This window comes from Hyaena hyaena, unplaced genomic scaffold, assembly GCF_003009895.1.
Source record: "Hyaena hyaena isolate Hyena2069 unplaced genomic scaffold, ASM300989v1 scaffold_112, whole genome shotgun sequence".
NCBI classification, from domain to species: Eukaryota; Metazoa; Chordata; class Mammalia; order Carnivora; family Hyaenidae; genus Hyaena; species Hyaena hyaena.
In genome coordinates this window covers 1176831-1318194 of record NW_024080744.1, presented here as the reverse complement: position 1 = coordinate 1318194, position 141364 = coordinate 1176831, and the positions used below count along the sequence as shown (strand labels likewise).

At 41.5% G+C, this 141364-nt stretch overlaps 3 protein-coding genes across 4 annotated transcripts in view; 1 reads left to right on the top strand and 2 right to left on the bottom strand.

The window, feature by feature from the left end:
• The window catches only part of SLC7A14 (solute carrier family 7 member 14), a 55672-nt gene extending 11906 nt beyond the window's left edge, over positions 1-43766 (top strand). Inside the window, exons 2-7 of the mRNA XM_039236529.1 lie at positions 15841-16077; positions 17698-17915; positions 25701-25847; positions 28583-28791; positions 30656-31533; positions 43306-43766. Coding sequence (XP_039092460.1) covers positions 15841-16077; positions 17698-17915; positions 25701-25847; positions 28583-28791; positions 30656-31533; positions 43306-43628 — 2012 coding nt within the window. The 3' untranslated portion in view covers positions 43629-43766. The remainder of the gene's footprint in view (positions 1-15840; positions 16078-17697; positions 17916-25700; positions 25848-28582; positions 28792-30655; positions 31534-43305) is intronic.
• A 29138-nt stretch (positions 43767-72904) lies between these two features.
• CLDN11 (claudin 11) lies at positions 72905-87750 on the bottom strand. The gene is made up of 3 exons (XM_039236495.1): positions 87399-87750; positions 83446-83610; positions 72905-74180 (listed from the first exon to the last, which is right to left on the bottom strand). Exons 1-3 carry the CDS (start codon positions 87622-87624, stop codon positions 73948-73950), a joined length of 624 nt encoding a protein of 207 aa, XP_039092426.1. The 5' UTR covers positions 87625-87750; the 3' UTR covers positions 72905-73947.
• A 12069-nt stretch (positions 87751-99819) lies between these two features.
• SKIL (SKI like proto-oncogene) lies at positions 99820-130046 on the bottom strand. Of its 2 annotated transcripts, none has more exons than XM_039236524.1 (7): positions 129801-130046; positions 126438-128225; positions 111110-111207; positions 109354-109586; positions 105382-105623; positions 104882-105106; positions 99820-104229 (listed from the first exon to the last, which is right to left on the bottom strand). In XM_039236524.1, exons 2-7 carry the CDS (start codon positions 127533-127535, stop codon positions 104071-104073), a joined length of 2055 nt encoding a protein of 684 aa, XP_039092455.1. In that variant the 5' UTR covers positions 127536-128225; positions 129801-130046; the 3' UTR covers positions 99820-104070. The 2 variants fall into 2 exon arrangements, with proteins under 2 accessions (XP_039092455.1, XP_039092454.1); XM_039236523.1 differs by having other exon boundaries at positions 129819-130046.
• Positions 130047-141364: the final 11318 nt, after the last annotated feature.

The following is a 141364-nucleotide window of genomic DNA, read 5'->3' as shown; positions in this document are numbered from 1 at the left end:
TTCCGGCTCTTGTTGGTTTTAAAGACCTGTTATGCTCTCTGTATCTATGAGCGCTGCTATATCCAAGAAGACTCTTTGACTGTCCAGGGCCTATCCTTTCAGAGAGTGTTTTTTGAATGGTATCTCTTGGTCTCTCTTGTTGGGACCTTGGTTATTTTATTTTCCTATTCGTAGTGATATTTTGGACTCTCCACCTTGTGTACTCTGGCTTGCTTCTTGAGGTAGCCGTTAGAAAGCTTTCTCAGTGGAATCTGCGTCCTTTCTCTCCCAATCTCTTGGGTTTGGTACGGTTTCCTATGGCTTCAGATCTTTTCTGTGTGATGCCTGGGCATAAGTGCAGGTACGGAGCTCCCTACTTCTCCGCCATCTTGCCCCTCCCCCAAGGCTTACTTTTTTCTAGTTCTGCCAACTCTGAATCTCTGCTCCCATGGAGTTTCTGTCCCCATTCTGCATTTCATTTGCTTCTGCCCATTTTCTTTACCTCATCATGCAACCAGACGCCACCTTAATCCCTCCTCTCCCCAAGTTTCAGCAAGGCAGTTGTGTGTGCGGTGTACTTTATAGAAAGTTTGGGCCAGAGATGGAAGCGATAATGCAGTCCATCCCAGCAGACAGCAAACCTCGAATTGAATACAGGACTCTAATTCTCCCTGCCTTTAAAGAAGTTCACCAACTCTCTCTTCTTATTGGGTCCAGCCTCCAGCAACATGGATGGGCAGCCTTTCTCCTTCAACCTCACCTTTTTTTCCCTTGCTGCTCCCTGTGGAACCCTAAAACTCCGGTCCATATCTTGTCCAGAGCCGTATACTATCTCTCTGTCTCCCTACAAGTTCATTCCCGCCATTCTCCAAAGACTATTGTCCCCTAACCAAAATGGCCCATTACGATAATTTCTTAAGCAAAGTGGGGTCTTAGGGAAGGGACCTGGGGGCCAAGCAGGAAGGTTAGAGATCACTGTTTTGGCAGAGAAGTTGAGCAACGTGACCAAATCTGTAATGTAGTAACACAGTGGGGAGAGGGGAAAGGTGAAGAAACTGGCCATGCTGTTGTACAAAACAGGCAAGAGACTATGAGTGGCGATCAGAAGGAAGCTTCAGATGGAGAGGATGTGGGCATGGGTGGGCAAGGGAGGATGTGGGAGGGGGATAAATGTTCTCTGTAGCTGAGAAAAGATGTAACAAATGAGAGTGTTTTTGAAATAATGGCACTAGAATAATGGATTTACAACACGATTCTTGAGACAGAACGTGAAGTAGAAGCAGAAAATCCGAGGAAAGGGGACCCCTGCAGAATGCCACCAGGGGCAGTGAACGAATGAGTGTGTGCAGAACACTGCGGGTGAGGCTCCCATACAGCGCCTCCTTCCCATCCTCATGGACACAGTGGAGAGAAGAGTGACTTATCTCTTCCCTCAGCTGGAGGAGCCAGACAGTCAGAAGTTAAAGTCACTTCCTGAGAGGCAGGCAGACGTTTAGTGGCAGGGCCAGAACTCCAGCCTCAGCCTATAGGACTCCAGAACTCATAGTCTTCCATTTCAGCAAGCGCCTCTGAGATCCCTGAAGCCAACCATCTAAAATGCAATACTGGGGACATCTGGATGGCTCAGGTGGTTAAGCATCTGACTTCAGCTCAGGTCATGATCTCATAGTTTGTGAGTTTGAGCCCCATGGGCTCTGTGCTGACAACTCCGAGCCTGACACCTGCTTCAGAGTCTGTGTCTCCCTCTCTCTCTGTCCCGCCCCTGCTCATGCGCTCTCCTCTCTCTCTCTCCCTCTCTCTCTCTTTCAAAAAAAAATTTTAAGGGCAATACCGGCCAACACGCTGAGTAGCACTTTTCTTGGCATTCCTAGTTTATGGTTTAGCGCTAGGGTTTATCATTTTTATTTCCTGCCAACCATCTCCATTCACCCTTTGGCATCTTCTACTCCATCATTAGGTAAGAATGTGGGAATGGAATCCCTGGGAAAGTGGTAAGGGGTGCAGAGCTCCGTCAAGCAGGTGCCTTCCCCACCCTCTGGACTGGACCTTTGCCAGGCTTCAGCAGAATATTCTCATCCCAGTATTCATCTCAGGTTGGATTTTCATGACCAAGGAAGATTCTAAAGATTCAGAATCTATCTAGATATCTGCTCAGTTCCCTTGTCTTGTTTTTCAGAACAAACCATTTTCCCCTCCTCAAATTGAAGCCAGACCAGAGAGGTGAACAGAGGAGGGTGGGTTCTTTTGCATCGCTGGTTGTTGTCAGTGATCTAGGATCACTCATTCATTTCACAAGCTCATCTATGCGTTGGCCCAAACATACCTGAGCTTTGCTCTAAGCCACTCTGGTAGGGGACAGATAGAAACACTGAAAGGATAGAGAAGAAATGCAAAGATGAACAGATGCCTGCCAGGCTTCAAGCTTCTGGAAAATATTGTTCAAACACACAGCTCTATGTCAAAATCTTCATAATGATAGCAGCTCCCTGATGTCTGTAAAGTCTCTAAGACACAGCTTAGTAAGCACGTGATACATGTTAGTAATTATTATTATTACTATGATTTTTGTTGTTATTAATCAAATACTGTGCCCCAGGCATTGTGCATATATTACCTCATTTAATACTCTCAATCTCCCTATTGGTTAACTATTAGTGTCCCTATTTTATAGCTTATCACAACAGCTAAAGCACTGGGGACCTAATATGCCTGGCATTAGCTGCACACAGCCACATAATCCTCCCACAAAATCCTACAAAATAAGTGACATTGTGTAATTATTCTGCAGATGATAAAACTGAGGCTCAGAGAGGTATGGTGACTTATACAGGCCCATAAGGCAGTCAGTGACAAAAGCTGAATCTAAAGTTGATTCTGCCTGGCTCCACAGACTATTACCCTAAACTGCTTCATGCAGACCCACCTCCCCAAATTTAAAAATCCACCAAAAAAGGTGAATCAAGGAAACTCTCACTCTTACTGAGGTTTCAAAAGAGCCCGTAGCTCACTCTGTTCTATTGATTAGTTGAGCACTTTTCTAGATCATAACTTCCGTAACCCAGGTCATGAAAATGCTTTTCTAAGTTCAACACCTCTGTGTCACCTGTCAGCAGTGAGAAGGGTGTTGTGAAGTTCATGTAACTCTTCTATACAGAGCTGGATTGACAGTCTTGTAGGAAGGATGTCACTTACCAGTTCAGAGAAGGTGAGCGTATTTTGATAAAAAGTTACAAGGCTCTCAAGTTACTGATTCTGAAATGAGCTTCCTCCAGCAAACCAAGGAGAACTGGGCTTCTTTTACATCCTGTGCAGCACCTGGAAGAGTGGACAGTGCGGACCAAGAGCCACTAGCATGGCCAGCAGGGACTGGTCACCACTCTGGGCTCAGCATGGCCGCTGGGCTGCAGAACGCAGGGAAGAACCCGGACACAAAGCATTCGACCTCCATGCGAAGAAACAAGACAGGCCCGCATGAAATCATCATGAGCCCTGCAAGAGACCACAGGGCCCAGAACAGAAGTCGGGACATCCGTGTCCTTGTTCTAGCTCTGTTTCTCACCGGCTCAGGTCGCTTAGGCAAGTCATTCACCTCTTGACTTCAGTTCCTTCCTCTGCAAAATGAACAGCTCAGATTAGATTGGCTGTGTGAGGACAGCAAAAGAACCAGGGAGGGGAAAGATCTGTAAAGAAAGGCACAGTGTCTCGACTTTCCACACACACTTTCCAACCCCAAGGATCAGCCAGGTGCCAGATGCAATTAGCCCCTGGAATTGATCTCTCTCACTTCAAGCCACTTAACAACTGTGTGACTTAGGAAATGTACCTAACCTAGATCTTCCCAACAGGTTGCCCACAGTTACAGGTGGGGCACAGTCTTGAGTCCTCAGCCATTAGCACAGCTGGCACACGGCAGAGACCCCAGGCTGTCACCTGTACCTGTGAGCAGCCTCGTCCCTGTGCATACTGACCTCCTTCTCACGTCTGCACAGTAGTCCATTTAGATCTTAGACGTGTCATCTCTAATAGAAATAATAGTAGATTCTACTTGTGAAGATTGTGTATGTAAAGTGCTTAGTGGAGCCGGTACAGGTAGTAAATGCTCAGTAGCATTTGCTCAGATTATTACTACTGTCCATACCATTCACCAGATCTCCACCCTAACCAGGCTAGGTTTGTTCTTAGTGCAAATGAGCACCCATCTTTCGGATTCTGAAGCCCCTTGGTGCACACTCAGCCAAAGACCCAGCAGCCTGCCTCCTACTCCCTCTTTCTCCAGATGAATCTTCCACAAAGAGCTTTCTTTCGCATCTGAAGGTATTTTCCCAAGAGGAATTCTCCTGGCTAGCAGGAAAACCCCCTTCCAAAAGGTTGTGCTCCAAAACACACCCATAGGCTGTACCTCAGAAAACAAGAAAATGGATACATTTAACTACAAATTGTGGTAAGTGCAGTAAGGAAATTAAACAAGGTCCGTGACAAAGTACTCTTTCTGAACAAAAGGTATCGAACTCCTGAACTAGGTGCTAGAACTAAGGCATGACCCAGTGAGATAACAAACATAACAAACGTGCAGGAAGAGAGCCTTGCCTTCCTACGCTCCCAACAACCCCTGACAAAGTCAACTTGGTGCACAGTGGCTCAGAAGTTCTGTGCATGCCAGGCACTGGCTCCGCGCACTCAGTGCCCCTCCTCACATTGCTAGGTCTCCTAAATCCCTAGTCACTGGCCCTGCTCTGCCCTCCCTGCATATTATTCCTGTTTGGCAAAAGTGGAGATGGCACCCCTCTTCTTCTTTTTTTTTTATTTAAAAATGTTTTCACATTTAAAAATGTATATATTTTTTAATTTTTACTTTTATTATTTTTTTCTTAAATAGTTTATTGTCAGGTTGGTTTCCATATAACACCCAGTGCTCACCCCAACAAGTGCCCTCCTCCATGCCCATCACTTCCCTTCCCCTCTCCCTCACCCCCATCAGTCATCAGTTTGTTCTCAGCATTCAAGAGTCTCTCATGGCTTGCCTCCCTCCCTTACCCCAACTATTTTTCCCCTTCTTCTCCCCCATGGTCCTCCATTAAGTTCCTCCTAATCCTCCTATACGTGCAAACATATGGTATCTGTCCTTCTCTGCCTGACTTATTTCGCTCAGCATAACACCCTCATGTTCCATCCATGTTGCTACACATGGCCAGATTTCATTCTTTCTCATTGCCATGTAGTATTCCATAGTATAGATAAACCACATCTTCTTGATCCATTCGTCTGTTGATGGGCACTTGGGCTCTTTCCATGTTTTGGCTATTGTTGAGAGTACTGCTATGAACATTGGGGTACATGTGTCCCTATACATCAGAACTCCTATATCCCTTGGGTAAATTCCTAGCAGTGCTATTGGTGGGGAGTTCTACTGTTAATTTTTTGAGGAACCTCCACACTGTTTTCCAGAGGGGCTGCACCAGTTTACATTCCCACCAACAATGTAGGAGGGTCACCCCTCTTCTTAAATGAAAGGTGTCTCATGTCCCTGGGAAGGTCCTCTACAGAGAACAGATCCAGGCCCATGAGAGATTCAAAGTGTCTTATGCTCCCGGGCATCTGCTGACAACGCAGCCCAACCTGGGGGAACCTGGTCCCACCTGCTGTCAGGGCTCCAGGGTGCTCCCTTGGCACTCAGCTTTGCCCCCCACCCACTAAATCCTCAGGGTGGGGAGTGATGGCCTGGTCCCCTCACAGAGCTTTTTATGTCAGCCATCTTTTTTAGTGCCATTGTCATCTGCTCTGGAAATGGGGGCACTGCCTACTTTCGGGGAGTGGTGAGCCGAGAAATACCTGGGTGCATGAGAATTGCTGGTTGTCACTTCGCCCCTGTTCTCTCCTTTCTGCACAAAGCCCTTCTAGCCCAGTTATCAGAGTCATCTGAATGAGGGGTCAAGGCCTCACGAAGAAAGGCTGAGCAAGGAAACAGGAAATTTCTCTCCACTCTCACAATGTCTAACTGGACTTGCAGAAGAGAACATATGCTTCCAGATTAAAGGCTTAAAATCTGAGAAGGAACTTTTTCAGGTTCTGATTTAGAAGTGAATGGGGGAGAGGGGGAACCAAAACATCCATCTAGAAGTGAATTGGGCACACGTAGGGCTTGGTCTAGACTCCAGATGATTTCTGATATCCCTGCCAACAATGACTCTCTAAAACCATCAGCCAACTATCCTTGCTTCCAACCTCTTCTATCCCATCCCCCAGGCATCAGCTCCTGCAGAAATGCTCAGGAGGCTACTGCTGAGAAAGTCCGTGTGATTCCCTGTCCTCCTCGGTAACAATCGCCACTGCTCCCACGCGGGAGTGCCCCCCACACTCCAGAACACGTGCTCCTTTGCGGACCCACAGCAACCGCACAGCAGGGAGCACCATCACCGCTGTCCAGATGGGGAAACTAACGCCCAGTGACTTACTCAAGGCCACAGTTAGTAATAACTTTAGTTGCCATTTATTAAACACTTACTGTGTGTCGGGTACAAGGGAAATGATCTGTGTGCATTATCTCATTTAGCTGTCAAAACCACTCTCTAGATGCTGTGTGGCTCCTTTGATACTCACTCCTACTCCTAAAGCAGAGACGGGCTGCTGATGGTGACCTCGGCATTCGCTTATGGCTTTCCTGGGCGTCAGATGAAAAACTGTGTACAATGGGCCTGGCACTTTGTAGATGCCAAAATGCAGCTGTCTTTCTCTTTTGTAACATCCTTTTCCCTGCAAGGTTGCCTTTGACATTACCCTGAGGGGCAGAGAAAAGGGTTGTTCCAGTCCACCTACCACCTCAGGATTGAAGAGGGGTCAGAAGACGGACTCAGGGAACAGCTAAATCTTCATCACCATTTGACAAAGCAACAAAATAAACTAGCGCACACTAATGATGATAATTAACAATAGCATGGCCACACAATAGAATACTCTAACTCATCATGCTATGGAAACTGTACCTCTGGCAACCTTTACCATATTTTCACAGAAGGAGTCTAGAGAAGAGAGCACACAGAGAGTCTGTTCACATTTAATCAGTGAATTATGATACTTCCCGACCTGCCTCAGGGGTCACTTCTTCGACTATGAGAACGGCTTCTTTCCTTCCTGGGTAGGTGTTGATGCACTGGTGCTCTGGTTTAGGGAACCTGTGTGCCCTCGGTTCCCTAACCCAACTTTAATTGGAGCCCTGTCAGGCTCAGTAACGAATAGTGTCACACACGCCCTGATGGAAGATGCTACCCAGCCTCTGAACACAGGCTCCTACTGTCCACCTAGGGCCCCGTTTCGGCAGAAAAATGACAAGTCTTAGACGCAAAGGAACGGGCATTCCCAGACAAACTGCTTTTCTTCCAGACGCATTTGTTAGAACTGCCTGGGCTTCCCTGACAAGTGACGGAGAGACCAAGGTTCCTCAGGTAGATGAGACAGGAGCAGGGAGGTGAGGTGAAGAGACAGCCTGATGGATTTCTCCTGGGAAAAGAAACGTACAGTTTTCTAGGCTAATGAAGGGCATTGGAAGGAGGACATGGGTGAAGGGATCACAGGGTCCCACCTGCCAGGGGGCTGAAGAGACAGATGTTTCTGAGAATCCCGCAGCCGGCTTCTCAAGGGGAACTGCAATGACTGCGATACTTCCTTGCCCGCCCTGGGAATCCGGCGTCGCAAAGGGGACAAATGTTTCCGCGAGAATTCACGCTCTACTTCGCTCTGAGGTCCCGTGATTTCTCGCGATAGCCCGCTCCCAATCCACGTTTGTGCAGTGCCCTCACCTGCAGCAATACGGTCGTGTCTTAGCCCTGCTGTGAATTTATAAACAGAACAAAGATGTCTTAAGAAAACCAAGAAAACGAAAAGGAAATGAGTGACAACCATCTCAGCAAAAATGCCGTCTTTGGTGAGGACTTGTTCGGGCCTAATTGGAGCGGGGCACTGGTTCCGTCCCGTGGCTGATTCCAGACTGGGAGAGAGCAGATGACTGGCGCTCAGGGGGAACTGACTTCATGAATGAGAATCACTGAGAGACGCACGTTCAAAATAACGACTCAGGCTTGATATCTGTGACCTAGGGCTGGTCACCCAAGACAGCCTGATTGACCACTCGCGATGTTACTGACCTCAGAGGCCTGAATGAAGCTGCCGCGTTGGCAAACGGTTTTCTTGAAGACTCCGCCCCTCCTTCTCATATCTCCTGATACCTCTCTCCCTAGAGAAAGTCCTTCTGGCTATCCAAAGACTTTATTTCAGAATTCAGCTTTGCAGTTCTTTAAAGCAGCTCATGCATTTCTGTCCACCCCCTGCAACTAATATCTCCTTTCTTATTTTATTATAATTTGTTGGTCTTCTTGTCTGTCTTCTCCACTAGACTATAAGACCCACAACAAAGGAACTGTATTCTTCCTATTCACCTTTAAATGTCTAAAATCTAACATAGAGGCATAGAGATAGAACCTTATAAATGCTGTGGATGAATGAATGAGCTGGAAAGCTCCTGGAATGGCGTATGGTAGGCTTCGGTTCTAGCCACGGCTCTATCACTAATTGAAGGTGCAACGTCAGGCCTGGGGCTCAGTTGCATCAACCATCAAGGGAGCAGCCCCGATGAGCAGCTGACATCTGTCCCCATACTGTGCTCAGTACGACCGGTGAGTCCACAGAGGAGGGTTGGCGCTTTAGGGAGGTATGGGATGGGGGGGGTCCTGAGCAGACCAGCCTCAGGTCTCCCACCCCCTCCTTAAACAAAGCCACCTTGCTTTTACTTATTTATGTATGGGACTCTCAAATACCACTTGTGTGCGAAGAGGTTTTTACAACCAAGACAAAGCTTTAAAACAATAGAAGCAGATGAGTGGACAGTTTTGTTCAGCTAGATTCCCCCGGTCTATTAAAAAGGTCCCACTCCTTCAATCCCTTGATCCCCAGTTAACTTCTACAGACTCATCCTCCTCAATTCACAAAGCAGCCCGCATGTGTCATTCCAGCTACTTCCTTCCACCTGCTTGAGATCACCCTTTTCCATTTCATTCTGCCTGGAAAAGCCCAGTTCACCCTTCAGTATGAAGCTCAGAGGTCTCCCCTTCATCCCTACTTTGCCAGAAACCAAGGACTGTGTCCTCTAAGACGCTCGCCCTACTGGGCTTCCAGAGCTCCTCATAAATACTGTATAGTACTAAATACTGGCTGTATGGGTTCATCTGTTTATTAAACTCTTTCCTGATTGGAATATAGATTCTTCAAGATTAGAAGATCTATGTCTCTGGTATTCACTTTAGTGCCTGACACAGTAGGCACTTAACAATGTGTATCACTTAAAAGAAAGAAATTAGGAAGTCAGAAGTTATTGTAGGAAATTGATAAGTTAGTTGATAAATAGGTTAAGGAAATAGTCAATAAGTTAAACTACATGTTAATGGAAAAAACTATCTTTATCTGAGTAACTGGCATTCAAGTGTGAATAATCTCTAGATTTAATCTTTCCAGGTGAATGTACTTTTAAAAAGTACTTCTGTAGACAATGGCTTTGTTTTAGTGGAATGTGGAGGGAAAATATTTCTTGAGTGGAGAAATCTTTCTCTACCTTTCACCTGCTCCCAGCTGGATCTTTCTCTTTTTTTTTTTTTTTAATGTTTTATTTATTTCTAGGAGAGAGACAGCGTGAGCAGGGGAGGGTCAGAGAGAGAAGGAGTCACAGACTGAAACAGGCTCCAGGCTCTGAGCTGGCAGTCAGCACAGAGCCCGACGCGGGGCTCGAACCCACGAACCGCGAGATCATGACCTTAGCGAAAGTCGGACGCTTAACCGACTAAGCCACCCAGGCGCCCCTGAATCTTTCTCTTTCACACCCTCTTAAGGTGGAAGAGAATCTTTGCCTCCTGGTTCTAGAGTGATGGGAAGCACGTGTAGTGATTATCTTGACGAATGGCAGCCCCATATTAGGCAATTTGGAAAGTTCAACATCCTATGTAGGCTCTCTGGGACTATTTAATATAAGGCCAGCTTATCATATCTATATGTGATAGAACCACGGACTGTCTGAGTTGGAAAGAAATTCACTTTGAAAAGGACCAAATTTCTCTGAACTCCAATTCATACATCATTTATGAGTACACAAGAGATCAACAGAGAATATTTCAAATATAGAATACCCTTGATGTCTTATCCCAACCCTCTTTTCAATGTGTAAGTCCTAAGTTTGACAGCTATTCAGCCTGGCAGTTTGTCAATTTAACAAAAAAAAAAAAAAAAAATAGTTCTAGGTATAGAAATAAAACAAAACACTAGGGAAATGACAAAATGAAAAGAAAGGCATGTTTACAATATACCTAAAGAGTTGATCATTTCAAAAGAATATTTGAGTTGCAGGCTATGCAAAATCACTCTATTCCCTCTTGTGCTGTTCAAATGTATCCCCTATATTTCTCAAGGACCTGGACTTGCTACCTCTGAACAACTCCACTGGGAAACTTTCACCCAGTGGTCTGCAGCATCTGTATCCTGACATGGTACTTCATAATGATTTCCTCCAGCTATGCAGTTATACTTTTGAAATCAATGTCTCTCCCTCTCCAATCACTGGATGGTTAGCCAAGGAATGCAGAATCACTTTGATAATAGCATAAGGAAGATAACCCCAGGGCAAGACATTTTTTAATGCATTACTAAATGGAGTAGATTTAGATACTATACTATTTAGATGAATGTTTTTCTCATTTAGAATAGTGATTCTCCAACTTAGTACAAATCAACTTTAGGAAATCAATACTTTGAAATTCTTCCTTTGTTATCCTAAAGTAATTCTATAAATAAACTAGAGATAATGTTACCTTCCTACGTACTTATTTTTTCATAGTGATTAAAATTATATTTTGGTTTTTTAAGTTTTTATTTAAATTCCAGTTAACAGGGTGCCTGAGTGGCTCAGTTCATTTAGTGTCTAACTTCAGCTCAGGTCTGGATCTCAAGGTTCATGGGTTGAAGCCCTGAGTCAGACTCTGTGCTGACAACCCAGAGCCTGGAGCCTGCTTCAGATTCTGTGTCTCCTTCTCTACCCCTCCCCCATTTGCACTCGGTCTGTCTCTCTCAAAAATAAACATTTAAAAAATATTATTAAATTCCAGTTAACATACAATGTAATATTAGTTTCAGGTATACAATTTAGTGATTCAACACTTCCATACAACATCTGGTGCTTATCATACCAAGTGCACTCCTTAATCCCCATCGCCTATTTAACTATTAATCCCCACCCACCTCCCCTCTGGTAACCATCAGTTTGTTCTCCATACGTAAGAGTCTGTTTCTTGGTTTGATTCTCTCTCTCCTTTCCCCCCACTTTGTTCCTTTGTTTTGTTTCTTAAATTCCACATATGAGTGAAATCATATGGCATTTGTCTTTCTCTGACTGACTTGTTTTGCTTACTATTAATACTCTCTAGCTCCATCCATGTTGTTACAAATTGCAAGACTGCATTCTTTTTTATGGCTAATATTCTTCTCTCTCTCTCTCTCTCTCTCTTCTTCATCCATTAGCTAATGGGCATTTGGGCTGTTTCCATAATTTGGCTATTATAGATAATGCTGCTATAAATATTGGGGTGCATGCATCCCTTTGAATTATTGTTTTTGTATTCTTTGGGTAAACACCTAGTAATGCAATTGCTGGGTCATAGGGTAGTTCTATTTTTAACTTTTTTGAGGAACCCCTACTGTTTTCCAGAGCCACACAATTAAAAAAAAATCAATATGCTCTGAGTATGGAAGGTAAATGAAGGAAAAGTCACTTCTTGTAAAAATAATATTTCAGTGTGTAGAAGCTGTAGCGTAAGAATAGGAGACATAATGAAGTCGTCAGATGTCTGCTGTCACTTGTAGACAAACTGTGAACTCAAACTTACACAGGTCTGCTGTTCCGTACTCAGGGACCATGAGTTCTGTTGCTGTTGATGATACGGTTTTCCAAAATAATGACCAACTCTTTGTAAATTCCAAACAAAACAAATTACAACTGCCCCTCAATTTACCCAGCCCTAGAAAATTCAATGTATATAAAATCATGAAACAAAATGCTTTGTATTAATATGTGAAATGGGGAGATGGACACCTGGGTGGCTTATTCGGTTAAGCAGCCCAATCCTGCTTTCGTCTCAGGTCATGATCTCACAGTTCATGAAATCAAGCCCCACATCAGACTCTGTGATGACAGCACAGAGCCTGCTTGGAATTCTCTGTCTCTATCTCTCTCTGCCTGTCTCCACAGCTTATGTTCTCTCTCTCTGTCTCTCTTTCTCCCTCTCTCTCTCTCTCAAAATAGATAAATAAACTTTAGAAAAAGTATTAAAATGGAGATAGATTTGGGCTCAGAAATTGTAAAGAGGTTTTTATCATTTATAAAACTGTTTTCATAAACAGGTCCTTTGGGACCCTCAGAAGTTCTATAAGACACAGGAAAATGCTTCCTTCTGTGGGACAGTCCCACACTGCAGACTGTCTAATGAATCCTCCCCATGTAATGCCTCAAGTGCCCACAATCATTATGAAAACCATGGACACCCCCACAGATCTCCAAAATTCCCCCTAGGTGGCAGTACTACTTTTGTTGAGAGCTACTGGCTTCCAGTATTTTCTCCAAAGCTGCCCCCACTGACAAATGTTGGAAAGCTGATTCTAGCTGTGAAACCAAAGAATGGTAACACTAGAAGGGGCCCTGAAGTCTATCTCTCTGCTCCCTCACTTTACCCATGTTAGGTAAGTAACTTGCCCTTCGACACTCAGTTATTATATAATCTAAGATAAAAACCATGGTTTCCCTTTCTTTGGTTTTTATTTCTTATTCAAATTAGAAAGATACTTTTAAATATGTCTCTTCATGGGGCTCCTGGGTCGCTCAGTTGGTTAGGCATCTGACTTTACCTCAGGTCATGATCTCGCAGTTTGTGAGTTCAAGCCTCACATCAGGCTCTGTGCTGACACCTCAGAGCCTGGAGCCTACTTCAGATTCTCTCTCTCTCTCTCTCTCTCTCTCTCTCTAAAATACATAAACATTGGGGCACCTGGGTGGCTCAGTCAGTTAAGCGTCCAACTTCGGCTCAGGTCATGATCTCATTGTTCGTGGGTTCGAGCGCCACGTCGGGCTCTGTGCTGACAGCTAGCTCAGAGCCTGGAGCCTGTTTTGAATTCTGTGTCTCCCTCTCTCTCTCTGACCCTCCCCTGCTCACGCTGTCTCTCTCTCTCAGAAATAAATAAAACATTTAAATAAAGAAACATTTAAAAATATATATGTCTCTCCTACACACCATATATTTGAAAAAAGTGGAATGAGAGACAACATTTTCCAGGTCTTTTTCAGGATATTTGGGGCTGAGGTCACTTACTCCTCACCACTGAGATTCAGTGCCAGGCTGGATACTCCCTAATGCCCACTAAAAGCCTGGATTCTTGCATACAAATAAATCAGAAAGATGCAAAAATAAAATCCTTTACAATGCATCCAAAAGAATAGTCTCCAGGAGCAGAAATTGTCTTACCTAGTTAGTGTCTAACTTATTTTCCTACTGTCCTTCCCCAACTCCAGCTATCAGAATCCAAGCTGGACTTTGGGAAATAAATGACTGATTTCCTATGCTCCTACCCTGGGCGCAGCTCAGGGCCTCTTCCTCTGCCTCATGACAGCAAGGCACTGGCTCCTTCAAAGACCTAAGTGAGACTTGGCTATTTGCTAATTACCCTTGGCAAGAGGGTTCTAATGGTGAACTGGGTATTTTTACATATAATTTGGCAGATCAAACATTAAGTGGAGAACCACTGATTGCCCAAACTTCAAAATTAATTGGCTCTCCAAATTAAATTTATAATCAAATTACTGCCATTTTCAAAAGCATTGGTTGAGAAATTTCTATTTATAAGCCGTGTGCATTATCAGGGGTAAAGAGGGTGAAGAGATGAGCTCACAGGATGTAAGAATTATTGGATAAAGCTATGGATCCTATACCAAAGAGCGGATTTAGGATTGCCTCCTAATCCCTTCCTCACACTTTACTAAAAGGGCAACCTACTGTGTATCTGCAAACCCGACTCCCTTCAGGACAGGAGAGCATAGAAGCCCTGCAAGCATCTGAGGAAACACTATCAGGCCCTCATACTGGTGCTTATACACTCTACACTCTCCTACACTCTAACAATTTAAACATCGGGTGTTGGAAGTGGCAATTTAGAAAAGGAGGTGCCCTGCCTGTTCAAGGTAATCCTGTGATAGCAACAAAAAGAAGCAACTTACTGTCTGACCTCCAGAAAGGAGGTGAAAAACTGTTTTACAAAGGTGCGCGGGCAGAGGGCCAACATAGATACTCAAAACAAAAACAAAAACAAAAAACAGTGGCTTAGGTCATTGGGTGCAGGGATGGATGTCTTTGCTAGCCTTGAGGTCTCCATATGTAGAACAACATAGTCATTGATGTAAAAGAAAAGTGAACCATGCTCAATATGTTTTGCAGCAAACTCCATAAAATTCAGTGTAACAGGTAGAATCTTCGAGTGTCAGAGTAGAGAGGCCCTTACAAGAGCATCCCTGTCTAATTCCTTTATTTTACAAAGAAGGAAACTGAATATAAAGGGATGAACAGGTTCAAGGCAGAGTTGAGACAAGAGCACAGGCCCCTGGTCCAGTGCTCCTTTCACATGGACGCCCTGAGAGCCGGCACCACTAAGAGGTAGAAAAAGAGAAAGTGCATCACCTTTAGCTATTCATTGTGCCATGGCTTCTGACATCTCTGTTTGTGCCTCCTTGCACTGATTTCACTCCCTTCAAAGGAGAAGAAACCTGCTCTCTTTATTCACAAAAGAGTGAACTATTCTTCCCTGATTTATGATGAGAGAACCTCAGGGTTGGCTCTTAACAAAATTGGACTGGAGGTAACGTTTACTTTGAGATCCCTCCTACGACCCATTCCTGGCGTGTTTTCTCCAAGCTGTCCTAGGTTTGTCCTCCAACTTGGCATCCCACCCACTGGCCGCAATCCAGAGACCCTAGCACGATGTAGGGAACTCTCCCAGCTCCCAGAAGTTTGGAGTATTCCCAGTCTCTTTCTAATTTAATTTATAATTCCATCAAAGAAAGGCAATAGGGGCATCTGGGTGGCTCAGTCAGTTAAGCATCCACTCTTGATTTTAGCTCAGGTCATGATCTCATGGTTGTGAGATCAAGCCTCACCTCGGGCTGCACACTGGGTGTGGAGCTTGCTTAAGATTCTTTCTCTCTCTCTGTCTCTACCCTCCCCCATTGGCATTCACACTCTCTCTCTCAAAAAAAAAACAACAAAAAAAAACTACTCACTCACTTATATTTGCATTTTCTATTAACCCTACTTCCCATATGTAGTACAGAATCTTCACAGATTGCTTGAACTATCATGCTCAGATGAAGAGGACCTCTGTAATATGCAAAACTGAAAGAGAAGAATATTATACATAATGTAAACCTAGTGTCATCAAGTGTGGAGGGTCATAATGAACTAGACCCATGTTCATTCTGACACATAAGGACACCTAAGGAACATGACAGAGACATATACAACAAATAGGACTTTTTCCAAATAAAGAGCAGTTTCCAATAGTTCATTAAATTACTTCTGATTCTCTTCCCAAGCATTCAGGTTAACAGCTTTTCAGAACTGACGTTGAAAGATGTTAGAATTGGCCTTGAATTTATTCATATACATAAAATTTTATGTATTTGTTCTAAGATCCCAGAGAATCCCAGTAGTTTGTGCCCAAGATGGTTAACCACCATGAGGTTGTTAGCTCATCTCCTAAAGTCCACCACCCATGTGTGCTTCTGCCATTCAGGCGTCTGCTATGCAGAGTTTGGAGTCCGTGTTCCCAAGACAACGGGGTCAGCCTACACCTACAGTTACGTCACTGTTGGGGAATTCGTGGCATTTTTCATTGGCTGGAACCTGATCCTGGAGTACCTGATTGGCACTGCAGCTGGCGCCAGTGCTCTAAGCAGCATGTTTGACTCGCTGGCAAACCACACCATCAGCCGCTGGATGGTAGACAGCGTGGGAACCCTCAACGGCCTAGGTGAGGCTGCCATATCCTCTTACCCCAACATGCGGAATTACCCCAACAAATAAATGGGTTCCTCCTTCAGGATTCAATTTGGCAAAATGCATCAAGATCCTTAAATATGTCTCTCTCCTTTTTTTTTTTTTTTCCAGAGTAATTCTTCTTCTGTGAATCTATCCTAGGGAAGTCATTCTAATTTCCAAAAAAAAAAAGCTTTATATGAAAAGATATTCATCATAGCCTTATTTATATTAAAGATTAGAAATCGCCTAATTATTCTATAGTGGAACAAATGATTAAGTAAATTGTGGAAGCATATTACGTAGCAGTTAAAAGGATGATTATGAGGACTGTTGTAATAATATGGAATAGGTTAATGATGCAATGTCATGCAACAAAGGATACAAATGGTATATGCATCATGTTAATAACTATATAAAAATAAAACCAATGCAGGAAAAATAACTGTAAGGAACTTCTCTAGTGGTTTCAGCAATGTTTTTTAATTTTCATAAATAAGCACGTATTAATTTTTAAATGAGAAAATATACTTGTAAAGAGGAAAAATGGATTCCAGTCTAGCAGAAGTCAAGGAAGGTTACTAGAACTGGGTGAGCAATGAGCAATCAGAAGCTCACGTAAAACATGCCATGCACTCTATCCGTCACTTGTCCCACTTTCCATCCTAATGTCTGACTTTAACCTCTCATATTCATGGGAAGCCAAACAATAGTTGGGGAAGCTTTGGGGTCTTGCCCCAGAACTTCCAAGTATAGATTCTGTGGCTGTGTGCTAGTCATGTGACTTTGGTGTCCCTATCTTAGAGTAATTGACAAAAATGTTGAGCATGCAGATACCATAAGAAGATAAAAAGGTATGAAGACCACATCTCCACAATATACTGATTTCATGGAATGTTTAGGCTTGTCCAAACTCTTCACTTTACAGATGAGGTCCAGAGAACTGAGGTATTTGCCCAAGGCCACACAGCGGGTCATGGGCAAAAGTACAGCTGAAATTCAGGAGCCTGACAGCTGAGGCAGTGCCTTTTCCATTCTATAGAGGGCAGGAGTCCACTGACCAACAGACAAGTGGGATGTGTTCACTGCTTATCTTCTCTGCAAACAAATACACATAAATGCAAACAACACCCTCTTCCAATAGTGTTCAAAGATACACATTTTCAGACTTTCTAAAAATGAAAAGATTACTAGGATGGAAAATTTATGGACTATAAAGTGAACAACAGTGAAGATAAAGCATTTTTTAAATGACATGTTAAGCCCATGATATACACCACCAGTATGTCAGGACAGTTCTGACTTCGAGTGTTCTGTGCCATGGTTCCCTAGGCTGTGTTGTCTCTGTCATATCATGTATCCCAATTTTTGGTCCAGGATATTAGGTCGTCTTCCCTGTATTTCCATACAAATTTGCAAATAGACACTTGCGGACCACAGTGTAGGCACAGGCACTCACACAGACACACACTTGCACACAAGCCTCTCCTCTCTCCATGACAACCTGATCACCCTTGTCAGAGCTGAGTGCGAATGTTCTGAAGGAGCGCTGCTGGGAGCTTGCATGGCCCTTTCTCCCCTCTGAATGATATTAACTCAGGTCTTTCCCCTCTAGGGAAAGGTGAGAAATCATACCCTGACCTTCTGGCTCTGGTGATTGCTGTCATTGTCACCGTCATTGTTGCACTGGGGGTGAAGAATTCCGTGGGCTTCAACAATGTCCTCAACGTGCTGAATCTGGCCGTGTGGGCGTTCATCATGATTGCAGGCCTCTTCTTCATCAATGGGAAATACTGGGCTGAGGGCCAGTTTTTGCCCCACGGCTGGTCGGGGGTGAGTTCATTTCTAAAGCCTCCCATGGCTATTGCACACTCTACCTTTCATCTTATGGCTAGTCTGAGATATATTTTTAAGAAAATGTTGCTCTGTCCAGTAATCTTCATGGCCTCTTTTTCATTACTTTTTATCTGAATTTAATTGGAATGCTCTGAAAAAGTGGTCCTATGTAATTTTTAAATTATGTTTCATAAACATTTATTGAGATCCTATTTTATACAAATAACAATAAAAGATTTGATGTTTTGGCCACGTGAAATATGCCTAATCCTATGCTAAGTGCACTGCCTGTAATATCTAAGGGTCCTAATAACCTTGCAAAGAAGATATTTACATTCTGGTCTTATAGATGAAAAACTCAAGCTTAGAGAGGTCAGTGTGTGATCATCATTACACACACAATGTAACTGGCAGAGTCAAGACCCAAAGGCAGGATGGTCTGACTCCAAAGCCTGTACAGCATGGTCCTATAGAATCTCTCTGGAGTATTTTCAGAGAGACACAGCTCTAGTAGACAAGGGAGTAAAGACGCCAGGAGAGTGGGTGGGTAGGAAAGGGATGAGTGTTGCCTGGGTACAGAACTAGAGAAAGAACAATTTTTAAATTTAATCCCAACATTTGGCCCGATATGGAGAGCCCCACTGAAGTCCAAGTGCAGCTGGGCCAGCCCAGTGAGGGCCGCTTATAAATCCCATTCCAGTGGCATGGCTCACGGCAGAGAAGTCCACCTGAAGTAGACCAGAGAGTAGGCTGGACCAAAAGGACATTTTCAGATCTCATCCCCATGATCTGGGTGGTGAGGTTTATGCTCAAGAAAAATGGGAAGGTCAGAGTGGCAAATTCTTTTTGCTGACAAGTAGTTCTAAATTGTGCCTGGATCCTTTTTCTAATATGACTAAAAATGCCTACTTATGAATTCATTGGTAACATTTGCCTACCTATCTCTCTTTTTTAAAAAAAATTATAGAACATAAATCAGAGAATTTTGAGCTGGGAGAGATCTTTGAAATCACCTGGTCTTATCCCTTCACCTAGCGGGTGAAGAAACGGAGGCCATGAGAGGCACAGCAGCCTAGCACTGGCAGACAGCACGTCTAGGACTCTGCCAGATTTGCTTTTGTAGCTTTTGCTTAGACTGGTTTTCCTCCAAGATGTCCAGGGACCAGAAATTTCTCTTGGAGAACGCTCAAAATAACTCCAATTTATTCTGAACCGTGCCACACTGTTCAATGCTGAGAAATAAGCAAAGGAGGAATTTAAGCCAAGATTTCTAGTCTTCTGCTTATCTGTAAGTACCGCAAAGTTCATCCCTCCTCCCTGAAGTGAATAAAACCCGAAACTGGTCAAAACCAGAAGAGACAAAGAAACACTGTTGACCCCATTCTGGATCCCTGAGTCTATATTTTCTTACAATACAAATCATTCCTTTCCTATCAAATAAGAAAAACAATATATTACAAGAGTGGCAAAGAAAAACATGTTTTTCCGGAACTCAACTGCATTTCCATCATAACACACAAAGGCGTTCCCATCACATTTTTCACAACCTAAGAAATTTGGGGGTCATGGGTTTACTGTTAAGACTTTGACCAACAGCTAACTTCTGTGCTCTCAGGTTTTCTCATCCACCAAATGGGAAAACTAATTGCATCAAATGTTTGCCAAAAAGAATAACATGTTGCATATTTTTTTAGTATACATTGTGTGGTTAGCAATAGTGTTAATTAAAGGAAGAAGGAGCTAGAGTTTATCGACTACCTATTAGGTGCCCAGCGTTGGGCTCTATGGATATTATTTCACTCTTATAACAAAACTTTAAAGCAGGTGCTGTTGTCCCCATCTGAACAGGTAGAGAATCCAAGGAGAGGGTAGGGAGCTTACCTGAGGTCACTTAGCTTAGTCGGGGCCAGGACTGAAATTCCTAGTTGGGTCTATGTGACTACAACATGCTTTCTACTGCATGGACTACCTTGTGCATGATCACTCCCTTCCTTCTGAGCCTTCTCTTTAAAAATGTACTAAGGTATTTTATCCAACGTGTCACATTTTCATTTCCTTTAACATTTTACAAAGTGATAAAGCCTTAGAGCTATGAGAAGCATTAAGACATGGTCTAGCTCCTTTTCTTACCTTCAGTTGGGAGTATAAATCAACCAAGGCCAAAGTGCATTGTTTACTAAAACAACATAGCAAAGCAATTTGAAAACCTTTCTTAGTTACTCAGCTCATGTCAACTTTTCAAAATCCTCCTAAGAGTTCATCCAAATGGCGTGCATTGTAGTCTAGGCCCCATGTAAAGACTAGAAGCAATTAATCTCTTCTGTGCCCATGCCAAAAGAGATGAATGAATCTTTTACCCTTTCCCCTGTGCTTTGTGCTGGGGTATTTAGTCTCTTTGGGGTCTCCTCTTCCCACTCAAGGCTTCCATATCCCTCCTCAGGATAGTCAGGAATCTACCTCATCAAAGAAGGAACTAAATCAAGCCAGCCTTAGCGGCCCCCATTTATACATAACCCAGGTTCTTAGTAGCTTTTGTGGCAAGAAAAGAAGATCTGAAGTCAGGCATAAAAAAAGAAAGAAATCATACCATTCCTAACACTAACCATTTTCTTTGTGATGCACTCTTTCATGTACACTTTTAATTTAATCTTCACAGCAGCCTTACAAAATAAGGACAATGATCTCTACTCTTAGATCAAAAATACCTTAAATTGAGAAAAGTTAAGGCTACAGATATAGATCATAATGGAGCTAAAATTCAATCCCAGTCCTGCTTGAGTCAAAGCCCTATTTACTCCACTACTCCCTAACCTGGGTTTGGACATATGGGACCAATTGTCTCTCTTTGCACCTTTGACCTCGCTAACCTCACTGCAATCCAACCCTATGATTTTGAGTAGGCTTGTCATTGGCCACCAAAAAGTTCTGGCTGGGATTTTGTATTTTTCACTGCAAATCCACTATCCCTGCAGGAAATTAAAATATGTGTTCTAGTGGCTGTGACTAAAAGCATCAGCTGAGCACAAAAGAAAGCCCAGTTCGAGGATGTTGCTGACTCATCCTCTTTTCTATCTGCCTGGCCTTGGACTTCTGCATAGTACATTTCCTCCCTAGCAAACCAGCTTGGACCTGTTCTTTCTCAACTTTGTGTTCTGGTCACTTTTCCAGTCCATCAAGGCCACTTTGTTTTCTGTGGGAGTTTTTTTGAGTTTTTTTTTCCTTTTTTTTTTTTTTTAAGTAAGCTCTTCACCCAATGTAGGGCTTGAACCCATGACCTCAAGATCAAGAGTTGTGTGCTCTACCTACTGAGCCATCAAGGTGCCCCTAAGCAAAGCCACTTTGAATATGGATACTAAATTTTAAGATCTGAAACCCTCTCTTGGACCTATCATCCACCAAGTTAATAAACACAATCCCTACTCTGTTATCAATGACTGTCAACAAAAGTGAGTTGACTACTTGGCAGCTGGATGGACTTCTCCTTAGGGTAAACCTGAGCCCTATCCCTGACAAAGGGCCAAGTCCAGAGTTCCGATCCACTTTACTCTTCAATCACTTCTGGTAGGATGAGCTGGAGAAGATCCTTGTGTTGTGTAGGAGATGGTTTATAAGAATACCCAGTACATGACTTGACACACAAGTACTTTGAAAGGGTTAATAATGAACAATCTGTCCTCTGGCCATGGACCCCTCACAAGCCTACTCTTTCCCTGCTCCAAACACATCCTTCCAAAGAAAATAGCTTCAGGAATGGTTTACTCACTTACAGCTTCTGGGTCAAATGCTGCTTTGGTCTTGAAGAGCTGAAGAACAACAAACATTTTTCTCTAGATCAAGTAACTGCTGGCCCTCAGCTGAACCCTTGCTTCCATCTGCAGTTCCTCAGCCCCTGAACATTGTTGGATGTGTATTGCCTGTATGTTATTTGTTCTTGATGTTATCATATGTTTTTTTCTTGAACCAAATATGACACTCTACCACACAAATAGCTCTAAGGAAAATGGTCCTTAGCAAGTATTTGTGGGGAATGCAGATGGCCTCCAAACAAAGGAAAAGTTGGTTTTCGTGTTCTCCACATTTTAATTCATTTGCTGGAACCTATTAACACATTTTCCCACCATCACTATGGACAGGCTGCTAATAGATCCAGAGCTTGAGGGTGGTAGAAAATGCTATTAAAATTGGAGTTTTGTCTTGTTACCATGGGAGTGAATTATATAAAGGTGCTCAGTTATCTCCTAGACATCTGGCAGACTGGCCAAGGTGGAATATGGAGAGCTGCCTCATTCCTATGCCTCTTGAATATCAGCAGGACACAAGGGGCCAGCTTTTAGGGACCCCACACACTAAATAGCGTGCCACTAATGACATTGCTTTTGACAACCAAATAAGCAGAGGCCTCCAGCAACTGAGGCATGTGCTGCTTCCCCAGAGAAGCTCTGTAGAGGGATAGGCTGCTCTGGATCGCCCGGCCAAGCAGGTACACCAGCTTTCCTCTGGAGAACTTTCTGCTTATGTTGTCAAATTAAAAAGTCAATGCTATTTTTATTTATGCAAAATATGTTTTTAAAGTTAGGAGAAAATATCAACAAACCAGAAACATGCACATACACACATTTCACCCACCAATTTCATTCACAGATGCTCACTTCTAAGTACACACACATTCTTTCATGCATGGAAGGGAATCCTAATCACAAATACCAAGGCTCGGATCTGAGGTCTAGAGAGAATGAGTAGTTTTAGTGGTTATTTGGGTAAAGACACACCCGTACATAGTTACATTTCGTGACTCTTTTGTATTCATCAATCAGGGATCATTTGCTTGCAAGGAAGAAAACTTCATTCAAACTTACGTAAATAAAAAGGTGACCTTATGTGCTAATTTTATTACCTTCTCTTTGATAATCTGTGTATTTAATCATCTATACCTTGTTGATATAGGCCAGGATCTGTTTGATCTTGACAGGTATGCTCGGTTTTTTCCCTTTGCCCTCCCTCCCCAGGTCCATTATCCATCCTTCATACTTTGTTCTGTGCTCCAGAAGGCCCCTTGCTGGTTGCTCCCTATTGGACTTAGCCAATGGGCCTTCACTGAAATAATTTCATTTCAACCATCTGAGTTAAATCCTGTTTCCTGCCTAATGCAATAGAACCTCCAAATGTCCTTCCTTTGATCTATCCAGTCTTCCTTCAACTATAATGACTTTCTGCTTTTACATAGCAAATTCAGGCTAACAGACATTCTCTTTGCAAACTAAGAGAATGTTCCCAACTTGACCATAGTCAATATTCTGGTATCTCATCATTTTCAGTAGTTGCCATTTATTCTTTCAATTATTTGGAGAACAGTAGAATTTGTGTTTCATAAATAATATAGGCCCTTATTAATCTCGTTCAGTTTATTACCATAGTCAGGATTGTATTTTAGGTCTTGCAGTATCCTCTGGACTCCAAGCCACAGGAGGTTAAGCTCAGAGTACTTTTGCTATTGACTGTATCCACATCCCCAAGCACAGTGCCTGGCACATGGCAACAGTTAATAAAAGCCTAGGTCTTAAAAAAGAAAAGACAAGGAAGAGGAAGAATTTGTTTATACCTTTGGGTTTGATCTGTTCTAGAAATTTTACAATAGTAAAAAAGTACTGCTGGTAAGAGCTAATATTTATTAAGTACCTACTGTAGTCTATGACTTCAGTTCATTGTATTATCTCATTTAATCCTTATAACAAGTAGCAAGCCACTGGGGTGTCTGGGTGGCTCAGTTGGTTAAGCATCTGACTTTGGCTCAGGTAATGATCTCATGGTTTGTGGGTTTGAGTCCCACATCAGGCTCTGTGCTGATAGCTCAGAACCTAGAGCCTGCATTGGGTTCTGTGTCTCCCTCTCTCTCTACCCTTTCCCTGCTCATGCTCTCTCTCTCTCTTTAAAAAATAAATAAATGTTAAAAAAAAAAAAAAGAATTTAGAATAGATGAGCAGCTCTTAGATTATTTTGTGCTATGGACTCCTTGGCTGTCTGATGAAGCCTACGGCCCCCTTCTGAGAATCGTATTTATAAATGAATAACCTAATTACATAGGAACTCAAAAGAAAGCAAATATATTAAAATATAGTTATAAAAATATTTTTAATTATGATATAATAATGATGTGCTTCTTTATTAGTGCTTTAAATATTAATATCTATGTCTAATAACTATCATAATTTGGAAGTAGCAACAAGCACAAACAATATTTCAAGATCTCTGCAACCATCTAATATTATAGAAAAAATATTTGATTGCTATTGGTGACAAAATCATAGGTACTATTAGTTTGTCACTTACATTCATAATTTAAAGAAATGCTTATGTTCAGCCAGAAATTAGTAACAATAAAGATGTAATCTTTTCCTGGCAAAGTGCATGTACCACCACCACCCCCCACTGAGTTGAATGGACTCCAGGATAAAAATGCCCAGTTAGGAAATTGTAACTTTAGAATCCTAGTGGGAAAGACCACAGAAATGACCAAGTTACGTTACAGGTAAGCTTCTGAGGTCTGAGAAGATCTTCAGTTTGTTATGTACCTGGTAAATACCAGTACTTAGTATTTTATCTTTTACTTATTGAGAAGCCAGGGGGGAAGGTAAGAGTGAATATTTGGGCACAGGTATCTGCTTGGCACATGTTTCAATTTCATCATTTATAAGCTGTATGTGGAGAAAAGGGGGGGTGGGTGGGAAATGGTCCATTCCATGATGAATCTCACCCCTGGACCCCTGGCTAGATCTTGCATGTTGCCAAGGTCCCTCACCCATACACACAAGTCTAGAAAAAGCCCTCTCACCCTCCCCTAAAAGGACATTTCCCAAGCATTCAGAGAGGCACATTTTAAACTTTCAGCTGATAATGAGAATGCTAAGGTGGGGAAATTTCATTTAAGGTTTAGTTAATTCTTTGGAAGAAAGTAACACACTCCTCAAGGGAAGATTTGCACTGACATCTTGACTTACCAAGTCTCAACCACCCTTGCAGCCATGCAGTCTCCAGTCTGACAGACATCCAGCAGATGTCACCGGATACCACCTCCCCAGCCCTACACTGCCTCTCCCTGCACATCTTCTCCAGCCTTATAACCCAACTAGGTCACTACAGAAAAGTCAAACTGTCTCTACCTGTCTCCCCATGGAAGACAATCGGGTATCTGAAGATCTGAAAATCTTTTCTACCATTTCAGGTCTAGAAGTTACCACAGAGATGATGAGAGGCACCAATGGTAATTTATGCAGGACAATTCTTTGTGTGGAAGCATTTGAGCCCTATACACTAAATGCTGAAAGCACACCTCATGTCTCTGTGACAGTCACAAGTAGCTCCTCACATTTCCAAACACCCCCTAAGGGAAGTCATACAGCCCCTGGTTGTGGTTGAGAATGAGTAAAAGAAAATAAAGCACAGAGTGGTTAGTTAATGAGTTCCCCCAAGACTTAGGGATAACCAATTTATTGATTTATTTATAACCCTACTTATTTCCCAAAATGATTTGAATATGTTGAACAACCCAGTCTTTATTTGGCCATAATTCTTCTTCTCTCCATTTTACACATGAGGGAATTGCCCAGGATCACACAGCTAGAAAGTACAGGAGATCAGAACTCAAGTGTTGAGCATGAGTTCCACCATGTTATTCCCTGCGCTGCTCAGTAACGTGGCTGAGCGCTGAGCAGTTTTTGGTACCACATGTTAGGTCCTGCTGCTGCCCTGAAACTCTGAGTCTGAAAAATGCCATTGTCCTCCCAGGTGCTGCAAGGAGCAGCCACTTGCTTCTATGCTTTCATTGGCTTTGACATCATTGCCACCACCGGAGAGGAAGCTAAAAATCCCAACACGTCCATCCCTTATGCCATCACCGCCTCTCTGGTCATCTGCCTGACAGCATATGTATCTGTAAGTACTACATCCTTTCGGGACCATCTTGATGGCCTTTTCATATTTGACCTTAAGAAGTAGCTCTGGGACTGTGTCACCTTCTGTCAGGAAGTGGTCCCTTCCTTGTGTTTTCTTGGTTTCTGTATGCACGTGTCCGTGCAGCCTATATCCCCACCCACCAATGACAAGAAGAAAATCAGACTCCAAACTGGAGATGGGGGCCCTCTTGGCCTCTGAGTTTCCATCCCTGCACCTCCCCACACACAGGCTCTGGGTATCCGCTACTGCCCAGGGGATGGTGTACAGGGAGTGGGCTGCTGTCCAAGGAGCTCAGATCATAGGCTGGCAGTAACGGGTGGGTGTTCAAGCAGAAGCATTGTGGACCTCTGTGCACCCTCCTCAATGCTCTTCTGTCTTCTGGGAGCTTCCCGGCAGCGAGAGGCGAGGCTCCCCCAGAGTGGGGAGAGAGTGCATCATCCTCCAGAGACATTCTTCCCCTCAAATCTCAGGGGAAATGCAATTTCTTTCTGCCGTTGCTCCCTCTTTTCATACAAGTCCAAGCTCATTTTTCAAGTTTTTCTGCCAAGGGGAATCCTTAGAAGGAAGTCTTCAGCTTCCTGTCCTCACAGGATCAGATGCTCCTCAGACTTGTGATGTGTCATTTCTCTGTTCCCATCCCAGAATTTCTATCACAGAAATAGTTCACTCACAGCCAACATCTTCCTCAGCTCCTGGCAATGGAGAGAACCAGCCAACAAGCCAATAGGTGTGTGATCACAAAAATGCCCCAGGCCCTGAGGGTCCCACTCACTTCACTTACCACAAACAGGAAAGAGCCAGCAGCTGGAGGTGCCACCTCTGCTGTATAACATAGGAAAGGCACCTCCTGCCCCCAAAACAAACAAAATAAAAACAGCTTTAGCAACTACCTAAGGAAGCCAGACCAATGGTTGGCTTGGTCATTAGGGCAAGCTGCAAAATAAGATTGTTCTGAACACCAGAGGAAACCCCAAGAGCGACCTTGGATGTGGTTTATAGGAAGTCAGTTGCCCCTTGAAATTGTTTTATGGGTGGACCAATTATCACCTCCTCCTACACACACACACAGGCAAGTGGCTTCATTCTCTGATGATCCCTGCAGACAGTGTTCAGGGCGTGAGGTGGGGTGGGGCAGAGCATCTTAGGGCAGAGATACTCTGCTTTGCATTTCCCCTCTTATTCATCCCTTATATACCTCCCCCTCCTCCAGGGGTCAACCTCTGCAGCACACATAATAAAGTTGATCAGCACAATTCCTTTCTTAGCATAGCGCTTTATAGCCTATAGAGGACTTCTATCCATCTGCCTACTTGTTGCCCACCTGGATCTAACATGAACAGCAGACTCAACGCAAATTGCTGCAGGAATCAATCCCACTGTCCTCCAGCCCATCCCCAAAGGGGATGTTGCGAGTGGTGAAGTTGCTGAGAAACAGTCTCTTCTAGGACACGTGGCCCTTACCCAGGCTTCAGGGGCTGTTTGATCTTGCTCTGGTCAGCAGGCTGCCGTTCCACCATCAGGAGAAGAGCCAGATTGCTGGGCTGTGGTGGTCCATCTTGCTGTCCTCCCTAGCAGCCCGTGGCTTCATTGGAGGGTGTTGGCTCCTGAGGAATATGCAAAGAAGTGGTCTGGAAATGCCCACCCTCCCCTGTTCAGGCTCTGAACTCCCTTCTTGATGCTAGCATTGGCCTCTGCAGGCCAGGGGGAGCCTGAACCTGTGACTGGTGGTTTCATTGCCTGGGGCCATGAAGGGAGGGATGTTATGGCAGATTTATGACATGGGAAGAAAGATAGGTCCCAGGAGCCAAGTGGTTACTGGCTAAGCAAAGCCACAGTAGTCTTACAACCCCAGAGGAGGACTGGGTTTCATCCTGATGCCTTAATTTGTGGGCTGCCTGGCTCTTGGCACTGAGCTACAGAGAGGAAATAGAAATATAGTCCTTATATGGGTCCCTCTGCTAACTGGCTATGGACCCCTGATCACTTATCTTTGGAGTTTTTATCTCTGATCTTCAGAGTGAATGGGAGAATACAGTTAAGAATATATAGGGCCCTGGGGGCGCCTGGGTGGCTCAGTCGGTTGGGCGTAAGACTTCGGCTCAGGTCATGATCTCACCTTTCATGGGTTCAAGCGCCATGTCAGGCTCTGTGCTGACAGCTAGCTCAGAGCCTGGAGACTATTTCAGATTATGTATCTCCCTCTCTCTCTGACCCTCCCCTGTTCATGCTCTCTCTCTCTCTCTCTCTCTCTCTCTCTCTCAGAAATTAAAAAAAAAAAAAAAAGAATATATAGGGCCCTGAAAGTATAAAAGAAGTGGGAGTCTTCCCCATGTGGGCCGGGTGCCCATGGCCACTCCCAGGCCCTGGCTCCAGTGCCTTTGGCTCCAGTTCCTTCCACGTGGTAATATCTGCCCTCCATTGAACTGTCAGTGTAGTTCTGCTGTTGTGGGGCTTAGATACCTGCATACTTACTCTTCAGATATGAAAGAGCCTAAGAGAGATATTGAAGACCATCTGGTCAAGTCCACTAAATTCTAATGTGGGGAGAAAATATTGAGACCAAGAGCTCCAGAGGCCAAATGACTGGTCTAAATCAAGGGTGCATGCCAAGAAGTGGCAAATCCAAAGTCCTGGCCTCTTTGTTCTTCTATGGGACATCCGTCCATGCTGTCAGTCCTCTCCACCTCCAGCCATGTTTTCTCTTGTTTCAACAGGTGAGCATAATCTTAACTCTGATGGTGCCAGTCTATGCCATCGACACGGAATCCCCACTCATGGAGATGTTTGTGGCTCATGGGTTCTATGCGGCAAAATTCGTAGTAGCCATTGGGTCAGTTGCAGGACTGACAGTCAGTTTGCTGGGCTCTCTCTTCCCAATGCCAAGGGTCATTTATGCCATGGCTGGTGATGGGCTCCTTTTCAGGTAAGGACTATGTTTTATGAAATTTATTCTGCTCCGCCATGCCTCTCCAGGGAGAATGTCACCCACTGTCAGCCTGACTATAATTTTGATGTGAGTGTATGTCACATAGATGATGGAACTTGTCATATGCCCTAATAAAGAGTTTGAATGAATAGATGGAAGCCCCCTAACAGCGCCTCAATTTGACTCTGGGTCTCCCAATCTAGCACAAACTGATATACTCCCCCTAACTGCCCCTCCCCTCCTGTTTGACACTGTGTGCTGCTTTGTGAAGATTGTGGGTGTCAAACTGCCACACTGGGTGGCTTCAAGAAGGAAGGACCCATCCCAGGGACATCTTGGGCCTGCCCTCACATTGAAGCCTGGTACTGCCCATCTCTCCACAGCCCCTCTGAAGCTGAAATCATTCAAAGCTACCTCACAGGAAGTATAAGACCATCTGAACAGAACCTAATAACAGTAGCAACAATAACTACCTTTTATTGAACATTTGTGTATCCTGAGTGCTTTGTATATAGATCCCATGTAGTTGTCACAATAACCCTGTTTTGCAGATGAATATAGTAGATGAGTATACTCAGAAAGGTGAAAAAACTTGCCCCAATCTCCCAGCTGCTGAGGAGAGGCCAGGATTTGAACCCATGACTGTCTGATTCCAAAGACAGGATTTTTAAATACTCCAATATATTGCCTTCCAGCCCCCCTACATTGGCCATGAAGAGGTCAATTTGTCCAAAGGGAATGTGGCCCATCTCTCGGCTCCCAGTGTCCACTGTATGAGGGGCTTGTAGGGAAGGCATTCTTGCAAAAGCAAGGTGAAAAGCATGGAGGTCAAGGAGCTCTCAGGGGTATGGAGGGATCCAGCTCAGGGACTTTCTCTCTGCTGTCAGCTGTCATCTTCTGCTCCGTTTCCCCTGCCTACCCCCTGAGGTCATCACCAGGTCAGAGCTGCCATGTTTGGGGAGCTGGACAGAGGAAGAAGAGGTTGAGTGTGGCAGAGATGTTACAACTTCACACATCCAAAAGGTTTTTCTGCTGTCAAAGAGGAAAGATGCTGGAGCCCCAAAGACAGCTGATAGTCATGTGTGAAAGATGAAAATAAAGGAGAAATGGGAGAAGTGGGAGGAGGGCGGGTTAGGAGGAGAGTGAGGAGGAGAGCAAGAACCTGCTTGAGGCCCACAGGAACTGCTATAACAAGCACCTGCCATTCATTCACCTTTGTCGATCTCCAGCTGCTAACTGGCTGGATTTGGCCTGCATTTATGAGCATATGTTCTGAATTATTCTATTTCGCCAACTAAACCTCTGCACTTTTGTTGTAGAGCAGTGCTTCTCGAGCTTTGGTATAAATCAGCATCTTCTGGGTTTTTTTTAAAGCATAGTTTGCTAGGCCCATGCCCAGAGATTCCAATGTAGGAGATCTCTGGTGAAACCTGAAAAATATGTATTTCTAATAAGCTCCAAGATGATACTGATGCTACTGGCCCATGGACTGACCACATTTTAGGTAACACAGGTTTAGGGGACACCAAGCTGGTGTATGAATGTTCCACTTATCAGTCCTTTCCAGAAAAGTTTGCACTTCAATTCAGGTTTCTAACAAGCTTCCTAAATTCAGCCAACCTTTCACATCATATAGTGAAGTAGGAACTTTAATAAAGGAGTTTGTCTCAAAACCAAGGCAGTAAAGTAAATTCTTTTTAAATTATATTTCAGGAACCAAATCCTGCAGTAGGAATAACTCTATTGAAAGCAGTGAATCCAGAAGTAAATTGGAGAAGCAAGACCACGAGGAGTTAAGCCCTGTTAGAGTCTGTCACCACCTGTAGCTCACTGTTAACCCTCTGCTTGCCCCTCCTTCCAGGTTTCTGGCTCATGTAAGCACCTACACAGAGACACCAGTGGTGGCCTGCATTGTATCGGGATTCCTAGCAGCTCTTCTCTCATTATTAGTCAGTCTGAAAGACCTAATAGAGATGATGTCCATCGGCACGCTCCTTGCCTACACCTTGGTCTCTGTCTGCGTCTTGCTCCTTCGATACCAACCAGAGAGTGACATTGATGGTTTTGTCAAGTTCTTGTCCCAGGAGCACACAAGGAAGAAGGAGGGCATCCTGGCTGACTGTGAGAAAGAAGTCTGTTCTCCTGTGAGTGAAGGGGAAGAGTTTTCTGGCCCAGCCACCAACACATGCGGGGCCAAGAACCTACCATCCCTGGGAGACAACGAGATGCTCATAGGCAAATCAGACAAGTCAACCTACAATGTGAACCACCCCAACTACGGCACTGTGGACATGACCACAGGCATAGAAGCCGACGAATCTGAAAACATTTATCTCATCAAGTTAAAGAAGCTGATTGGGCCCCGTTACTACACCATGAGGATCCGGCTGGGCCTTCCAGGCAAAATGGACCGGCCCACAGCAGCTACAGGGCACACTGTGACCATCTGCGTGCTCCTGCTCTTCATCCTCATGTTCATCTTCTGCTCCTTCATCATCTTTGGGTCTGACTACATCTCAGAGCAGAGCTGGTGGGCCATCCTTCTGGTTGTTCTGATGGTGCTGCTGATCAGCGCCCTGGTGTTCGTGATCCTGCAGCAGCCAGAGAACCCCAAAAAGCTACCCTACATGGCTCCCTGCCTCCCCTTCGTGCCTGCCTTTGCCATGCTGGTGAACATTTATCTCATGCTAAAGCTCTCTACCATCACATGGATCCGGTTTGCAGTCTGGTGCTTTGTGGGTAAGCAATTTCCTTGGGAGCCTTGAGAATTCCCTCTCAAGGCCTTAAACAGGCTTATCCCAAAATTACCTCCTAGCTGGGCTGGGCATCTCCATTGCAAGAGAAATCTGGCTGGTTCTATGGACACTTGCTTTCTGGATTAGAGTCAATAGAGCCAGTTGTGCCCTTTCTGCCTATTATGGTCTTGGTCGTTGGTTCTGAAGAATGATGCTATCAATCCAACACTTCATTGAATGCTATTACTGGACAGTCTTTTTATAGATAATTAATTCTGTAAAAAGTCATTAATTAAAAATATAAATAAATATTATAGAAATATAAAATATAAAAAGTCATTCATTAAAATGAATCCACATAATAAAGGGACAAAAATAACAGTAAAAATTAGAGTGAAAAAGGTGGACTGGAATTCTTTTTTAGAAACTAAAACTTATGAAACTAAAAGCTATGGAAAAATTATTTTTCTTACATTTGACAAAATTAAATTAAAATGCCAGTCGTGCCCTAATTTTTTAAAGGAGCAAAGTATGAATTAAGTGTGGATTTTTGGCATAATTTTTCTGACTAAATTATACCACTTACCATCCCTCACTAAAATATTCAAGAGTTTTTTATTTCTTCCCAAGATTCTTTCGTCATCCTTTGATATTCCAGTCGTTCTCTTGGGAAGCACTCATCACGCCATCAATCTTACTGATTTTCTCTTCGTCTGTTGACAACTGATATGACTCTGCCAGGTCCTCAACTGTCCACAACTTTGGGTGTAAATCAGAGGTGCTCTCTCTAAAGTCACTTTTATTGCCTTCAAAAAGTCATGCCCCTTTCCCAAGATGTTTCATTTTCCTTTGTGGTTGATGTATATTCTATGCACATCTCATGTTTATCACATCCAACAAGCACTGATGTTCATGAGATGGTTGGAGATTGGTGCTCATGGTAACTTGAGAGGGATATTTAGTGAAGACTAATTTTAAATTTCCTTAGTCACTATCTTTATCTCCCTAAACAAATTGATAGCCCTGAGTTCCCATCCACCCCTTGATATAGGAATACAGGTGTTTAGCACTGTGTCCTCCGTGCCTGGCACACAGCATGTGCTTAATAAATACTTCTCTATGACTACACTTCAGATGAGAGAAAAAAAAGGGTAGCTGGAAAGGAACTTGAGGAGGTGGAATTTGAACTATAAGCCTACGGATGTTTGGGTGTCTCAGTTGGTTGAGCATTCAACTCTTGATTTTGGCTCAGCTCATGGTTCCAAGGCCATAGGATCAAGCCCTACATTAGGCTCTGCACTGAGCATGGAGCCTGTTTAAAATTCTCTTTTTCCCTCTGCCCCTCTCCCCTGCTCATGTTCTCTCTTTCTCTCTCTCTCTAAATTATAAAATAAATAAACACACAGAAACTATAAGCCTATAAAATAATATTTGCATGAAGGAAGTGGGGCAAAAACAGTACCCAAAGGAAAGGGTCTAGGTCTTCTGGAAGATTCCTCACCTCCCAAAGCCATCCTGTGTCTTCTTATAGGCATCTTGTCCCAATTTTTCACAACTCTAGGTTTCATCCTGTTAGACTTTAGGGGGAGTTCTTGAGAGAACCCCACTCACCCCTCAAAGTTTAAACTACTTACATGATTTATTCACAATCTCTCCTCTCCATTTAAACATTTTTCCACTGGAACATGTAGCCAACTAATGGAAAGATTCTACTGTGGGTAGAAGTGACTGAAGAAGGTAGAAATATTTCAATCATATATTTGTCAAGTGACTGAAGACACAGACACGAAGTTACATCCATTTATTCATTCATTCCTAGAGTATTAAGGCTGGAAGAGACCTTCAATATCCAGCATAATCTTACCAACTGTTGGTAGCCATCCCATCAGTAATATTTGGGCTGATTTTAGAAAGAATATGAATGGACTTTTTTTGAATTTTTAAAAGTATTATATAGCTATTATACATTTTCACACATACTAGAAAAAATATATATATTCAAATGAATCTGGTGATTATTTTTAAATTTAAAAAATGAGTCAAATTAAAGAAAAAGCATTAGTACTAGTGCAGGTGCCATGCTACATAGTAATAACTAACACTTAATATATCCCTTATCACATACCAACCATTATTCAAGGGTTTTCCTCACATTAACTTATGTATTCCTTACAGCAATCTTCATTTTACAGATGAGGAAGTGGAGACACTTGACTGAGGTCACATAACTAGAATTTAGTGGAACCAAAATTAGAAGTCAGGTAGTATGCATCCAGAGATCATGACCATGGCCATGACATGAAATATGTGGTATAGAAATAACCAAAGTTTGAGAAACACTGACATCATCTACCCTCCCCTACCTCTCCCTCCTCTCTCCACATCACAGATGACTAACCTGACCCTCCCAAAGGTTAAATAACATGCTCAAGGTCAACAGGAATAATTGGAGGTTATTCACAGAGCTATTATTAAAAACCTAGTATCTCCACACCCAGATCTGCAGTCTGTACCTCCCCACCAAGGTGCCTCTGAGCATCCTTCTTATTGGATCAGGATGTGTGATACATGGCTTGTGTGGATTAACACCGAACATCAGAGCTGACTCCATGCACACACAGGGCCCCACATTTGGCCTAATGTTCTGCTGCTGCTTTCTTGAATTCTTAACAACTTTTTTCTCTTAAATAGTTTATTGTCAAGCATGTTTCCATATAACACCCAGTGCTCATCCCCACAAGTGCCCTCCTCCATGCCCATCACCCCCCTTCCCCTCTCCCTCACCCCATCTGCCCTCAGTTGGTTCTCAGCATTCAAGAGTCTCTCATGGTTTGCCTCCCTCCCTCTCCCCAACTATTCTTAACAACTTTCCAACAAGGGGCTCTATGGTTTCATTTCACACTGGGGTCTGCAAATTACATCGCCAGTTCTGCCCTAAATCTATGGTTTCTGGAACACCAGAGGCACATTGCGAAAGTGGTAAGGTGGCAGCGACCCTTGCCTTGGAGTCAAACTGCCCAGGTTCAAATCACAGCTCTGCCACCCCTGTGTCCCGTGACCTTCGGTCACAAGCTCCTTTGGGTCTCAGTTTACTCATCGTAAAAATGCAGATAATTCTACTAGTCATGATCTGGTTGCTGTTTGGGGCTCAAATAAATGGGGCTTAATAAGAAAATATTGGGGAAAGTAATGAGGATTATTTCTTTCCTGCCTTCCTTTTTAAAATCTAAAATGATTCATTGTCACCCAGGCTAGCTATCACATGCCAAAGTACAGCATGAACCTGTTCTGACTCAGGCTGCCCTCCCAGTTATCAGGCAGAAGAAAACTCCCAGAGAGGCTTTTGTACTCTTGCTGATAACATAAACTTCAAACTCGCTCCAGAAATTGATACTCCGTGACATGGGAGGGGCCGCCGCGCAGCCTGAGGCTGGCCAGACAGAGGACACAGGAGCTCACAGCTAGCATCCAGCTGCTAGCCACTAACCGCATTAGCATTGTGGCCTTTGAGGACTGGTCCATGAGGAAGTTCTGCCTAGAACAAACATTCTCCATCCTGACTACACACCAGAATCACCCAAGCTGCTTCTGAAATATTCTATGCCCAGGATCCTCCTCTCAGAGATTTTCTGATTTAATTGGTCTGGTGCAGCCAAGCATTGGGTATTTTTCTGAAGCTCCCCAGGGAATTTTAATGTACGGGCAGGTTTACAATGATCTAGGACAGTGGTTCTCCAAGTGTGGTCTCAGGCCAGCAGCATCAATACATAAAACAGGTTAGGAACGAGATTTTGAATCCCATCCCAGACCTGCCAAGTCAAAATCTCTGAGAGGAATTTAGGTTGTAACAAACCCTACAGATTAGTCCGATGCCTGCTCAAATGTGACAAGGACTGGTCTAGAGAGAAGAATAAGAAGATATTAGGAAGCAAGGCAGATAATTTAATTACAAAAACTCCCTGTTTTTCAAACAGAGTTTTGCACATATAAAACATATCCATCCCACAACCCCAAATTGACTTATACAATCGTCAATGATCTCATAGATTAAATATCCCATCTCAACTTCTGACTCTCCAAAATGTCAGGTTTTTATTTCGTGATTCATAGTATAACTTTCCTGGGGAGAACAGTAGAGATATTTTTAAACAGAGCTTCTTACGAAACATTAACTACTTTTTAAAAAGAAGATTTACATGTTAGGCTGAGTCATAACCTGATAATCTTTTTAGGCATATCTTTTTAACCAGACTTCTCTAAATGAATCTTAAATACAGCATTTTTCTAACAACTTTTTGCTAAGCTTTTAACCTTCAGATGAGCACGACTCATAGAGTAAAATAAGGCACAAGTCCCAACAAGATTACTCAGCACTTGTTTCTTTTTGTTCAGACAGGAGAAATAACAGGCGCAGCAAATGTTTGATAATCTCCAGCAAAATGAGCACAGAGCAGACTTCCTCTTCTCTCAGCTGATGCAGTTTTGTAAAAGAACACCTCAAAGGGCTGGGCAGATTCTCAGGGAGCCTGAAACTAGCAGTTACCAGTGATGATGCGATACAGCGGTACTTTCCAGGTCTACGGGTCCCTGTGGGACGGGAGTATAAAATAATCATCGGGTAGACCAGCTCATGGGCACCCTCACTCTGAGGGCTGCCATGTTCTCACCTGGAATTTTTTCAGCCCCTCAGAGAAAACCCAAATTCTCTTCTATAGATTTAGAGAACAGACAGTAATTTGGCAATGAACTTCATAAATCCTGTACTAAAACATGATTTCCAAAGAGAAGACACACCTGAACTATCATTTGAAATTCCTGTTGGAAATGGACTCAAAGCAGTCATTGTCATGCAGGGAAGAAGAGAGGAAGAAGGGGGCCATGAATTGGGAGCAGAGAGGGCACCAAGGTAAATCAATTCCTGAGGATATGTCCCATAAATAAGCTTGAAATTCTCCTGTAGGCAGAGGAGAAAACAAGTGGCAACTTCAACAAATAAATCTTGCTCAAAAGGGCAAAAGAAAACTCATGAAGGCCAAGGTGAGGATGGCAAGACGGGCAGTGCAATTCCAAAGAGGGAGTGTGGAGGGGGGGTCCCACTACAAGCCCTGCTGCCTGCTGACAGAGGGGCTGTGCTGGGCAGGGCTATGCAATGGAGGAAAGGGCCGGCTGATACCTTGGTTCTGCACCCCGCGGCAGCCACGGTATCACTGGCCTTTGAAACAAAAGAAGGAAGGGAGAAATGCCCATGGCAGAGACAAAGGGCCCCGGAGCAGGTGTGTACGAGGCCCCCGGAACACACTTAGAGCCATGAAAGAGTGGGCACTGGGCATCTTTCCCTCAGCATTGTATTTCTAAGATTCATCCATGTTATTGCTTGTGGTTTTGGTTTGTCCATTCTCCTTGCCTGCCTAGCCTCCCACTGCGATAATAATATACCACAACATATTGACCCATTCTAGTGCCGGTGGACGTTTAGCTTGCTTCCAGTCTAGGGCCGTTACAGAAAGAGCTGCTATGAATATTCTTGTACATGTTTTTGGTGGACACATAGACATATATCCCTTGGGTTTCTGCTGAATTAAAAATGGCACTGCTGGCTTGGATTACTAGATTTTTTAAACATTCTTTAACAAGATTGTATTTTGTCTCATGGCCATTATACCTCTCAAGTAAAATAAGTCCCCAGTTCCATTTTGCAAGTGGGAAACTGAGGCATAAAGTAATGTGACTAATTATATTTGATTGGTTGCAGGGCCAGGAAGATAATCTCCACCCTCCCTCCAACCCCCCATTCAATCCAAGCCTGCACTTCCTGGCCACACCATATTAAACAGATCTTATTGTTATAATCAACAAGGCTTGTGGTGGGTTTGTTGTTATTGTTGTTGTTGTTGTTGTTGTTGTTTTAGAGAGAGAGAGAGAGAGCAGAAGAGGGGCAAAGGGAGAATGAGAGAGAGGATCTTAAGTAGGCTCCATGCTCAGCGCAGAACTTGACATGAAGCTTGATCTCACAACTATGAGATCATGACCTAAGCCAAAATCAGGAGTCAGATGCTCAACCAGCTGAACCGCCCAGGCGCCCCTATGGTGGTATTGTAAAAACTAACCAGCAAAGCAGGAGTTGGTAGGGACTGCAGTGGCTGGGGAGGACACCTCCTCAGTATCGTCCGGTTTTGATTTCTGCATTGGCAAATGTCCGTTTTGGGAAGCTGATCCCAGAGTAGTAAAAATAAAGAAGCCTCTGGGCATAACAAAGTGCCCCAGTTATCTGCAGCGGGCAGGGCTTCCTGCTGGAAAGTGCACCCCAGGAAGAGGTAGCCCCACCCAGCCTGAGGTCAGGTGGCCCACCTCCTCTGGCCCTGAGCCCTGCGGCTGCCTACAGAGGACAGGAAGCCCCCAGGGGACTCTAGAGATTCAGCATCTGCTCCTCAGCCAGACTTTGTGCCCCTGAGGTTAGAAATCTGCTGCTAGTGTCTATCTCTGGGCCAGCCAGTCTCTTTTCAGAGTTGAGTTTTCCTTCTAGGTTTTCCCCATAGGATCCAGAGACACCCCCCCCCCTCCTCCCATCCCTCTCACTTCCAGGTTTGGTGTCATTTGCCCGGTTTGCACAAATGGAGCAACATAAGTAGAGTAAGTTGTTTTGCCCGCAGGCAGGTGTCCCAGCATCTGAAGGCAGGCTTGGCATTTCTAAACCTTCCCCGCAGGTGCCTGGATGGGATGGGAACAGCCATCAGTTTAGACTCAACAGATGAAAGTTCCAGTGCCATTTCAATCACTGACTTATTAACCAGTTCTTAACCTCTCTGGGATGAAAGACGAGGAAGCACTTTCCCACAAAGGGCTTTCCAATCACAAAGTATTCCACTACGTAAAAAAGCCCATTCAATTGTTGAAGAAGGAATTCTTCATTTTGTCTAGTGTGAACCTCTCCTGGGCACATTTTCCACCAGGGAATTTCTGTCTGGAAGAAAAGCCAATGCCTCCTTTTGAACAGTTCCCTTGGCTGCAAACAGCCTTTTGTGGGATTCATGGCCCTTACCTTTGACCAGGGCTGGCATTCAGCCCGTGGGCCCCAGTACAGCCATGTCTGTTTTTAAAATACAGAAACTCTCCTGTGCCTACTGCTATCTAGTTGGTGCCCTGAGCGTCTCCTCTCCCTAAGATCCGTCAACTAAAAATATAACTCCAGCCCAGCAGGGGTGCCTCCAAGACCCTGCTGCAACAGGAGAGCTAACGCCCCTCTGATTTGTAACATCACACCTGCCTCTCATTTATTACACATTTAAGAGGTGTAACTACAAAGCAATGCATCTAAGTTTTTAAGCAACAGCAGGATTAAATATGCAAATATCAATTAGGCATCTCACTCTGAAGGGCTGGTTCCAAATCACTTCTGGCTTATGCCAAAAGCAAATCCGTTCTCAAAAGATAAAACTTTGCCATCCATAAGGGATTACATAAGAATATGATGCCAGCCCCAGTTACAACTTGAATAACAGTACCCCAAAACTCTATCGAGCAGTAATAGCATTATTGGAGTAAGTCTATAGCCTCATATGGTGAAGAGTTTTTCCCCACATGCATAATAATTCAGGGAAATTTTAATACTTCTGCATATCAGATGATATTAGAGAATTATTATTAGTTTTTAGATGTGATAATGATACTAAATTAAGTATTTTTTTAAAGTCTATTTTGGGGATGCCTGGGTGGCTCAGTCGGTTGAACATCTAACTCTTGATTTCAGCTCAGGTCATGATCTCATGATCTCAATCTTGTGGGTTCTAACCCTGCATTGGGCTCCATGCTGAATGTGGAGTCTGCTTGGGATTCTCTCTCTCCCTCTCCCCTGCTTGCACTCTCTCTCTCTCTCAAAACAAATAAACATTTAAAAAAGAAGGCTATTTTAAAGATACATATTTATTTACAGGCAAAGCATAAGATGGAAGGGATTTGTTTCAAAATAATCTAAAGAAAAGGGAGCAGAGGGTGGGTGTCAGGAGGGAGCTGTGATAAGTGTATGGGCTTCTTTATACTATTCTCTCCACTTTGATATAAGTTTAAAATTCTTCAAACTAAAAAGTTACACAAGATTGATTGCAATCAGTCTATAGCCCCTGGCGGGTGATAGAAGCACCCCGGATCAGGACATGAAGCGACCCTGAAGGATTCACAGTCCAGCCACTAACCGTGTTGCTGTGGAACATCTCTTATTTTGTCCTGTGCCTGAGTCTCCTGTCTGTAAGACACACGTAATCACAACCTTCCCACTCCCGGTAAGACACGTGTAATCATAACCTTCCCACTCCCGGCCACACACACTCACTCACACTCCCGAACAAGCGAGGAGGGATCTAACCAGGATAACATATGTATAACATTTTGAGCTCTTTGGGGGAAAGGTGCAACATAACTAATGCATCATTAGGACCTCAGCACCCGAAGGTGTTGTGTGAAATTCAATTTAGATGATTCAGAATTCCCAGAATCCCCACAGATTTTTCAGAAACTACCTCATGCTTAGTTTTCTAAGCAGCTGAAGAAAGGAGCAGAAACAAAACACCCTGCTTCTACACAGGAGGCTTTTAGCAGCTCTGTTTACTCCTCCGACACAAAGCCTTTGTTTATGTGTGACAGATGGTAGTACATGCTTCTCTCCTCTCTCTCTCTCTCTACTTCCCTTTTATCTCCCTCCCTCTCTCACTTCATTTGTTCCCCTCTGTTTCTTTGTCCCCCTCCATTTTTCCTTTTCTTCAATTCTCAGTGCTTCACAGCACTTTTCTTTTTTTCTCTTTCTTTTTTTCTAGAACGAGAGATAGCCCACACAAGCAGGGAAGGGGCAGAGAGAGAGAATCCCAAGCAAGCTCCACACTCAGCGTAGAGCCTAACACAGGGCTCAATCCCATGACCGGAGCTGAAATCAAGAGTCAGACACTCAACCAACTTGAGCCACCCAGGCATCCTTCACATCACTTCTCTTGTATTTACTCAAGGGCCAGCAAGAAGGATAAAGACAGACAGAACATGAGACCTTTACCTAGGTTGACCATTTATTCTATCAGGCTACACGCACAAGTCACTTCTTGGTTCAGAGCATTCATATTTGAAATATATTTTTGAAGACAAAGTAATACACCTTTGAAATTGTAGGGCAAACATTAAAAGGCCCATAAATATTTACATGGCAGATTTCCATGGGTTGCTTTCTCAAAGTAATTATAGTCAGTGCATTCACACACGCGCGCGCGCACACACACACACACACACACGTTACTTCAGTCTCAGCCATTCCCAAAAAACAAATGTAGACAAAAACAAATGTAGACATTACCCTTTTACTGAATATGTACTATGATATGCATAGTCTATACACCAGCCTGCGGAGCGGAGATGTGAAGGACCGTGTATGAAAGTCTTCTCTCTATCCGTATAGAATGCTAGTTCTGCCCGCAGGCTGTTACTTTTTCTGTAAAATGAAGGTACTGCATTCATTCACAGACTCTTTCCCAGCTCTATATAGCTAGGAATCTATGAGGCTCTTAGAGAATTTCCATAAATTCTGTTGGGGGTGGGGGAAGGTCTGTCAGAATACACATCAAACCAGCGCTTGAAGGATGAACCATGTAATGGCACAGCAGAATACTTAGGGACAAAGGGAAAGGGGGGAAATGGTATTAAGTGCAGTGGGGAAATAATTCACTTATAAATAGGGTCTGATTAGGGTATCAGAGATAGAAAGAATTGATATAATAGATACTAAGCAGGAATAGGAGGCAAGATTTGACACCTCCATTGATGTCTAAGACAAAAGACAACAAAAAAGCAAAACTGTACCAAAAAAAAAAAAAAAAAAAGGTGTGTGCCTATTGATCCCACCTAATCTCCTGAAATTTACTCTCAGATCTCAAACATGCTTCCAATAGAGGCATTCTCCAAGATACAGCACACTGGCCCTTTTAGAGGAGGCCTGTGCCTTGCCCTACTCAAGGATAATAGCTATCCCCTATGGCCACCCCCAACTCCCAGACAAGAAAGAGTAAAGATCCGTGCTCAGAAAAATGAAGTTGCTATTTGAGAATAGCCACATCTGCAAATGATTAACTCCAGGATTTATTACCAATTAGGACTATAAATCTCTGCTTACTTTGGCTCCTGGAAAGTTGATTTCACTGGGGGTTGGGGAAGGGGTGAGGAGAAAGTCATTTGAGACAAGGAGAGAGAAATCCAAGCTTAAAAAGACACACTTCAAATTTAAAAGGAAGCAGGATTTCTCAAGCACCAAAGAGGAAAGCAAACTTGACTTTGTAGTTCCATGCAAATAGCTCTGCAGATGCCTACAGTATTAGCAAAGTCAAAGAGGCTAGTGCAACTCAGAAGAGGGAGTCTGGGGTATGGAAGGGGGTTGCGTAACAGAATGGCATCCAGTAGCCAAGCCATAATATGGCCAGAGCTGGCAATGAAGTATGTGCTTCTGGGACTTTATACTCCTGAGCTAAGGGATTCCCAGCCTTGGCTGACCACTAGACTCACCTGTTGAAGCTTTAAAACATACTATGCTTCAATCATATTACAGGCCAATTAAATCAGAGTTTCCAGGCATGGTGCTTGGGTATAAGAGCAGTTCAAAATCCCCAGGTGACCCTCCCGGTGAAGCAAGGGCTGAAAGCCAACGCTTATCTCATGTCATCCTCATGGCAGCCCCAAGTTATAAGTGTCTATCTTATGTTTTCTGGAAGGGAAAACTGAGGCACGAAAAGGCTAAGTAACTGGTCCAGAGTTACACAGCTAGCAGTGATGGAGGCAGGATTTGAACCCACAGCTCACAGTCTTAATCATCATGCTCTATGACCCCCCAAGGATACGGTTCTCAGCTATTCCAGGCCCTGAGCCTTCATGAACTTTTCAAGGTAGAAAATGGGGGTTCTCAACCTATTTTATGTTATTTTGAAAAAAATTAGAATAGAAATGAAACATTAGCCCTTATTAATGCTACATATTAATGAAGAAGACAAGTCTCTTTCCTTTGCTTGGAATGATACCAAAATAAGGAGGTTGCACTGGAAACCCCATGCTCATCAGGAGTTCTCATTCATTCATTCAACACATATTCTGCAGAGTCTATAAAACAGAACCACCCTGTGCAGATAATCACACAACAGATGTTCTCAGGGCCGTAACAGTGGCATGCTCCAGACACTCTGAGAGCCCACAGAAGAAAGTGAACAGCTCTGGGTGGCAGTAATATAAGAACACTCCTTTGGTGAGTGAAAAATGACAAGGTAAGCCATAGGGCAATATATGCACATTGCTCAGGGGTAAGATGAAAGATGGAGACCCTGAGTGGAGGCGTGGGATAATAAACGACTAGAAGAAGGCTGCGGACACACTGTGGGTGATCCATAGATATTTAAGCCAGGGTGGAAAACACAGATTCCTGGTTGGCGCCTACATGAGCTGGATGTCAACAGGGAGGTGGGGACAGAGGAGACTAGAGAGCCCACATTCCGTCCAAAGAGGCAGCTGTTCTCACCTCCGGCTGAAACTGTCATATAGGAGTATGGGGACAACGTTGTCAGAGCTTTGGAGTTTTTTAGGGGAAGCTGTAAATAAGGGCTGCTGAATGCAAGATATCCCACTTGGAGTCTTTTCCAGACACTGTGTAGACCAAAAAAACACATCCTCCCCCAGCTCTACTTTCACCACTGAGTGATCTCCCTGCTACTCGCATGGATCGCAAAGCAGCTGCTTATTCACCTGTGCCTTTCCCTCCCTGCAGGTATGCTCATTTATTTTGGGTATGGCATCTGGAACAGCACCCTGGAAATCAGCGCTCGAGAAGAAGCCTTACACCAAAGCACGTACCAGCGTTACGACGTGGATGACCCTTTCTCGGTGGAGGAGGGTTTCTCCTACGCCACCGAAGGCGAGAGCCAGGAGAACTGGGGCGGGCCGACCGAGGACAAAGGCTTCTATTACCAACAGATGTCAGATGCTAAGGCAAACACCCGGACAAGTAGCAAAGCGAAGAGCAAAAGCAAACACAAACAGAACTCAGAGGCCCTGATTGCAAATGATGAGTTAGATTACTCTCCAGAGTAGGAGTAAACACACAAGAAATGTGTAGAGACGATGGCGATTTCTTTTCAGTAACTTAACCTGTGGGCTAGAGGGTGAAAACATTTTTTTGGCTCTCATTTCAAAAATCCAGCCTTCCCCCAGAGTCAGTCCCCAGTCATAGCCTGTCATTTGCTACTTATGCTCCTCAGGATAGTTCTGTTGAAGGGTTTAACCTGGGTTTCATCACCGATCCCCTTGTGGGGAAAAAAAAAAAACTAAACAAGAGGCTACAAGAAATTCTATCTTAGGTGCAACCATCAGAGTGGATGGCAGCAAATGTTTCCTAGGACTTTGCTTTTCTGGTTGAATCCTTCTGCTTCTTACTGAGACCCCAGAAGCAAGGGGCTAACTTCTTGGGCCACCCTGAGGCCGCAGCTCCTCCTGGAGATGTGCCAAAGCAGGTGGGTGTGGGCACAGGGTAGCTTCTCAGCCCCTGGGAGCACAAGGGCAAAGATCCTCTCAGTACTGGCCGGCTTTGAACTGCTCCCCAGGGGGCGGCCAGGTGGGCGCTGTCACTTTCTCAGCCAGCGACACTTTGTCCTCAGATCTCACAAAAACTAATTCTTGGGAGAAAACACATGCTTCTTTTTATTCCTCAAGGTTCTCACAGTCTCCAAACTTCAGGGAACCGGCAAAGGTTAGGGATTCTGAGACCATTTCCCCAGAGGGTTCAGATTTACCATAAAACAGTCACGCAGACCCGACAACATGGTAAGAAGCCCCATCAAAGGCCTACTTACATGCCCAGGAAAAAATTAAATAAGCATCTCCTGCAGCAAAGGCCAGAAGGGCATTGGCAGATATCAACTCTCTGTCATACCTTTTCTTTTACCAGCCTCTAAGCTCCTGCTGATATAATGAAAGAGGGCAAAGTTGGAGCATGATTTCATGGCACTAATATGCCTTGAAGAAGAAGGCCGTTTGTTTTATAACCAGATAAAAATCTTTACAAGGAGAAGTGACCCAGTCACTGAGATCATATTGCAAATTCTACTTCAGATTTCCATAATTATAAATTGTGCAGTTTGTGGAGATTTGCAACCAGTTGGTTGGTGGGGGCTCCTCTGAAAACAGAGATGTGGAAACACAGCTACTTAGGTAATCGTATTTTGAGAGATCACATTTCACTTCTGAACCTTATTCCTCTGGAGGAGCTCCCTTTTAGACATGTATTTTGTCTGCTATTTCCCAGAGCAGGATTCACTGGAGCCCAGAGAAACACCTACCCTAAGGTCTAAATTGGGCCATGAGAGGGGCTCCTAAAGGAATTGTCTCAGAAATAACCTAGACGAGAGAACGTGCCGCAGGAAAAAGCACATAGCCTCTAATCTCTGCTCTTGGTTTCCAGAGATTCCCACGGCTGCACCGAGATGTGCACACAAGAACCGGAAGGCACGGTTTCAATCAAGCTAAAATCTTTGTGGGGGGTTCCTGAAAGTGGGGGTGGGGGCAAAATAGCAAATTTCGTGCCCTCTTTCTCCCGGGTCTAGCATTATGCCAAGTGTTTTCCAGAATACATCAACTAATGTGAGGTCTATTCTTTCTTCAATGTTGAGGTTCCTGCCATCTGAGCATGCTTTAGGATTCTGGAGAAGAGGCAGATTCACTCAGCGTACTGTACTGTATTGAGTGTATCAGTATACACTGATTGAGAAAGTACCAAGGGCTCAGCGATGAGAAGGGTAAGAAGTGTAACATTGTGCCCTTGGGGCTCCCAGTTTAGGGAACCCGCAGCTCTGGTGCCTGACAATCGCAGATGAAACAACCAAGCCTGACGAGGGAATCCTCATGGATGCCCGCACCGGGCTTAAGATAAAAGGTCAATTGCAACTAGTTGTTTAACAAGCTTTTAAGTCAATTGCATATCACACCCATAGCTAATGTATTCTAGTAAATTCGAGTGACTCCTATTTTCTAGATCTTCTTTTTCATTCCTCTGCATTAATTGTTCAGAATTCTGGTTTCCTGAGGTCATTCTGTCATTTTGGCATTATGCGTGGCAATGCTGTGTCTTCTCTCCCCTATTAACCATAAAGATAGAGTACCTGGTCTGTGAAATATAGTCTCGGAGAGGAACTGTAAACTAATTACCAGGCATTTTTTGTGAATACCAAGTTTTGAACTAGTTTAGAGATTCAATAAATCTGCCTAAATCAAATAATAACGTGTTAAGCCTGAGCTATCCAGATAGATGGGGTGGGGCTGTATTCATTAAAAATGTCCAAAAAGAAATATGAATGCAAAATAACAAAATCTTAATGTGGGTGAAAGAGCTTCCATTTACTATGAAGGTTAAGTATTAAGGTTGCAACAGTTTGGTGGCAGATGTATGAAATTTCTGTAGGATGAGGAGAGAGAATGCACGCTTTGGTAAACACCATTGGCATATAGATTTTGTGAAGATCCTATGAGCTGCTCTTTCTTCTGGAGCCATTTCTCCCACATAGTAGCTCCTTCTTTTTTTAATCTTGGTCTCTCCATTTCTCTAGGTCATCTCCCTAGCAATCTTGGTTTAAAAAAAAGTGTCAAAAAATTAGTCAATGTGATAGAAAAAGAATTCTTAAGGTAAATTGACATGTTTTATTCATGTTTCCCAGCCTCATGCAATGGTCCCAGATTTCACAATGCAGTTTCAAATTCCATCACTTATTAGAATGATTATATGAGTGTTTCCTAACAATTTCCTCAAGACCTCTTAGTGGGATCATGTTAAAAGTAAGATCACCTTATAATTAATTACTGAAGAAACTTAGCCCCCTTGAATGGAGTCCAAAGAAGACCTAGATTTTATTGAATTCTTCTTACTTCTAGAGCTTTTCCAAGGAGGTTTCATTGTGTGAATTAGTTGGAACCAATTACTTGATTTTTCTGTAATTATATTCTATTTATTTGTACCCTCTTCATTTAAAAGGATTTTGAGGTGGCTATTAAAATACATATAATACCAAAACAAGTGAGGAGCTTGGGTGAATAAAAATAGAAATAGAAAGGATAAGACAAATCTAGACGTGTGTATAGTGCCCAAATGGAAAACCTTTATACGCATTGCCAGATTTGCCAATAAGGAGGCAACTTGAAAAATAATGGAATTGTTAGTAATAACAAGAAGAAATACTCCTGCATGATAAGAACAAATCTTTCCCCATGACGGCAGAGAATAGCATAGATCATTGAAATATAGGCTTCAGACTTAGATTTTGCCAGAAATATATGCCTGGCATGTAGTGAATGCTCAATAAATATCTGATGATCATATAGATGGGTGAATAGATAGATGAAAGGAAAATGAAGTATCATTTATTCAATAATTTTTTGTGGAATCCTTATTCTGTGCTTTGGCATAAGAAATAGGGGAAATAGGATACATAAGATATATAAATAAAAACTATAGGGTAGGTTACAGGTGAGATGAGGGAATTACAATGTGAAATGGGAGCTCAAGTATGGAAAAGACCTCCTTCCATTGGAAAAAAAATGATAGAGAATGCAGCCTTTGTGTTGAGCCTTGTGGAATGGGCAGAATTCTGCCAGGTAGAAACGGGGGGCAATGCTTGCCAAGCGAAGAAGCAGTGTGAGTAAGGTGTAGACTGGCTAGTAGCTGTCCATGACTAATAGTTTGTACTGTGCCTCCTTCAGGGGAAAGCAAGAAGCTAGTTTGACAGGAATTTATGCTGTCTGCATGATTTATATATGGAACAGTAGGCAATAATGCTGAGAAGGTGGTCAGGGCTTACTCCCTGATAGACTGGAACAGCAAACTAAGCTGGCTAGCTCTCCCTGGGTGGGGAGGCACTAGGGAAATGAAGAAGGTCTGAGTCAGGGAAGGTTGGACTTTAAGAAGTTAGGGCAGTGGCGTCATCTGCCTGTGTAAGGAGCTAACAGATCACACACACATTTCAAATTGATTTAATATATTAAAGAGAAAAAAATATTCAAATTAAAGCAATGTATGATTGATCCTTCTTTTGAATCCTGATTTCATCAGTAACCTAGAAGAAGTATAGTCATTTAATGTGTAGACAGACAATAAGAAGTTATTCACAACCACTTTGTAATTTTCAACAATAAGTTGAAACAACCAAATCTAACAACTTTTTATATCTAACTAATCTAAACAGTAAAACCTCAGCTCCAGACTTTACTTAGCTTGAGTACAAGACCACTTTGAACTGGAGAAAGGAATTGGATGATAGAATTAGGTTAAGGGACACCTGGGTGACTCAGTCAGTTAAGCGTCTGACTCTTGGTGTCAACTTAGGTCATGATCTCACTGTCTGTGGGTTTGAGACCCTTGTCAAGCTCTGTGCTAGCAACGGAGCCTGCTTGGGATCCTCTCTCTTTCCCTCTCTCTGCCCCTCTCCCACTCACACCCTATCTCTCTCAAAAATAAATAAATAAACATTAAAAAAAGAATTAGGTTAAGAATCCAATTCTACTTCTTATTACCAAACTAACAGCTAATCAGATGTCTAGAAAATGGTCATGATGAGCCTGTTAGATAAACAACGGGGGGGGGGGGGGGGGGGGGGAAGTTATTGAAATTAACAATCCATTTGTCTACATATAAAGCTAGCAGTTATTGGGAAACAAAACATGAACTCCTTCCAAGAAATGTCTTTCCCCTATTCTCCTGAAAAGAATTGATCTACTTGACCTCCTTCACATCACACTTGTTGGAAGTCTACCAGGGGCTACAAAATGTTTTCTCTGTATTTTAAATAGAGGCTGCAGGAGTTTGAGAATCAGCCTAAAAGACTAAACGAAGTGGCTTTCCCCTCACCCCAGCTTTCATCAGGGGCCAAGATCAGTGGAAGCCCATGGAGTGTCAGCCACAAGTTGACCTAATTTTATATTTCAGAGTGAAGTCGGAAGTCAGGAAGCATAGGACCAGCTCACTGAATCCGGGAGGAGTTAATGGCCCCCCTTGGATGTAAGCTTCCAGGTTAGTGAACAATCCAGAGATGAGGAGCCAATGAAACACACTCTCCAAAGTTTGTCACTGGGGCTGCATGGCAGCATTCCATTTTTATGCCATTTGAAACAAGACTAGTCAAAGAAGGTGTTTCCAACCAAAATTTCCATGGCGCCTCCATTTCTTCTGTATGCTTGCACCTCCCTGACACTGAGGACCCGTTTGTCTACAAGGGCCTTTTGAAGTCCCCGAGAGAACTTTACCAGCTGGCAACCACTGAGGCCTGGCCATGAAAAGAGCCAATATTTGTAATTAAACAGCAGGCAAATGCAGAAAGAGAATCCCAAACCACAGGCCCCATGGCAAGCAGGAACCCGGATGTTGTTTCATCCAAGAGCTGACTTTGTATTTCTCAATTAGAACGGTGATGGGTAGCAAAAAGCCCCTTTCATATACATAACTGTCAGCCCTGTGTCTATTTTTTTTTTTTAATCTAAGAGAAGCTATTGTAATTTCCTTTCCTCCTCAGAAGCTACTGCCTCTACAATGCTTTCCTTTTCTTGCTCAGCTTGAATAACACATGCATCATTCTGAACTACCTGGGCCATTGCCTTTTCTCCAAATTATTTCTCTAAAAAAAAAATTATTTTTTTCTTTTAGGACTTAAAGGGATTAGCGAGAGTTTTGAAGCCCATCGAAAGTGAACATATATTCTGTAGTATCAACTAAAATAGTATTAGAGGGGCACCTGGGTAGTTCAGCTGGTTGAGAGTCCAACTCTTGATCTTTGCTCAGGTCATGATCTCACAGATTCATGGGATCAAGCTCCAAGTCAGGCTCTGCACTGACAGCCCAGAGCCTGCTTGGGATTCTCTCCCTCTCTCTCTGCCCCTCCCCTGCTTATGCTTGTGCATTCTCATTCTCTCTCTCTCTCAAAAATAAATAAACATTTAAAAATAAATAATAAAATAAAATAGTGTTTGAAATCATTAAACAGTATTCTACATGCATGGCATTACCAGATTCATATAGGACTTCCACAAAGTCAGCTTTGGCTTGAAGTATTCTGAAAGCAAGTAGCTGTAATTTTTTATCCCAGGAGAACATTCAGTACATTTTGGTACAAGAAGAGAGAATGGCTCTGTATTAGAATTAGGAAACAAGAGCAGCATGGATTTTTTTCATTAAGGACTCGCCCTGTGCTGTTTTTTTTTTTTTTTCTACTACGCTTTCCTAACATTGGTGACATTGGCTAAAGAGAATTGTGGGTCTTGTAAATTTCCCAGGAAGGGAGGACTTTGAAGGATTGTGTTCATTCCAATACCGAGACGAGGAGACGGCTCCTTGCACATCTCCAACTGATGGGCAGTGGCGGTTGCCAGATCACTGGTCTCGCTCACTCATGCTCCCAAAGGTGAGTATCTACAGCAGGAATCGTACGTTCCCACTTTCCAAAGCAAAGACATGCTATGTTAGTGCTGTGATGGCACATAAATACCTCAACTGTCTGGGCTGATAGAGAGGCTGCAGGTTTTTACGAGAGCAGCTACTGTTGTCATCCCATGTAGTTACACCATCTAAGGACAGAACTCCCTCACCATTCTAGCTTTTCTCACTGTGGAAAAGAAACATTACTGTTTAATTCATGTCCAAAGTTATAAATATGGCTTGTAAATCTTACTAACTTGTTTAATTTTTGTTTAGTCCTTGAGAAGTACAACTTGCTTTTTGCCGATGGTAATTTCTAGTGTCTTTTCTCTGCTATTTTTTTTTTTTTGGTATGAAATTGCTGTATTTGCTAAAGTTTGTTCGTTTTGTGGTTTTTAATTCCCATTGGTGCACTGTACAATGGGGTGTTATAGTGTATCACGAAGAAAGAAATAATTTGCAGATATGTTATGGGGTGTGTTTTATTTTCAAATGACTGTGGTGTTGACAATATATTGGTTAATCAAGATACTAAGGGAAAATTCTAAATTTACCAAAATGTGTATATTTTAATAAATGCATAAAGCTTTATTGTGTGCCTTTAAATTTAAAAGTGGGTTATAAAGAAAGTCAGAAATAAAAGTGTCTTACTATAAAATATCCATAGTATTGTAAAGCTTTTACACAGAAGACTACCAAAAGAAAAAAGAAAAGAAAAAGGAGCTTTCCCCTATTTTGTTCACCATAATCAGCACCTGAAGTCTGATACTTTCTTTCCATTCTAAAATGGATATGAATAAGTGAATCTTGCCTTAAATGTTTCAATTGTCCTTTGTAGAAAAGTCAGATATATGAGGTCATTTTTTTGGAACTAATTGCATTATTGTGGAAAATTCATTTTCAGAATAAAAATATTTTAAAAATTACAGCTAATCGACTATTAAAATTTAAACTCAAAGAGAGTCAGTGCCCTCCTACCTTTTCAAATTCACTTTATGTCCATGAAGAGAACTAGATGGTCTTCTTCAGTGGGCTCTCTGGAGAACATCAAGTAATCCAATCTCCCTCTGATCATTTTCTTCAAACACAGTACCAGGCTCTGTCTGGGACCCCCACTGCCCTGCCTCCTGAATTATCCCATCCCAAGTACCAACTGCTAGCCACACCAGTACCCCTGCCCTCCATCCTTAGCACCCAGGAGCATTCCAGTTCATCTCCCCCATAACTGAAGGACCATTACCTGCCTACAAACAGCATTTCTGGTGGTTTAATTTATTTTTACTACTTAATAGTACAGTAGTGATATCTGGAGAAAAGGTAAAGTGATGTAGTAGGGTCACATAAGGTCACGCGCAATGAACCTACCATGTCTTTATTTTCCACAACTCCTTGATCTACCTTGCCAAGGTCTACCTGCCTGGGCGGCAAGGAGAGAAAAACAAATTTTAAATGTATTCGTTTGCAGAATCACAGCTGTCTTGTGGTTAGTCTCTTTTTTGACGATTGAGTCTCTTGGGAGACACGCTCAGTCTTTGGATTTCTTCCCCTCCCCCTTGCTTCTCTCCAAAATGACATCTGGGAACAAAACCTATAGGATCTCACAGGAGTTGGCGGCTGGGGGGAGTCTAAGGGAGCAGATGCAAACTAAGGTGTTCTGGACCCTCTGCTGCTACAGAATGGTTACCTGGACTGCTCCCTGCACAGGTGACCATGGCAGAAGAGCTGGCCCATCTACCATTCGGGTTTCCTGATGACATTCACTTCCAAAATCCACAAGTTTGTCATTTAATCCCAGTTGTGAAGTTCCTGCACAAAGATGCTCCTTTCTATGATTCCAGGCCTCTGATGGTCCACCAAGCCCTCAGCACTGCCACTTTAGAACCCACTGTATCCCTCTGAGACCTGGGCCAGGACCACCAACTCGGGTGAAAGTATTCAGCCACTTCCTTCACTAATGATACACTATGATTTCTGGGCTCTGCTCATTGATGCTTATAGCCCCTGATGGTAGCTTCCAGCCTGTGGTGTGCTGCAGCCTGGTCATGAGGACGATTGTTAACTTTTTATAACTTTTGTGAGTCAGTTGCTAAAGACAACTATTATTAAAACTTAACTTCCTGGACGCCTGGGTGGTGCAGTCGATTAAGTGTCCAACTTCTGCTCAGTTCATGATCTCATGGCTTGTGGGTTCGAATCCTGCATTGGGCTCTGTGCTTACAGCTCAGAGCCTGGAGCTTGCTTCAGGTTCTGTGTCTCCCTCTCTCTCTTCCCCTCCCGTGCTCATGCTCTGTCTGTCTGTCTCTCTCGCGCAAAAATAAATAAATACTAATAAAAAGACTTTTTAAAGCTTAACTCCTATAAACTTATAATCAATTATATTGAAAACAAAGGTAATAAATACTCAAAACTAATTACTACATTTAACTCTTATCTATGTTCTTGAGGTTACTTACAAGCATTATATCTCTCTGGGGAACATTATATAACCATATGCTATTGCACATCTTTTCCCAACTTTGTGTACAGTGAGTTCACACTGGTAGCTTGAAATCAGTCGTGGTGGGAGTATTTACACCGTGCAAATTGGCAAACACTACAAAATCAAGTTCTGTTTGTTTCTAGAGAGCTGTCTGTTATACATTGATAAGCACACCACCGCTTATATCCCTACCAGCTAAATATGTCACTAATCCATCCAGTGTTTTCATATGTTGTCACTCCTAATACAACCTGCCACAGAGGGGGAAAAAGGCTGGACAAGTATTTTTCCCTCCCCATCCTACCTCTATTTCTCTTCTTCTCCCCATCATCCAGAAGGACCAGTAGAGCTTGACTTCCCACACTTCTCTCAGGCTGAAAAGGATTCTCCCTACATATTACCTCCCTCCTGAGGCCTAAATGCCTTGTAATTCAGTCTTACTGGTGGAAGAGTTGCCCATTTGCCTGTTTGTAAATAGTAGCCAAGGAGAGTCACAGGACGACCTAGAACTGGGGATCACCAGGATCAAAAGTAATTGGATACATTTTCCAAAATACAACCTCATTACATGGATCTTAATGTTGAAAGATTATTTAATACCAAGCGTTAGTGAAGATGTGGAGAAGTTGGAACCTTTCTACGCTACTGGTGGGAAAGTGAAATGATGCAATAGCTGTGGAAAACAGTGTAGCTATTTCTCAAAAAAATAAAAATAGAATGACCATATGATCCAAAATTCCACTTCTGGATATATATCCCAAAGAATTGAAAGCAGGGTCTTGAAGGTTTTCGTTCACAGCAGCATTGCTCACAGTGGCTAAAACAGGAAAGCAACCCAAATGTCCATCAATGACTGAAGGGATGAAGAAAACGTGTATATATACATATATATAATGTAATGTACTTATATATATTGCATATATATACACACACAATGGAATATTATTCACCCTTAAAAAGGAAGGAAATTGTGGGCACCCGGATGACTCAGTTGGTTAAGCATCCAACTCTTGATTTCAGCTCAGGTCATGATCTCATGGTCCTTGAGATGGAGCTTTGTGTTGGGCTCCATGCTGGATGTGGAGCCTGCTTAAGATTCTCTCTCCTTCTCCCTCTACCCCTCTCCTGCTCACTTGTTCTCTCTCTGTCTCAAAAAAATAAAATAAAAATAAAAATGAGAGGAAGGAAATCCTGACATATGCTACATCATGGATGAACTTTGAGGACATTATGCTAAGTAATAAGTACTTCTACTTATATGGGGTACCTAGAGTAATTCAGATCATAGAAGCAGTAAGAAGAGAGGTGGTTGCCAAGGGCTGGGGGAAGGGGAGAGCAGGGACTTACTGTTTAATGGGTGCAAGTTTCAGTTTTGCAAGATAAAAGAGTTCACTGAGAAGATGCAGTGACGGGTATGCAGCAATAGGAATGTGGTTAGTACCACTGAACTGCACACTTAAAACCGCCTAAGAGGATACATGTCAGGTTATATACATTTTCCACAATTTTTAAGAGTGAAAAAGATTCAAAGTTTATTCAGAGTATCAAAGCTGCTTTACAGGCATTTTCTCCTTAGGCCATAACTCAAAACCTTTTTTTTTTTTTTTTTAATTTAAATGTCAGTTAGTTAACATACAGTGTAGTGTTGGTTTCAGGAGTAGAACTCAATGATTCATCTCTTACATTACACCCAGTGCCCATTCCTAAAAGTGCCCTCCTTAATATCCATGACCCATTTAAACCCCCCCCCCACCAACCTCCCTCAGCAACTTTCTGTTTGTTCTCTGTATTTAAGAAGAGTCTGTTATGGTTTGCCTCTCTCTGTTTTTATCTTAGTTTTCCTTCCCTTCTCCTATATCAAAACCATTTTAAAAATTAAATGCCCCATTGGAAATTTAAGGGACCCCCACATCCCAAACACTAAACATTTTATTTCCAACTATTAGCAGTTCAGTCTCTGGCAGTGAGAGTCCTTACCGAGTCAAGGTCCCTTCCTCTCTTTTGCCCACATGCATCTCTTCCCCTACCTGAGGATAGGTTTTTTCCGTTCTCACACTGGCCTAAATCAAATTGAGAAAAACTCTAAGCTATGAGGCTCAGAAAGAAAACCACACACACATTCATTCCTATGACCTAGAAAATTTGAATTCTCCAAGCTTTTATTACATATATGTGTAATCCTGATGCTTACCCATCAGAGCCATTTAGAGTGTTTTCAGGAAGGGATGAGCCCTCTATAAGTCAATTAACTGGCTGAGATAAGTGCAGTGGTAGGCTCCCCTTCAGAGGAGGGAAATACAAATGATTTGTGACTCTAATTAACTTCAAACACAGCAACAGGAATACAATTTGGCACAGAATCCAAAGAGGAAATAGTCCATCTAAATTCAATTTTGGTGGCTGGAAGACCTTAATTGAGTTTCCTTCCTAACAGACACTCCTCACAGGGCAGGGTAGGGAGGGGGAAGGGGGTTTCCTAGCATTAGGGTTTCCCTGTTCGATGAAGCTCTATGTCCAAAGCAACCCCTTTAATGTACTGGAAACAGTTCAAGGTGTGGATACAATGTCCTCAACTTTCTCACCCAGCCTTGTCAATCCTGTAAGAGAAGGTGGAGGAGACTGGGCCAATCAGCCCACTGGAAAGGGCATGGGAAGGAGACAGGCTGTGAGCCTTGAAGACCAGCAGAGGGAGGGCACCTTTGCCCTATCTGGCCCCTGATACCCAAATGCCTCCATTGGAAACAAAGTCTGGCATTCCTGAGTAAGACATAGATCTTTAAATGCCTTCACAGTTAACTCCCTTTGGAAGAAGGAACACAGTGTCTTAATTCAATCATGTTGAGATATGAATGACTGATATTAGTTCCTTCTCAGAAAGTTGATTTTTACTGGTCATGGGAACAGATTACGAGGGCCCTGGGTGCCTGATAGGGAGGTGGGAGACTCCCAGAGATGAAATGGCACAGAAGGGAAGGGCCAGGGTCCCAAAGTCACACTTAGCCCCATTCACTTCACAATCCTGCTGACAGCTAGATCTAAACACAGCAAGGGCAGAAGATACCATAAACCTGCCTTGTCCTAATGCCCCCAAAATCACTCTTAGGGGAAAGATGGCGGGTGAGGTGCAAAGAGGCTTGGACTGCCAGAGAGAGATGGTACTCCAGCCCTGGCTTTCCAGAACTGGCTCTGTAAACCTTGTTTCCTCATCTATTAACAATAAGTTGACCTGTGATTTCTAACTTTCCAGATGGCTGCCACGAGGGCAGTGAACACACCTCTCTTCCTTCCCGCTGCACTTGGCACCTAGCGTAGAGCCTGGGATGCAGGAGACCTTCAAAGAATATTTGTTAAAGGAATGAATGAATACAAGTTGAGTTTTCCTTCACCATCTAGAGGCCCTCCCTCCACTTTTGCCAGAGTGGAGAACAATTTCAATTACGTTATTAAATATTGGGCAGTTCACCTCTCTGACAGATTTCAGACCCTTTAACTTGACTTTTTAGAAATTGATCCTAAGAAAATAAATAATCAGAGATATGGTCAAAGGTTTATGCCGAAGAATGTATCTATGATTACAGGGAAAATATACCAAAACATTGAAGTCAACCTAATGTCCCAAACAGGAGGTTGTTTAAATAAATAACAATGTAACTGTTGAACCCAGTAATGTAAAGCCAACTAAAAATGTCTTCAGGGGGCACCAGGTTAGTGTCTGACTTCAGCTCAGGTCATGATCTCCCAGTTTGTGAGTTCGAGCCCCACATCAGGCTCTCTGCTGTCAGACTGTCAGCTCAGAGCCTGCTTCAGATGCTCCATCCCCTTCTCTCTGTCCCTCCCCAACTTGTGCTTTCCCAAAAATAAATAAATAGTTTTTAAAAAGTCTTCAGAATACTTCATGACATGAGAATCTTCATTAATTGTTAAATTTTAAAAGTGGGATGCAAAGGCTATATATAGTATGTGTTTAGTTCCAAAAATATATGTATTTTATACATGCATAGAAAAAGATTAAGGAGATTATATAACATGTTAACCATTATTACCTCTGGGAAGTCCAATTCGGAGTAATTTCATATTTGCTTTTTTATACTTTTCTGTTTTTTCCAAATGCTATTTAAAATATATTTTACTTCCATTTTCAAAAATAACTTTTCTTTCCTTTGAGGGCTTTTTCAAATATTTGCCATGTCCTAAATGGCAAACCAAGAGAGCAGCTCTCCCCAAGCAATGACACAAATAATAGAAGCTATCTTCTTAAAGCCACGCCATAAGCATTTCTCTCTCTATATCGGCACATATAAATTAAGGATGCTTATATTCCTTCAGCAGAGGGGAGCCATATTCAAGTAGAGTTCATTAGCCTGGATACGTGGCTCACAAATAAATTGTGAAGAATTGAACACTAGTGCTAATTTGTGCCAGATGTCAAGAATATTAAAAGACCTCACAATTTTGAAGGAAAAATGCAGATATTTGTGTATTTAGCTGTAAATATTCATTTTAAGCCTTATGTAAAATGTGTGCCAATAGAACTTTGTGTTGCCTTGGGGATACTTCCTGTCACACAGAAAATGATCAATAGTGGGGCGCCTGGGCGGCTTAGTCGGTTAAGCGTCCGACTTTCGCTTAGGTCATGATCTCGCGGTTCGTGGGTTCGAGCCCCGCGTCGGGCTCTGTGCTGACTGCCAGCTCAGAGCCTGTAGCCTGTTTCAGTCTGTGACTCCCTCTCTCTCTGACCCTCCCCTGCTCACGCTGTCTCTCTCTCTCTCCTAGAAATAAATAAAACATTTAAAAAAAATTAAAAAAAAAAGAAAATGATCAATAGTTACTTGTTAAATTCAATTAAACCGAATTTCATCCATTCTTGCCAAAAAATATAATTGTTTTCAAAATGTACATGTGGTTCATGATTTATAAATGAAATATATCCTTCTCAGAGGTCATTCCTCTGCTTAAAATCTCCACTGGCTCCCATTTGCCAATAGAACGCCACCCTCCATAGCCTATATCCCACCCATATCTCCAGTCTCATGTCTAACCCTCCCCCAAGGGCCCTATATTCTGACCCCAGAAGCCTCCTGAATGTGTTCTAAGCATATTCTCTTGCCTTCTTCTCAAATGTCCTTCACCTCTTACCCACTCAACAAACCCCATTCATCTTTCGAGTTCCTCTGAAATGTATCCCTTCTCTGAATTTCTGGAATTTAACCTCTGCCCTACCCACTCCTCTCCCAACCACATGTTCCTGTAGCATTCTTTTTTTTCTTAATGTATCTAGCATTTTCCATGTTGAATACAGTTATTTGTTTATATATCTCTTTCCTCCTCTAGCTTTGATGCATCCAAAAACATGAAAAAGAAAAGATTAGAACTATTTTTCCAAAATTAAAAATCTAATAAGAACAAAATTCAGCCTTATATCCAATATATTAGTATTCTATAATATTAACATATTACAATATGCTTATTGTAATACATTAGCATATATTATAATATACTTATTATAATCTGTATTAACATACAATAACAATATATTCAATGTATGAAGTATAAGGTTTCATTTTATTTGTGTTATATTGTATTAAGTAGCTTACTGTAGATTACTCAGAGCCAGATATTCATCAGACCATTCCTCTGAGGATCTAATGGTCATCTGGGTCTCTAAGAGTTTCTGAGAACTGAGGAGGGATAGACAGCACTTCCCTCACCACCCTCACCATTTCATTCAAGTTATGATATTTTGTATATTACAAACACCCATTTATGTGGACTTATAGAGTGCATTCTGGTTTTATTAAACTGACCCCTCAAAAGAGCTACTCATTCACAAAGTTTCCTATAAAAAAAACCATAAAATAACCCATTGTGGCAGAAACAATGAAGCCAAAAGTACAAAAGTTTGTTATCTGAGAATTTAAAAACAAACATTATTAATCTGTGATCTTATAACAATTCATGAAAAACAATTGCCTTTTGGGGTGCCTGGGTGGCTCATTTGGTTAAGCATCCAACTTTTGATTTTGGCTCAGGTCATGATCTCACAGCTCCTGAGATTCAGCACCCCCTCCGGAGTTGAGGAGTTGAAGTCGAGAGCTCTGTGCTGGAAGCCTGCTTGCGATTCTCTCGCTGTGCCTCCCTCTGTGCACTCCCTCACTCTCTCAAAATAAGTAAACATTTTAAATAATTGCTTTTGTGGGGCGCCTGGGTGCCTCAGTCGGTTAAGCATCCGACTTCAGCTCAGGTCATGATCTCATGGTTCGTGGGTTCATGCCCTGAGTCAGGCTCTGTGCTGACAGCTCGGAGCCTAGGGCCTGCTTCAGATTCTGTGTCTCTCTCTCTCTTCCCCACTCCCACTTTGTCTCTCTCTATCTCTCAAAAATAAATACAATGTTAAAAAATACTTTTTTAATAAAAAAAAATTTTTTTTAAAAGAAAGACATTCCAAACCTTAACACACAGAGGGAGTCTTTGATAGCCCCCTGGTCTTGGCACTGACCACCCTCCTTGGGCAAGGAGGAGAAGCACGGGAGTAAAGAATCAGAACCCTGGCCCTCTCTGACATCCTGAGGCCAATGCTTAACAAAAGTGAGGCCCTACTTCCCTTTTAGGGGTCTTGCTGGATTGAAAGTAGCTCAAAAACACCCCCTGACCTAGAGTGCTCTCTTCTTTTATTTTCAAATTTTAAACACACACTGGTTAACTTCAAGAGGGCTCTGTACAAAACTTGTATTGTTTTCCTAAGGAGATCTTATTGAGTGATTGATATTTTGAGGGCTTTCCAGCACAGTGATTTCTTTGCTAAAAACAGAGTGTACTCACTCATTTTGGTATTTGTTTGCAAACCAAACCCATAGTCTGAACACTGTCCATGTTCCCTTCCCCCACCCCATCGCCCTTCCCCCATCCGCCTGCTAACAAGTGGTAGCCCATTCTTTGCATACAGATTATGATCTGTCATTCATTAGGACTTCAAAGCCTACAAAAGAGTTTACTCCCTTTGGTAGCTAATTCCCCTTATTTCCTGAAAATCCATCTGTGGGCTGGTGGAGAATATGAGTCTACCTTTCCTCTTTCCAGAGATACAAATATCCAATAGCTCTTATGCCATAGAGAAGCTTGAGTTCCCTTTATTTTCCAATTGACAACAGATAAATGATCCCTTTCCAAGAATATTTGTTTTGAAAATAGGTCCAGAATTTAACTCTATTCCTAAACTAACATTTTTAATAAGGAGAGTATTTATGTTAAAGAGTGTAGTGTATTATCTTACACTAATTTTGTATCTGTCCTTTTATTAAATGGCTTTCCATAGTAATTCACTCCACTTTCTTGGGAGGTAAATTCTATTTGAATACTTTAGGCTTTACAGTCAGAATGCAAAGGTTATAATCTTGGCTGTGGAACCTGCAATTTACTTAACCTCTCTGTGCCTCTGGTTTCTCATCTGTAAAAATGAATATGTGATAGCCTTTAACTCATGAAATGGTTGTAAAAGTTAAATGAATAAAGCATGTATGATGAGTTCTATTACTATTTTAAGAAAGATTAATACTTCTCTTTAATGTCCTATGAGAAAGATGCATATTTTTGACATTTTAATTCTGCTCTGTTTTGTTAAACGTAATTTAATGTCATTTCATAAACTCCAAGTATGCTGTAGCAGCATCAGAACTAGACTTAGCTTTAGAACATGTGGGTTCAAGGCTTTTTTTTTTTTTTTTTAGAGAGAGAGAGAATGCGAGCAGGAGAGAGGGGCAGAGGGAGAGAAAGAGAGAATCTTTAAGCAGGCTCCATGTTCAGAACAGAGCCTGATGTGGGGTTTGATCCCACAACTTTGGGGTCATGGCCTGAGTCAAAATCAAGAGTCAGACGCTCACCCAACTGAGTCACCCAGGTGCCCCCAAGTCTTGATACTTGCTAGCTCTGTAGCCTTGGTTCATTACTTCATCTCCCTGAGCCCTGGTTCTTCACATGGGAAAAAGAGGGTGATACTAATAGTTGAATAGACTGAATGTGTGTTCCTCAAATTCATATGTTGAAACACTAATTTCCCAAAGTGATGGTGTTTGGAGGGGTTGCCTTTCAGAGGGAATTAGATTTAAATAAGGTCATGAGAGGGGAGCCCCATGATGGAATTTGTGTTCCTATAAAAAGAAAGTCTTGGAGTACCTGTGTGGCTGAGTCAGTTAAATGTCCTACTTCACCTCAGATCATGATCTCACAGTTCGTGGTTTCGAAACCTGCATCAGGCTCTGTGTTAACAGCTCAGAGCCTGAAGCCTGCTTCAGATTCTGTGTCTTCTTTTCTCTCTGCCCTTCCCCCACTCATGCTGTCTTTCTCGAAAAATGAATAAACATTAAAAAAAAAAAAAAAAGAAAGTCTAGAGCTCTCACTTGCTTTCTCTTCCTACTCCATGAGGACACAGCAAGAAGGCAGCCATCTGCAAACCAAGAAAAGAGTCCTCACCAGATACTAGATCTGTTGGCACCTTAATCTTAGACTTCCCAGCACCCAGAACAGTGTGAAATTAATGTTTATTATTTAAGCCACTGAGTATATGGTATTTTGTTACAGAAGTCTGAACTAAGACAGATACCCTTCTCATAGAATTAGAAGGTATGACACAGGTTTCCCTCAAAATCCATTCTCTTAGACTCTTAATCAAGGGGTGCCTGGGTGACTCAGTCGGTTAAGTGCCTGACTCTTGATCTTGGCTCAGGTCATGATCATACAGTTCATGAAATTGAGCCCTGCATTGGTCTCTGCACTGACAGCTCAGAGCCTGCTTGGGATTCTTCTCTCTCTCTTCCTCTCCCCTGCTCACTATGTCTCAAAATAAATAAATAAGCATTTAAAAAATTAATTAAAACCTTAACTGGGTACATAGCCAGCTAGAACAAAGGCAAGGGCAAGCTTCACGGACATGTGACCTGTGTGGTCTCACAGTCCCTGAAAGAATGGGGACTTGTACTTGGTTTAATTCTCTGCTGTTGCCAGCTTGAAATTCTTGATAATTTCACCATTAAACTCGTATTTTGTAAGTGAAGTCTAATAGGACAATGGGGCATGAATATGAATAGAGAAAATATGTGCAATACATGTTTCCACCATTCTTGTCACTGTATTTTCATATAGCATTCACAATGCCCTATGAGCACAGAATTCCAGTGGATCCATGGTGTATGGGAGTTCAGCAAGATTCAAAGCAGGCTCAAAAGTAAGAGTATGTTATACCTATGACTGAGTGTCATGGTCTGAATGTTTGAGTACCTCCAAAATTCATATGTTGAAATCCTAGGCCCCACAAGTGATGGTATTAGGAGGTGGGTCTTTTGGGAAGTAGGGGTACTTGGAGGTGAAGCTCTCATGGGATTAATGCTTTGATAAAGGAGGCTCCAGGGAGCTCCCTCACCCCTTCCACCAGGTGAGATACAGTGAGAGGGCACTGGCTGTGAACCAGGAAGAGGGTCCTTACCAGAATGCCACAATGTTGGTGCCTAATCTTGGGATTCCAACCTCTCAAACTGTGACAAATAAATTTCAGACTGCTGTTTATAAGCCACCCAGTCTGTGGCGTTTTGTTATAGCGGCCAGAACAGACTAAGACACTGAGTAAGCAGGTGCACTGACAGTCTTCAGAGGCCACAGCTACCATTCAAACCACAACTCACTTAAAATAGAAAGAAGGCAAGGAAGTTCTAAGAAACACAAATGACCAAGGAGCCCTATCATATCCCTGTGTTAATTCCTTGTGTTCGCCAACTACTTTACACTGGAAAGGATGACAGAGAAGGAAAGGGAAAAATAGGGAAACCTATACTTCCTGTTCATTTCAACCTTTCCTTACTCATCAGGAAGCTGAAGGTAGAGAGTATAGACTGTGTGCATGTCAAGAAGTAAAATAAAAACCAATTCAGTTAGCTTTGTGCACTGTTTCCACAGTTCTAATAAGAATTAAATATTAGTATATGTATTAACTACCAAATGCAAATTGTGGAATTTTTAAGTTTCTACATAAAAGTGAAATGTTCTTATATTTACATTTAAAACAGACATTCCAGGGGCACCTGGGCAGCCTAGCAGATTAAGTGCTCAACTCTTGATTTCGTCTCAGGTCATGCTGTCACAGTTTTTGAGTTCAAATCCCACATCAGGCTCTGCTAACAGTAGAAGAGCCTGCTTAGGATTCTCTCTCTCTCTGCCTCTCCTCCATGCTTGCTCTCTCTCCATCGCTTTCTCTCTCAAAAATAAATAAATAGGAGGAGGGCACCCGGTGGGATGAGCACTGGGTGTTATACGGAAACCAACTTGACAATAAACTAAACTAAAAATAAATAAATACATAAATAACATAAAAAATAAGAAACAAACATTATTCCACAATATAAAGAATAGTGAAACTCATGCTAGTAATTTAAAATTTAATTTTTCTTTATCTAGAACAACATTAAATAGCAAAAACAAAACAAAAGGTCATGACAAGTCAAAAGAGAGACCACAGAAAAAGGAAAAAGCTTTACATTTTCAGCTTCCCATTTTCATTCTACACCGGGCCCTGCAGATTACATAGCCAGCCCTGATGAAGATTGTATTTCCCAGCCTCCCCTGCAACTAGATGTGACCATGAGACTTACTACCATCAGATTCCTGTGACAGCTTCAGGGAATCATCTTAGGACATCGTGGGCATGGGCCTTTGCCTCTTTCCTTTTATCCTTTTTCTACCTGTAATGTAGATGCTGCCATCTTGGACCTTGAGTTCAAGAACCATCTCTAGGACTGATGAAGCAGGGTGTTGGAAGGAGCCGGGGGCCCTGAGGGCTTTGTAAAGAAGAACCACCATACAAGACTACGGATTGCCAAATTTTACAGTCTGTGAAGTGCATTTCATGAAATGACTCATGTGGCAGCACAGTGTCTATATTAGTCATTTGATAGATGCCTAGATTTTTCTGGGTTTTTTTTTTTTAATCAACTATGAAAAGAAACATGATTCTCCATATTTTGGGAGGAGGAATAGCTTAGCACCCTCAGAGCACCTACAGTTTCCAGCATGAAGGTCACTGTCTCTATTGTACTGTGCCCATTGTACTTGGCCGTGTTTTCTACGTGCATGTCAGTGCCGTGTGACTCAGCTGTTTTTGTTGCGCTCATCACAACAAAAACGGAGTCCCAACACCTGGAGAGAAAGTTTTTAAATCATTCAGAAAAGAAAAGGTTGACACCTGCCACTAAATTCTAGCCCTAAGAGGAAGCACTATGCTCCTCTGCAGAAGGTCTCAACAGGACATTGTGCTAAACCCTGGGGAAGGCACTTTCTGCTGATTCCTCACTGCTCCGCTCATAATTCAATCGATAGTCTTCATGTAGCTTAGGGACTGGCTGACTTTCAGCACCCATAAAAAAGGTGCAAGGTTGAGAGATGACCTAGTCACTATGCCTTTATATATCAGAGATTCTGTAAACTCCTATCTTTAATCTGCACTAATGTGCTTCTGTTGGCATTTTATTTTCCCCTCTCAGTCAGGGTGTGACTTTCCAATGTAGATTAAGGATGACAATGATAAGAAGCTAACAGCATCCTTATTCACAATGTGCCTGACTGTGCCACTTGCCTGCGCCTTATCTGAGGGCTGTCTTCCTGCTTATTTTTATGCCTGGTGGCTAATGCATGGCTGGCACATAGCAAGCACACATTAAATGTCTGCTTAGTCAATTAAATGAATCAATGAATAAACAAATAAATAATTTTATCAGATGCTCTTTAAGTCTGTTTTATTTTATATTTTTACTTTATTTTATTTAACTCAAGTTAGTTAACACACAGTGTAGTCTTGGCTTCAGGAGTAGAACCCAGTAATTCATCTCTTACATACGACACACAGTGTTCATCCCACAAAGTGCCTCCTTAATGCCCATCACCCATTTAACCCCTCTCGCCTCCACCCCCTCCAGCACTCCTGTTTGTCCAATCTATTTTAAATGACCAAAATTCTAAGAGCTTGTGAATTTTTAAATAATAATAATAAGAATTTTTAAATAGAGCTTAATGTCAATAAGCTCTAAGGAAGCCCAGACCTAAAAACATGTGAATTATGTAGCTGGCACCATACCCAGAAGGCCAACTTATTCAGAATTCTGTTCTATTCTGAGCAAAATTGAGGGAAGTATTTTAATTAATAATAGCTTTTTAAATTTACAGAAAATATAAATAGCCCTGGGGAATAAGTTTAAATTTTATAATAATTAATCCGCCAGGAGATTGTTCTTATAAAATGTCCCTCGTTTGGCAGTGATTGATTCTTTCCAAAAATTTCTCTAGATGAGATTATGGGGCAATAGGGCAGGGCAGCCCAGTGTGAAAGAATTAAAGTTTCGGATATTGGTAAGTGTAATGGACACGTATTATTTTGGATCCTGTCAGCATCGACGTGCCCTTTTCTGGTAAAAGCACCCTAACTTCTGTTGGAGAAACCATGCTCTTTCTTGCCCAGCAGGAAAAGAAATCTACATAGAGCATATGATCCGGGCCTGCCCCAATTTCCCTAGCTTCAGTGACTGGCTCGTGACAAAAAACTAAACATAACTGCTGTTCCTTCATACTAGCAGTAGAGCTCTTGCAAAATCGTCCTCTGCTTGTCCTGCTCGGAGTTTGATTTTCCTGAAAAATTAAGTTTTGTTCTCCAAAAATCCTTTTCGTCTCCCCATCCTTTTTTGTTTATTTCATCTAACCAGAGTCTGTTTCTCTTACTCATAACCAAAGACCTTCATCCAAATCTTTTTAATAAGGGCCAGGTATCTTAGGGGTATATTGTGAGTTTGCGTGCTAAGCTAAGGCATTTGCGCTTTATCCAGTGGGCAAAGGGAACACATCAAAGGATGTCAAGCCAGAGAAATATGTGTTGTTGAGATTTGTGTATGGATGTGAAGCAGAAAATGGATAGAAGGAAGAGAGGGAAGAGTCATCCAGGAAGGAGATGATGTAGTCTTGAGCTAATAAGGAGACAATGAGGACGGATGGGTGAAAGGGCCAAAGTACATCCGGGGTACAGCCAAACTAGCATCCCTGGGAAAGGGAGTGGTCCAGAACACAAATTCTGGTTTTGATTCTAGGGAACACAGTAGGAGAGGCAATTTCATCTCTGAACCTGAGCGGTAGAAATGCAGGACATTCTAAGCACTACCAAAGCATCACTGGTTCAAGTGGGGAAGGTAGATTTGGGAATCCATTTTGAATCTATATTTTAAACAAGCCTAGAAGTACTATCTGTGAGGTGCTTACAGGCAGCCTCTTAGAGAATGACTACCCTCCCACCCCCTGCGCTCCCTCTGCCCTCAGCAGCTTCCAGATTTTGAGGCTCCCTAATCCTTCAACCCGCTCTGCCATGTTCAGACTTAACTGCCCATGTGCTCATAGAACAATTTCCTGCCCTTCTCTACTCTTCCCTCTACATTTCCCAGGCTCCCTCGACCTCTGTTGACCTCTGGCAAGCTCTGCCAGAGAGGGGCCGTCAAAACAATGGAGGGTAGGAGAGGGTGAGACACCAGGGTGTTTTTCTTTCACTCTGTTTGGGTGGCTTCTTGAGCAGGGGTGAGTCTCTTCCACGGTCCCAGATCCCATAGGACAGGCTCTCTTGCTGTGGTCTCAGCCCTTGTCAGATACATACCAGGGTCCCAGCCTTGAACAGATGGCCCCAGCTGCTAGGTCCTGGTCACATGGCCTGCTCTCCCATTGTTTCTCCATCCCCTGCTAGTGGCTTCCTCCCACTGCCGACTTGGAGTTACCTCACCATCCTGTTCCATACCTGGAACCAGTCCCCTGTACTAAAATCTGTTTGTAACCCTAAGTTGGTTTCTGTTTTCCAGAAATATGACTTAGCAGCTAGTATATGGGGGACAGGAAGGGGGACGGTGGTGGCTGCGAGGAGGGTGTCTGTGGGTTTCAGTTAGGATCTCTGCCCTGCATAAATATACCACAGCAGCAGCCTGCCTCAAGCAGCAGGTCGAAGTCAAACTGGTCACAGGGCCCTCTACTAGAGAGGACTTTTTTGATTACAAGTGACAGCACCTCAGCTCAGATTAGCTTCAAGCACAACGATGGTGATGGCTCCCAGGTCGCCTGGAACTAGAAACCTGAATATTGTTGGGCTCTCTGCCCTCCATCTCCCGCTTCTTTTCTTTCCCTCCATTCCTACAGATAAGCTGCTTCACAAAGTTGATGGACGCCATGGATTTTGGAAACTCTTCTCACTGGAGAAGAAAGGTCACCTCTTTTAAGAATTCCAGGGGCGCCTGGGTGGCTTAGTCGGTTAAGCGTCCGACTTTCGCTTGGGTCATGATCTCACGTTCGTGGGTTCGAGCCCCGCGTCGGGCTCTGTGCTGACAGCCAGCTCAGAGCCTGGAGGCTGTTTCAGTCTGTGACTCCCTCTCTCTCTGACCCTCCCCTGCTCACGCTGTCTCTCTCTCTCCTAGAAATAATAAATAAAAAAAATTAAAAAAAAAAAAAAGAATTCCAGGAGAGAATTTGATTGGCCTCACTTGGGTCACACATCCATCTTCTGGACCTTTCATTGTGGCAAAGGAGGAGGGTCACGGTCCCACTCAGACCACACAGCTAGTGAAAAAAAGCACAAGGCCCAGAGAAAGAGAAGACTGGCATGGACAGTGTAGGAAATGTGTCTATAAGTATAGCCTCTTTCTAGTCAGAATTCTTTTGGTTGCAACAGACAGACAATTAAGAAAAGTAAAGGGGTGAATGGAGGTACTGGTTTGTGTAACCAAAGAGCATTTGTAAAGCTGGCCTCAGAAATGATGGAACCAGGCCCCCTTATACTCTTTTATCTCTACTTGCGTCTGCATCTGGCTTCATATGTCCCAGGCTCCCTTTTTCCACAAGGCCAAAGTGCAGCCCTAAGAACTTCCAATGTCACGTTTTTCCAGTCTGGCTCTCAGAGAGGAATGTGCTCTGACGCACAGCTCCAGTAACGGATGGGCTCCAGTTTGGGATGGGCCACCCCTGTCTTCTCAGGGCAGTGAGGGACTGTGTCTGGCAGAGCCTGGGTCAGGTGCTTGCTCCAAGACCAGGGAGGAAGGTCAAGTAAGACAAGGGAAGTCCTCATTCGGATGGAATGGCTTGTTCAAAGAAGGAGCAGGTCCCCCAAACCATGACCTCATCCTTTTACAGTCCTAGAAAGTGAGAAAGGACTCCCTAGAATATGGCCTTGGCAAATCACCAAACTTTCTGGCTTCTAGTTCCTTCATCTGACCAGATATTCTTTCTGTAATGTTCTCTTCCAGGACCTACATTCACTGAAACTTTTTCAATGGTTCCCAAACTTTGGGGTGCATCAGAATCACCTGGGGAGTCATTTAAAATGAAGATTCCTAGGATCCACCCAAACACTGTCTCTGTAGGTCTGGGGCAGGACCCACAAATCTGCATTTACTGAATGAGTCTTATGCTGGTGACCTCCTGTGCCCTCCTTTAGAAATAATGAATGGAATGGTTTGAGATCCTTGCTTAGACAGTCTGTGAAAGAGGTGCATAGGAGCTGTGTTCTGGTTCAGGAAAGGCCAAGGTGAAGGAGGGAAAGTTTGCCATAGCCCCTAATTGAAGGGAAGAGCTGCACCCCCAGATGAGCCTTTGGGCCAGAGTGCACGAGTGAGGTCTCCTAACTGGGTGCTGAGAAGGTTCTGTTCTGCTCATGGGAACCAAAGCAGGACCCAGGGAAACACCCAAAGGTCCCTGGCTGCCCTGATCCCCAACAGTCCTGGGCCTTTTCATGCCTCTAGAAGCTCTCCTTTATGTGTATTTTTTTCTGACCCTTTGTTGAAACAGAAACAAAAGCAGTCAACAAGAGAAACCAGGTAAATCCTCTTTCCAGCATATGCACAGGATTAACATTTAGAAGGTTTGGGGCAAGGACAAGTGACTCATTTTTACCATACTTTGCTTTTATCTCATGTTTAATAAATAATTGGGAGGGAGGGGCAAATAAAATAAAGAATGATTCAGCTAGCAATGCTTGCAGGGCTTTCCACTCATAACCAGGGTCCCCTATAGACCAGAGTCAACTGAAGCAGAATTGTAATGTAGAGCAGGCTGAACTTCAGACCCCCACCTCCCCTCTACACATCTTTTCTCCTATTGTAAATACTTTTGGAATTTTCCATTGGCTATTTACTACAAGTATTGTTTTTTATATAATTCCCTATCAACACAACTGAAATTTTAAATATTTCAAATAATTTTTTAAAAACTGCATATTAGGGGTGCCTGGGTGGCTCTATTGGTTGAGTGTATGATTTTTTATTTCGGCTCAGGTCACGATCCCAGGGTTGTGGAATCGAGCCCCAAGTCAGGCTCTGTACTTAGCGTGGAGCCTGCTTAAAAATTCTCTCTCTCTCCCTCTGCCTCCTCCCAATAAAAAATAAAAAATTTAATGTGAAAAACATCATATTACATTGATACTCTGTATCCTACTGGGGGAAGCTAAGCACCCCCTTATCAAAAAAATAAACTGCTCTTAAAACAGTGTCTGGAATATGTGACCCAGCAGTTCCTTTCTAGGAATTTACCTTAAAAGGATCATCATGCGTGTGGGCAACACTTACCTGTGAGGATGTTCATGGCAAAATTACTTACAAGAAATTAGAAAGGAACTAAGATAACCCAGATATTCTTGGGAACTCCTTGAGTAACTTATGGTACATCCAAACAATGGAAGATTATGGAGATATTAAAAATTTTTGTTTTAGAGAAACATCTAATGATAAAAGAAAATGTTCTCTGCATATAAAGGGTTTTTTTAGGTAGATTACAAACTATATGTATAGTATATTCGAAGTTTTTGTTTTACAAAAGAAATTGCTCTAACGATGAAATGATGGGTTTTTATTTTCTTATTTTGATTTTCTACAGCGTTCAAATTTTCTTTAATGAGTATGTATTACTGTAGGTGTGAATCTATACCAACAGCATCAGCAGCTTCTGAGAGCTTGTTAGAAATGCAGAATGCACCCCTAGCCCCATGATCTGTATGCACATTATACTTTGAAAAGCAAAGCTGTATATAACTCAACATAAGAGAAGTAACTGTTGTTGTTCTTGTCGTTGTTGTTGTTTGAAATAGGCTTCACACCCAGCCTCACCCAGAGGCTCACAACCCTGAAATCAATACCCTGAGTTCAAGACCTGAGCTGAGATCAGGAATAGGACACTTAACTGACTAAGCCACCCAAGCGCCACTAGAAATAACAGTTTTAAATAAAGAAAGCTCCAGGCTGTGACAACTAGGTGCCCTTTACTATTTGGAAGGTCATTCTGAGTAAAGCATAAGCAATTCTTACCATCCAAAACCCAAAATCCTCTAGAAATGCCTTAATATTTCCACATTTTTCATTTCAACAATGAGACATGGAGCAGTGACAAGTCCCTCCATCTCCATTCCCTCCCCCGGCCACAAGGCCACAAAGCCTGAGCTCTGAGATGCTGCGTGAGGTAGAGAAATATAGATTCCTCAAGAGCTGCTATTCAAGCCATTAAGCAGCATGTGCCAATGTTCCACCCACAATTCTGGTTCAGTCTCCATTAAGCTGCACATCTGGCCGTCACACACTCTTTTGTGGGGACATCTCAATGGCAGCACTGATGCTGCCTCTCCCCAGGGCCAGCCCTACAGTGGCCTCCCTGTCCTCCCAGCATGTGATGTCATGAGCATGAATGTCCTGCCAAACATTTAAGATGTTGCAGTTCACATTGTGTACATTGTATAGAGAAACACTGACAGGCAGATTTGAAATTTAAAAAAACCACACACACACAGGGCGAGATACAACCAAACCTTGTTCTATTGTTATTCCAAACCACCAATTCAGCATAAATATGTATCTTGTATTCTTTAAGTACACAATCTTCTCCTGTTTGTTGCTGTTGTTGTAACTAACATCCCTAGATTCAGAGATTTCCTTGAAACGTTCTTTCTCTAATTTTCTTGCTATCAAATTCTTGGAAAGCATGAACACAACTGGTTCATTTCAAACCAAAGAGCCCTTGCATGGGGTCTCTTCCAAAAAAGGCCAAAAGAGGGAAAGTTGGATGTTAAGTCTCAAAGTCATCTCGCCCTCAAGGACCATCAAGAGGGATGGGGGGTGATTAGCTGCGCTACAGAAAGACATGAGAAAGAGGCTCTTCCCTTCACTGTTTCTCAAAGTATGGCATGGGGACCATCTTATCAAAATCACTGGGGTGTGCAACGAACATGCAGAGGAGGATTAGAAGTGTGAAGTTCTGGGGGCAGCTGGGTGGCTCAGTCGGTTAAGCATCTGACTTCAGCTCAGGTCATGATCTCACAGTTCATGGGTTCGAGCCCCGTGTCGGGCTCTGTGCTGACAGCCAGCTCAGAGCCTGGAACCTGTCTTCGGATTCTGTGTCTCCCTCTCTCTCTGACCCTCCTCTGCTCATGCTGTCTCTATCTCTCTCTCTCAAAAAAAAAAAAAAAAAAAAAGTGTGAAGTTCTGGACTAGCAGGTCCCAAGAGCATGGATTTCCCCATTATTCAGGTAGAACACTTTGGGTCTGCTATTTTACTTGTGATTTGGGGGCGAGGGGTCACTATTTCCCCCCGGGTAACAATTATTGTCACCGTATTGCCAGGTTCCAATGGAGCTCTAATGAGACAAAATCGTCAAGGCTGAATCCCACTTGATGATCACTGAAGTAGAACCTGTAGTTCTATAGCTGTGCTGTCCAATCCAATAGCCAGCAGCCCATGTGGCCATTGAGCACTTAAGGTGTGACTACTACAAATGGAGACATTTTTTAAGTGTAAAATATACACTAGAATCCAAAGATTTAATACAAAAAGGACATAAAATACCCCATTAATGATTACATATTGCAATGATAATATTTTGCATATGTGAGATTAAATAGAATATGTTAAAATTAATTTCACTTGTTTATTTTTAGCTTTTTAATGTGAATTTTAGAAAAATTTAAATCACATATGTAGCTACATTATATTTCTACTGGACCGTGCTGTTCTGGAGGGGCAGCTCTCTCCCTCCCTCCCTCCCTCCCTAGCACTGATAATAAAACCCAACCCTGTAATTATGACATACAAAATGGGATTTCCGGGGCGCCTGGGTGACTCAGTTGGTTAGGCATCCAACTTCAGCTCAGGTCATGATCTCACAGTTCATGGGTTCGAGCCCTGCATTGGGCTCTGTGCTGACAGCTAGCTCAGAGCCTAGAGACTGCTTCGGATTTTGTAGTTCCCGTTCTTTCTCTGCCCCTCTTCTGCTCATGCTCTCTCTCTCTCTCTCAAAAATAAACATTTAAAAAATAGTAATAGTCAATAAAATTTCAAAATGGGATTTCCTAACTAAACAGGCAAGGATCAGCTAGGAGAGATTTGGGGTGTCTCTTCTACCACTTCAGAGAAAAGTGGGCTCATGTAGCATGCTCCCACGTATGAGAAAGCAAGCAGAAATGTCAGGGAAGGAGGTGGCTGAGTGAGGACATCAATCTTTAAAAGAAGAGAAGAACTACTTGAAACACTTTGGATTCAAGCCAGCAGTGCTAAGGAGAGGGTATGTGGGGGCCTTAGCTGTCCCCACCCCCTGGATGCCTTTGCTCCGTTCATGCTCACAGTCATTACACCTGACAAGTTTTATTAAAGAGAGTCCTCTAACATAATTACATGACTTGTGTCCTTAAAAAATCTGTATCATAACTAAGCAAATATTTCAGTCAACAGGAAGACTACCTCTTCTGTACAAGTAATTTAGAAATAGGTATTATCTCCTAATAGACACAGAGATCTACCAAAATAACTAGCCCAAATGGATATTTCCAAAGAGGAAATGTTTGCCTATTATATTATCAGCTAGTGAAGTTAGTATTTTTGGAAAAATACTGCCAAATAGATTGTAATCTGTATCTTTTAGAGCAGATTCATAACGACACAGTTTCTGAAAAACAAATAAAAATCAACTCAACGCGTCTTTGTCCAAAATTTCCAAATTTTGAAAAAAATGCATATTAGATAGTGTTGCTGAAATATCCAATATTGTGTTTGTTTTACACTTCCCTTTATACCTAGCCAATTTCTTTACTCAGTGTTCAAAGTAGATAAAGGAGTTTAACTGTGTAATGCTTGGAACCTGGTTTCGGATTGCTGACCATTTATATGTGACTTAAAGATGCTATAACATCATTCCACAAAGAAACCTACAGAACATCCAGGCTGCATTTTTATGACCACACATGACCGCCACAATACAGTGAATAGAACAGAACATCTTCATTATTCAGGGCCGCGCAGAATAACTTGTTTTTGAGGCACTGACCAGGTTCCCTATAAATTACTAGTACAGATTAATGACGTTCTTGAAAATGTTTTGAATATTTTTGAAAACAAGAGAATATTAAAGGCCACTTGTGCAGACAGTCTGTTATTTTATTGCACAGATTTCACTTAAAGAACAAAATGCACCATCAATGTTTAGAGAGTTTGGGGTCTCAGATACTGATATGCCATCAGTGTTTACACCCGTAAAGCCAAATTCAACAGCATAATTTATGTTAAACAATATCCCTTCAAGATGGCTAACAAAATGAAAATAGAGAATGGGGGAAAGGCTTTAAAAATGTGTTAATTTGAAGCACACGCAAGTGTAGGATTAAAAACTACATCATCCAAACCTGGAAACCAAAAATGTTTTGTGGAATGTCAGTCACAGTTATATTCACTTGTACTGTTATTTATCACATAATTAAAGTCTATTCGGTACATTTCCTTCATACTGATGAATTGAGAATTTCAGGAAAACCATGGTTATAAAAATGATCAAACTTACTTGAAAAAGTATGTACAGATAAATGTAAAATCACAAACTAAAAAATATCCCCACCCCTTGCCCTTGACTTACAAAAGGGAAAGTTTCCCATGGAGGGAAAGTTCCACAATCCCTCCCTCCCCACCCCATGTCCCCCGTTCTATTTTTTTCTATCGCTTATAACTAAATGACCTTGGAGCTGAAGAGGAGGGAGCAAACAGAAAGGCATCTTTATGAAGCTCCCATTGTCATCTGTAACAGTTTGAAAAGTGTCTTTTATTTCTCTCGCCACACCCACCTCAGCAATGTTTGCAAGATATTTAAAATTTAAAGAGAGAGAGGAAAATACATATACATATACACACATATGTATACATACTGGTGAACAACAAAGTAATGCCCAAGAAAAGAGCTAACAGTGGGCAAACCCTTGAGAAAAGTGTGTGGGCATTTTCTGAGCAAAAGATTTAAGGCAATAAATGGGGAGCGGGGTGTTAGACTAAAAAAATGCCAGACAGGATGCTTTTCTGGACCTTTGGCTTTGGAGCCTGGCAGCGGAGTGGGCTTCCCCCACCTGTAGCAAGCAAACCGAGGGCCGTGGGCCCAGTATCTGCAGCACCTCCATGGACAGGCTAGCGGCCTCTTATACGTGGGCACTCTTGGCATGGGTTGGGGAGCTGGAGCCCGAAGAGTAGTAGAAACGGTTTTCACCAAACGCCTGGGCATCTCCAGCGCAGCAGACGATGACACAGCCACCCACGAGGCACAGCACGGCACCGATCCAGCCTGCGTACAGGGAGTAGCCGAAGCTCACGATGGTGGTCTCGCGGTGGGCGCACACAGGAAACCAGATGGTGGCGACGATGGCACAGAGAGCTGGAGAGATACGAGAGGGCTATGACTGGGCACACCCATCACACCCCCGACAGCGACAGGCTTCCCTTTGCTCCACATGCACGCTCCTCTGGCTTCCAATCGACTCCGACACACAGCCCTGCTCCCGTGGCAATCTGAGCCTCAAAGTTTGCATCTATAGAATCAACTGATCAAAAGCTGTGCCAAACTGCTGGGTCCTTATTTTTTCAACTGGTGGCAGAGACAAAAGGGTTCCAATGTAAAAGCCCAGAAAAAAATCATTTAAGCCAAAAGATATGTGTTTGTATTTACTTATGTATCTTCACTTTGTATACCTATACTTATAATTCTATTATTACGCTTACCTAATTGTGTTATAATTTTCTCTTTGCATGTCTATTTCCCATTCCAAGTTCTGGGTTCCTTGAAGGCAGTGGCCATGTCCTACTTATGTCTGTAAAGTCAGTGTTTAACTCACTGTGAGGCACACAGTATGTGCTCGGCTTATACCAGCTGACTGACTACATGGCCTGAGGTATTCAGAAAGGAGAAACAAAATGGTGCCCATTCCATTTTTCCACTCTATTGTTTCAATTTGGTCAATTCACATTACACACACCTGAAGAAGCTATGAGAATTCTCTTGCTGTGATAAATGTTGGTAGACATCAGTGGAGTGTTGGCTAAGAGCCTGAGTTTGTGTTATGCTGGTCACAATCACAAAATCTCAACATGCAATAAAGAGCATTCAGGGTAAAAGAATTTACCCATCCAAGGAGTTTATGGTATAGGTATTTGTTGTGATGGGTCACAATGGTAGAATTTTATGCTCTTCCACCAACCACCCTAACTTTCAGACTTGGTGTAGATTTGAAAGAATAAACTAAGAAATAGCTTCTGTATCATTTAGTTCTTTTCCTCCTAAGCAAAGTAGCTAAACAAGGGTAAGCAGGAGCCCATAAGAACGCTTAAAAAAAAAATTTTAAATCTCTACACCAGCACTACCAAATAGGGCACTCACTAGTTACAGGGTCTTTTAAACATTTTTCATGAGGCTAGTGGGATCAAAAAATGGAGTTTTGAATTTCAATTAATTAAAAGTCGAATAATCATATGTGGCCAGTAGCTCATGTGTTGAAAAGCACGACTCTAGACAAAGTGACTCCATAACCTCCTTTGGTATCATCTGATTTCTCACAATGACAAGCAGGACAGAAATTTTAGTTGAAGATTTAAATTGAGAAGACACATTAAAGTTGACAGATCAAGAAAATAATAACAATGAGGCTTCCAATCATAAAACATAAAGCCTTCAATAAATTCAAAGCAGGGCACCACAACATTTGCTGCCTAGAGTATCCTTGTTGCTTTCAACTCAGCAAGCATTTTTTACTTCTACTCACACTGAGTGATTTTCTGACTTACCTCTATGTCCAAATAGAAGAAATATCATTTTTCTTTTCACTCAATTCTAACAGCCTCATACATTAGTTCTAAACTGAACTAAAGATTGCAGCCTTACCCATTTTGAAAGACCTCTAAACTATCTCACTGCATTTGTGTAACTTGTAACATAAGCTCATTCCCCCAAGCTGGGTATAGAAACACATAAATAGATGTGATTCCTATCATAAAAAAAGTATAGATCCCAAGTGGAAGTCAGAAAGAAGAAACTGAATTTGGGGGCTTTGAGTTGCTCAAATTGGCCTTCTAATAGCCTAAATTTGCTCCATTAATTGTGTACAATTCACATATTTAATGAGTTTTTCTAGATCATCTAAGAAGCTAAAATCTGTCCACATATTAATGTCTTCATTTTTTTTCTTAGAAGAGAAAAAACAGTCATTCCAGCTTCTGTAATATGTTTGTATGAGATACCATGAGAAGATGTATTTTCCTTCTGTGAATAAAATGTTCTCAAAACGACCAGAGTTGGGGCTCCTGGGTGGCTTGGGTGGCTAAGCATCCAACTCTTGATCTTGGCTAAGGTCATGACCTCACAGAGATGGAGCCCCACATCAGGCTCTGCACTGAAGCACTGAGCCTGCTTGGGATCCTCTGTCTCCCACTCTTTCTGCTCCTTCCTCACTCATGCTCTCTTTCAAAACAAATAGATAAGCTTAATAAAATAAAATAAAATAAAATTTAACTAAAAAGAAGACCGGTATTAATTGTATCTTCCCTTTCCAGCTCAGGACCTCAAACACCTGAGCTAAAAGGGGGAAAGTCTTTTTCTCTCTTCCTCCAGTCACACATTCCAAGTGTGCCACTCACAGAGAACTCATAGAGAACAGTTTGGCTACTGTCCTCAGCAGGGCACAGAGAAAGAGAGAAGTCTTCTTCTCTGTCAGGACAAGAAACAGAAACTCTTCTAGAGCATTTCACCCAGAGAGAATTGCTCTAGATTCTTCATATCAATACATAATCGAGCTATAATCCAGTCACACACCCCTAGATCCCTAAAGTGGGCACCCATTCTGCTTGAGCAAAACAGCAACATAGCAAGTGCTTCCAAACACCCAAGCTTGATTAGAGGGAAAAGGCGGGGAGGGAAAAGGTGAATATTCCACAGGAAAAAAAATATTTGATTCCCAAACAACTGATTTAGTTCAATTCAGCTAATCTTTCCTATAAACAATTAGCTGGTTTCAAAACAGTTTATGGTTCAAGTTAGGTATAATATTTTTCAATTATTCATATTTCTACATACAACACACACACACACACACACACACACACACACACATTCACTCACAAGTATTCCCCACACTTCATGTAAACCTAACTCCAATGCAGATTTGGTATAGATTTTATAGAATAAGAGAAGAAACTGCCTCTAATTTCATTTAGTTCTTCTCCCTTTCCTAAGCAAAATACTAAGAGTATCTTCACATGGGGAAAGAATCAAGCTCAATATTCCAAAAATAACCATCAGTCTTGATTTTTATTGTTTTTAGGGATTTTGTTAGATTTTATTCCAGTGTAATTCACCAGAAAAAGGAAAAATCAGGAATATGTCTAAACATTTAAATAATGAGCCTCTAAGGACTGGGTGAATGAGCGGGTGGGTGGATGGATGAGAGGCAGTTTCATTTCAAGTCTACTTTCCACTTCAAACACATCAAAACTGACTTCCAAAATCATAAAACCTTAATGTGACTTTAACACACTTAAAGTTACAAGCTCATGATTTACCTCATTAAAGATTTCCTCCTTTAAAATCCACACAAAACAAGGCAAACGAGTGCCAGCAAAGTCTTTATTTCCTAGTAGGTACACGAACTCTGGGTAGAATTCCTGTGGCTCTCAGAGACGAACCACATCAAAAGCACTGGAAGATGACAGGCTACCACACAACAAGAGGGGAAATGAGAGGTTCAATACAAACAGTGACCTTCAACTGAACTCACAATGAAGAATGCTTAGAAACTAAAAAAGAATTTACTCAATTTCAGCATCGTTTGAAGGGAAAGGAGAATGTTTTAATCAGTAAAGTTAAAATGCAAGTCAAATCATTACTTAATCAAAATATGTGAAATATTAATAAAACTGGCAACAATTTTGCGTTATTTTAATGACAGACCTGCTGGAGTTGTTTGTGCGCGTGCGCTCGCACACGCGCGCTTGCACACGCGCACACACACACATTTATAATGGTTCTCCTAATTATTTGGAGAAAAGAAAGAAAATGGTTTTCTGAAAAAGTCACAATTACCCATAAGGTAAAGAAAATTGAAGTAAGATGAAGAGAAGTTTCATTGCTTTTCTTTTGGTGTCATCAGAATGTATTTTTAACGTCTCTAACAGAAGAATTTTAACACTCAAATTAATCTGTTTCTCCTCTTCTACCTTCAAAAGATGCAGTAGTGAACTGAACAAGGTGGAGGCAGAAATTAGTCATTTGGAAGGGAACAGAAAGTGAAAACTGTGGACATACTTAGCGAAAATAAAAAAAAAATTTTTTTAAAAGGAATGGGGTCGGGGAGTGGAGAGGAGGAGAGCAGGGGAGAAGAAAGTTTCACTGTGTAGATAGAGATTCATCAGGACTTGGTCCTCTCACCAGTAGAATTCCCTGCTCTTTATAGAATAAATTGTTTGCCCCCTTTGGTAAGTTTCAAATAATGTAATACAATGTGTTCTTTAGTTGACAGAATACAGTCTTATTAAAAGTTAACAATGATCTTGATGTAGCCAAACACAGAAAATAGTTAGAAAGGCAATTTTAGAGCAATAAAATGTAAACAGAGCTTTTAATTTCTCTAGGGATTAGATGACACACGGTAATATATGCAGTTAAATAAATGTGATGAAGTTAAATAAAATTAGTGCATGCGTGCTTGACTTTGAAGGTAACCATTTAGAGAGAGGGGGGAAAGACTGACAAAGAGGCCCAAAAAGGCAGAAGGGCACCAGGCTCATTTCCTCCTTCCTCCAATGAACATCTCTGTTTTCAGGCTTTGTCACGTTCAGAACTAAGAACTGACAGTACTTTTAAGAGCATTATTTCTAGCACCAAGCAATATTTTCATTAAAATCACATAATGTACTCTGAATGATGTAAGTAATACTGGAAAAATTCTTCCTTGACATTATATCTAAGATTTACTTCAAAGAAGTACATAGATGAAGCAGATTGGCCATGACTTTCATTATTGAAAATGAGCTTGGGCTCGTAGGGGTTCATTATACTATTTTTTCTGCCTTCATGTATGAAATTTTCCACAATAAAAACTGTTTCTTAAATCTCCCTCCATTTAAACATTTTACAATGCACTGAATGCTGCCTTCTACAATTGATGCTATTATAACATATGATCTAAATAGCAACAAACTTTAGCTTTGTGCCAGTTAACTCAAGGCAACAAGTAATGAGATTTCTAACAAGCTTTTGGTTGAAGTCATATTTATTTGTTGTTTCCTTATAATTTGAATCTAGAAAGTTTTTAGTTTTTCTTTTTATCATTTGTCATTCTCTAAATTTTGACTTAAGAAAACATAGTTGCCAAAAGACACACTCCTCTTACACAATGACTTTTATGAAGATCTAATATTTAAAACAACCAAGTCAATGGAATATTTGACTACATTATTTTCCTGGCCTGCTTTCAACATTTTTTCCTTTTATATCTATTTCACACATCATTATCTTTTTTTTCCATAACCTTTATTTGAAAGCCAGTCTCATGGTTATTTGTTAATTATTTTAATCACAGAATTTAGAGATAGGAGAGACCTCAATAAAGCAGGTAACTCCTCCAATTTTACCAATAAGGTCATTTTAAGCCACAACAGTACTTAAGATACCACAGCCTTCCCATTACCCATGTAAAATTTTACAGGCTTGTTTGTAGAAAGCTAATGAGTTTAGAGGAAGACTTTTTCCATCAGTTCTCTTAAGGCCCTGGAATTAAGAGCATCACTGTTTACTCCACACCCAAGGGTGACTTTCCTACAACTGATTCCGTGTGCATGGCAAACTCAACCTGTCCCACATTTGCACATACCTTTTATTTTACAGCAATTCCATTATTAACCTGTAAGTTTCAAGTTAAAACAACTTTTTTCCATTACAATTAGGATTCCTGGGGCCATAGTTTTAAAAAGGAGAGAAGATGAGAGAGTCTCACGTGGGATGGAATGTACACTTGCTTTCTGTCCACTCCCTACCTCGTCTCCCCAAGAACACTCAAATCAAGTACTTTCTATGTTACAGAGGTGAGAATGAGACCAAATCAGAACTAAGCTTGAGCATTTTCAGTTGGGCAGCTTAACATGGCTTCTTACAATGAAATAAGCAAAAAAACCCCACTATTTATTGATCCCTACAGTCCAGTTTTTACAAAGTAAACAATGGCAATGCCTCCATTAGACGAGGATGCAACCTAGTGTTTCCAGGAACAGCTCACCACCTCTTGACCAGTGCCATGTGTGGAGATTACCCCACAGAAATGAGGCATCAACAAAAGAATACCCAACTGCCCTGTGCTTTAGCTCTCTATTTCCTCTAGCCAACAACGGCAGTGATAATAACAACCATTTGTTGAGCATTTATTATGTGTCAGACACCAGGCTAAATAATTTGCATACCTCCTTTCACTATTCTTACCAATCTCAGATGAAAGCATTATTGTCCCATTTCACAGAAAAGCTCAGAGACATTAAGTCATGGCCCCAGTTCACACAGCTGGAAAATGGTAGCTCCGAGGTTCAGTACCGTTGGTCCGACTCCCAGTGATGAGATAAAGTAGCTCAGGGCACAGGCGCCTCCTGCCTTGGCTCTTGAAAAGCCCCAGATTAGATTCGCCTCGATCCATCCTAGATCTGAGGAGTCTGCTACCTCAGGCTCCCATGCCTTCCTCCCATGTGAGGCCAAATCCTCACACTGTTAAACTTAAGACAGTTGAGAAGATCAACAGACGTACGATTTTTTTAAGGTTTCGGAAAAATAAAAACGTTCAGGGTCGGGAAGAACTGATTTTAATTAATAGTGCTTACAGTTTCCATACCATGCCTAGTCCCCTTTGGGCAGTGACCACACTTCGGTGAGAGCACCACTGGTGACCTCTAGGATCCAGCAGGAGCCCAGCACTGGCTTCTCCGGGGGAGAGCGTCCGAAGCCCATCCAGAGCCACACAAAGGGAGCCTTCACTCACTCTAGCTCCTCCCCCCCCATGCCAACAGGGGACCCAAGGCACCGGGCTCCAGAGAAGACCCAGAGGAGAGCAGCCGGTGCCACAGCTGAGACAATGAGCACTGCATTTCCAGAGCTAGCTTGCGCTCGGGTCAAAACAACATCCAACCTGAAGGCAAATGGCCACCCACCGAGAAAGAAATCCGATAGGAGCCATCCAGGGGGGGCAGGTGACATTGGAAATGAAAAGATACAAGAGGGCATAGGGAGGCATCCTCACCACAACCTAATAGCAAGTGGCTGGAAAGGTGCAGCCATCCTGAATGCCCCTCCGTCTTTTCAGTCAGTCTTTTCAGTCCGGCAGGAATCAGGGACTGAGGGACCACACCACTCCCCGCCCCACTGCATGCTGCAATCTGTGGCCCTGTACATATGCACCAACCAACCCACTTGCAAAGCATACAGAAAAGCTTTAATTCAGCTAGGAAGTTTCAAACAACTGGTTGCCTTTGGTTTTTTCATAAACTTTGTTATTCAACTGGACGATTCAGTTGTTTTTAGAGTTGTTCTAAATACCAATTTGTCTATAGGTACTTGCTTTTGTATCTTTATTTTCCAACAGGTTTGGGTTTTGTTTCTTTGTTTTTAGTGTATTCTCTTAGTGGATATTCTGTGTCTCTCAGATAGAAGGTCAGGATTTCTTTTTTTTTTTTTTAATTTTTTTAATTTATTTCTGAGAGAGAGAGAGACAGCGTGAGCAGGGGAGGGTCAGAGAGAGAGGGAGACACAGAATCTGAACCAGGCTCCAGGCTCTGAGCTGGCCGTCAGCATAGAGCCCGACGCGGGGCTCGAACCCACGAACCGCGAGATCACGACCTGAGCTGAAGTTGGACGCTTAACTGACTGAGCCACCCAGGCGCCCCAATCAGAATTTCTGAAAATGAACACCTACCATGCCAGGCCCCCCGTCTTGGCTGTGGCACCCTCAGAGACAGAGAGAGCCCCGGGAGGCTGCTGTAGGAATGTGTGAAAAGTAACAATGGCACCTGCCTAGGATGAGAAGGATTTCCACCTGCATTCCGCAAACCAATTTACCTGTGGAGCTTTACTCTAACTGTTGGAAAGGGAATTCGAATGTAAAGATCTGGCCTCCGAAAAGTACCGTAAAGAGGACCTTGTGAGTTAGATGAGTCGCATACTGACTGTGGGTTCCATGTGGCACTCACACACAAATTCTTTGTAGCTGGAACCAAAATGTCCGGGCCCAGATTCTTCTCTGGAAAGGACAGGGGCCCTCTGGTCTTTTTGCTCCTGTTCCCCACCCCACCCCCATACACACACACACACACACATGCACACACACACACAGGTCCCTCCTCTGAATTCTCTGTGGCTTCACAAGCCATTGAAAACCTCCATCCCTTTGCAATCTTGGTAAAGGGCATCCCTACCTCTCAAGCCCCCTTACCTCACCAACATCACTGTGTGTGACCATAACTAAGTGGCACTGACCCACATAGAACACTGACCCTTACCTTTAAGCACACGGTCTGATACCAGTTTGGGGATGGGAATTCCTTGTCTGAGGAAACCCTGACTTGCATATAACCCATATGCAGACCAGTTGCTGCTCACCTATATATCACTGCCCTCTGCAACAAGCGCTGTTGTTCTTAAAATTTACGCCCTTTATTAGGATTTAGAATGTGCTGAGGGAATTGGCATTCAAGAGAAAAGCAGAGAGAATGAAGTCACTGAAGAGAGCAGAGCCAGAAGCAGCCTCCCTAGGTTGTTAACTCAAGCCCTCTGTGTGTAGGCACAACTAGGAAAACTAAAGGAGCACATGCCATTTCCTTGGCCTGGGCTGTCCCTCCTCTCAACCTCCACCCCTGCAATCTGTGATCTAACCTTCTCTTCACCTCTCATCACTGGGACCCTCTTCTCTGGGAAACTCCCCCAGTCTTGCTTAGTTTCCTTCCTATGTGTGTGCACAACCTGGACACCTTCTTTAGATGAGCACATGCCACATTTTCTGGAAGTATCCAAGTGCACTCCTCGCAGAGACGACCTTTCTCCCCAGGGTCCCCAGTGCCGACCGGTACTCAGCAGATGCCCCCTGATTCTTCACTGAATAAAAGCCTGAATCATCACTAATGACCTACTACTCTCAACATCCTGCTTCTCCCTTGCCCTCCTCTTTCTCTACTCTTTCCTTATAGGTTAACTGAAGTTCTTGATTGTGGTTACAAATAAGAATCACCTGGAAGCTTTCCAAAAATCTTTGCTTGGTCTGATGCCCAGTAATTCCGACTCAGTTGACCTGCTAGAGGATCCGGGCGTTAAGTGTTCCCAAAGAAGAGATTCCACTGTGTTACTCTCTTCGGTCCCCCAGTCTCTCTCTTCAGTATACCCTCAAAATCCTTTTTTCCTTTTGCTTTTAAATTTATTTTCATGTCCAGTGGCCCCCACAGACATTCCTCATCCCTCTGCATAAACGACTCATGCAACAGAAAGGGATACACATTGCGGGGGTCTTTGCCTGGGTAGACTCACTTGGGTTACTTTTACATGCTCTTGAACTCAGTGAAGCAGCATCAAGAGCTGAGATTCATCAGATTCATTCGAAGTTGGGGTGCTATGTAGAAAGCTGTCTTACCTAGCAGAATGAGCATAACGCCAGCCAGCTGGGCCCGCCTGTACTTGGCCACGCCGGGCTCATGGCCCATTCGGATGCAGGGGAGAACCGTCAGCAGGAGGAGAATGGCCGGCAGACCCAGGACTGAAGCTGCAATCATCAGGGCTCGGCAAGCCTGCACGTACCCTAGATGCAAGAGAGCACACAGAGGCGTTAGACCATGGGTCTCCCTGGATCCTGAACCCTGGCAGGGATCCTGAACCCAGCACCATCTGCCTTCCTCTGGTCCCATTCCAGGACTTTGAATGTGGTAAATGTTATCTAAGATCACTTCACACGTTCAACTTTTCAAGTGACTCCATGACAAAAAAGGGAGGCTGGAGGCTGGCGATACTGGACGGAGAGCTCTGGGTTAGACCGCATGTCTAATCTTTCAGGATGAAGAGGCCGAGAGTCTAACTACACCGTTAAATCACCTTCTGAAAAACTCAGATTATGACTCAAATCTTCCAAGATGCCTTCTGTGAAGGTCTATGTTGACTCCAGCCTGCTTCTGATATACTCTACCTGTGTGACCTTGGGCAAATTACTGAACTGTTATGTCTTGACATTCTCTACAACTATAAAGTAAAAATATAATAATAGTATCTATGTCTCTCTAAAAGAATTCAACTAAGATTAAGTTAGTTAATTCATACAGTGCTTAGAACGGTGCCTAGCACATACTAATATTCCAAAAAGATTAGCTGTTATTACCAGTGTTATTACTCTATGTTATGGCAATCATTTTATACTAGGCATACTAGGTGATTTGTCCTAATCATGTGCTTTTAATTCACATTGTATATAGTGTGTGGCCCTTACTAGACTGAACTAAGACTTAGGCTTCCTCTCTTGACATCTCCCAAGAGACTTTTGTGCTTACAAATCCTGACCCCCTATTGATGGTCAGACTCCACCTCCTGCCTCACCACAGTCCCTGGGCATGCTTCCACAATGGTCTGGTATACGCTTTAAAGGCATCTCTCTGGCCCGAAGATTTCCTAGAGGGCAGACACCTGCCTTTGGTCATCATGGAGTTAACACAGTGCCCACAGCAGATGATGTAAACATACAATTATGAATTAAGGAATAAGAAGTTGAATGACAGGGGTGCCTGGGTGGCTCAGTCAGTTAAGCGTCCAACTTTGGCTCAGGCCATGATCTTGCAGTTTGAAACTCCCATCAGGCTCTGTGCCGACAGCTCAGAGCCTGGAGCCTGCTTTGGATTCTGGGTCTCCCTCTCTCTCTGCCCCTCCCTACTCATGTTTTTTTTTTCTCTCTCTCTCTCTCTCCCCCCCTCTCTCTTTCTCTGTCTCTCAAAAATAAAAACAAGCATTAAAAATTTTTATAAAAGAAGTTGAATGGTAAGAGTGGAGGAAAAGCCAACTGAACTTTATGCTGTCAAATAAAATGCCAGGTAACAATTTCATTAAGAAAAAAATTACAATATGTGCAAATTTATGTAAGACAAATCTAACAAGATACTGGCAGAATATGGCAGACCTAAATGTATTGTTTCTCATTAAAACACTGTCCTCCAAAAATAAAGGAGGGGGTTATACTTATTACTCTCCCTTTTTTATTCAGAGGGAATTAGTGCTAGTGCAGGGGGGCAGGGTAGAGTTAAAGGCAAAGCAAATATGATCCCCAATTTCTGCCTCCACACACCAAGACTCTCATACCAAGACACAACTGCAACACCATCTCTTACTTAGCGAGATCTACTTTGCCGGAATTCAGACTCCACAGGGGTACTCTTCCAGCCATTACCCATCCCAGCTTCTTCAAAATTAAGGGTAAACAATCAATCAACTATCTATTGACTTTACTGACTTGAAGACACCCCCCTCCACACACACACACACACAGAGGAGCCACGGGATTCTGAAGCAGGACTTTGGACGCAAGTCCGGTGCCCCTGCAGCTTGTAGGAGAGCCAAGGTGGACACAACAGAGACAATCAACTAGCGACCCAGGTTCTGAAATTCATAGTGCAAGGCTGTCCATGTGCTAGAGGCTAAGGCCATGTCTAAAAAACCAAAGATGGACACTGAGATCTGTTCCTGTCCCCACCCAGGGATGAGGGAGGGGGACAGCAGGAAGATGAGGCCCTCCCTAAAATGTACTCCATCTGTAGGATGTAACATCACCTGTTCCCTGAAAAGAAACCACTTGGCCCTGAATGCTCAGTAAACTTAATTTCAGGGGAAGGAAGGAGACAGTGATTTTATACTTCAATCAGATTCCTACAAATACTATGCCCAGCTTTTTGAAAAACTTATAGCTACAATTTAGGAAGCCTATACTACATCAAAAGAGGTTTACATTTCTCATCTCATTAATCCCCTAAACAACTCTGAAAGATAGGCGGTTGGTTTGATTTTACTTTTTAAAGAAAGACGTTTGGGATTCATAGACACTAGTGAATTGTCCTAAATTATCCAGGTTATGAGCACTAGATCCCAGAGTCTGACCCAGGCCTACCAAGGCCACCATTAACTGAAGGTGAGTGCAGATCTGGGCTCCCCCCACCTCTATCATTCTGGAAGTTCAAAATGGAGAAGAAGAAAGTACATTGTGTGCACCAGCCCTGTTCCCCAGCAAGGCCTGATGCCGGAAGGGATGGAAAGAGAGTAGGACGCCATCTTTATCTTTGAAGAATTTAAAACGTGGTAGAAAAACTTGACTCAACAATGAACAAAAATGTCAAAATGTGCCCTGATGGGAATAAGAGTCAAATACCAGAGCAGCAAGGAGGAAGGGGGGCTTGATTCCAACTACAAGGACTGGGAAATAGGAGGCACCTTGGGGTGCCTATTTAAAGGGTAGAGCAGAGTCCCCAGGGAGCTCAAGGCTCACCCAGGAGACGGCACAAAGCCAAAGGCTCCCAGACGGGTCTTGGGGCCAAGTTACTCCGCTGGTTAAGACAGGCCCTTAAATGCACATCGTCCTCAAAGGCTAGAGGGGACAGAAGGCAATCCTTTAAAGGTTAAACCCACAGGCGGGGCAGAGATAAGGTGCAAAACCCTTAAGAGGAGCCTGCGACCTCGCCAATCACCCAACTGGCTCGAGGTTTACATCTGACTTGAAACTGTTGTCCAGAATTTTTCAATGTCCCCCCCCCCGTTCCCCGGCTGGCGTCGGAGGAGTTGATGGCTAGATACTTCCCTTCTGTCCGGATCCGAGACGCAGCTGGAGGGGAGCGAGCGACCAGGGGCTGCGCGCCTTCTCGAAGGGTGAGCGGGCCCTCCTGGGGGCGACAGCTCTTTCCTACTGGACCCGAGAAGTGCACAGGCAGGGAGGGGCATCACCGCAGGCCGGCGGACCGACGTCCCCACTCCGGGGCCAGGGGTGGGGGAAGTAACACACGCCCCCGGGACCTACGGGAACCGACCTGGCGGAGCTAGGAGGACCCTAACGTGGCCGGCACTCGTCGCCAACCCCACGAAGACGGAAGAACGGATAACTCTGCCTGCTCCTGTTGGGGTCCCCGGGATGCTAGTGTTTCTCTCCTCCTCGCCTCTCCGGGTGGAACCTAACGCCTGAGGGAGAAGGCCCGGGGGGGGGGGGGGGAGAGTACAGTACTTCTGAACCACCGACGGCGGGAGCCTGAGGTAGGTGGGGGGAGCGTCAGTCGTCAACATGGAGAGAGTTCCAATGATGTGTCTACGTCTCAGTTTATTAACTTCTCGGGGTGACTTGGCCCCCGGCTACCACTATCCTCCCAAATTGCAGATAAGAAAACTGAGGCTGAGAGAGGTTAAGTTCAGGACTGCCTAAGCCTCTACAAGGTGGGGCTGAAGCTATCAAAAACGTGCCCTAAGGTCTTCAAGGCCTTGCAACGTTTCTGTGAACGCCATCTAACGCGCCCACCCCGGGTCTGCCGCGACGAGGAGGGCTCGGAGCAGCCTCTCGAGGGGCGGGATCCTTACCCGGCAGGATGAGGATGTCCACCAGGGGCTTGCAGTGGTACAGCCCCGTGGCCATGACGCAGTCTGCCCACAGCCCCTTGGAGCCCAGTTCGTCCAGCTTGCGGCAGGTGGGGATGGTGTACCCGCAGGTCACCACCCAGTCATTGGTGGACGTGGTGACGATGATGCCGATCCAACCCACGAAGCTCGTGACGAAGCCCACCACCTGCAGGCACGTGGCCACCATCGCGGCCACCTTGGCGTCCCCGGGCCTCGGCCCTCACCAGCTGTGCGTGCGCCGGGGCTGGACGGCGCCTGCCGCGCTCCTCCCTCGCGCCTTCGCGCGCGCTCGAGAGCCGCCGACCCGCGACGGGCGGACGCGGGACGCGGGCAGCGGGGCGGGCGCAGAGAGGCGGCGAGCCCTGCTCCGACGGCGCGACGGGCTCGCGGCGAGGACGGCGGCGCCGCTGGGCGGTGCGCCCCCGCCCCCCTCTTTAAACCCCGCAGACCCGGCCGGCGAGCGCCAATCGGCGACGGCCCGGGTGGAGCCAGCCAATCGCGGGGCGGGGGCCGGAGTTGGGGGAAGGGTGGAAGGGAGCAGGGGAGGGGATGCGCCCAGCGCGGCGTCGCGTGGTCCAGGTTAGAAAGTCAAATAATTCGTCCCAGGTCCAAGAAATGGAGAGCGGTGAGAGGGCCCGCGTCAGGCTCCAGGTCTGTTTTGCTGTAAAGTGTTTCTGTCCTTGCTGCCCCTCTGCCGTCTCTGTCTCTGGGTCTCCGCTGTGCTCCATCCCTCCTCATTCTCCCCACTCGCTCTTTCTTCCCAGCTGAGAGCTGGGACAGCTCCTCCACCGCCCGCGGTAGTAACGACGGATGAGCGGAGAGCTGCCCTGAGCAACAGAGGCGAAGCACCCAGCATACCACAGTTACTAGTGGAAAGAAAATGACCCTTTCCTGTGGTTGAAAATCATCAGAGGTGGACAGGACCTTATTAATGGTGACAACAGCAATAGCAACTCACATTTATCTAACTGTACTGTCATGTACTATGTGCATGCATTTGTATTTATGTATTATTTAATTCTCATAACAACCCTCTGTGATAGGGATCATTGCTTAGGTGTAATAAGCATGAAGAAACAGCATGAGAGGTTAGATTGCTCAAGGTCACACAGCTAGGTAGGAGGAGAGTCCCTGGGCTCATTAACCATTCCTGGGAACCTCTCCTGATGGTCACTCTCTGGAAATTCCTAAAGGACTCGAGGTCCCTGTTTTGACACATTAATAACTAGGCTGACTGCTCTGGCCCCCGCTAAGCTAATATCTGTACTCCAATGAGACCTCTGGGTAGCCTAAAGTGAGTACTCTACAAGTACACACTATCATCATCATCATTAAGCCTTCTCTCCTTGCATTCAAATAAGACCCATTATATGCACTTTTTTATCCCGTAGACAAGTCCTCCTTGGATTCTACTTACAGTAAACAGTTTCAATTCCCTTTGATGCCTTTGGCTTATCTTATTACATCCCTCTATCAACAATCATGAGATTTAAAGATGAGGACTTGAACAAACAGGAAACTTCCTATTCAATACTCTAAATCTAAATCTAAGATACGGATCATAAATCACAGCTGCTAAGACTTCTATATCTATGCTGGGTGTCAGGGCAAATCACCATATCTTCTAGGGAAGGTTAGGCTTGAGGAAACCCCAAAAAAATCAAGTGCACAGACAGAAGAGGCTCTACAAATAGATGACAGAGTGTCAAAGACAAGAGCACACAACAGTCACTGGGGAGAGCACAGTGGTTAACACTGCACGCCTGGCTGCCTGACTTCAAATCCTGGCTCCACCACTTACTAGCTTGGGACCACGCTGCTTCATCTCTCAGGGCCTCAGTTTTCTTATTTATAAAATGGGGATGAAAATAGTGCCTATTTAATAGGTTTCTTGGTTGTTACATGAGTTAATATACATATAGAGCTTAAAACAATATCTGATACAAAGTAAGTGCTCAGTCAACCTGAATAATGGTTCAGAGCTCTAGCTTTTCACTCTTATGTCCTCCCTGCATTCATACAAGTTTGGCTTATAGAAACAGCTGTAGGAATTTGTCTCTGTTGTGAAGGAGCCATTGTGTTTGGGGGTATTTCATCACCAGGATCTATTGACCTGGATGTTTTCAGATACATCCTCATAACATTTTTTAAAGAGCTTTTGTGTTAAGTACAATATGGACTATAAAACCTGGGTTGCCTGGCTGGCTCAGTCAGTAGAGCATGTGACTCTTGATCTCAGGGTCATGAGTTTAAGACCCACCTTGGGTATGGAGCCTACTTAAAATAAAAATGAAAGCATATATATTAATATATATATTAAAAACTATAAAACCCATGCAACTCCAGTTCCTTGAAAAAGCAATTATGAAATCTGCATTCTTATGACTCTATTAGCATTTGACATTCCAGCAATAAAAACTCAACCAGTCTGAATTCAACAATGCTCAGGTCACCCACAGGTCATGCACACAGAAGTATTTGTAAAGCCAGATTTTAGAACTCAGACATTAAATAGTAGAAAGGTTGTCAGGTTGTTAAGATCTTGGAATGGAATCTTCTGAGTTTATATTCCAACTTTATCACTTGGACTGTCCCTATGTAACTCTCAGGTTCTTGATCTATAAAGTGAGAATTGTAGATGCCCCATGGGGTTATTGTTTGGGTTAAGCGAGATAACGCATGCAAAGTTAAATATTTCTATATGTGCTTTATTTGCATATACATACACACATATATCTTACAAATGGGCACTCGTGAATGTTAGATACCATTAGTATTATCCATAGGCAAAGTGGATCAATTAAAAATATTAGTTGTTTTTGATAGAGACTAAAACTAAAATAATAAGTTTATACAGAAGAGAAATCCCAAGATGAATATCGAAACAATCACAACACAGCTGTACAAAAGGCAATTGGAAGAAGATCTGCAAATTGCAACTTATTTGAATAAATTAGCCATAAAAAGAGAGAGAGAACATGGAAAGGAAGGAAAGGAAAGTTGGAAAGGAAGTTGGCTGCTATGGAAGCACAAGGAACTGAGAGCCAAGGGGCCATAAGAACCCTCCACTATCCACAGGAGTTGGTATAGTGAAGCCACCGACACCAAGAACATTGTCCCTTTGGCAAGTTTCCCTGGATAGTGGGAAGTCCCTGAAGCTATTTTAGCTGAGGGACCTATCCTAAAATCATCCACACTCCTGTGGTGACTCTACTCCCCAAGGCTTCCTTGTGATTAGAAAATGACTTCCCACATGGCATAACTTAATTAACTGACATTCCAGGTCGACCACAGCCCTGGGTACTATTTTAGTTGTGAAAGGCAGTTTCTCAGAGTCCAATCACCCCAGTCAACCGTGGGTTCCCAGTCCTCCCAGACAAGGTCTTTCCAATTAATTTTCTCTCAGAAAACGCCTTGCCATCTCTTCACATTTCTCCGGTATATAACAGAATGAGTAAGGTAAAGCTGAAATCTGATTCCAGCTCTTCCAACCCTAAGTCCAATATTCTTTCCATGACGGAAAATGTAAGGTCTTTCCTTCCTTAATCTTATTCCAAAATGTATAAAGAAGAGCATTAGAAAGACAGTTGATGACTTAAACCCCAGATATGTACTGAACAAAGGAGTCGGAGTAGTTAACTGTTCTTCTACCATTTACACTGAAATAATGTCAGTCACAGCCTGTGATTCAGTTAGAACACTAATGCGCTAGGCATTGACAAAAGTGTGTTTGCTGACAAGCAGCAAAAGCCCACGTAGAAAGCAAAACTTGGGCCAAAGGAGTGGGCTTACAGCGACTACTAATGGTGTCTTTTATCATTGCATAGCTGGTGAAAACATTTTCTGTGTAAAGGGGCCTGTGGCTTGCAGAGAAACATGATTAACAGCGACTTTCCACATTCTAAATGTGTGATCATTAGCCCCAAATGGAATGTACACATCTATGTAGAAAGCTTTCCTCACAGAGGCATTCAGTCAGAAGAGCACGTGACTCTTCATCTCAGGGTTCTAAGTTTAAGCCGCACGTTGGATACACACGTCACTTAAAAATAAAATCTTTAAAAAAAAAGGCTTTCCTCCTATATTAAGAAATATGCATTTCTTTAGAAAATGTGAAAAGATAGGACATATATTATACTACTTAGGTGAGATTATTCACTTAAAAATGAAAATACTTTTGGGGTTCCTGGCAGGCTCAGTCAGTAAAGCATGTGACTCTTGTTCTCGGGGTAGTGAGTTCAAGCCCTGCATAGAGCTTACTTAAAAAAAATAATTTAAATACTTTTAATAGGACCTCTTTTAAGGATAAATTCCTCTTGTGAATTTTAATATTTGTTGACACAAAATTCCAAATACACATACACATTTAGAAATATTGTCATATAGGGGTACCTGCGTGGCTCAGTTAGTTAAGCGTCTGACTTCAGCTCAGGTCACGATCTCATGGCTCGTGGGTTCAAGCCCCGTGTCAGACTCTGTGCTGACAGCCTGGAACCTGGAGCCTGCTTCAGATTCTCCCTCTCTCTACACCTCCCCCACTCACACTCTGACCCACTGTCTCAAAAATAAAGAAACATTAAAAAAGAAAGAAAAGAAATATGTAGTATAAACTCATAGTGCAGGCAAGGATGAAGTGCCCGGTGAGTTTGGGGGTTTTGTCTATTTTATTGATCGCTGAAATCTGAGTGTGGCACAGTGTCTGGCAGACATGAAGGCACCCTGTACCTATCTGTTGAATGGAAATGTTCCCCCAAAAGAGAGAGACTTGCATTTGCAAGCCTCCAAGTTTCACTGGGATGCTGTCTCAGTCTATCCAGGCTGCTAAAAAAGAATGCCATAGACCGGGTGGTTTATAGAGAACAGAAACTGACTTCTACATACAGTTCTGGAGGTTAGAAGTAGAAGATCGAGGAACTGACTAGCAGATTCTGTGTCTGCTGAGAACCCTCCTCTGGGTTCATAGACAGCAGTCTTTTTGCTGTGTCCTGACATGATAGAAAGTTTAAGAGAGTTCTCTGAGGGTCTCTCTCTCTGTCTCTCTCTCTCTTTTTAAAACGTCTATTTATTGGGGCGCCTGGGTGGCTTAGTCCGTTAAGCGTCCGACTTTCGCTTAGGTCATGATCTCGCGGTTCGTGGGTTCGAGCCCCGCGTCGGGCTCTGTGCTGACTGCCAGCTCAGAGCCTGGAGCCTGTTTCAGTCTGTGTCTCCCTCTCTCTCTGACCCTCCCCTTCTCACGCTGTCTCTCTCTCTCCTAGAAATAAAATATTTTTTAAAAAATGTCTATTAATTTTTGAGAGAGAGAGAGAGGCTGTGGGTAGGAGAGGGTCAGAGAGAGGGAGACACACAGAGCCGATCAGCATAGAGCTCATCACTCCCAAAGTTTTAGGTTTCAACCAGCAATTGTGGGAGGACACAAATATTTAGTCCATAGCAGATGGGAATCTGAAGAAGAAGAAATCAGGAGATAAGGATTTGAACTGGTCTGGGAATAGGCATGAGGCAGTGATGAAGGCTCTATGTGGTCTCTGTACCCACTTGCTGTCCTTGGTAAGGAAGAGCTTTCTCCAACAAGGAATGTGTGCTGCTCAGATCTCAAGCAGGAAAGTCTCTGATTACCTAGAGATACTGGCCTCAGTCAAGGTATCTCCGTGCAGAGCAAAGTAGCACTTTCACAAATTACTTCCATCTAAAATTTCTACTTCAGCTACTGGGGAAAAAATGACCTTTTCAGGGTCCCATTTCCTGGTATGCATGATGCAATTAAAAAACCAGTTCCTGGGGCACCTGGGTGGCTCAGTCAGTTAAGCGTCAGACTCTTGATTTCAGCTCAACTCTCGATCTCACGGTTTATAAGTTCAAACCGCATATCGGGCTCTGGCTGACAGTAAGGAGACTGCTTGGGAGTCTCTGTCTCCCTCTCTCTCAACCCCTTCTTCACTCGCTCTCTATGTTTCTCTCTCTCAAATAAGTAAGTAAACATTTTTAAAAAATCCTTCAGGGGCACCTTGTTGGCTCATTTGGTTGAATCACTGACTTCAGCTCAGGTATTGATCTCATAGTGAGTTCGAGCCCTGCCTCAGGCTCTCTGCTGTTAGCTCAGAGACTGCTTCAGATCCTCTCTGCCCCTCGGACACATGTGCTCGTACTCGCTTTCAAAAATAAATAACATTAAAAAAAAACCAAACCAACCATTCCTTCAGGAGCCATTTTATTCCAGATTTCTCTTCATTCTAGTTGGCAATAAAGCAAAGTAATAAAAAGCCTACCTGGATTGTTAGATTTGAGTACCTTCCAAAATGTTTTCTCCTCTGCCTTCAAATAGCCATTTATCTGCTTCTCTACCAGAAGTTTCAGAATACATTAGATAATAGGCCTAATTCAACCTATAAGTTCATACATCCTAGGGGCACCCGGGTGGTGCAGTCGGTAAGCATCCAATTTATGATCACAGTCTAGGTCATTATCTCATGGTTCATGAGTTCTGGCCCTGCATCAGGTTTTGTGCTGATGATGCAGAGTCTGCTTGGGATTCTGTCTCTCCTTCTCTCTGCCCCTCTCCAACATGTGCAGGTGCTGTCTCTACCTCTCTCAAAATAAATAAACATAAAAATAAATAAAAATTTTTAAAAAGATCATACATCCTGAAGAACAGTAGAAGTCCTTATTTTTAGTTCAAACTGTAGATCACATTTTCTAACAATAGAATAGTAGCAAAGTATGTAAGTACTAGAAGGAAAATAAAGCAATTAACTAGAAAGCCACACTATTAAATTCTCTTAGAAATTAAGAGCAAGTGTTTCCACTTATCCACCTAGGACATCAAAATACAGAGCAATATGTCCAACTTAAATTCTTTCCCTGAAAAATGTGTGAATTATAAAATAATCAAAACTATCATGTGTTCTCTTGTTATTCATTCAACACATGATAAAAAATCATAAATTATGTTATCAACACTATATTGTTCCCAAAGAATTACTAGAAGAGAAGCCTATGTCTCAACTGTACCAATTGTTTCCTTTGTTCATTCATTTGTTACATAAATAAAGATTCTATGTTATGAATTGTCCTGAATGAGAACACTCTTGGACACCAAGATCCAAAGAAGACATTAGAGCAGGTGGTTAAGAGCACTAGTTAGAATTCTAGCTCCATCACTTATGATTTGTTTGCCTGTGGGCAAGTTATTTAACCTTTCTGTTAAGTCACTCTATTTAGTAACGAATATTCTATTTCCTGCCAGTAAAATGGTATTGAAAATAGTAATCATGTTATAATAGCCATGAGAATTAAATGCATTACCATATGTAAAAAGCCTGGAGCAGTGCCTAACACATAGAAACACCCAAAAATTAGCTTTTATAAGTGATCAGTTGGTTTTAAACCTGTTTGAAACCAGCATAATCTTCACATTACATAGCAGTGAAATTCAAAACATTTCATAATCTGGTAGCAGATGAACAAGAATTTGAAAAGAAAGCAAATGGCATCTCTTCCCTAACTAAAGGATAAGTCCTTTTTAACAGCCAATATATTTCTAGCACGTCCCTCTTTTTGCCAGTAAGATTCAGCAATTAGATACGGTTCCTTTTTAATTCCACTCATGATAATATTTTTGCAGAAATTAGCTTGGCCACTGGAGGGCTCTCACAGCCTCTCATTAACCCTATATAAAAGTGATTCAATAAAAATAACCAACACAAAGAATGAACATTACAAAATACCAATAACACAAATGATATACCTTTTTTCAAAATAATTCAGCAATATATAAAGGACTTAAATATGGATATTCTTTGATCCACGCTTTAACAGCCTACCTAAGAAAATCATTATAGAAGTATTCAATTAAGTTTTTCAATTTACATTTCAATTAAATCTTCAGTTAAGAAGCAAAGATGCTGGGGCACCTGCCTAGCTCAGTGAGCGGAATATGTCTTGATGTCGGGGTCATGAGAGTATGTGTTGGCTGGATGGTTGGTAGAGATTTCAGGAGGGGAAGGAAGTTAGGCAAAACTCTTCTAGAAAGAAAGGGGATGTTGGGCACCTTGATGGCTGTTGGTTAAGCATCCAACTCTTGATTTTGAATCAGGTCACAATCTCACGGTTTGTGGGATCAAGCCCCACATGGGGCTCCAAGCTAGCTGTGCAGAGCCTGCTTGGGATTCTCTCTCTCTCTCTCTCTCTCTCTCCCCCCGCCACAATTGTCGACTTTCTCCCTCTCTCTAAAAATAAATAAATAACTTCAAAAAAATTTTTTTAAAGATTCTTTCTCCTTCTGCCTCTCCCCCATGCTCTCGTGCTTTCACTCTCTCTCTCTCTCTCTTAAAAAAATAAATAAAAATAAAATGAATCTTAAGAAAAATATCAAAGCACAGAGAACACTTCCTAAGTCATTCTGTGAGGCCAGGATTATCCTAACACTAGGACCACTGACACTACAGAAAACAAAACAAAACAAAACCCTACAGACCAATATCTTTTATGAGTATTGATGCAAAGACCCTCAACAAAATGCTAGCAAACTGAATTCAACATATTAAACAATAAATAAATGCATAAAATTAACATGACGTACTTTAAATTTACACACTGTATGTCAAATATATTTCACTTAAATAAATAACAGCATATTAAAAGCATTATTCAACATGTGCAATGGAATTTATTCTTGGAATGCAAAAGATAATTCAACTGACAAAAACCAAGTAATGTAATACATCACAAAACTAGAAGGGGGAAAAAAAGCACAAGATCATCTCAAGTGTTGCAGAAAAAGCATTTGACAAAATTCAACACCTTTTCATGATAAAAACACTCAATAAGCTAGATATAGATGGAATTTTTTCAACATAAGTAGGCCATATACGAAAAATCCACAGCTGACTTTACACTCAGTGATGAAAGACTAAAAGCTTTCTCTCCAAGATCAAGAAGTAAACAAGGATGCCTGCTTTCACCACTTCTATTCAACACAGTAGTGGACGTTCTAGCTAGAATAATCAGGCAAAATAAATAAATAAATAAATAAATAAAAAGCATCCAAATTAAAAAGGAAGAAGTAAAATGATCTCTGTTTGCAAATGATGTGATCTCACATGTTAAAAATTCCATACATGATAAAATTGTTAGAGCTAATAAATAAATTCAGCAAAGTTCCAGGATACAAAATAAACATACAAAAACTAATTGCATTTTCTGCAAACTAGCAATGAACAATTTTAATGGAAATTAAGAAAATCCCATTTACAATGCATCAAAAAGAACAAAATATAAGAATAAATCTGAGGGGAAAATCTTCTCCATTGAAAACTGCAAAACATTGCTGAAAGAAATTAAAGACCTAAATAAATACAAAGATATCCCATGGTCATAGACTGGAAGACCTAATATCATTTAAGATGACAATACCATCTAAAGTGATCTAGATTCTGGGGTCCCTGGGTGGCTCAGTCGTTTCAAGCTCAGACTTCAGCTCAGGTCATGATCTCATAGTCTGTCAGTTCAGGCTCCTTGTCAGGCTCTGAGCCTGCTTCAGATTCTGTGACTCCCTCTCTCTCTGCCCCTCCCCCGTTTTTTCTTCTCTCTCTCTCTCTCTCTTTCTCTGTCTCTCTCAAAAATAAAGCATTAAAGTGATCCAGATTCCATGAAATACCTAAGAAAATTCCAATGCTGTTTTTTGTAAAAATAGAAAAACCCACCCTGAAATTCACATGGAATATCAAGGGACCCAAAAAGGCAAAACAATCTTGAAAAAGAACAAATTTGGAAGACTCACACTTCCTCATTTCAAAACTTACTACAAAGCTACAGTAATCAAGATAGTGTGGTACTGGAATAAGGACAGATACATAGACCAATGGAACGAAATAGCCCAGAAATAAACCTTCATACATGTGGTCAATGATTTTGGACAAAAGTGTCAAAACCATTCAAGAGGAAGGACAGTTTTCAATAAATGATGCTGTGACCTGGGTACCCATGTGCAAAAGAATAAAATTGAACTCTTACCTTATATCATATACAAAAGTAACTAACGTGAATCAAAGACCTAAATGTAAAAGCTAAAACAATATAAAACTCTTAGAAGAAAACATAGAGGGAAAGCTTCGTGACATTGGGTTTGGCAATGATTTCTTGGATAGGATATCAAAAGCACAAACAACAAAAGAAAAGTAGGTAAATTAGACTTCATCAAAATTTAAAATGTTTGTGCATCAAAGGACATTAAGAATGTAAAGACTACCTACATAATGGGAGAAAATATTTGCAAATCGTATGTCTGATGAAAGACTGAAGTACAGAATATATAAAGAACTACAACTCAACAACAAAAACAAATGACCCAAATTAAAAATGGGCAAAGGACCTAAGTGCACATTCCTTCAAAGATATATAAATGGCCAATAAACACATGAAAAGCTGCTTAACACCTTAACCACTAGGGAAATGCAAATCAAACCACAAGGAAATAACACTTCACATCCATTTGGATGGCTATTATCAATAAAATGGAAAATAACAAGTGTTGGTGAGGATATGAAAAAGTTGGAACCCTCGTGCATTCCAGGTGGGAACACAAAATGATGCAGCTGCTAGGTAAAAGTTTGTCGGTCTCTCAAAAAGTTAAATGGAGAATTACCAAGTGATCCAGCAATTCCACTTGTGTGTATACCTAAAAGACTCCAAAGCAGGGACTTAAACAGGCTTGCAACTCAATGTTCATAGCAGCATTTTTAACAATAGCTAAAATGTGGAAACAACCCAAATGTCCATCATCAGATGAATGCATAAAGAGTATGATATACGTACACACACACACACACACACACACACACACACACACACAATTATTCAGCCAGAAAAAGGAATGAAATTCCAATACGTGCTACAACATGGACGTACCTTGAAAACATTTTGCTAAATGAAGTCAGACACAAAAGGACAAATATTTATTTTATGATCCACTTATACAGGATACCTACAATAGGTAAATTCATAGAGACAGAAAGCAGAATAGAGGATATCAAGAGCTGGGAGGAGTAGGAAAAGGGAGCTACTGTTAACAGGCACAGAGTTTCTGTTTGGGTTAATGAAAAAGTCTGAATATAGTGGTGATAGCTGAACATTGTGAACGTACCTATTGCCATTGAATTACACTCTTAAAAATAGCCAAAATGGTTAAGTTTTATGTTGTGTATATTTTGTCACAAAAAGTTTGGGAGGTTGTGGTAACCAGATTCTAGAATGGTCCTCATTAGTCCCTGCCTTCTGGTATTCCATACCCTCATGTAATCTCCTCCAATTGCATATGGGCTGGACTTGTGACTCACTTAAGAGTCTAAGTAACAAAAGAAATGCATCATTCTTACTCTCCTTTGGATGATTCATTTGTGGGAAGCCATCTACCATGTTGTGGAAAGCTCTGTGGACAAGTCCATACAGTAGGGAACTGAACACCCATCAATAGCCATATGAATAAACTTGAAAGCAGATCCTCGAGCTGTCGAGCTCCCAAATGACTTCAGCCCTACATAACATAGTAACTGCACACTTCAAAGAGGTCCTGAACCATCACACCCTGCTAACCTGCCTTTGGGTTTCTGACTCTCAGATATTGTGCAAAATGTTATTTTCAGCAACTAATTTTGGGAGTAATTTGTTATGCTGTCATAAATCACTAATACCAGAGGTGGGGGTATAGGAATAAGGGAAAGATGTGAAAGCAAGAGAACATATCGTGGAAGAAAATAATCACAAAATGTTGGTATATTCTGCACCTGATATACTGCATAAAATGTCTTATTTTAGGGGCACCTGGGTGTCTTAGTCAGTTAAGCATCCGACTTCGGCTCAGGTCATGATCTCATGGTCTCACCGCTCATGAGTTCAGGCCCCATGTCAGACTCTGCGCTGATAGCTCAGAGCCTGGAGCCTGTTTCGGATTGTCTCTCTCTGCCCCTCCCCTGCACTCTTTCTCTCTCAAAAATAAACATTAAAAAAAATTTAAATGTCTTATAATTTTAAAAAGATTTCTCATTTAGTGTCACAAATAATAGACTTTATTTTTTTTTAATGTTTTATTTATTTCTAGGAGAGAGAGAGAGAGACAGCGTGAGCAGGGGAGGGTCAGAGAGAGAGGGAGTGACAGACTCTGAAACAGGCTCCAGGCTCTGAGCTGGCTGTCAGCACAGAGCCCGACGCGGGGCTCGAACCCATGAACCGCGAGATCATGACCTAAGCGAAAGTCGGGACGCTTAACCGGCTAAGCCACCCAGGCACCCCACAAATAATAGACTTTAAAGGAAAAGAAGGAGGAAATGCCAATCTTAAGAGACAAGAAAGTGGAGCTCACACAGGACATTAAAATGGCTTGAATCACTTTCAGTGGCATTAAAAGTTTTTATTCAGAATTTAATCCACAATCTATACAAGTTATTTACAAGGCATGAAAATGGAAAACAGCACAAAATACGATTGAGGTATAAGCTGAGAGCACAGTATGTCATGTTTCAATAAATATAATTCAAAATTTGTAAACTAAGTGACCAGATAGATGAGTCTTGTTTTATAGTAAAACCATATAAAATATTTATTTCACGTGAGGTAGAGGACAGTTTTGTGTCATGTGATGCAACCAACCACAGCAATTTTAACCATAAAACTGTACATCATTGGCAAAATTTTAAACTGAATTATGGTCAGTATAGTCAACAACTTGTTTCAATAGTTGCAGAACAGGTATTTCACTTACTGCCTTCACAGGTTAGAAATTCAGAAATAATTTAACTACTGTGTTGGCTTAAAATCATCAGGATAAGCAAATACTTCTAACAGGATGGTTAAAAGCAAGTGTATTTTATGTTTCCCAAACTATAACTCCCCCCAGAGTTGTCCTAGATTAAGCAATTCTTCTAGCAGGACATTTTTACTAGAACTACTGTAAGTACGCTGTGCTTTATTTTCAAGTGAGGTATCTATATTGAAGAAAAAATCTTATAAATTTCTTTGACATTCAACTAACTTAATGCGCTATTTTGTTTTCTGGGCTTAATTTTTAAATTTCAGTTTTCACATTTGATGACTAATTCAAAAACAGTAGCGCTACAGAAGACACTTAAGTCTATTACTAAAGAAACAGGCTCCAGGTTGCATTATGCAGGTTAGAAGCCATCTAAAATGGAAAGATTTTACAAAAAAATTAAAGAAAGAAAAAAAACTGTCCTTTTTAAAAGACGCAACACGTAATACCCAAATTTCTTCCAATAATGTAAATGCTTCAGTATCCTATAATAGAAAAAATTTTTTAAGCTGTTTATTCAATCCCACAATGTATAATACAGCAGTAATGTGTCTCTTATTGCTGACAGCTTCAATAAAAACAAGTAGTTCTAAGCACAGAAATAGATGTACAGTATGAGCACAACTTTTCATTACATTGATTTTTAATGTCCTGTCGTGCAGATTAAATGCATAAGAGCAAATGAAAATGTGGATTTTCCCCTATGCTATCAAAACGTAAGTCATTGAGAAGAAAATTTTAGAAGCTGATCAAAAACCTTCAGCATCAGCTTTGCGACTAATTTTAGGGAAATACCCTGAATACATTTTCTATTACTCGCGTTTCCTTATATTCTACGTTCCTTCAAAAGAAGCCAGAGATGTGCAAAGAAATTGGTTGTTCTGTCATGACTTCTGAAACATATGGATAACCTGCGAATATCACTGTACTCAATCTATTTCACCTACTTTCGCAACTGGTTTTTAATTCAGTATGTACAAATGATTTCATATCTCAATTGGTAATATATTAAATGTTATAAAATTAGTTCAAGAAGCATAAAACATCCTGACTCTCATGGACACAGAAATTCAAGCAAAAGAATATGCTTTACAAAACTAAAGCACAAGCCAAACTTAACGTGGTTGGTCAAATCCTTTGATAGTGTTACAAGTTGCATTTGTGAAATCAGGGTTGTTTAGAGCTTCTTCAATGACAGCAGGTTTTACATTTACTACCTTTATAGATTTGGTACCTTTTATTCATAGCGTTTAAAGTACAGAAACTATCATCACCCAAATTAAACATCATCCATCACCCAGTATGCTAATATTCTATCTTTTCATCCTTCTTAAGATCTCTAGCACTTTTGCTAGGCCGTTCCTTTAATGCAGCTTTTTAAAGTAAATATTTTTCTATTTTTCCTAAAAAGAATAATATTACAAAGACTGAGGAAAAACCTGTTTGCCTAATGAATTGACACACAAAAGCTAACACCAAAACAAACTTTAAGCTAGCAACCAACACACAAAATGAGCATGCAAAGTATAGAAGAATAATTTTATATGGATAAGGTATTTCAGCAGAGGCCACTTTTAAAGTATTACAAAATCTCTCTATTTTCAAGCTATGTGGTACAGTTTAACTTAAAATTACTTTGAACTAGATTGGTATAATATTTACAATTGACTAAAAAGCTCTATTTTCAAGGAAGTTAGACACAAACCTATGGCACATCAAAGTATCTTCTGGAAAATGAAGACTATACAATTTCATGTGGCAAGTTTTCCTTATGCAAAGGACTAGAAAAAATATTTCTTTACTCAATTCTAAATCAAGAGTTTATGATAATTTAAAGGTGTTTAAGCACTGATTAGAATTTTAAAATATTTCAAATCGCAATTTATTTTAGAAGTTTTGGGTTAAAACTTAAGTAAGCCTGTCATTTATTAGGTAACATAAGCACAAAGAATTTTAGTCAATTAGAAAAATGAAATTATAGGGGCTTGAGTTCATCTCCCAAAAAGCTTAACTGTGACACAACTGAAATGAACTTTATCATAAAATGTCTTCATGATTTTTCTTTCTCCAGATCCAAATAAAAGGTATTAGGAGGTTATATCATTTTTAACATTTGCTCCTGTATGTCATTTTTCACTTGTTCCTCCTTAAGGAGACTCCAAGAATCAACAAATTAAGTTGCAGGGTTAATGTAGTAAAATTTAAATGGAAAATAGAAAATACACATTTAGATCACACTCTAGTAAAGAAACTATACTTTGAGAAGTACAAAAATTCCTTTAGGATATGTAAGTACCATTAAGCAAAATATGAAAATAATTGGCTGAATGATAACCTACTAATTTTGAAGTTCTATATCAGTAGAGAATCTGTCGTCTATACTGGAAATAGTATATAACCTTAACTCTAGCTGATTTATTTTAAAAATAAATTTAGCTCTCAAGTAATTTCATACAGTACCCTACATGAGAACATAAACATAAAATTCCTGGAATAGTAATGTCAGTAAATGGTAGCTTCAGGAAACTTCCTTTAAAAAATGCATACTAAGAATTCTACCTAGTATTTTTTTAAGCCAAGAATTAAATATGAAATTTGCCATTAAAGAATGACAGACTTTTCTGTGCAAAAAAAAAGTGCAGAAGATTTGCCCTTCCCCCAAACTATGGAATTTCTTTGTCTTCTAAAAATTATCTAAAAACCTTTTAGTAGCAGGTAACTAAATTTCCCTAAATTAACCTATCATACACTATCAGGTGACTGTAAATTCCTGATTTTGATATTAAGTAGTAATTGAAAATGGTCCATTCGTGCAAATATTGGTAAGACTTAACATTAAAACATACAAAAATCCAAAATAACCTTCAAGGTATTTAATGTTTTACAATTTAAGGAAAAACAAACCCACTAAGGAAAACAAATCTATTATATAAATTTCGGTAAGACCCATAACTACATATAAAAACTGTACAGGAGGATTATGGATTGTATACAAACTGATATACATCAATGGTATCAGTTTTTCTCAAGAACATTAATATTTTCACACCTCTATTAACAACATAAAGTTCAAAAATTATTACATTTTATTCCCTCTTCTAAAGTTGCTACATAAAAAAGTTCTAAATACAACCACACTTAACCAAAAAAACAAAAAACAAACAAATTACAACCACTTCTTGTGTTTTAACAGCAGCGTATAACAAAGTATTTATCCTTCCTCATTATGTCTATGGGGTGTGCTATAACCTCATCAATGAAATTCCTCTTTTGACAAAATGTCTCTTAGGAGACATTAAAAAGAAGAGAACTAGTAGAAATTTCACCAATATGAAGCAAATAAAAGCAAATTTTAGATATAATAATGAGTAAACTATATCAATTTAGAAAGGATATTGTGTTAATAAAAAATGGAAATTCCTTTAATAGCTCTATATATGTGAAATATGAAGTCACCAATGTATGTAAGATTGAGTGTGAAATATGGATAACAAAACTGACCACAACTATCCATCACACAATGAAGCTTCTAAAAAGTGTACAACTGCTACATTTGCAATAGAAATCTAGGCAGATTATCTAATAGCTGAAACCATGTACTACTGTTATGAAGCCAAATGAAAAAAATGTACAAAGAAACATACATTTTCATTCATTTGGAAAATGTAAAAATTTATGTACTAATATAGAATCTCTTCACTTTGATCTACAAATGGATAGAATGCCTAGTTATCTTCATGCAGACAAGTTATTCAGAATTCAATAACCAAAGCAAACAAAAACAAAAATAAACCCTGTTGGGAATACACAGGTGAATCTCTTTAAAGGTTCCTATTCTTTAGCAGTCTTTGATGATTTCAAAATTTGCAACTTCAGCTCTTTTATCATCATCTCTAACTTCTGTCTTGCCTCCCGTTCCTGTCTGAGTTCATCCTGGAGTTCTTGCCTATCAGCCTCAGCGTGGTCCAGTCTCTGTCTCAGTTCTGCCAACTGTGGGATTTAAAAGACGTCAGTCTTCACTCAGTTTTGTTTTTCCATTAATTCTCAGATCATGGCAAAGACCTACTTTCAATTTACTTTTTACAAAATGAACTATTTCATGCATATTACAACCTCTTGAATAATACTATTTGTCTGACTTTGACATAACACTGAATTGAAAGAAAAACAAAGGGTCAAGAGAACTAACACCTAGAGCACTTTCATTATGCCCTACACTGTGGTATGGCTCTCACAGAGCCTGTTCATGTTAAGGGTTATCTGTTCATCTTCCCCAGTGAGCTACTATTCATTTTTGCTCGAGTGCTTTTGAACATAGTGGGCAACAGTTCACGTCTGTTATCTGTAGATGTGAAAGCCCGTGTTATACATTAAGATAATATAACATTTGATATTCAGAGAGCTGGAGACTAGCAATTTGGGCAACTAAATTACAGAAACCTAATGAAAGTTTAATAAAGCCATCAAAATAGAAAAATCATCTTGGATGATACAGCTGAAACTTGTGTTTATCAGAATTACCTATTTTTAAATCTTGCCCAGTGAAATGAACTTGACAAAAAGTGATTTTTTTAATAGAGAACGTAACAACTTCAATTTCCACACTGGAAGGGCAACATTATACAAACTGAGTAATTCTTACCTGTGCTGCATATTCAGCCTCTTTGTCTTTTTCTAAGTTTGAATCACAGGTACACTTTTGCTTCATTACCTGCTCTAATTTTTTCTCTAAGTCTTTCTGTTCAATATAAAATTCTTCCATTCTCTGCGCATGTTCATTCTGCAAAGATTCAAGCTCTTTCTGTAAATTCTGCTGTTCTTCAGTGAGTTCCTTCATAGCTTTTGAACTACTCAACATTTCAACTTCCTGTAACATAAAAAATTAGAATACAATTTTTATTTTATTTCCATCATGCTAAAAATTTCAATTCAGGAAAAAAATAGGTCAGAAAACATCTAAAATTCAGCTGTCATATCAGTTTTATATAGAAGTAATTATCTTGAAAAACGCTCTAAAAATGTAAAAGAAAATTGCTTATGAGTATAAAACTCTAAACAATCTTAAACACATTTACAGTATCTCTTTTTTCTTAAAGATATGCAAAAGTATCTTTTCATAATAGACTATCATTTAGATTTTACCATCTGAAGTTGTTGCTTCTTCTGCAAAATTGAGTTCAGTTTTTCCTGTTGTTTTACATAAGTTCTCATTACTTCTTCCATGATTTTCCCCTTATCATCCTCACAAATGATATCTTTGACAAGAAGTGGAGATGAAGCTGCAATATCATGGTCAATTCCAGCCTTGCTTGCATCTCTGATGAAATTGCAAGTGGTAGACTCAGGTTTCTTTTTACTTGTCGAATTATTTGAGATTGATGGATCTTTAAGAGGCAAAAACGAAGTAACAAAAAATGAGCATCACTGTTAAAAAGTCACTAGAACAACCCAGAAATGAAAAAAAAATTCATTTACAAATAAAATGAAAAATAATAAAATACTTAATAAATTTAAGAAAAGTAGTACAAGACTTGTACAATGAAAACTATACAATAAAACATCACTGAAAGAAATTGAAGACCTAAATAAATGAAAAGGTATCCCATGCTCATGGATTATAAGACTTAATACAGTTAAGATAGGGTCATGAACTAAATGTTAGTGACCACAAAATTCATATGTTGAAATAGTAATGCCCAGTGATGGTATTAGGAGGTGGGGGCTTTGGGAGATAATTAGGTCATAAGACCTATGATGGAATCTATGCCCTCATAAAACAGACTCCAGAGATTTCTCCTGCCTTTTCCATCATGTGAGGACTTCCATCATGTGTCTGAGAACACAGACATTTATGAACCAGGAAGCAGGCCTCTGCCAGACTCTAAATCTGCTGATGCCCTGATTTGGACTTCCCAGGCTCCAGAACTGTAAAAAATAAATGTTTCCGGTGTAAGCCACCCAGTCTACGGTATTTTTGTTATAGCAGTCCAAAAAGACTAAGATAGATGGTAATATTCCCCAAAGGGATCTACTTTTTCAATGCAATTCCTATCAAAATCCCACCTGGCTTTGTGGCAGGAATTGACAAGCTGATTCAGAAACTCATATGAAAATGCAAGGTATCCAAAATAGTCAAAACAATTCTGAAAAAGAATAACAAATGTGTAGGATTCACAATGCCCAATTTCAAAGCTTATTACAAAGCTACAGAAAGCAAGACTGTGTGTAGTACTGGCATAAACACTGAGTCCAGAAATAAACCCATACTTTTATGGGCCACTGGTATTCAACAAGGGCACCAAAACCATCCAATCAGAGAGAAGAGTCATTTCAACAAATAATGTAGGGACAACTGTATTCATATACAAAAAGTGAGGCTGAACCTCACACTATGTAAAACTGAACTGAATAAGGACTGAAGACCTAAATGGAAGAGCTAAAACTTTTATATGCACATATTTATGACCCTGATTTTGGCAATGGTTTCTTAGACATAACATCTACATAAGCAATGAAAGAAAAAATAAATTGGACTTCATCAGAACTTAAAACTTTTGTGCTTCAAAAGTTACCAACAATAAAATGTAAAGATGACTGACAGAATGGCAAATCATGTATCTGATATGGGTCTACTATCCCCAATATGTAAAGAATGCTTACAAGCCAACAGTAAAGAGACAAATAACACAAAGTAAAAATAGGCAAAGGATCTAAAGAGATTCAATAAAACATGGGAAGGCACTCAATAGCATTAGTCATTGGAGAACTGCAAATCAAAACCAATATATTCCACTTTACAATCAACAGAATGGCTATAATCAAAAGACAATAATAACAAGTGTTGACAAAGATGTGCAGAAAATGGAACCCTCATAATCTGCTGGTGAGAAGGAAAATGGTACAGCTGCTTTGAAAAACAGTTTGGCAGTCCCTCAAGATATTAAATATGATCTGGTAATTTCACTCCTAAAAATATACCCAAGAGAAATGAAAAAACATATCTACATTAAAATGTGTGCATAAGCACTCACAGCAGTATTATTCATTACAGCCAAAAAGTGAACACATTGGGGTGCCTGGCAGTCTCACTCAGTAGGGCACGAGACTTAATCTCAGGGTCATGAGTTCAAGCTCCATGTTGTGCATGGAGCCTATCTTAAAAGAAGTGGACACAATTCAATGTCCATCAACTGATGAGTAGACAAACAAAATGTGATATATTTATCTATACAACAGAGTATTATTAAACCATAAAAAGATAACAAGTACTAAAATATCCTACAACTAAGAAAATATTATACCAAGTGAAAAGACAGACAATAAAAGGTCTCATATTATATGGTATCTTTTATATGATATGTCCAGAATAGGCAAATCTATAAAAAAAAGAAAATAGAGGCTGGAGAAAGAGGAGAATGGGGAGTAACTTCGAATGGATTACACGGTTTCCTTTTGGGGTGAGAAAAATGTCCTGAAATTAAATAGTTGTATTGTTGAACAACTTTATGAATTTACTGAAAGTTACAAAACTGTATACTTTAAAAGGGTGTATTTTATGGTTTATGAACTATACCCCAACAATTTTTTAAGTCACTAGAATTAGTTTGGGAAATAGAATGCAAAGAGGACTTAATAGTATGTTACTGATTATTATTTACTTCATTTAAATCCAAAGTTGAATTTTAAAAATCTCAAAATTAAAGTACAGAAACCCCCCTGACCCCAAGAATCTTCAACTACTCCAAGAAAGCTGAGACAATTGTCACACTTGCTTAAGCTATAAGCAAAGCCCTACTGCTGTAAAGAGGGTTAAAGAGGCAGCATTTGTGCAGACATGTCTTGTGTGGTCCACGGTACTTTTTTTTTTTTAAATCTTTTTAATGTTTATGTATTTTTTTTAATGTTTTATTTATTTCTAGGAGAGAGAGAGAGACAGCGTGAGCAGGGAAGGGTCAGAGAGAGAGGGAGTCACAGACTGAAACAGGCTCCAGGCTCTGAGCTGGCAGTCAGCACAGAGCCCGATGCAGGGCTCGAACCCACAAACCGCGAGATCATGACCTAAGCGAAAGTCGGACGCTTAACTGACTAAGCCACTCAGGCGCCCCATGTTTATGTATTTTTGAGAGGGAGAGAGAGAGAAAGAGTGTGAGTGAACGAAGGGGCAGCGACAGAAAGAAACACAGAATGAGAAGCAGGATCCAGGTTCTGAGCTGTCGGCACAGAGCCTGACATGGGCCTCAAACTCACAAACTGAGATCATGGCCTAAGCCGAAGTTGGACGCTTAACTGACTGAGCCACCCAGGTGCCCTGGTCCATGGTACTTTAAAAGCCATTGGGAAGAGGCAGCTTTTCTATCTTTTTCAAATGTCTAGCCAGCATTCTGCTTTTATGCCCTCTGCTGGCTCTCACTCACTCACAGCCATGACTTCTCACTCCTTTGCTTATCCCATGACGACGTTTCCCTGAGTCCTACACCTCACTATTCTTACATACTTCTTAGCATAAGTAAATGGTTTCCCGGTTCACAGCACTTAAAAAGGTCCTTCTGAAGAAAACAGATAGCAAAAAAAAAAACCAAAAAAGGCAAGAAAGGAAAAAAATAGTCATACAGAAATCACTTGCAGTATGAAACCACATGGCCTACACACCTATATCATTAGCCACTATAGCTATCATTGTGCTAAAGAAACATAGCAATGGAGGTTCTAAGGAGTAACTCAGAGTTTTGAGAGGTACACTTTTTCTTTAAGATGAAGCTTCAATTATCTGGAACATTCTCTTAAATAGAAATCTTTGAAAATGCTAAATAGGGGCAACTGGATGGCTCAGTTGGTTAAGCATCCAACTTCAGCTCAGGTCATGAACTCGCGGTCTGTGAGTTCAAGCCCCATGTCAGGCTCTGAGCTAACAGCTCGGAGCCTGGAGCCTGCTTCGGGTCCTATCTCTCCCTCTCTATGCCCCTCCCTTGCTCATTCTCTGTCTCTCTCTGTCTCTCAAAAATAAACAAACATTTAAAAAAAAGTAAAAAAAAAAAAAAAAGAAAGAAAGAAAGAAAATGCTGAATAAAACATGTTTACTAGATATTTTATTTTAAATAATTTCTGAATACTTACCTACACGGCTACATAATTCTCTACTTGTTTTCAAATCCATTTTCTCCTGTTCCTCCAGTGAGACATCTGGATAAGATACCACTTTTTGATGTTTCCCGCTCCCATGAGGCTTCTCTGATGGTCTTGGTATGGACCTACTTGTCTCTGTCTTTGTGACCTCTTTAGACTGGGATCCAGCAGAAGTAAGCGACACATTTGGTGCAACCACTTTATCACACATGTACAAGTAGTAGCTAAAAACAAAGAAAGGCAAAATAAGACACATACTATGCTTGGGTAAAAAAGCAAAATACATTAAATTTATTTCTATCATTTAAAAGTTTTACATTAAAACAGACAACATAACAACTCAGAAAATAAGGGTCACAGAAAAGAATTCTTTAAAAATTCAATACTTTAGGCAGTTAAGTGCAAAACTATGAGTAATTTTTGTTATTTTGCAAAAAGTAATTTCTAAGCATAAGAGATACTTACAGGGAAAGAAAATCAGTCTCATCTGTTTCCCTCAAAACCACCTGAGAATTAAAGGCATCAAGCACTTTAAAGCTGTTTAATAGCCCTGAGTAGATAAGGCTTATGCTAGAAAGAAAACAGACCATACATATGCTCCTTGGAGAACCACTTTCTTGCCTGCCACCTGTCCAAAGCAAGGAATCCTTGCTCTTTGTTATAGACAGGCTGATTCAGTTCCACACTAAAAGGCTAAGGCCTGATTCGCTGCCAGCCCTATCAGGAGCTCCTAGGGCCCTTCTATAGACGTCTGAATACTGCCCAGCTACTGGGCAACAAGTCCTACTTCTTTCAAACCCCACAGAGCAATCTTCGTAAAATACTTTAGTACTTCCTAATTTGATAAAAATTCAATAGTAAGTTGTAGAAAACTAAGATTGAAGGGATAACTACCAATTTCGTTCAAAGCTTACATAAAATTGTTCAGCAGATTACCTGAGAGACCTATGGAACAAATTTGAGCTAGATATTTAAGTACCATATAATTAACTATAATCTGCATAACCTTTAGCCAAATGATGCAACCATTTCAGTGACATAATACTTCATGCCCTAAACTCTAATGATGATCTCCTCATATCTGATTTTGCTACATAGTAATCTATATTGTTCCTCTTTACCAATCACATGAATTCTGCAGATGAAAACTCAGTGTTCTGCTAAGAAAATGGACAGGTTTAATAATACCCAAAGACTTGCTTCAACACAACAGGAATGGTAGGAACTGTGCAAATGTAAGTAAGACTGAGATTCTTCATCACCATGTTTGCAGTGGGGGGGGGGGAGGGAATTTATATTTACAGCAGTAAAAATCTAGGAATCAACAAATAAAAAGTTTACAATCTAAGGTGGATTTTTATCAAAAATATGAAAACTGGATTTTTGAGGGATGTGGTTACTATGAAAACTTGTACATTTCAAAAAAAAAAAACTTCTTTGTAAAATACCAAAGTTGCATACCAAACTCTTGAAGAGTTTGGTTCTTCTTAAAGGGAAGGAAATTAAAGGATATTTTTCAATGTTTACTTCAGGATGAAAAGGAAATGATAAATTCCTAGAAAGAACATAAACACCAGAAAAGGTTATCTCAAATATTCAACATAATTTAAAATTCATTTCATTAACAAGCTCAAAACTAAATAATGAATTGATACAGTCTAGAACAGTACCTGACGTATAGATGTGGAAGGGAGGGAGGGAGGAAGAAGGAAGGAAGGAAGGAAGGAACCAGCCAATACTCACTCACCTGGGGTGTAAAAATGAATGTGTCTGAGAAACATGGTCACCTTCCTGCTTTATAACAGGGTACCATGACTGTAATTCCATTCCTGATGATGTATCTATCTGTAGAAAAATGTAGAAGGGAAAAAGTTCACTGAGGGAAGATATGGTGGTTAATTTCATGTGTCAATGAGACAGGGCCATTGGATGTCTCCAGAGAACTCTGACTAATAAAAATTACATTATTTAAGAGTCATCTTCTAACAAGGCAGTCTTTCCTTAAAGTACCAAATCTACTCACTCAAAACAACATCAATTATCCCATCACAGAAATAGTTTCAGCATGCATGTCTAACAAGGATTATCAAAAATGGTTTCATAAAATTTCATACGCATGGAATCTATTTTTTAATGTTTTTAAAATTTTTTTTTAATGTTTATTTTTTGACAGACAGAGTGTGAGCAGGGAGGGGCAAAGAGAGAGGGAGACACAGAATCTGAGGCTCCAGGCTCTGAGCTATCAGCAGAGAGCCAGACATGTGTCTCAAATCCACAAACCATAAGATCATGACCTGAGCCGAAGTTGAACACTTAACTGACTAAGCCATCTAGGCACTTTTTTTTTTTTTAATGTTTATTTGAGAAGAGCAAGAGAGCACACAACGGAGGGAGGGACAGAGGGAGAGGAAAGAGAATCCCAAGCAGAATCCCTCACAATCATGAGATCATGACCTGAGCTGAAATCAAGAGTCCGACCCCTAACCTACTGAGCCACCCAGGTGCCCCTGGAATCTATGTTTTAAATCCATTTTAAATAGCACCTTGCAAATGTACACCATTGGTTAAGTTCTGTGATTCTTCTTGCTGCTACAACCAGCTAGAATATACCCGTTCCTACAGTATTTGTTAATGAATTAGACAACATACTATAGCAATAAGTATTTTGCCAGGGGAGTGATGTCCCTAAGATGGCAACATAGGTCGCTCCTGACTTTGCCCCGCCCCCAAGAAAAACAACTATCATCTTTAAACAAGACACCACTGAGACAATGCTATAACACAGGGGATGGGGATGGTGAGGCTGAGGCACCCCAATGCACCTCAGACACCAAGACAGACTTTATTACAAGGCTGAATGTTAGCTGAACCTATTGTGGTAATTACTTCACAATATATGTAAATCAAACTATCATGCAGAATGCCTTATACTTAGACAGTGATGTATATCGAATATTTCTCAATAAAACTGGAGGGGAAGAAAAGTGCATTGATAGAGGGATGAATAGGTAGATATATAATAAAAGAAGTATAGCGAAATGTTTAAAAAAAAATTTTTTTAAGACAAGGGAAACCAGGCAGAGCCTCACGAAGTAACCTGAGTAGAGAAGTAGAATGTCCAGAAAGACCAAGGCAAATCAAGTGTGCAGGACAGAGAAAGGTGCCCAGAGAGAACTCTACAGATCTGTGGAGGGTTTACCTCAAGAATTCGACATAGTACCTGAGCAGCACATGCTTGTGAGGAAACTTCTCAAAGCTGGGTCATGACTTTCTTTGGGCAGCTAATATAGTGACCAATGTCAGGGAGGTAGAAGTCCAAAGAAGCAGGCATTTTATCCTAATATGTATGACACAATTCAAACGAGCATTATCACTCCACAGCTCCCTGCCGACCTGGCTGAAACACTGATGGGACTGCACTGCATATTTTCACCTTCCCTCTACCCAGTCTTGCTCCCACTCCCTTCCTTTCACAGGCGACTGATGTCTAATAAATATCACAAAAAAACAAACACACACCACAAAAGTTTGCCAGGCTAAACTACTTTGCCCAACACTTATCAGTAAACCATATTTCCTCATAAACTGTACCTGTAAATAAAGGAAAAGGAGATGGTAACAGGCTACTTAATCAGCATCTACCTGATAAGAACTTTATACACCCTAGTTAATTCTAACAATAACTTACATTAAGTAGGTAGCATGAACTCCATTTTACAGATTAGAAAAGTGAGGTTCAGAAACTGAGAAAGATGGGGCGCCTGGGTGGCTCAGTTGGTTAAGCATCCAACTTTGGCTCAGGTCATGACCTCATGGTTTGTGGGTTCAAGCCCTGTGTCAAGCTCTGTGCTGACAGCTCAGAGCCTGGAACCTGCTTTGGATTCTATGTCTCCCTCTCTCTCTCTACCCTTCCCCTATTCATGATCTGTCTCTCTCTGTCTCTCAAAAATAAACGTTAAACATTAAAAAAAAAAAAAAAAAACTAATAAAAGAATAACCTGGAACTACTAACTTCTCCCTTATCTGCTTTGTTTTAGGTGGCCTCCCCACTACCACCACCACCACCACCTTCTGTATTTCAAAGTACAGTAATTATGCTGCTCTTTTAGGAAAAAGAGTATCTTAAAGGGAGAACAAGACTCACTTGGTAGAGGCAGGAGCTGCAAGGAGGCAAGGTCTGGGTGAGGAACAAAAACTGGAGATTAACAGACAAACCCAGTGGAGTACGAGAGAACGGGATTAAGGAGGAGGTAAGGGAAGGATGAGACAAAAAGGAGAGCTTCATATTCTTCTGACACTGCCTCGGAGAGTCTCCATTCACTTATGCAACTAGGCAAAGTGTGTGGGAAAGGATGCCATCATCCAAAAATTCATAAACACAGCACCCGGAGGACGGCCACTAAATACCAAGAAATCAGGAAAACTATTTTGCCTAATGTCTCAATATTCCAGTTCAGAACCAAGAAACTACACAAAATAGAAGAGAAACAGATCTCTAGATGCTAAGCAGTTGTGATTAAAGCAAAATTAATCCATAAAGTGCCCGTGGTTCAACTGGGGAGATGCCGCTAATGGAGGAAAACAATGAGGAGGAAGAAACTCAGGAGAAACCTGGCAACCTACTGCCCCAACAAAATGGGCCGAAAATGAAGAGGAAAACAGCTTTTGGAGCAAACACTACACAACTTGATCAATTAGGAGGTAATTTAAGGCCAATTAAAGGACAAGAATAAAAATACAGATGGGGCACCTAGGTGGCTTAGTCAGTTAAGCGGCCAGCTTTGGCCCAGGTCTTGATCTCACGGTTCATGGGTTCAAACCCCCAATGGGCTCTTTGCTGGCAGCTGGCAGCTGGGAGCCTGGGGTCTGCTTTGGATTCTGTGTCTCCCTCTCTCTCTGCCCCTCCCCTGCTCACACTCTGTCTCTCTCAAAAATAAGTAAACATTAAAAACTTTTTTTAATCTACAAAAATAAAAATATGGTAACTTCTATTTGTGGGAGGTCAAAATTTTGGTTAAGAACGAACAAGGAGGGCACCTGCAGGGCTCAGTCAGTTGAGCATCTGACTCTTGACTTCAGCTCATGCATGATCTAATGGTTTGTGAGATCGAGCCTCACTTAGGTCATGATCTCACGGTTAGTGAGTTCAAGCCCTGCTAGCAGCACAGAGGCTACTTGGGATTCTCCAGCCTTCCGTGCTCTCTTTCCCTCCCCTGCTTGCAAGCACCCAAGCATGTCCTCTCTCTCAAAATAAATAAATAAACATTAAAAAAAAAAAAAAAAAGAATGAACAAGTAATGTGAAAAACTAACAAGAACACAAGATTAGGGAAAATAAAAATATTTTCAAAGGATTTAAGAGTTGAGTATTCAGGGGTGCCTGGGTGGCTCAGTCAGTTGAGCGTCGGACTTTGGCTCAGGTCATGATCTTGCGGTTCATGGGTTTGAGCCCTGCGTCGGGCTCTGTGCTGACAGCTAGCTCAGAGCCTGGAGCCTGTTTCAGATTCTGTATCTCCCTCTCTCTCTGACCCTCCCCTGCTCATGCTGTCTCTTTTTCTCTCTCTCAGAAATTAATAAAACATTAAAAAAAATTTTTTTTAAGATGTTCAGTAAATAATTTGAAAAAAAAAAAAAAGGAGTATTCAGTGAGGGCCCCTAGGCTATACGTAAGAGTACACTTAAAAAACAAACTCACAATCTTGATCAATTCCAAAGTTCAGAATCTGAAAAATCAAATCCTTATTTATAAAATAAGCCAATCACTTGTTTACATAGTTTCTCAGTCTATAACTTAGTTCTACAAGTAAATTAGAAAGGATGTTGCTGGTAACAGTAATACTAAATAATAGATGCCAGGTGGCAAGTGACAGCCTAAGGAGAGGACAATTACAACATGCAAACACAAAAACTGATTCAAAAAGCAAGACAATATGAGGACTTTACCATAGACCAGGGCAAATAATTTAATATATCTCACTTGTCCCCTACCTTCACTACAACAGAGTACAGAAACTGATGTTTAAGAAGTCTTGAGTTAACATGACATAGTTAAATTATATTCTATTACATACCAGACATAAATAGTACACTGTATACATATATACCTACCACTTAGAAAGACTGAAAACTATTTAAGACATTTTAGAATTCAGGAAAACGGATAAAGTTGTAAAAAACACAGTGCTGAAAAGAGTAGCTTCATCATCCAGAAAACTCACTTAGAACATTTTTCATCTGAACACTGTATGACAAGAGGTGTTAATAAGCATGGATAAGCTCACTATAACAAATCAATGAAATGTACGATCAGCTAGGGTGCCTGGGTGGCTCAGTGGGTTAAAAGTCCAATTCGATTTCAGCTCAGGTATGAGCTCATGGTTGTGAGATCAAGCCTGGTATCAGGCTCTGTGCTAAGGGTGGAGCCTGCTTGGGATTCTCTCTCTCTTGATCTCTCCCTCTCTCTCTCACTTTCCCCACCCCACACCTACTTGTGCAAAAGTATTCTCCCTCTCTCAAAATAAATGTTAAAAAAGAAAAGAGAGAGATCAGCTTGAATTAAATTGGAATTTCTTTCCTAGAAGTCACTTGTTAAACTCAATATTTAGAAAATAAAGAAAGCTCCACTTTTTTTTTTTTTAATTTTTTTTTTTTTAATGTTTTATTTATTTCTAGGAGAGAGAGAGACAGCGTGAGCAGGGGAGGGTCAGAGAGAGAGGGAGTCACAGACTGAAACAGGCTCCAGGCTCTGAGCTGGCAGTCAGCACAGAGCCCGACGCGGGGCTCGAACCCACGAACCGTGAGATCATGACCGAAGCGAAAGTCGGACGCTTAACCGACTAAGCCACCCAGGCGCCCCAAGAAAGCTCCACTTTAAATCAGTTGTATATCCCAAATAATTCTGGATGTACTGCCCAAGATATCAATTACTTCAATTCTTTTAATTAAAATTACCAAAATTAAGACATTTTCAAAAGCTTTTTCTTGAAAAAAATGTTTAATGTTTATTCATTTTTGAGAGAGACAGAATGAGCAGGGGTAGGGCAGAGAGACAGGGAGACACAGAATCTGAAGCAGGCTCCAGGTTCTGAGTTGTCAGCACAGAGCCCGGTGCAGAGCTCGAACTCACAAACCATGAGATCATGACCTGAGCCAAAGTCAGGCGCTTAACCAACTGAGCCACCCAGGTGTTCCCAAAGTTTTTTCTATTATAGATATCTGGAATCTCAAATCTCCAGAAAGGCAAGGTCAAAACTTCTTATCTTTACTTGAAATCTGACTTAATTTTGATCAAGTTCATTTCAAAACTCTACAGCTTGATCTATATAAGTTTTACTATTTTTATTCATGACCCAAAGCCAGTGCATATTTCTGTATCTCTGAACTTCAGTTAACGCCATAAAGAATTACTATCATTTTAAATATCCATCCCTCTTTAATTTTTGTCCTTTATTTTCTAATCTCACACAATCCAACTACAGAATCACAGTCTAGAGATTTTAAAGAAACCTTCTTCAAAGATCACCTAGTGCAGTCCCCTAGCCTATGTCTGAATTCCCTATTCAAAGTCCCTGACAAGTGGCTATCCAGCCTCTGCCTGTACAACAGCTTTAGGTCAAGGGCCATCTTCCTTACTTTTATGTATTTTCAGTACCTAGCACCATGCCTGACACGTAGAAGGAACTAATAAATATTTGTTGAATGAATCCTGAATGACAGCTTAGCTCATTAATTCCCAGGGTGGACTTTTATCAGGTTACTCTGCTACCATGAAACTGAGAAAGAAGATAGTCTCTTTCACATTCAATATCCTTCTACTCCATGAAGTACCGAAGTACCAGCAGTCTCTGGGGTGTATATTTAGAAATCAGATCTACAAATTAAATAATATAAATAATGGAGAAATATACAACACTAACCATGATAGAATGTTGGGATTTAATTTTATCTAACATGCGGTAAGCCATAAACACATTTATAACAACTTATCCTAACTGTGTGTTAAAAACAATTAAGAAAAGCACATATTATACAACAGAACATTCACAGGCATGCCAGATTTTCTCATCTATTCTGCATTTGTGTCAACATACAAATTAGGTCCTCAAAAAAAGAACAATATAATTAAATGGCACAGCAGTACTGCTACTACTGATCACGGATAAAAATTAGATACCAAGATATGAACATTGACTGCCTCTTATCTTACTTTTCAAGGTGGGAATAATTTATTACTCTGTGTTTTTAAACATTAGAAGAGAATTCATTACATTACTTGGCAAAGGAGAGAAGTAGATCACTTAGTATCTTAAGTTAGAGCCTTAAACATTTTTAAATGCTTTTATCACCAACTTCCCCACCATTATCTACCACAAAATGAACAGATGGCATCCTCTCCTCTGAAACACAGGAAAATTTTCAGACATATTATTTCATTCTTTCTCTAAGTCATAAAACAAATAACATCTATGAAAGCAAAATTAAAACAATCCCAAAATGTACAGAAGAGTACATTTTAAGTAAGTAAAAATTAGGAAATGTTTTATAAAAGTTTCTCTAAATTTCAATTTACTGTGTTATATTACACATGATCCTTCAATAATCAGACTTCCTAATAAAGAACTATTGTGTTTTGGTAGTACAATGCTTGTTAGTCTCACAATGACAAGTAATTAAGAGAACCTGATTTCATTTACAAAAAAAAAAAACCCAATAAACATTTTAGTCACCACTTTCTGGATACAAAAGCAATGCTACCCACTCGGCACTTATTCATATATAAACATTACCATTTGTACTGAGAAAAAAAAAGAAAAGAAAACACCCTTTATAATTCCTAGACTTATCCCCAATAATACACTTTGCTTTTAGGTGATACTCTAGTTTTTAATTATAGTATCAGATTAATATTGTGACCTTTTAATTAAATCCGAGTGACAAATATTGATGAACTAAAGAAACCCAGGTAATACCTCAACATATATTGGTAGGATTTCCAAAATCTCCCCAAAACTTAGATTTAAATTGTTTTAAATATGTGGAAAATTTATTTTTAAAAACAGAATTTAGAAAGAGCTATAAAAGGTAAATTTTTACATTGTGGTATTTATTCCTAAGACAGTATGCATACAAAGAACTAGCAGATTGGTAAATTTAACAGACTATCCTAATGCTGTGCTTACACAAGAAATAAAAGATAATATATATTAAATATACATTACTTAGTACAAGCCCAACATAAATCATTAGCAATCTTACTAAACACATGACTGAATATATAGTTAAGCAATAACTCCTTAGGGATAAAGTGAATATACCTGTCAGGGTCTTTTTGCTGTGTTATTATAATACTAAGGCATTCAAGTTGTCAATAAATGATTTCAGAAGGACACAAAGACGCCCTACCACACAGCTGACAACAACTCTTACTGAAAGAAACTGAATCTCTTACTGAAGGATCAAGTTTCCTTAGTACTTCCAACATGTTGTGAATGAGTGTTTCAACAACTGAAAGAGGAATAGGGTTACAAGGTAGCAAATAGCTACTTAAGAGATTTTAAGGCTTAATCTTGTGCCTCACTTCATTGTAATTACTAGAATGAATGAAGCTAATGCAAAACTGAAACAATATGATCTAAGAACCTCCACTAAATTACCAGAACCAGGTAGATCTTCTGGAGTTAGAGCGAGGTCTGCTGCTCCCCCACACTGAAAGATCCACCTATTTCACAAAGCCAATTTTAAGTTTAAAGCGCTCAAAGACACTCACAGGAAAAGCAAAGGCTCACATTTTTATAATGTGCAACTATTATCTTAAATCCCTTATGGAAATAAAGCCATGTGAAGTTAGTAGTATGGGATCACTCCCTTCACAATGTAAAGGAAAAGGAGCAAACTGCTAGAAGTCCTGTTCAATTCCTGGTACTTTTAAAAATTAAAAAAACAATTAAGTTAATTTATGTAAGTAATCTCTACACCCAATGTCGGGTGTGAACGCATGACCCTGAGATCAAAAGAGTCACATGTTCCTCTGATCTGAGCCAGCCAGGTGCCCCTAAAAATAAAAATTTTTATACTGGAATTCAAGTGTCCAATCCATTTAATATTACAATAACTTAGCAATCTACATGTCATGTACATCTTTTCACTAAAATATCTGTATGGGGCCACCTGAGTGGCTCAGTCAGTTAAGTGTCTGACTTCGGCTCAGGTCATCTCCTCACGGTTTGTGGGTTCGAGCCCTGCATCAGGCTCTGTGCTGAGAGCTAGTCCAGAGCCTGGAGCCTCTTTCAGATTCTGTATCCCCCTCTCTCTCTGACCGCCCCCTGCTCACGCTGTCTTCTCTTTCTCAGAAATAAAACATTAAAAAATATTTTTTTAAAAATCTGTATAAATCTAAGGTTTTGCTTTGCCAGCCCATTTCAGCATATAAGCTTTTTTAAAAAAAAAATGTTTATTTTTGAGAGGGTGGGAGGGAGAGAGAATATGAGTGGGGGCAGGGCAGAGAGAGAAGGGGACAGAGGATCCAAAGCAGGCTCCATGCTGACAGCAGTGAGAACAATGCAGGGCTTGAAGAACTCACAAATCATGAAATCATGACCTGGGCCGAAGTTGGACACTCCACCTACTGAGCCACCCAAGTGTCCCCCAGCATACATGCTTTTTAAAAAATTATGATAGGGTACCTGGGTGGCTAGGTTGGTTAAGCATCCAACTTTGGCTCAGGTAATGATCTCACGGTTCATGGGTTTGAGTGTTGCGCTCTGTGTGCTGACAGCTTGGAGCCTGCCTCAGGTTCTGTGTCTCACTCTCTCCTGCTCTTCCCCCACTCATGCTCTGTCTCTCTGTCACTCAAAAATAAACAAACATTTAAAAAATTTTCTTTTTAATTATGATCTCTGGGGTGCCTGGATGGCTCAGTTGGTTAAGCGTCCGACTTTGGCTCAGGTCATGATCCCACAGTTCATGGATTCCAGCCTGGCATCAGGCTCTGTGCTGATAGCTCAGAGCCTGGGACCTGCTTCAGATTCGGTCTCCCTCTCTCTGCCTCTCCTGTCTCTTTCTCTCTCAAAAAATAAATATTAAAAAAAATAAAAATAAAAGATTATTATTTCAGATTATTTTGGCCTTCAATTAATGTATATTGACAATATCAAAATGAAGATTGTTTTTAATATAGAATTAATTTTACCATATGCAATGTAGTTTATTTTTTATTTTGCTCTATTTCATTTTTTTAATGCTGGTTGACCCACTAAATTGATTTCGTAAACTTCCTGGCCCTTCTCAACTGGGGTTCTCAAAAGACAAGCCCAAATGCCCCAAGGCATCCACTGTATGCAATGAATTAACTTACTCCAAAGCATTTAGAATGGCAGTTATGTACCATCTTTGGGAGCAGTGATGAAATCATCACTCGGATCGTCTTCTGTAGGGCCTTAAATCTCCTCTCTAGAACCCCAGATGAAAAGGGCTGCAAGAGTGACAAATTGCAATTTGAAAAACCTTGCTCTAAGTGAACCATCCTAAAATTGGTCCAAACGTATTATTTCAACAACTAGTCTTGTATTAATAACATTTGTGCATTGTGCAGATGCTTTTGCACAGATTTACAAAGCATTACATGTGTAAAAGAATAAATTCCAGTGATAATTATCACTATTACGAATGTGAAATTATGAATTATGAAATTTTGTTTTCTTCTTTTCACTTGTTTAGGATTTACAATGGACCTATATTGCTTTCATAACCACATCAAAAAAAGTTTTTAACACTGAATAAAAGCCCTAGTGTTACCAAAATGATCTTAAGAGAGTTTCCTAAACTTTCATAGTCCTTGTCCCCATTAGATAAACAAAATACATGCTTTTAGTGCTATTTGAAATCTCAAAACAAATTCAATACCACAAATAAAAACAAAGTGCTGCTTTGCTTTAAAACTAAGTCTGTTTTTCTCCTCAAAAACAACTGGCAACTATAGGGCTAGTAAGACTTTTTATTCAGTTACTCAAACTTTATTAAACATCTACACATTCTAGATTCAGAAACTAGAAGATAAAGTCCTGCTCTAAGGGGCCCCCATTTAGTCTTTATGTAAATATTTCTGTGACCCACTTCTAAGTTTAGAAATCAATGTTAGTTTTAAAGTAATTTATATCTTTCCTATTCATTCCTTTTTCTGTCTAGCATGGTACTGTAATACTTTAATTAATGAATAAAGCAAGTCTCACCTTAAGAAAAGGCTTAGAATTTAATTATATATCTTTTTTGCTTTTCATAGTCTAAAAAAATCCTTAAATTATTTTAAGTATACGAATCCTCATTAGACCAAAATTTCTGCATGTGGACAAAATACAAGTTCAGTCATTACTAAAGCTATTCCCAAACGAGTTCTACTTCTTTACTTTAACAAAATGAGTTTTCCTCCACACTTTCCTCTCCCAGAATACTAAAGGGATTGAAATTAACCCAATTCTTGATTACTTCCTTGTTCTCTCAGTGGCATAAATTATAATGTATGCATAGCTATGAGAACACTACTGGCTGCCTACACACTGATTCAGGTGTACCCTTTTTCTTCTTCCTTGAAGTTTCTTAATTGTTTCCCATTTCTTAGACCAAAAAGAATAAACTTGTAAGTTTTTTTATCACCAGCCTTTTAAAAAATGTTAACATTTATAAATGTTTTACCTCTTTTTAATGGTAAAAAACGAATATAGGCTCTATATTTCCTAAACCATAAGGGGGCACTATTCCCAAAGCCATTCTAAAGATTTCACTGAATCCTCTTTATAACATAATTCTTATAAGAGACTTGTTTTGCACTTTCTTCTTGCATACTTCATTTTAATAATTAAATAAAATATCCAACTAATACAATAACTGTGTACAAATAACTAAGAGTGGGATACATTTGAACCCGTTACTCAGTTATCTTATTTGTGTTAGAGAGGTCTTCACATAATTCCAGATAAGGTAAGATGTTTGGGGAAAGGAAAGGTCCCCAAACACATATTAGTAAATATTTCAATAACAGTTTGAAGTATCATCCTACATTTCCAGCCTCTTAACTTCCAAAATGCTTTCACTTCCATTCTCTCATTTGATCAGTTATCTCATTCAACAGTTTATTTGCAAATTACATTTTTTATTTACAGATCAAACCATTATTTTTCGAAAAAACTCCAAATATTCTAAAATATAATACAGTGTACTGTTCTTCACAATTGTATTCAGTTTAAAAAAAGATTTCACTGATTGCCTCTGATGTGCCAAGCACTTAAAACTATGTTTTGGAAAACAGGAAAAAGAGTCTCTAAACTCAAGAAGTCAATTATTAATTTTAGAAAATTAGACAAAAATATTCATAATAGTTGTGCATATGAGCACAAATACTTCATCCAATTCTAACCTTATCCCTACTTGATCAAAATTTATGCTAATCACAAAATGCAAACGATACCACGGATGTAACAAATTACCACCAAATCGGCCACAACTCTTACTGAAACACATTTTGTCTCAACACTACCTTATGTAGTCACCCACTTTCTGTAGCGTATCTCCTTACCTTACTTAGGTTTGGAATAAGAAATGCACTTCCTACACAGAAAAAAGCAGTTTACAAGATGAGAAAAATTTTTTTTGTACTATTATTATTCCAATGACCTCTGCAGAAATGATGAAATGGAAGGAAAATGCAAAACTAAAAATAGTAAATGTTTAATAGGCTTTAAAAAAAGTTTAAATTGATATCTTTAGGTCATTTATGTGCATCCTAGATAATCTATTTTATTCCTAAGCAAAATATATACCATATTATTTTACTTACCTAAGAGTAGTCAAGTCTGAATGTTAGAAATCTGAATTTTAAGTTTTTTTTAAAAATATAAGGGCATAACCATCTTTAACTTAAAGATTTTCTGCTACAAATTGTAGGAGTAAAGAACCACCTATGACTACAAGTGGGCTTTTCTAATGTGCTTGAAAATAATCTTAAATATCACGCTTCAAATTTTACTTACAAATGACCAATTTGCTTAGCAGCCTTTTTTTTTTCCATAGACAAAAACGGATGATCAACTAAATCAGAATTACATCAAATAAATAATACAACAACCGCATTTCTAACAAAAAGCACCAAAAGCTCAGGTGATACGAAGAAATAAATTGCTTAAGAACATCATCTCACAAAGCCAGCTAGGCAGATCTAAAATCAGTTGCATTTCTTGTCCTGACCTGAGTAAGAAAGACTTCAAAATATACCATTAGTTTCTACACAGAGCCAGTTCTTCACTTAGAACACTGACCTTATACCACTTATTTCTCCCACCTAAATATAGCTACTAACTATGCAAATTAAATGGAGCTATTAGTTATGCAAATAGGTGATCATTCCTAATTTCATTTCCATCCTTGGAAATAACTTAACAGCTACATTTCAAACAACTGCCTTTTGAGTTTCATTTTTGTTTTTTAATCTAAAACAATAAATTAACTATATAAACATATTGAACTACATTAGTATTCACACTAAACATAAGGCTCTTTACATAAGAAATTAATATATTGAGTTTACTCTTCTATTAAAAAAAAAAAAAAAGAAGAAAGCCTATATTGACTTCTTCAAATGAGCTTCCTCTGGGTCTATTTGGTTTGTTTGGCAACCAAATCACTGACTCACAGGAGATAATAAAAAATGTTCCCCAGTCAAGGATATATCTCTTAGCACCCCCTCCCAATTAAAGACCTTGGTATAAAATTCAAGTTAACACAGAGTTTACGAACCATTATACTAAATCAAATTGATAAGAAAAGTTAATGTTTCTCAAAATTCAGTAGTAGTTTCTACTAGTAAGTTTGCTTTAGGGAAAAGCAGTGAAAATTACTAGACTTCAAGTCAGGAGAACTGCATTCAGCTCCTCATAACCACCCACCAGTTATACAACCAGGAACATGTGACCCATCTGGGACTGGCTTCTCATCTGAGAAACCTTGCTCACAGACCTTCAAAAAAGAACTACCTCACAAAGTTTTCAGGAGTAAATGTTCAAAATATGGAGTTACGGTAAGCATAATAAAACAACCACACAAGTCTGTATTACACATGAACCCAAAAGTGTTCTTTAAGATTTCATTGCTAGAAATTTTCCTAAGTTCCCTTAAATTGCTTACAATTCACATAAAATTGAAAAGAATACCAAAATGAAACCAAAAACACTATAGTAAATCTTGCAAAAAGATAACAGCCAAAAGTTGGGGAGAAAAAAATCTCACACCTTCCCCTATTAAAAAAATGATTCAAATTAATCATTTCTAAGACAATAAAGGACTACATTCAGATGAAGAATGGTTTCAATTTTACCCAAACCCTAGCACATACAGTTTCAGTTAAGTAAATTCATCACCTTTTTCCTTTTAATCTTTACCATGGTTCTCAGATGTTTTTGCTCACAAATACAGAGCAGGAACATCAGGCAAAGAAGTTTATCCCAAAAATGCTAAAGTCAGAGCAATGAAGATTGGAGTAAGAATGTTTGGCAAATAATGTGGTCACCTATGGACATGTAAGGGTAGAGACCTCATTAGCATAGGGCAAAATATCATAAACTATCAAAAGGGGCATTCCACATTTTGAGAATATAGATCATCTCCAAACACAAGCTTCAGCATGGGACCAATCCAGCTGCAAGCAAGTCCTGTAATTTGAGAAGTGGCTTGAAGTCCATCCTTCTTCAAAATCAGTCAATAACTGCCCATGAACAATATAAACTTATCTAAGTAGCCACAGGCAAGGAATTTCAAAGTGCTGACCCTTTGGGAGCAGCACGTAGAAAACTACCCTGAATTAAGAGTCTAAAATTATCTTCTTGAACTTCAGAAACAAATCACAGTTTTAAAACTCAACTGTAACTAAATTTCCCTCAAAACCTCAAAGGTACCATAATAGAGCACATGACACCAATCTTAGATTCTAGCCCAAGCTCTAATGTTGCTGTGAATAAGCTAAGGTCATTTAAGACACTTCGTTTATTTCTTCTGTCAAGTAGAAAAGATAGAGATTATTTCAAGAATAAAAACTAATAGTGAAAAAATTAGATTCTTAAGATGAAACATGGCCAATCTTTCATTGTACAAACCAAATAAAATTATACATGTAAAACTGCTCAAGAAAGATGCTTGCCACAGTGTTAAATAGTGCTATTATACTAATTTTAATCAAGTAAAAATACATTTAAAAACCAAATCAACAAACTGCATATTTAAGAACCCAAATGTTGTTTATTACCCGAGCATTCAAACTCTTAATGTAAGACCTTTGCTAAGCCTACCAGATAATGCAATGGGAAAATTAATGTTCAAGATCTCTTTGCTGACAGGTTTTTATATTAATATTTATTTAGCCTAAAATAATCCTTTTATTCTAGCTGTCACAATTTTTTAAAATTACTTCTTTCTTTTAAAAAAATCTCTCTTACAAGAATCACAAATTCTTCCGATAAACCTGTCTTTTCCATTTATTTCCAATATTGATCAAGCCTGAATATCCAGATCTCGAAACAATGTCAGAAATCCTAGATCTATCTTTACAAAATGCTGTTGGAAGCCCACAACCAGAATTGTTTTGGCTAGCTATTATACCGTTTGCAAATGGAAATAACACCAAAGTGTAAATTATCTGGAGTCCTAGAACAACAGATCTAGTCATCAAAAAGCAGAATGTGTGAAAAAGAAAGAGATCATGACTTGACAAAGAAGCCCCAAATCCTCCACTCCCTGTCTATAAAATCTCAGGAAAACAACTTGATTTGAGCCTCGTTCTCTTTATCTGTAGAATGGGAATAATCTTACTTCTTGCACTGGGTTGTTTGAAAGATCAAATGAGCACACACACAGGAAAGCACTTTATAGCCTAAAACGTGTGATACGAACATAACACATTACAAAGACCAGTATTTTTTGTTGTTGCATGAGCAGTAACAGTTTCTTAACACACAGGTTAATAGTCTAAATATAGGCTTTTGATTTCAAAGTAAACCACTGCCATTATTTAAAATTACTATTTTAAAAAAAACTTGCCTTGGCTTGGGTCCTTTTTCCATTTCTCATGCTAAATTTCTCCTTCATTTCTTCTAAAACTATCTTCAGTTTCTTTTCTTCAGGTGTCCCTAAGTATTTCTGGTTCACATGAAGATAGCAATGCCATTTGGCTGACTCAAAGCCCCAGTGGCAAGTCCTTTTGTCAGGTGATCTGTGAGAATGCATCACAAACGTCTGGGGTGCAAACATTCCACAGCACTCCAGACACTGGATACATGGAGCATCAGGCTGAACATAAAACTGGGGTGCAAACAGACCCTGACATTTGCCCAAGCATTCATGTTCCACTTCAAAGGCACTGCCAGTTTCCTTTAACTGGGCCAATGAGTTTTTAGCAGGAAGTACACTACCATTTTGAGGAAAAGTGCGTGGCCGCAATAAAGCATTACATAGTCTTTGTGCATCAGTTAATGTGATCAGCCCACAGGATGGGGCATTGAATGGAAGTATTCCCAGGACCTTTAAGATATGAAGCTGGTCTGAAGTACACCGTGAACAATAGATGTACAATTCGTCACACACTGTATTTATTTGCTGGAGTGAAAATTCTCGTAAAACAGAATTTAAGACTTGAGGCAAGCAGAGTCGCTTTTCTCCTCCAACCTGAAAACAAGAAATAGACTCCCCTTCCAACACAGTCTGTGTGAGTTCTGTGGAGCTATCAGAAGGGATGAACAGTGGACCAGGCAGAACCTGAGGAGATGGAAGAGGCAGAAATACAGTAGGTGACATGCTTTCTTGGGAATACCGAGCAGAAAATGCCGCTGGTCCACCCAGAGAGCTCTGACTACTTAAATGGAATTGTGCCAAAGTGTGTTTCAAACTGGGATTTAAATGTAAAGGTTCTGGCACAGAAGCACAAGTTCGCTTGACATGCTCCCCATCAGTTTCCATTGGCACTTCATAGTCCTCCAAGTGTTCCTTCTTTACTGTTGGCATCTTGTTTATCATCATTTTTCCATTTGCAGGACTGTCCGTCATAATTTTTTTCACTGGAGGGCCGCCATCATCTCCCATCCCATTCAGTTTTTTATTTGAGCCCTGAACCAAGGAAAAATTGGTCTGTAGGTTTTCCATTGCTAAAACTGTGGCGTTAAATAAGTAAGTCTGAGATTGGCATTGTTATTTAGTCACTCATTCCAAGATAGAACAATGTATATCAATACATGTAGTAACTACTCTCACAGAAAATTTAAATTTCCAAAGAGAAATCTCCCTAAATTACTCAAGAGATTTTGCAACTTTATTTGGTTCTCCTTATACTCTAGTACACTTTCACTGCTAGTGCTATAAAATTTCTTATTTTGTCTCTAATTATAAAGAATACAATTTTGAGAGGCACACCTCTGAGGAAGCCTTTTTTTCTGAACTCTTCAAATATATGCATTAAAATAAACTTCTCAATTCTCTCAATTCGGGATGTCCAGATTCAATGCAATGGTTTGATTTGGTTTGGTTTGAAGCAAAACATGTGAAAAGTTTATGCAATTACTTGTGTCACAAAACCTAGAAACAAATACAAATCAAAATGTTGCACCCAAATTTAGTTTTTGGCACCAAGGACACCAAAAAAGGAAAAGAAAACAGTATCTTCTCTAAAAGTAATGATCTGTTGGTCTGCGTTGACAAACTGAAGGCTTGTAGAAATCCTCCTAACAGTAAGAAGAACCTCTGACTCCACTTGAACTTCTACAATTAAAAATTATATCTAAAGAAAAATTGCCCAGTTATCTTCATGGATTACTGTTCATTCTTCTTTTAATTAATCTGGAAGAGAAGAGCAGTGAGGCAGAGTTATATTTGAATTTGCTCCAAAGACCAAAGCGTCAGTGTGCAACTAGTTTCTTAATCTTATACTGAGTTCACTTTACCAAAGGTGACACTTGAGCGACTTCTTTAAATCTAACACCAGTTAACTAGAAGAACTTCATTTAAACAGTAATTTGTAGAATGGGTAAAGGGAACAAAAACATCTCTCAAAAGGGAATTAGAAAAACCTTAAATAGATCATCTCACCTAAAACTAAGTACCAGAATCTTTCCCAGTTATGCCATTCTAACTATAATAATCCATTACTTCATCTCTTAATTTTAAGAAATACCAGTTTCATCCAAAAAAAAATCAGATACGAGTTAACGTATCTGCCATATGTACCTAAGTTACAATTGTAAGGGCATTCACCTAGTCAGTGTATGCTATTTTTTCTGGAATGACTGTAGGCAAAAATTAACTTTTCCTTTAAAAGGTTAGCGAATTTGTTTAATGGAAGCCAAAAGCTATAGACTCCACTCCTGGGAATCTCCGTCCTCAACAAGACTAATTCCGTACAAAAAACACAAGGCAGACAGACCTCACAAAGAATGCAAATGGAGGAAGAGGGAAAAAGAAAAGATTCTTCTTCCACTTCCTTCTTGAGCGCAAATCCAAAAGAAATCCAATAAATAAAAAGGTATGCCTTTTAAACTCTCAGCAGTTTACCTTGAAAAACCCCAAAGGGTTACGGACCCAGACCACTAGCCAATGTTCTGACTTTCGCCCACCACAGGTACACCTCAGTCAACGCAGGCCAAGTAAGAGGGCAGGAGGCATGACCTACAATGGGGGGATCCCTCCCCCGACTCCGAAATCATCGCCCACGCAAATCCACCCACTCATCACAAACCCGAGGGGGACGGTGGAGTGGCGGACACGGGAGCCGGGACCCCGCCTTGGGCTGTGCAAGGGGCGAATGGGAAGTGGAAAAAGAGGAGTCCCCCAACCCCCACCCACGGTCTTGGGACAACCCCAAGTACCCTCCCAACACTGCTCCACTGCGGGGGCCGCGGGGAGGACTGTGGAAATCCCCCCCTACCCTCTCCCCAGGAAGTTCTCGGGTGTTACCCCAGCACCCCTAAGGCTGCACCTCCCCCGCCTGCTCGGGGCCAGAAAGGAGAAGGGTCTGCGGGCGGGTGGGGCGCCGAGCCGGGATCCCCGGGCCGCTGGGCGCCGACAGACGCCCGGGGCATCCCCGAGGAGTGCAGACTGGCGGCTGGGGGAGGGTGGGGAGAGTGACGGGCGTCCGGGTCTCCGGGGTCCCGACGGCTCCGGTCAAGTGCAGCTCCCTTGCACCGTCTGTGCCCACTGCCTAGGGTCATCGAGGCTGGATCCGCCGTGGGACACCCGCCCCGTGCCCCCCGTGGCCCCGACCCCACCCGGGACCCACGCATCCGAACCCCGACTCCGGCCTCTGCGCCCGGGGTAGCTCGACGAGCTTTGTTAACTCCCCACTACCCACCGCACCGCCGTCGGGCTCCCCCGAGGCCGCGCGCCCCTTGCCTCCCGCCGCGCCCGCCGCGTCCTCACCACGAGCTGGGGCCGCACCTTGTGCCAGCCGCCGCCGCTCGCCCGCTCCCTTCGGCTGTGCCGGCGCCGCTCCGAACCCCACACACATCGCTACACACAGCCCTCTGACGTCACCGAGCCCTCGGCCCGCCCACGTCACTGCGGAGACACACAGCTTCCCGCAGACGCCGCCGCCGTCTCCGGCCGCCCGGGGGAGAGCGAGGGCGGCGGGGAGGGGGAGGGGAAGGGAACGGAGCCAGCGGCAGCACCGCGCGCGCGGGCCCGCCGGCGTCGCTGCCACCGCCCCCTCGCGACTCCCAGCCCCTCGGGGACGCGCGCGCCGTCTGGCCTATTGTGGCTCCTCGGGGCTCCCCCTCGCCCCGTTGCCTCGCGCGCGCGCGCGCCCCTCCCCCCAGGCGCGCGCCCGGCGCTCCTGGCCTCGCGCGCCGTCTGGGCGGCTGGCGCACGGCGCTGTCTGCGGTGCACCCGGCGCAGACAGGATGTTCCCTCCCCGCCCCGCCCCACCCCCACTGCCACCCTCCCTCCTTCCTTCCTCGAGTCGCCCAGCCGGCTGTCTGGGGCCGCCCCCGCCCCGCCCCCGCCCCACCCGCTGCTCTGTGGTGACGGGCCAGACCCGGGGGCGCCCTGGCCGCTCCGCTGCCGCGCGACTGGAAGAGAGGGGGCAGGGCGGCCGCGCGGTGCACTGTGCGCGACCCCAGCAGCCGGCAGGGCGGAGGCAGGGCCCGCCCGGCAGAGCGCCGCCGCCCGAGGTCAGGCACGGGCGACCCTCCCCCCGCGAGGCCGCAGCTGGGCCGCCCCGCCCCGGAGGCAGCCGGGTGGCGGCCGCCCTGCAGCGCCCCCGGTGTGGGCCCCGCTCCCCGGGGCGCGCCGGGGCTGCCCCCCGCCCCCACGGGGCCTCCCGCCCGCGGGCCGCCCTGCCAGCTGCCTGCGCTCCGCCCCACCTCGGCGGCCCCCGCCTTGCCGGGGCGGCCTCCGCCCAGACGCCTTCCCCGGGCTGACCTCCATCCGCCATCCGGCCGGGCTGGAGGGCTGGCCAAAGTTCCGGCAAAACCGACAGAAAACATTTTTGTCCCCACTTCTCAGCCTCTCTCCTCCCACCCTTTCTCCCCACTAGGCTGCTCCCTCGGTTCCAAAAGGGAGCTAGAAATTACAGGTTTCTGCAGTGTTTGCTGAGGGTTTTTAATTATTTGGTTGGTGTTTTAGCGGGGAACACGAGAGGAGACGAGGAAAGGTACGACGCACGAGCGTTCGGCTTTGACCCTCAGGGACGAGCAGAGTGGTCTTCCTGGCCAGTGTTCCCAGGACAGCCAATTAGCATATTGAACTCGGCCAAGTTGCTCCGTCATATTTCGAAACACCAAGAAATCCCCTTTTCTCCACCCCAGCGCTAGATCAGGAACTGAAATAAACCTCCGAATCGCACTGCACAAAATTTAGAGGGCTGGAGCTTCATCTCGGTTTTTTTTTTTTGGGGGGGGGGTCTCTTCGCCCATTTTTGTCCAGTTTATCCTGGTTTTACTGCTTGGAGGTCACCCCTACGGGGGTCCACATTTGGAGGTGGCCGACTGGGAATAGTCCTGTGCTCCTAGATTTTTTTTTTTCCACTCTTTGCCTCGCAAGAAGGCCTACCAAAGATTCACAAGCCTCTTATCCCCCACACTCCCAAGTTCCCGTCCTGACGCCCCCATCGTCGTGCTCCGGGTCGTGCCCTCTCGCCCACCCCCCCATCTTCCCCTCCTTCTTGACTGCCTCCTTTGCTGAACATGAATAATTCCGCAGCACTTCCCATCTGTTATTGCCATAGAGACAGAAGCTCGACAAAGATAATGATGTTCTGTGCAGAGCCAGTGGGGGGAAAACGGCATCTGTGAGTCTGGGGGAGAGATTTTCTAACCGGGAGAATATTTAGAAGGCCCGGCTGCAGATCTAATGTGGAAGACTGGACAGTCCTGAGACTTGGCGTCGCGTCAACCCTTGGCACCTGGCTCGTGTCTCTCCAGAAGAAACAATTTTTGGAAACCAAAATGACAGATTTATTAAAAAGTGATTCCAAACTGCAATTAATGACACATGTTTTATACTCGTTTTATCAGCCATAAAAATAATTACTTGCTAGCATGTCCAAAGACCTAAGAACCAAAATAAATTGGACAGTAAATAGACTTTTGAGAAATCAAACGCATTATCCCGTCCACTGTTCTTAATCTGTTTTTTGAGGGAAGTATCTTTTGTGATACAAAACGTATCAAATTAAAATTCACTTTGCCCTTGAATTCCCAAGGTCTCAGCCTCAAAGGTACAGGTATGAACACAAGTGAAACTAAGCAGAGTACATTTACATGATGCAGATGGGGAGGCTCATTCTAAACCAGATTTTTGCAGGCCTACTTAAAGATTTTCAGAAATTATCAGTAAAATTGATTGCATAACATGAAAAAAAAACCCCACTGAAGCCAGTGAGGATGGTTCTTTATGTCAGAAACAGAATTCAATGGACACAGAGAATACAATCCTTAGAAAAACTAAGCACTGTAAGGTAATGAATATCGTACTTCCCGCGTACTGATGGTCTTCATCAGTGTTGAAAAGTCATTCCAAGTATTGGTTAGTAAATAGCTGTTAGGCAGGTTTTGAATGGCCTCCTACTTCATCTTGTTGGCTACCAGCAGGAGCTGAGCAAGACCACTGTGAGAGTGTGTGCCTGTGTGCATGTAAGAATTCCAAATGATCAGAGGGGAGGAGGAGCCTACCCATTGTCTCATCTTCCATCAAGCAGTACAGCTAGAAGATCCAAACTAACTGGTACCAGATGGTCTGGAATTTCTTCTTCATTAGTTATGGCCCTTTGGTAATAATAGAAATCAAGAATTTAGGGGTTATAAATTCAGACTAGTTCTGACCTGTGACCTGATAAATGGTTTGGGGCAAATGCCTTCCTCCTGTCTCCATTTACCCATCTATTGGTAATGACCTAACAATATTAATTATGAAGAATATGAAAAGGAAAAGGATAGGGTAAAGTGCAAACACTCAATGTAAATGAATTTTACTTTTATGAAGAAGGGGCAGGAGAGGTCAAATAAATGTTCATCAGGCGCACAAATGCAGGTTTATGTTTTTGTTTATACTCCCGAATGCTCTTTTCCAAGAAAGAAAAACCAGTTGTAACTTGATGGTTCTGGTGCCTCTTCTCCCCTCTTCCTTGATTTACAACAACAACAAAAACACTTGTTTGAAATATTTTTTAGCAGCAAATTAGATGCTACAAGTCCCTTCAGTTTTACAAAAGAATATCGACTATTTCCTTTTCATCTCACTTTTTATGTAGCTTTTCACTTATTTCTACTTGTCTGAATTGTGGTGATGATGATGCTCTGTAACTTCCTCCCAGCACTCGAATCTTTTTCCTACCTACCCTACCCCACACCCCTCTGTGCACTTTAAGCCCCATATTAGTTTAATGCTACTGTCCCTGCTGGTGCAAAGTTCTTCCCAGTCATTAACTGGGTTTTCTCCTCCCAGCTCCTTTCTCCTCCTATCTGCCAAATCAATACTGTAGCTTCAAGATCCTAATCCCCATTTTCATGTCTTAAATAAGATGAGAATCAGACACTTAAAAAGCTATTAACCTCTTCTTCCTGCAGAATCTTACACGGCACTTCTTTTTTTCAGGTTTTAACTTGGGCTCTGTGAAATTGGAAGAGAAGTAAGAGGAGAAATGCAAACAGGAATAGTCAGAAAGGGTAAATACAGAAAGATCATGTTAGGGGTGCCTGGGTGGCTCAGTCGGTTAAGCGTCTGACTTCAGCTCAGGTCATGATCCCCCAGTTCATGGGTTCAAGTCCTGCATCGGGCTCTGTGCTGATAGCCAGCTCAGAGCTTGGAGCCTGTTTCAGATTCTGTGTCTCCCTCTCTCTCTGGCCCTCCCCTGCTCATGCTGTCTCTCTCTCTCAGAAATAAATAAAACATTGAAAATTTTTTTAAAAAAAGAAAGATCATGTTAGAAATGTTTGAAATGTTCAGTGTTTAAATTGCAACAATCTCTAAAATCAATGTAACAGACACATTAAGTGTATTTCATTGCCAATTCTAGGAATTTCATGAGTGTTTAGAAAGTTTGGCAAAGTTTGGGGGCGCCTGGGTGGCTTAGTCGGTTAAGCGTCCGACTTTTGCTTAGGTCATGATCTCGCGGTTCGTGGGTTCGGGCCCCGCGTCGGGCTCTGTGCTGACTGCCAGCTCAGAGCCTGGAGTCTGTTTCAGTCTGTGACTCCCTCTCTCTCTGACCCTCCCCTGCTCACGCTGTCTCTCTCTCTCTCTCTCTTAGAAATAAAATTAAAAAAAAAAAAAAAAAGAAAGTTTGGCAAAGTTTGACTTACTACAAATCAGAGACCTTTTCTCTTTTCATCAAGAAAAAGTCATAGTGAGCCCTATGATATTGCCAAGCTATGATTCGAAAACTGCAAGGTGAGAGGTGTTGTCTAATTGTAGTGCTGGACCATAAGTAGCTCAAAGTGCTTCACATTTTCCTATGAGATACATACAAGAAATGCTCTTTTTAACAAAAGAGAAGTTGAGGCAGAGTTTAGGTTATGAGCCAAACCATCTTGCTGATCAGTGGCAGAACAGCGGTTAGTACAAAATGCATGTGATACACATCAGTGGGGTTTCCATTCTTCATTATCTCACTCTTCTTGATGCTCCCTCTCATAGGACCTATTCAAGGTCCTATTCAAGGACCTATTCAAATTAGCCAAAAAAAGAGTAAATATTGAAAGCTACAGGATAGGTAGTAATGTACCAAGCATTGGGGAATATTTATCACAACCCACAATTACACTTACCTTACTATGGGCAACAGTCTCTGATAGTATATTCTCTTCTGTTCTGTTTCTTTTTATTTCCACTCACTACTAATGCATGCAATGTGCAGTTTAAGAAACAATGCATTAAAGAATAATAATCAATGTTAACATTTATATAGTATTTACTACTGCTAGGCTCTGTTCTAAGCATTTTACGTATAGCTCATTTAATCTTGAAAACAAACTTATGGCTGTTATTATCCCCATCTTACAGATGAAAAAACTAGCACAGAGTTGTGTTCAAGATCATACAGCTAGGTAAATCTTTCCCTTCAAATTGTGAAAAAAATTATACATGATTTTCAACTCTGTGTCTTATGGAAGATCAATCTGGGTGTAAAAAATAGGATTAAGGTTTATGTTACATGATTTGAGGGTTACTAAAGGTTCTATCACCGCCACTGCCTTTCTGACAGTGTTTGTGGTTCCCATGATATATTATTTTCATTACTATCCTGGTTAAACTGAAAACATATGACATGAAAGAGAATAAACATGATTATTATTGATCTCTAATTATTATTATTATATAATTAATCCCACAACAACGTTCTCAAGTTAGGCAATATTACCCGCACTTATCAGATGAGAAAACTGACACTGTTTATCTGAAATCTTTGCTATGGTTTGCTGTCTCTATCGGACTCATTGGTCACCTAGCAGAATCCCATTATAATGGTATACAAGATAAGAAAACTTTGATTAGAGGAGGATGTAGAAATAGAATGTATTTATGGTATAGCTCAGGGAGGAAAGCTCAGGTAAAGGACCAAAGCAGGGAGCTCTGGGCCACCAAATGGTAGATTGAGAATTATAGTGGCCTCCCACGGGGTTGGCCGCCCAGCTCTGTGTCTTTTCCTGGCTCATGTCCCACTCTCTGAACCACATGGTCACAACAGCAGGTCTTCGTGAAGCTACCGGTGACCTTCCCCGCAATCATAGCCAATTGGACCAGGAACAGACACCTAGGCCAATGAACATCTTCCCAGAGGTGTTTGGCATGAGCGCTGAAATGAGTCTAGCCTCAGCCGGGCTGGTGTATTGAATGGAGGAAATATAACCTCTGGAGCTTTTGGTGGTCATACTTGTACCATGGAGTGGAAACGAAGTGTAAGCCAATCTGCCAGAAGAAACCAAAATGAGGCAGGTGTAAAGAGAAGAGCAGATAGAGTGTTGATAAGACTCAAGTCTTAGATTCCGGTTTGTTCCCATGCTGAGCTGTACTCCTGTCCTTGGATGCTCCTACAAACTTGGACTGAATCCCCTTTTCTTCGCTTGAGCTCATCAGAGTAGGTTTGTGTTACTTGCAACCAAAAGAGTCAGAAAGAAGTGGAAAGATGGAGCAGTGGCAGAAAGAGCTGCCCATTTCAGTTTTACATTTCACTGGACTTAGTTTTAACTGCCGCATTGCACCAGACTTAGATTTCTCAAGGAAGAAAGGGAGGAAGGAAGGGAGGGAGGGAGGGAGGGAGGGAGGGAGGAAGGAAGGAAGGAAGGAAGGAAGGAAGGAAGGAAGGAAGGAAGGAAGGAAGGAGGAAAAATCAATTAAAACACCCCATCTTTTTTGCCTTTGGCACGTAAAATATTTAAAGAACTTCTTGCTTCTTTTAAACGCAGGATCTCTAGGCCAGTGTTGTCCAATAGAAATGTCTGCAATGATGGATATGTTCTGTATCTACATTGTCCGATAAGAAGCCCATAGCTTCATGTGGCTGTTGGGCACTAAAAATGTGGCTAATGCAGTGAAGAAACAGAACATTTTAATTTTAATAAATTTAAGTTTAAATAGCCACCATATGTAGCTATTGACTATCATAATGGATGGCCTAACTCCCTGGGAGAGACAAGACACCAAAAGTGAGGTTGTTTGCAGTGTCAAGATGAGAATCAATAGAAACCTGAGAGTGGTGCGGAAACACTGGGGAACAACCGTGAAGTGCCTGACCCAGTCATCGTAAACTGTATCCCTCCCTCCTGATCAAGATTAAGGCAGAAAAAGCTAATAAGAATTACTTGTAAAACAAACAAAAAGAAAGAAAAGAACAAAGGAGGGAAGGAAGGAAGAAGGAAAGCAGAGAGGGACAAAAAGCTTTGAAGACATAAAATGGTTCTCTGGTCAGAGTAAAATTGCAGGGGTGCCTGGAGGGCTTAACTGGTAGAGCATGTGATTCTCCATCTTGAGGTTGCGAGTTTGAGCCCCACATTGGGTAGAGAGATTACTTAAAAATAAAATCATTAAAAAAAAATTTTTTTTACCTGATTGCATTAACAAAGCTACAAAATAAACGTATCCCTCAGAAGTCATAACCGGTCAGAAAGATTAGCAAGGCTATCTCCATGGTAGGAATGAATGCATCAGCCTCAAGGTATCCAGAAAGCAAATTGTGTATTTAACCTTCCTTATTCTGATTTCTTACCCATGAGGCAAACTTCTAGTTATAATTGAGCTTCCCAAACCACTGTCCTGTGGAGAGAGGTCCATGTCGATGCAAATGTCCAGTTCCTTTCTAACTGTAAACAAATGTATTCCATGCTGATTGTGTGTGCCAAGTGCTGTGAGTTTAACTAAAGTGAACCTATTCGCAGACCAGATCCAATCTTGTTTGTTGACAAAATCAAGCCTCTGAAGCTTCAAGGCAAAGAACCAGGTTCTAATTAACCCAGATGTCAGTCAGGTCTGTACCTGGCAGACAGCCAAATGGCCTCCCCACGCAATACCTGACCTGTCCCAGGAACTTGTCCTCAAAATATTAATTCCTAAAGTAGAGTCAGAAAAAATTCTAGAGTGCCTCAGTGAATTCTGGCATAGGCCAGTAAGAATAGGAGTACCACAGGGATTATGAATGGAAGACCAGGAGACGCATAAGTTAATTTAAAAGGATGGATAGTAAGAGAAAGCAAGGGCCAGTAGCATTCTTGTTCAGAAAGCACTGGGGAAACAGAGTCCTATTTCTTCTTTAAGATGTGTCCATGGGGCGCCTGGGTGGCTCAGTTGGGTAAGCATCTGACTTCAGCTCTGGTCATGATCTTGTGGTTTGTGGTTTCAAGCCCCACATCAGGGCTCTGTGCTGACAGCTAGCTCAGAGCCTGGAGCCTGTTTCAAATTCTCTACCTCCCTCTCTCTCTGACCTTCCCCTGCTCACGCTGTCTCTCTCTCTTTCAGAAATAAATAAAACATTAAAAAAAATTTAGAAGATGTGTCCAGGGGTGTCTGATGGCTCAGTAGGTTAAGCATGACTTCAGGTCATGATCTCATGGTTCGTGGGTTCGAGCTCTGCATCAAGTTCTGTGCTGACAGCTCGGGGCGTGGAGCCTGCTCAGATTCTGTGTCTCCTTCTCTCTCTCTCTGCCTCCACCCACCTGTTCGCACTCCGTCTCTCTCTCTCTCTCTCAAAAATGAATAAACATTAAAAAAGAAAAAAGATGTGTCCAAATCTGGGGTGCCTGGCTGGCTCAGTCAGTGAAGCATGGAACTCTTGATCTTGGGGGTGTGTGGGTTCAAGCCCTACATTGGGTGGAGAGATTACTTAAAAATAAAATCTTAAAAAAAAATGCATCGAGATCTGACTTACTGAAACAGAGAGCATAATCATTTTTTATAGGAAAATTTTGTTAAATAGAAAACTTTTTATTTTGGGTACCCAAAAAGTACCCATTAAATCCCTACAGCAATTTTTCTCAAAGTGGGGTTTACCAAGCACCTGCCCCAGAGTCATCTGAGGAACTTGTTAAGAATCTAGACTCTTGGGCCCCAGAACGGCCAAAATAGAATCTCAGGGGTTGGAGTGCAGGAATCGGCACTTTGAATACACATCCAGGCACAGCTCTGCCGTCTTCAGTCTGAGGAGCTGCACCCCAAGGGAAGTAGACAGGAAAGGCAGAGAGAAGACTTCTACCTGAAATGTGACAGGGACAGCTGTGGGGGCAGACGCATCCAGACCAGCCACTTGGGCAGACAGGACAATACAAGTGCAGCCTGTCCGGAGACAACAGCCAGGCCACTTTCCAGTCTCTGTCAGCTGTCCCATCACCCTGAAAGCACGTTGGTTTTTGGTTTGGGTTGCTGTTTTTTTAATCTTTTACAAAATTTGCAAAGTTAAGTGAAAGAGAGCACCTGGAATTTTCTCTTTTTCTCTCTCTTGGATTCTAGCCTCCCTAGCACTTGGCAAGCTGCTCCAACCTTTTCTTGAAGTCAAAAAGAAAATTCTAGAGATATGAACATTTCTCAAAATATAACATTAAAATTCTTTCATTACAGATTTGCAGAAAAACAAGAAATAGAAAAAAGTGATAAGGCTCAATGATTTTTGTGAGCTGATTACAGAAGTAAAACTTTTATTTCCTATATGTTTACACACAGGAAAAGGATTGTTATATTCTTGGTGTTCAGTAAGTGAAATAGCAAGAGATTAAACAGGATAAGTAGCAAAATTAAAAATGTTCATATCCTTGGGGGCAGCTGGGTGGTTCAGTCGGTTAAGCAAAGGACTTCGGCTCAGGTCACGATCTGATGGTTTGTGGGTTCGAGCCCTGCAATGGGCTTTGTGCTGACAGCTCAGAGCCTGCAGCCTGCTTCAGGCTCTGTGTCTCTATCTCTCTGCCCTTCCTCTGCCTGCTCTAACTCTCTCTCAAAAGTAAACAAAAAAAGTAAATAGTTACTCATCTAGAAATTTATTCTAACAGGGTAATGGACAAGCACGAAAAGATATAAAACAAGGAGGTACATCAGTGTTATTTACAATAAAGAAAGCTTGGTTGCGCACCTGGGTAGCTCAGTCAGTTGAGCATCCTACTCCTGATATAAGTTCAGGTCATGATCTCACAGTCATGGGATTGAGCCCTGAGTTAGGCTCCATGCTGACTGTGGGGCCTGCTTGGGATTCCCTCTCTCCCTCCCCCTCTGCCCTTTCCCCACTCTTACGCACTTGCTCACTCTCCCTCTCAAAAATAAATAAACTTAAAAAAAAAAAGAAGATTGTAAACTTCTGATATGAAACTCATCGATCATGATGCCAGCAACCTCTTCATGCTCTTGTAACAGAACCCACCCGCTCATAGTCTTTTGCCGTGGCCGTTAGACTATTCCTTGGGCAAAGGGCAGTCGCTGAATGGATCAGGAGTGTGGACCTGAATCATAGGCTGGCCAACAACTTAGACTTAGCCTGACCCAAAAGGCCTGGCCTGGAGGGGTTGATACTAATTAATAGGCCAATTAGATTTTCTCCTTTTACAATTTCACAGAAAAATATAGAACCAGCGATTAGAATTGACATAAACATTTTTCTTTATATAAATAAATTATAAAGTTATATATTAAAACCTCAGGCAAGAAAACGATTATTTGCAAATATGCCTCGTATAAGTATAGAAGTCATTTTCATTAGAAAATATTAACAACACTGTTGTTTTATCCATTAATGTCTCAACCATTTTCCAGTTAAATTAGTTACAGTAGGTGGTCAACATATTCTTTCAATTGACAGCATGGGGAATCAGTGTTGATAAAAAAAAACTCTTACATTCACAAAGTTAAATATCTTGGATTTTAAAGCTCACTAGAATTGGCCTCAGTGGGATATGAATATTGGCTCTGTTACCAAAATCAGAGACTGGATTTCTAATGAATAGGTTTTCTTTACACAGGTAATATAGATTTTAAAGAAACCACATGGGCTCATTAAAGGTTAATATAAATGTGAAATTACTACCCTGAAGTTCCATTAGCCACCTTGTTGATTTTTAAATAAATCAGCTTGTCAAATAAAGCTCTATATAATAATTTCCTCGTATGCTTTAGTCACTTTCTCTTGGATGGACAAGTGCCAGGCATTCAGTATGTTTTACACATTTAAAAATAGATAAAATAAATACTCCATTACCATAATTTCAGGCGAATGGAGAACAACCTGCCAATAAACATTACAAAATTCTTTCATTGTAAACAATCACCCATACCGAAGTCAACTTCTAAGGCACTCCATGAAATACACGCTGCAGAGACCATGGTGGCTTATAGTACGTAGGAAATGAGTCCCGTCTCCCACAGGCCTCTACGATTCTACCAACCCCACGTCTGCACAGATGTTCTGTTGAGACCTTTACCTAAACTAGAAGGTCTTCTGGTATCACCTCTCCAGGATTGTTTCTTTGCTTCCAGAAAATGATGCCAGCTGTAACGCCGGCTCCGTTGGTTTTGCACATATCAAAATGTCAGAAATATGCAACTACTCTTAATCAGTTGTGTCCAGTTTCTGCCCTTCAGGATATAATCTCTCTGCTCTTTAATTATCAAAGCACAGTTGTGAGGAATGCTATTCATCAAACATTTCTTGGAGGACTGGAAGGTTATCCACTCCTCCAGACATGTTATATTTTCCCCCCTTAGACTTTTTTCCTGGGTTCAAATCAAACCATCAATGTTCATACTTAAAACAAAGAAGAGTTCCCTTCCTTAGTAGGATTTGGGATTGTGCCCTTCATCTGTATAATGGATATTCTAGGAAAGAGCCACCTGTCACTTATTGGTTGAGGATGATGTGGTGTTTCCTTCATGAGGACCCATGAGAGATATTTCTGCTGGGCCTCAACTGCTTTACTTCTGTCTTACAAAAACTTAACCAGGTTTCCCCCCGGCTCCTTACAAGCTCAAAATCAGATCCGGAGACAATGTCCAGCTACAGTTGTGTGTTGGCTGTATATCTT

Coding starts and splice junctions, on each gene's coding strand:
- CLDN11 (XM_039236495.1), bottom strand. CDS start 87,624: ATGGTGGCCACGTGCCTGCAGGTGGTGGGCTTCGTCACGAGCTTCGTG. Junction 83,611..87,398: donor GGACATCCTCATCCTGCCGG/GTAAGGATCCCG, acceptor TCTTGCATCTAG/GGTACGTGCAGGCTTGCCGA. Junction 74,181..83,445: donor CGTTATGCTCATTCTGCTAG/GTAAGACAGCTT, acceptor GTATCTCTCCAG/CTCTCTGTGCCATCGTCGCC.
- SKIL (XM_039236524.1), bottom strand. CDS start 127,535: ATGGAAAACCTACAGACCAATTTTTCCTTGGTTCAGGGCTCAAATAAA. Junction 111,208..126,437: donor GAAAAAGGACCCAAGCCAAG/GCAAGTTTTTTT, acceptor ATTTTTCTACAG/ATAGATACATCATCAGGAAT. Junction 105,107..105,381: donor AGAAGCAACAACTTCAGATG/GTAAAATCTAAA, acceptor TTTATGTTACAG/GAAGTTGAAATGTTGAGTAG.